We start from the raw sequence: 144,179 nt of genomic DNA on the forward strand, positions 1-144,179 counted from the left end.
AGCTGAAACAATAATGCATTTTAGGATAATTGATTTAAGTGCTTTTATAAAATTATAAGCTTCACACGTATAAAAGGGAGTCAGCATAATTATTTTTTTTGTTAATCAACACACCTATGATGTTGATTGAGCTAAACTTGTATTGAACTCTGAATATTCATTTTAAATACTCAGACGTATGTGTCCCATTTTCCCAGTTGACCCACTTTGTAATGCTATAAATTTAACTCTCATCCCTTCATCTTTCATCTCTCATTGTTACTGCTTAATATTTAGACCGTGTGAATGTGAGGCTGGTTGGTGGTCACAGTCGCTGTGCTGGTAGAGTGGAGGTTCTTCATAGAGGTCAGTGGGGAACAGTGTGTGATGATTTCTGGGATATGTCTGATGCTGCAGTTGTGTGTAGAGAGCTGGACTGTGGAGAACCTGTAGATGCTCTTGGTGATGCTCATTTTGGACCAGGATCAGGACCAATCTGGATGAGTTATGTCTCGTGTACTGGATCAGAGTCTACACTGAAGAACTGTGGGTCATTAGGATGGGGTAAACATAACTGTGATCATAGAAGAGATGCTGGAGTCATCTGCTTAGGTAAAGTATTTTACATATTAAAATTAATATCTTTGTAAGATTTTTTGCATTTCCAGATTGGCTTCTGTCACATGCCTGTCCTGTCTTGTGCTGCACATGGGTGTTTTGTTATTTTGGGCCATGTGCTCGGGTCATTGTCGGATCCCTCCCCCTTGTTATCTGATTATTGTTTGAGTTCATCCACCTGTTCCCTAGCCTGGCAAGCCAGACTACATCAAGATGTTTAGTCTGGCAACTCACCATAGACACGCTCACTCCGAGGGGCGGGATAAACGGCTGTCTTTCAAATTCCCTCTGCACGCAATAGGACAGCGCTTCAACCAACCAGAGCGTTTTCCCAACAGCGGAGCTAGTTGATAGATTCATTCAACTTTTGCCATATCTGGCCGGCAAAACGACGAACACATCTTCCTTTTTTAAAGAATGTTCTTTGCTCTTTTCTTAAAGAAAAACTTAACTCCAAGTCCTCCAGAGTCGCGGACAAAGCCGATTCAAAAGACTGTTCTCCAGCAGCCGTCATTCTTTGTTTTCAAGTCGCAGGCAGGTAACCGTCGCAACTCTGTCGTCATATGTTAAGCCCGCCCCGCCTACTCTATAAGCGACATGATTGGCCTGACCCAATTTAGGTTTTTGCAGCTAGAAGGTCTATTGAGAGTTGCTAGACCCACCTGGATGCAAAATACATTTTGCTGCCGCTAGGGTGCGTCTAGATTTCTAGGCTACCTGTTCCCTTCTGATTAGTTCCCTTTATAAGTCCCCTCTTGTTTGCAGTCTGTGTCGGTACGTTGTCTAATGTTCTCAGTACGTTCATGTTCTGTTTTTGTTTTGTATTTATTAGTTATGTTTTCCCCCTCGTGGGTTTTGTTTTTGTTTTCTTTTATAATAAACATCATTCTCCAGCACTTGAGTCCTCACACCTTTTTGCATTGCACCAGCCGTGACATAACGTACCGACCACATGAGGACTCAGCGGAGAGGAGCATTCGATTGGGTCAGTTTTGGGGCGATGGTGGAGGGTCTCATTCGCCATCGGGAGAGAATTGCCAGGGAGGTGGTCCCGAGTCCGGTGGTCCCAGTTCCGGTGGTCCCGAAACGGAGGAGGAGAAGGAAGACTCCCTCCGTGACTGTTCCGGTGGTCCCTGTTCCGGTGGTTCCACTTCCAGTGGTCCCAGTTCCGGTGGTCCCAGCTCCGGTGGTCCCGAGTCCGGTGGTCTCGAGTCCGGTGGTCCGGAGACGGAGGAGGAAGAGAAACCCCTCCTTAACGACTTGTCCGGTGGCTCCTAACCCAGAGACCATCCCGGAGGTGACTGCCATCCCTGACGCGCCGCTCAGGCGCCCCGCTCTGCTGCCCCCGCCCGAGCTGCTCACCCTGCCGGCCCCGCCCAAGCTGCTCGCCCTGCCGGCGCCAGCCCAGCGTCCTGGCACGTCTGCCGATCCAGAGTCGTCACATCACTGTTCACGTCACATCTGCCGATCCAGTGTCTCTGGACAAGATGGCATCCGCCGAGCCTGTGTCTCCGGACAAGATGGTCGCCGCCGAGCCTGTGTCTCCGGACAAGATGGCCACCGAGCCTGTGTCTCCGGACAAGATGGCCGCCGCCGAGCTGGTGTCTCCGGACAAGATGGCCGCCCCCCGAGCCGGTGTCTGTTCCTGAGCCGGTTCCTGTTCCTGAACCGGTGTCTGTTCCTGAGCCGGTGTCTGTTCCTGAGCCGGTGCCTGTTCCCGTTCCTGTTCCTGAGCCGGTGCCTGTTCCCGTTCCTGAGCCGGTGCCTGTTCCTGAGCTGGTGCCTGTTCCTGTTCCTGAGACAGTGCTTGTTCCTGTGCCGGTGTCCGTTCCTGTCCCTGTTTCTGTGCCATGGTCGCCTGAAGGGTCGTCTCCTCCCTGGCCTTCTGAAGTGTTGTCTCCGTCCTGGCCTCCCGAGGGGAGGTCTCCGCCCTGGCCGCCCGAGGGAAAGTCTCCGCCCTGGCCGCCAGATGGACTGACATTTCCGCCCTGGCCGTCTGCACAGCCTGCTCCACCCTGGCCTCCCAAACTCTATGGTCCGCCCTGGCCTCCCGAACTCTGCGGGCCGCCCTGGTCTCCCGAACCCTGTGGGCCGCTCTGGCGTCCCAAGTGTTTTGTTTCCCCTGTCCCGCCCTGGTCTGTCCCTCCCGTCCCGCCCTGGTCTTATGGAGCGTCTGGTAGCCGCTCCGTAGGGAGGGGGTAATGTCACATGCCTGTCCTGTCTTGTGCTGCACATGGATGTTTTGTTATTTTGGGCCATGTGCTCGGGTCATTGTCGGATCCCTCCCCCTTGTTATCTGATTATTGTTTGAGTTCATCCACCTGTTCCCTTCTGATTAGTTCCCTTTATAAGTCCCCTCTTGTTTGCAGTCTGTGTCCGTACGTTGTCTAATGTTTCCCATTCGCCGTGATTCTCAGTACGTTCATGTTCTGTTTTTGTTTTGTATTTATTAGTTATGTTTTCCCCCTCTTGCTTTTTGTTTTGTGTTTGTTTTCTTTTATAATAAACATCATTCTCCAGCACTTGAGTCCTCACACCTTTTTGCATTGCACCAGCTGTGACTGCTTCTAATTTCTAAAGAAGTTTTAAAATAATAATAAATACATTTTATTTTTATATTTTTTGTGGTTTTCTTTTGTGTTTTTACATTATTTATTCATTATAAGACTAAAAATAGAATGGCTTTTATGTATCATTATCTTGAAGCCCCATAAATAAGCCATGCTTTTGTTGATCTGTGTTGTTCTTTCAGAAGTCCGGCTGGTTGGAGGTTCTCCCTGCTCTGGGAGGTTAGAGATACTTGATGATCAGTCGTGGGTTTCAGTGTGTGACGCTGCCTTTGACCAACAGGATGCAGAGGTTGTGTGTAGAGAGCTGGACTGTGGGGCTCCTGTACAGGTGCTGGGAGAAGATGCTTTTGGCAAAGGAGACGCTCAGATGTGGACACAAGAGATTCAGTGCAGAGGAAATGAGTCTCAGATTCACCTCTGTCCAACATCATCATCACATGAAAACAACTGTTCACATGAGCACAACATTGGTTTGCTGTGTACTGGTAACAGTTCAAAGTACAACAAAGCACATTTCATTTCATTTTATTATAACAATTTAAATTTACAATAGCCTTTTCTCTTACATTCATAGATATAAGAAATGTGAGACTGGTTAATGGTAGCAGTCGGTGTGCTGGTAGAGTGGAGGTTCTTCATAGAGGTCGGTGGGGAACAGTGTGTGGTGCCGGCTGGGATTTGGCTGATGCTGCAGTGGTGTGTAGAGAGCTGGACTGTGGAGAACCTGTAGATGCTCTGTATGATGTTCATTTTGGTCTGGGATCAAAACCATTTTGGATGAAAAATGCAATGTGTACTGGATCAGAGTCTACACTTAAGAAATGTGGATTCATACAACCAACTGATCTTGATGTGTGTCTTGATAAGAGCGCTCAAGTCATTTGTTCAGGTAAGCTAAAGCTAAAAATTCTGTCTTGGATTTTTGTACCAAATGCAGTCAATTGCACCAAAAGCAGTTATAATTTCATTTCCAGCTTCTTTTAGACAGCACAAACTGTTAAGGTCAGACTGTAATAATCAGAGACCTTGTTAAAAATTAATTTAGAAGCTTGTTTCTAACTCTACATTCTAGTGTAATTCCCTGATAGGGTTCATTCATAGACATTGTTGACATGAAAATGTTGAAATGTGGGCAGTCATGTAATGCATTTAGATTTTTACAGTAACAATAACTATACACTGTTTTGTATATGAGCTGTTTTTGTAGGTTACTTTCAAGTCCTTTTGGACTGGGAAAAAGTTTTGCTGACATGTATAATATATTTTCATAATTAATATATTTCTTTATAGAATATAAAGGAAATTATGATTTCTTGTTATATGATTGATATATTGGTTATTTGGTTATATGACTGACTCATTATTGAAGTTCTTTAACTTTAATTTTGTTTTTTCCTGTGTTGTTCTTTCAGGAGTCCGGCTGGTTGGAGGTTCTCGCTGCTCTGGGAGGTTAGAGATACTTGATGATCAGTCGTGGGTTTCAGTGTGTGACGCTGCCTTTGACCAGCAGGATGCAGAGGTTGTGTGTAGAGAGCTGGACTGTGGGGCTCCTGTACAGGTGCTGGGAGAAGATGCTTTTGACAAAGGAGACGCTCAGATGTGGACACAAGAGATTCAGTGCAGAGGAAATGAGTCTCAGATTCACTTCTGTCCAACATCACCATCACATGAAAACAACTGTTCATATGAAAATGATGTTGGACTGGTGTGTGCAGGTTTGAGGCTTTTTTAAATAAACTAAAATCAAATGTAATGTTCCCAAAATCTAAATATTAGACTACACTAAATATTAGTAAATTTTATCATAGTTTTTTCTCTTAGTGTGATGCTTTTTTCCTCATTCTTTTCCTTTGTCCATATGTCTTTACTCCCTTTTTATTTATTTTACAGACAATTTGAGAGTGAGGCTGGTTGGTGGTCAAAGTCACTGTGCTGGTCGAGTGGAGGTTCTTCATAGAGGTCAGTGGGGAACAGTGTGTGATGATTTCTGGGATATGACTGAAGCTGCAGTGGTGTGTAGAGAGCTGGACTGTGGAGAACCTGTAGATGCTCTTGGTGATGCTCATTTTGGACCAGGATCAGGACAAATCTGGACAAATCGCAAGTTATGTTCGGGATCAGAATCTACACTGAAGAACTGTGGAACAATAAATTGGGGTTTTTATGAATGTGATCATACAAAAGATGCAGGAGTAATCTGCTCAGGTAAACTGCTCCAAACCCTGCACTGTTTTTACATCACTGATAATTCAACTGCCTTAAAGGGAAAGTTCAACCAAAAATGAAAAATCAGTCATCATTTACTTTGTGTCTTTTCAAACCTCTATGACTTTGTTCTGTAGAGCACACAATGTTTTTTTCTTTCTTATTTTACTCTCATTATATTGAAAAGAGTACCAGGGTATTCTGTAAAAAAAAGAAAGTCAGATGATATGGATTGACATGAGAGATTGAGTAATTTGACTATTTTACTCCTTTCACATTAATAAGTGGTGCTTTATGGTAGAACAATAATGACAAGAATTACACACCTTTAGATAAACAAAATTGAAACATTTCTTATCTCTTGCTACTTCAGGTGTCAGGCTTATTGGAAACTCGAGTTGCTCTGGGAGGTTAGAGATACTTGATGATCAGTCGTGGGTTTCAGTGTGTGACGCTGCCTTTGACCAGCAGGATGCAGAGGTTGTGTGTAGAGAGCTGGACTGTGGGGCTCCTGTACAGGTGCTGGGAGAAGATGCTTTTGGCAAAGGAGACGCTCAGATGTGGACACAAGAGATTCAGTGCAGAGGAAATGAGTCTCAGATTCACCTCTGTCCAACATCCTTACACAAAAACAGCTGTTCACATGATCATTACCAGGGGCTGATCTGTGCTGGTGAGTTAAAAGAATATAGTAATATCATACCTTTTACTAATAGGGTGCATCTCAGTCAGCTTCATATTTCACAGTCTGAACACTGACCAAGGAGCCAGCCATTTTAAGATCTGTCTCAATCACAAAATCCTTCAAGTTCACTGGAATGTTCGCTCCCTAAAAATCCTACAATGCACTCCAAAAACTAGATGCTCACTACGTTCCCTTTAATGGAAATTCTGTTAAGTGCAAAACAAATCGCACAAACCAACACAATATCATCATGACATGGGATGGAAGATTTGAAAAGACAAATCATTATTTAATAATATGTCAGTATAAACATCAGTAGATAGGTAGTGAACAGTGTAGTACATATTTATAATTTGGCTAAAATGGTAATATTTGGCTGTGCTGCATAACTGGGGATTCCCTCAATATGTCACTTTCCAGGATTCCCCTGCGGTCTCAGGACACTCAAAGTAACACAATGGACAAAATACAGTGATATAAAAGACCAAACTCCCACCTTATTGGGGATGTAGGCTATATTAATAGGCTACAGGCAAGCAGATGGACCAGAATATGAACGTAACGCGCAAAGTTTCACGCTAAGCGTTTCCCAGTGATATACTGGCATAAGTTCGCCTGACACTGGATATTCGCACATTTAGGGACCGTCTCTAAAGTTACATACAATATTGGTACACACCCAATTGGTACACACACATCAGGTTTCTAACTTCAATAGCATTTGAAGACAATGACTTACAGTCATAAAACCAACTGTAATGGTTGTTTTTATGATTTTCACCTCACTCTGACCACACCATATCAATTTCGTAATTGCGCCACCTATTGGTCGAAAGTGATAAACCATTAAATCATAGTATTAGTGACTGTATGTATGATATTCAGACATTTTGCCTAAAATCCTCTTAAAATGTCTTTAATTGCTCCTTGCATCAGTTGGTCTGACACTCCCAGCCATGTTGGCATGTCTTATTTTCTTCTTTGCACTTGGCCCCGATAATTGCTGCTTGCAGCAATATTTATAATTAAAATTTGTCTAAAATGTTGCAGATATATATAACAACAATCAAAGTATATTTCATAACATAATTTAAACAGCATAAAAAATGTCAGAAAGATGTTATGTGTGTTCTTGATAAATACCAGTGGTGACGTTTTATGACACAAGCACCTAGTCATATCACCGGGAATTGAAAAATCAGTGTCCAAATGTGTAGTAAGCCAGTGTGCTTTACCAGTGCCGAATGTGTGTACACAAAATACTGATGTGCGAACTAGTGTGCTTATGGAGAAGCACCCACAGTCTCTATCTGTATTTTTCTGTCACTTAGATAAAAAGAATGTGAGGTTGGTTGGTGGCAACAGTCGCTGTGCTGGTAGAGTGGAGGTTCTTCATAGAGGTCAGTGGGGAACAGTGTGTGGTGATGGCTGGGATATGACTGGTGTTGGAGTGGTGTGTAGAGAGCTGGACTGTGGAGAACCTGTAGATGCTCTGCGTGATGCTCATTTTGGACAAGGATCAGGACCAATCTGGATGAATCTTGTGTTTTGCACTGGATCAGAGTCTACACTGAAGAACTGTGGGTCAGCAGGATGGAGCATACATGCCTGTACTCACAGTCATGATGCCGGTGTCATCTGTTCGGGTGAATAATTAAACATTGCCCATTAATTTGTTGCGACATAAAGAATATTTTGTTTTAAAAAACTGTTTGTATGTTTGTTGTATTTAACTATCAAGTACTTGTTTTTGTCTGCTGCTCATTCCTGTAATATTAACAACAGGTCATCAAGCTTCCAGACTCGTTAATGGATCTCACCTGTGCTCTGGGAGGTTAGAGATACTTGATGATCAGTCGTGGGTTTCAGTGTGTGACGCTGCCTTTGACCAGCAGGATGCAGAGGTTGTTTGTAGAGAGCTGGACTGTGGGGCTCCTGTACAGGTGCTGGGAGAAGATGCTTTTGGCAAAGGAGACGCTCAGATGTGGACACAAGAGATTCACTGCAGAGGAAATGAGTCTCAGATTTCATTTTGCTCAATTTCATTATCACACAAACAAAGCTGTACCAGTGACAATGATGTTGGTCTGATCTGTTCTGGTAAATTATAAATATTCAGTGTCTTTTTGTTTGTATTTGAAACAGTATATGTTCTCTGTCAGCTGCATTATACTTTATTTTAACCTCTATGCTATTTATTCAGGTTACACAGAGGCCAAACTGATGAACGGTTCAGACTCTTGTTCTGGAAGAGTGGAGCGTCAGTACTTCAGTAAATGGGGCACAGTGTGTGATGCATGCTGGGATATGAGAGCTGCCAGTGTTCTCTGTAGACAGCTGAATTGTGGGATTGCTGTGTCTGTTGTGGGATCAGACTGGTTTGGAGAAGGAGGTGGTGAAATCTGGGCTGATGTGTTTGATTGTGACGGGAATGAAACAAAACTCTCAGAATGTTTCGTCTCTTCATGGAGTCGAGCTGAATGTTCTCATAGACGAGATGTTGGAGTGATTTGCTCTGGTAAACTTATTTGACACTGAGAGCATTATACTCTTTTTCACAATGTTTTAACCCAATTCTTATTTTAGTAAAACATGAGATCTTCTCTTCAGATTCCTCTCTGGCTGTACATGACGGTCTGGTGCGGTTGTCTGGAGAGAGACAGTGTGAGGGGGAGCTGGAAGTTTCCATCCATCAGGTCTGGAGGAGAGTTCTGCTGGACTCCTGGAGTCTCACTGAATCCTCTGTGGTCTGCAGACAGCTGGGCTGTGGCTCTGTGCTGAACTTCTCTGGCTCCTCTTCATCCAGTCTTGAACACAGTCATGAGTGTGTGACGGGCTTCCAGTGCTCTGGGAGTGAAGCTCATCTGGGGAACTGCAGCTCTCCACAAACTCTCAACTGCAGCTCCACACAACAGCTGTCAATCACCTGCCTTGGTGAGAACAACAACATCTGGGCAGATTCTTCAGTTGTTAGTGATCAATAATGTGTTTTCCTCTCTCTGAATATCAGGTCGCGGGTCCATCAGGCTGGTGGGTTCTGGGGGAGACTGTGCAGGGAGGCTGGAGGTTTTTCACAGCGGCTCATGGGGGACAGTGTGTGATGACTCCTGGGATATTAAAGATGCCCATGTGGTGTGCAGACAGCTGCAGTGTGGAGTGGCCCTCAGTAACCAGCAGGTACCAGCCTGGTTTGGTCCTGGTTCTGGACCCATATGGCTGGATGAGGTGGAGTGTGAGGGGAATGAGACGTCCCTGTGGAACTGCTCTTCTCCAGGCTGGGGGAAACATGACTGTCAACACAAGGAGGATGTAGGAGTCGTGTGCTCAGGTAAACATTTCAGTGTTGTGAACTTGTGAAAAATTGTTATTCAGTTATTCATTTAAATCTAAAATATCTTTTGGGAATATCTAACATTTTTCAGTTACACATACAGTACAGGGGTTCTACAGTGGAACTGAAACACCTGGTTTGAGACCACAATAATTTATTAGTATGGTGTTAGGGACTCCTTTTGCAGCATCAATTCATCTTGGGAATGACAGATAGAAGTCCTTCATAGTGGCCAGAGGGATTTTGAGCCATTCCTCACTATGTCACCAGTCACTATGTGATGCTGGTGGAGGAAAACGTTTTCTGACTTGCTCCTCCAAAATGCCCCAAAGTGGCTCAAAAATATTTAGATCTGGTGGCTGTTCAGGCTGTCTTCAACTTCACTTTCATGTTCATCAATTTATTCTGTCACAAGTCTTTCTGTGTGTAGCGTTATTATGCTAAAACACGGCACAATGTGCTTCAGGGTACAATGCTTGAAACATTAGGTGCACATGGTCCTCCAGAATGGTTCCGTTGTCTTTGGCAGTGACGTGCCCATCAAGCACAGTAGGGAATGTCCACAGGACATTGTCCTCAGGAAAACTGTTCCTGATGAACAGTTTTGGTGGAAACAGTAGAGTTGAGGTGCACATTTAATTCTGCAGTGAGTTGGGCAGCTGTGGTTCTATGTTTTAAAGGGATACTTCAGCATTTAGCATTAAGCTTTGTATCAGTAGAAAACCTGTAGTATTTTCGAATTACCGTGCTTCCCTCCCTCATATCCCCCTGAGACGAGAGATTTATGTATTTTTTGTCTGGAAAAAATCCTTTGACTCAAAAATCGTCATTTTGCGTCATCGGAGGAGTTTTTGGCCAGAGGCTAGAAACCACAGCCAGTAGTAGGAGCTAGTTCCGCATGTTTTCAACCCGCCCATAGGGGGTGGGATCTCACTCTCAGAATGTACAAATAATGTCAGCCATCTTTTTTTGGAAGCTAAGCTAACAGGCTCTTGCTCTGTAGAGAAAGCTGAGTAGTAGGGGTTACCATCCTCTTTTTCCCGGACATGTCTGACCGTCAAGGTCGTCCAAATTGTTTACATGCACACCTTTTGTTTCAATCTAACTGAATTCATTCCCATTGGTGAATCTGAATGTAGTGTTTACATGCACGTTAAACAAGTGTATAGCCTACAGAGATAGCCTACAGGACCGGTGCGTCTCACAGGTGTTGCTCATCAGTAATCACGCCACCGGCTCTCACGCCCTCAGCCTCGTCCTGCTCGCCATAGTAAATATAATGAATGACGACTGTAGAACGCAAAAGCCAAATCCCTGACATTTTGGGCGATCTCGAAATCATATATCAGATATCGTCACGGAGACTCACGATAAAATGGCGTCTTTTAAGTTTCGAGTTAACTAGTAGCCTAGCCTAGTTGTTTAACTGCGCTCTCTTACCATTAGGCGTGGCTTGGGAGTGGCCTCGTAGGTCAGTGAAGCAAGTGCATTCTGGGAGTTGATGTCTTTCATCCACGTGAGCCAAAAATACATTTTCTGGCTTTTCTCAGTCTAGAAGGCTCCAAATTCAAAAATAATTTCACATTTCTACTACATAAATGACCCATTTTAAATACACATTCATCTTTCCAGAGGTGAAGTATCCCTTTAAGGTTGTATGTCTCTGCTAATTCAACCTTCTCACATTCTGCTCTTACTGATGGAATGTAAAATCAGTGAAGATTGGCCATCATATATATACAAGCCATTCCTCTTATCATATATATATACTGTATATATATATATATATAGTATATGTTATGTTATGTTAAGTGTTTGTGGTTGAAATGAATGGGGTTGGATAAAATCTGAGGTTGTGTTCATGTTTCTATCAAGAGTTTAAAGAGATCAGGTTAACTGAGGGCTGTGAAGGGAATGTTGAGGTTTTCTACAATGGATCCTGGGGTAATGTGTGCTGGAACAAGATGGACAGAGACACAGCGAGTCTGATCTGTCAAGAGCTGAACTGTGGAAGATCTGGTGCTTTGTCTGATTCTACACCAAGGCTTAAATCAGCTCGTAACTGGCTGGATGAAGTGAAATGTCGACCACATGATTCAAATCTGTGGCAGTGTCCATCTTCACCCTGGGGACAGAACTACTGTAATAATGATGAAGTGGCCAAAATCTCCTGCTCAGGTAAGACTGATGCAATTTCCATCTCTAAAAATACAGTAATCAGTTGACATTATTTTGTATATAAACAAAATGTGTATATATAATATTGAATCAACTTGTGATTACAGAACAGGAGAGTCATGAGTCCCCTAGAAGCTATTTGTCATGCTCCACATTTCCACATCAGAGACAGTGTTCAGGTAAGTTAATTTGATTTAGAAGAACATAAAAATCATAACAACCATATGTGATATATGTATGTGATTTAGTTCTGGGGAACCAAGAGGATTTAATATCACTCCACAGACATGCCCCACTGTAGGTGTTTCAGTTCTGACAGAACTCTGTTGGCCAATAATGTATCCACTTGGCTGTGATTTAGATCATGTTCCTCTCAGACTGAGTGGAGGTTTGGGCCAGTGCTCTGGGAGGCTGGAGGTGTATCATAACGCTGTGTGGGGTTCAGTCTGTGCTGATCTGTGGGACATCAGCGATGCTCAGGTGGTCTGCAGGCAGCTGGGTTGTGGAGCAGCACTGAGGGCTGATGGGAATTCAGTCTTTGGTGCTGGTGAAGGTGTTGTGTGGCTGAACAGAGTCGAGTGCAGAGGGAATGAGATTCACCTGTGGGACTGTCCTCTCTCCCTGAAGAACCACACTGACTGCTCCCACAAAGAGCACGCTGGACTCACCTGTGCAGGTCACAGCAAAACACTGAGCAATATTAGTCATTTTTACATAATTTTATTGCTAGTAATATTTGTGTATTTGCTTTTTCCAATGTGTTTGTGTCTGTTTTGCCAGATTTGTCAGTGTCCACTTCTCCTGCCACAACAACATCAGCTTCTCCTCCAGTTTCTCAGACAGTGCGCTCAACATCAGTCACTCCTCCACAAACTCCTCCAGTGTCTCTCTCTGTGCTTGTGGTTGTACTGGGAGTTTTGCTCTTACTGCTCTTAGTGCCACTGCTTATACTGATTCAGCAGAACAGAGTGATGAGGAGAGGTAGGAGAGATCCAGAGACTGTCATATTGTGTCTTATTCAGTGTGTGATCAGTCATGTGTTGTGAACTGACAGCAGGTTTGTCTGTCTACACTCACAGCTCTCTCTACGAGGAGACACAAGACGACGACTGAGGCCGTTTATGAGGAGATTCATCACAGACCCACTAATAGACAGAGTTTCTTCACTCAGAGGGGTGAGTAAATGTCATAGAGTCTGATTTGAGGAGATCATAATCACTTTATTCATAGCGGAGAGTAGAATAAATCACATATATCCATTTGTGGGACTTTTGTGTGTTATCTGAAAAATACACAGTGTTGTGATTCAAAGGAAGTGGGGATTTTGGCTGATTTACGATTGGCTGATCCATCAGACACACACGTTCACAATCGTAAATCAGCCAAAATTCAGCCAAAATCAACCAAAATTATGGAAATTACTTCTCCATAATAGGAAGTGTCCTTTCTGAAGAACAGCATTCTGGGTATGAAGATGCTGATGAGCTTCTTTCAGGTTAGAGGACTCAAGTATAAATCAATATAACTCAAATCTAATCTTCTACATACAGAAATGAATGGATGTTAAATTAATTAAAAACATTCACTCAGCAGGTTACAGAGTTTAAATTATATAAACTATTCAGCACATAATAATTCAGATAAGGATTTTGTGAATTTTTTTTCTTTCATCTACTCTTTTTAAAGCAAATTTTGCAGGTGGAGCCGCACCTGACTACTATAATGACATCACCACCACTGAAGGGTCAAATAAAGGTCAGTGACTTGAACTCATTTCACTAAATTAAATTAACTATTGGACCTCTGAATAGTAAAAGCAGTTTTTGTTTATTTCCTCTTTGCTGTTAACTCATTTAGAAGAGCAGCAAATCACACCTGAGAATTATGATGATATAATCACTGTTGGACTGAGATCTCGTGATACAGGTTTATTTCTTATTATCATTTCTACAGATTTTATTTAATTATATTTTATTTAATAAGGGTTTAGTTAATTATACATAGGCACTGTTTCAAAATCCCAAATTTTGCACATTTAATGGATGCATTTAATTTTTCATTATTTTGTCTATTTTACTATATTGACTTGCCAGAAAACTATGATGATGTCATCATTATACGACAATTCTCCAATGATAAAGCAGGTGTGGGATTCAAATTGCTCCCTTAAATTTCATGTTTTTTTGTTTGTTTGTCTTCAAATTATAGTTGCGTTTAAACTTATGTAATTAATAATGGACACATTTATATCAGAGGGTGTTCAGGAGGAGTATGATGATGTGAAGAATATCAGGGAATATATGAGTGACATGTTTGGTACGTTACTGACACCTTTTTACCTTACACTGAATTTGTTTAATTTTTATAATCGCTTTATAATATCAATTTCTGTGATTATGATAGCTCATTTAACTTGATTGTCAATATTGATGTGTTGCATATATTGATACATTAATTTGCTCTTGTTTTCTAATAACAGACTATGATGATGTGGAAGAGGAGCCAGGAAAACAGGGAGGGACTTTATAAATGAAACCACAATCACTGCATCAAATCTTTTCAAAGCTTTTAAGTTTTCTGCAGTTTAAGTGTCTTAGATACTAAATACGTTTGAACTGCTATCCACCATATGTAACCACATGTAATATTTTGCATTGAAATCTACTTAATCAATTACATTTAATCAGTGTTTAACAGGAAAAAATGCTTAGTTTAAACTTCTCTTTCCAGAAGTTTTTTACAAAACACATTTTTGTGATCTCATTGCACTGAAACATGATGTAGACATGGCAATTTGAGAGAACAAAAAAAAAAAAAGAACAAAAAATTCCCAACATTCAATCCGTTTGTATATAATTGGTATGATTTCAGATGCTTCACCATTTAACTTCCACTGCTCCAGTCTTTAATATTTCACAGCAACTTATAAAAATATCATATTCCTATTGAATGTAGACCCACTGATGGTGAACATATACAGCATATATTTTGCTAAAAAAATGTTGGAATATACTTTAGGAAATAAGTTTACAAACAGCAGCTGTGATCAAGGATCTTACCCTCAAAAGAATGTAATGACTCTTTGAACTGAGCAGAAGAGCATGTTGTTCACTTTATGTCCTGCAGAGGGTTTTTTGACAATCAGTCATACCCAGCATGCATACATTTGCTGTATATTTCTGTCCAATTTTATTGTTTTTAATTTATTTTTATGTTTAGCAATTAAAATCAGGCGGACTATGTGCATGGATATTATGCCATTATTAGGGGTTCAAGCACAAAGTCCTGAAACCCTATTGTAATTATTATTGTTATTATGAAATTGGGGAATGTTGTAACACATTTTATTTCAATGTTTTTTACACACAAAATGCAAAAGTTCAATAAAATTAAACGAAATATTGTATACTGTTATTCTGGAATAGTGCTTTGATACTGTATGTCTCTGTCTTCTCAGTGTTTGTGGTCAGCAGTTAGTTATCAGTGCTTGTATCTCTTCTCTGCAGGTGTCAGACTCTGGTGCTGTATGTACACTGAAGTGTTTCCCACATTCACTCTCATGACAGCTGGGTGACTTGGTCAGCACTTTATCATCATGTGTGGGTCTCCTCAGTGTCTGTAAGGTGGAGGAGGAGTCCCGTTCATCAACAGTGGCTTTCTCTTGATATATATGAAGATATATTGGCTGATTTGTCGTTGTCTCTGTTCTCTTGAAGTTTAACTCTGAGTGTGATTGGTGGTCGTCAGAAGCCCCTCCCCTCTCTCTACCTTTATCTTTCTCACCAGAGCAGACAAGAGTCTCTTTTTCTTCAGAATTGCTAAGAGAGCAAATGAAAAGTTAGTCCTGAAGAGCAGAGCAGAGGAAGATGAAGAGCTGTCTGACAATCTTTCTGATGTCCACAGTCGTCACACTCACCAGTGCAGGTATTTTACCTTGAATTAAAGGGCCAAACAGTTCCTTTCAACATATTAAATGAAAGTAGTTTTATATTTAAAACAAAGATCTTCCTGTGTCCTATCAATAAGTTTTGTAATGTTTAATTTCTCTTAGTTTCATTTATATAGATTATTGTTTATATTCGCTTACTGGTATTGATTTATTTTATTTTAAAGAATTTGCTCATGGAAGCAATTAGATTTTCACTGTTTTTTTTTTTTAATTTTATATATATATATATAATTAAGAAAATATACATATACAAGGTTTTTTTTAGTGTGATGGCATCTGATTCATGTTAAATTTGTAGAAGACACACCTGGGAGCTATGATGATGTCATCACCAGTGAACATAACTCTGGTATTGTAGAAGGTGAAGGTATTCATTGTATTATGTGTACGTATATAATAACACAGTCCCTTTAAATTGATGCTCAGTACCGATAAAATGCAACATTTGATCTGTCTATGTTTCTCTCTCTCTGTGTGTGTGTGTGTGTGTGTGTGTGTGTGTGTGTAGTGGACACGCCAGAAAATTATGATGATGTCATCATTAATGGACAGGACTCTCAAGGTGTAACGGGTGAGTTACAGAACAATATATTGAACATGCGTTTATAGTTTACCATTAATTAATCATCATGACTTTATCAGGAGTAAATCTAATAATCTCACACAGTAATGAGGGAAAGAGATCAATGACATCATCAGTGACACAAGCTGTATTACAAATTACAATGTGAGGTTTTATTTCATATGTGAATCAGAGGGAGATCAAGAGGAGTATGATGATGTGAAGAACAGCAATGAAGAAGAGAGGAACCTGTTGGGTAAGTGTTTGTCTCTTTTTTTAATCTTTGACTAATCATTTGCTAATTTTAATAGGCTCAGTTTTAGATGTTAAATACAACATTAAACATGATATATTTGCTTTTGTCTTTAATAACAGACTATGATGATGTGGGGGAGTTGTCAAAAAATGACGGCATGACTGTATGACTCAATGGCCACACACACTGCCTCGGTTCATGACATTTTACAGCTTCTAGAGTTGGGTTGAATCGCTACTTTAGGTTTTAAATGAGTTTGTATTGATGAGCTTGCATTTTGTAAAAAGGATTGCTTTGAAATTTAGGAGGTATAACATTGATTTCCTTTTTGCTTTTCTTTAACAAACACATTTTAACAATCTTAAAAACAAACATGATAAATGCGTAAAATCATGCTAATGTCATTTTTTTCTCTGAACATTGTTAATTTTGTGCCTTATTCCTTACTTGAAGTTGGAGCCATTTCCCTGTTCTGTTTTACAGTGTTTTTTTTACTCAAAAGTTTACATACCCCTTGCAGAATCTGTGAAAATGTTAATATGTTTAACAAAACATGGATCATAAAAACATATTGTTGTTTTTATGTAGTACTGTCCTAAATAAGCTATTTCACATAACAGATGTTTACATATAGACCTTATGTGCCAGAGAAACAAGCACCCAGCCATCACAATATTGAACTTTTCTGGTGAAGTGGATTTTCTTTTTGTAGAGTTAACGAAAGTTATCACGGACATTATAATGTTTGAAGCGGGTGTCATAACAAATGTCAATAGAACCAGAAGATTTTAAAATGAGCGGCTCATTCATAAATCCGTAAAATCTTACCTTCATGCTGTGGAAATACAAACTGGAAGACAGAAAACAATGAGCACAGCGTTAAAAAGGGCGGGCAACCTAAGGTACAACATAAGAGAGAGAACAACTGAGGGACTCATACAAAGGTGAAAACATTCACTGATGTTTAAGAACGCAACATGATGCATTAACAGCTGGGGTGTAAACTTTCTGAATTTCATGATCAGGGTAAGTTGTATTTTTGTCTTCTGGGAAACATGTAAGTATCTCTTGTGCATAGCTTCTGGAGGCGTGCAGTACTAAATGAAATATTACATTTAAATAAAAAAACTTACACATAATCACCCTGTTCAAAAGTTAGAACTTAATGCATTGTTTTCTTCTGGAGCATCAGTGAATGTTTGCAGCGTTAGTAATAGTTGTGAATTGTCCTCAGTGTGAAAAGATGGATCTCAAAATCATACAGCCACAGTTGGAAAGGGTTCAAATATGCAGAAGATGCTGGAAAAGTAAATAATGTGCAGGACCTGAAGGATTTTTCTGAAGAGCAGTGGGCAGTTTAATTGTTCAATTGACATGCAAGGGAATGATGAAAAAAACACTCAGGTGAACACTGGTTCACTCAGGTAACAACAGCTAGTATTAAGATTCATGGGTATGTAAAGTTTTGAACGGGGACATTTTAATAGATTCTGCTATTAAACATCTGTTATGTGAAATAGCTTAATCAGGACAGCAAGTTTTATAATACTTTATAATACTCTTATTTTGTTAAAATTATTAACATTTTTGCAGATTCTGCAAGGGGTATGTACACTTTTGAGCACAACTGTATCTAATTAAAACAAATAAAGAAATACAATGGTCTTTTTTAATGCTCATTTGATGTTTTTTTTTCCCAAGCCTTAATCTTTTGGCTATTTAAGAATCAAAACATTGTATCCAACCCGAAACAGGATGCTTAAGCAAATATTGATGCTATTAAAAAATTAATATGGACACAATTGCATTACATGTTCGGTAGAATAGAAATATTGCATGTCTTACCCAAAAGATATGAGTCACAGTACAACCCCATATTTACATTTCAGCACTTTTAGTTGTGTGATTTCAGGACACACCAGAGGATTATGATGATGTCATCATTAATGGACAGTGCTCTCAATGTGTAATGGGTGAGTCACACAACTTAATTTTTAATCTACATTAATCTACAAGATATAGTGGACATGCGTTTTTTTTTTTTTTTTTTTTTTTCTATGTGTAAAGAGGGAGATCAGGATGAGTATGATGATGTGTGGAGTATCACTGAAGATTTGAGAAACTTGTTAGGTAAGCTTTATGTCTTATGATTCCTACACTTATTAAATAGGCTATATTGGAATATCTTTCACGTTAAAGATTTACATTTTACAAATTCACCACTTCATCAGTTTAAAACTGAATTTTACATCTTATTACACACACACACACACACACGTACACACACACACACACACACACACACACACACACACACACACACACACACACACACGTGTGTGGATTGCAGGCGGACACCACGTGTTTCATCATCTAAGATGAAACAAGGGAATATTTTGCAATAATGACTAGCTGACTTTACATTATTCTGCTTATTCCAAAGCTGCTTGCCAGATAAATACATGGACATATTGATTTTACTTACAGCTTAGCTAATTAATTGTTCTAACTTGTGTTATTGTGAGAAGAGGCAGCAGAGTAGTATTAGAGAAATTAAAGTCGTACTATGTAGAAAGCTATTTGCCTGGGCCTACACTCTTTTCGCCGTAATATTGAGTGACGAACCTCGTCACTCTCGTCCCCCTCTGTCGCCTGACCCCTGCCAGAGCACGCCCCCGTGGAACGCTGGTCCTTCCCTGGCCTCCTCTGGTAGGACGCGGCTAATGACCGTGCCCCCACACCGGGACGCTATGCCTCTCCTGTCCGGGCCGGTCATTCCACCTCGCTGCACCACCGAGGGTACGTCTGTGGTTTGCATGACCCCGCTGGCACAGTTCTTGGGAGCCTGGCTAGAACTTCCCAACTTGTCCTGCTGGGTCGCCCGAACCATCAGGCTCGGCTATGCGATTCAGTTCGCACGGTCTCCCCCCCGCTTCAGGGGAGTTCGCTTCACTATGGTCGGTGGCAATGCCCCTGTCATGAGAGTGGAGGTCGCCACCCTCCTGGCGAAGGGTGCGATCGAGACTGTCCCTCCAGCCGAAATGAGGTCCGGGTTCTACAGCCCCTACTTCATTGTGCCCAAGAAAACCGGTGAATTACGACCAATCCTGGACCTGCACATCTTGAACAGGTCCCTTCACAGGCTCCTGTTCAAGATGCTCACGCCTACTTTCATGTCTCCATTCTTCCTCGACACAGACCGTTCCTACGGTTTGCTTTCGAGAGGCGGGCATACCAGTACGCGGTCCTCACATTCGGGCTTGCCCTGTCTCCTCGCATCTTCAAGAAAGTCGTCGAGGCAGCCCTTGTTCCCCTACGGTGTTTCAGGACCTCAGACCAGCTCTTTGTCTGTTATGGTGGGAAGCTGAAGGGAAAGGCTTTCTCCAAGCAAAGCTTGTCCACTGGATAGTGGACGCCATTGCTTTGGCATACCAGCAGCAAGGTCAAGGTCATATGTGTATTCTGTAAGTCTCCCCCCCCACACTAATTACATATTTCCACTGAGATATGCTTCCCAGTGTACCTTGGTATTCCTGTGTTAAGTAGGAGTCCTTTGTCCGTGCTAGTCTCACGACAGGGATCTCAGACTTACGCAGGGCACTGGAAGACAGCCGAGGTGGCGTGATTAGATTGGGAACCCCATTCGTCGTCACAACGTAACTCATAGTGACCATGAAAGGGAACGTCTCGGTTACATATGTAACCCTCGTTCCCTGGAACAGAGACGTTACATCTCCCTGCCACTTCCGCTGTATCACTGAAACGCCTGAGTTCAGTCTCGGCTCCTCAGCAAAGAAACATATCTGCATGTTGCCAGTGTACTTCCTTATATACCCACGAGGTGGGGCAGAGTTACGCTATGCAAATTCTGCAGACCCTTGCCATTGGCTCGTTTTATTTCTCGAAGATGAGAGGCTTTCTAAGTGAAACCCCATTCGTCATCACAACGTAACGTCTCCGTTCCCTACTCAGGGAACGAGCGTTACATTATGTAACCGAGACGTTTTGTCTGATGTTAAAGATATTTTTGTTCGTGGTAACCTTGCACAATTATTGAATCTTCAATATGCATTAATTACAAACTTCAAATTTTCTGAAGTCTTCCTTTATATTTGTTGCATTTGCTCTTTTAGAATGTTCAGTTTATTTTCTTACCTAATTCTAGAACCACATTCTATAATCCATCCATGATTCTCTCTTTTTGCGCCTGTGTTACGTCCAGAGCCGTAAGGTTCTGTTTGTGTGTGTTCAGCTGTGCTGCTTTCTCTTTTTCTCTATCCCTGTCTCTCTTCATAGGAGAAATGGTTCCACCTGGTACAGATAATCAATGGCCTGCTGTGATTGGATGCTGGGAGTATTTAAACTGCAAACACCATCAGAGCTGTGTTGGTGGTGGCTTGACTGTGTGCAGCAGCAATGAGGTCCCATCTTCAACCCCAGACCTGAGACTTTGTTGAAGCCAGTAGTGAACAGTGTATCTCTACCTCATATTGTGTGTCATAATGATCCTGAAAATTCAGCTTTGCATCACAGAAATAAATGATAATTTAATTTAATTGTAATAATATATCACAATATTACATTTTTTTTCTGTATTTTTGATCAAATAAATGCAGGCTTGATGAACAGAAGAAACTTCTTTCAAAAACATTAAAAATAGTAATGTTTCCAAACTTTTGACCTGTACTGTAGGTTAATCTTCAGGAACAGGATTGGACTCCCCTGACTTACATCTGCCTGTATTTAGAATAACAAGTGTTTTTCTGCCATCTTGTGGTTGAGTAACGCTTTGCCACAATCAATGCACATGCCTGTTGCCCGAAGGCTGCTAAATTCTCTGTAGTTTCTAAAGTCAATGAAACCTTTTTATTTACAACTGATTTCTGGGTTTTTGAACATTAAATGAACATTAATGAACAATGAACATTAAAACTGATAAAACTAAATAATAATAACCCTGTTAGAATGGGTAACAGGGTTGCAAATTTAGCTTTAATTAATGACATATGTTGTTTTGTTGTTATTAATATATAATTTATATCCTGTCAATTTAAAATATACATTTATAAAATATGTTCAATATAAATATATTTTTTTGCATATTATGATGTTTGAATTGAGCAGTTATCAGTGTCTGAATCAGCAGGTGTTTGGTTCTGATGCTGTATATAACATGGGGTGCTTCCTCTCTCTGAAATCTTCAAAGTCTCCCAAATGATGTGTTACTATTTTTTGCCTCTGGCAGGTGTGTGTGTGTGTGTGTGCATCCTCACTGAAGTGTCTCGATATGGAGGAGGAGTTCTTTTCAGCGCTGACGAGCTTTTGATGTATATGGTGTAAATCAGAAATGCCTACTCTGATTTGTCACTGAAGTTGTTTGATGATTTCCTATGTTCTGTCTAATAAGGTAATGATGAACCTGATTGGAAAGTTTTAGGGCTCTCCTCTTTAGGGGGCTGACAGTACCAAGTTTCTTCAGTGTGTTTGAGGAACAGAAAAGAAACTTGTGCTGCGTTCTCTGAGCTGATGAAATGGTGTGCGTCCAGCAGAAGATGATGATAAGGAGTCTGATGTTTCTAATCAAACTCATCACCGCTAGTAGGTTTATACTTTCAGTTGAGGATGAAATGATCTTAATACAAACATCTATATGCAATACGATACTGCATCTGACTTGCTGTCTAACTGGCACAAATTATGTATATTTTGTGCGTTGTTGTTAATTTCTTCTTTTTTCCTTCTTTCTCTCTCCCAGTCTGTCATTTTTCTGTTGCACAAAAGAAAAGTGTGAATGTGCGGTTGGTTGGTGGTCACAGTCGCTGTGCTGGTAGAGTGGAGGTTCTTCATAGAGGTCAGTGGGGAACAGTTTGTGGAGATGACTGGGATTTGGCTGATGCTGCAGTGGTGTGTAGAGAGCTGGACTGTGGAGAACCTGTAGATGCTCTGAGTGATGCTCATTTTGGACCAGGATCAGGACCAATCTGGATGAATCTTGTCATGTGTACTGTATCAGAGTCTACACTGAAGAACTGTGGGTCAGCAGGATGGGGTAAAAGCAGCTGTGATCATACTAATGATGCTGGAGTCATCTGTTCAGGTAAACTGCTCCATTCTGCACCATAATATTACATCACTAAAAATAGTCCTGCTTTTTTATACACCGCATTCAAAAGTTTTTTTTTTTTTTAAAGAAGCTGCTTATGCCCAGCAAAAACTGTACATTTTTTTTTGTTTACAGTTTAAAATAACTTTTCTATTTTAACATATTTTTTAATGTAATTTTTAGCAGACATTACCTCTGTCTTCAGTGTCACATGATCCTCCTGAAATCTTAGATTTGGTGCTACAGTTGAAAATGGTTGTGCTGCTTAATGAATTGTGGATGTGTTTTTTGAAGGAGTTTAAAGCATTTTATTTGTAACAGAAATATTTTGTAACATTCTAAATTAATGCATCTTGCTCAAAAAAATTCTTGTTTTAAACTAAATCTTACTGACCTCAAATCACAACTGTTTAAACACTCATTATGTTGTTTCTCTGTATCTTACTTATGTATGCTAATAAATAAATATAAATCACTTTTTAAAATTTTAGATTTTAGTTGTTTTTTTTTTCATATACAACATGTGGTGTTTCTCTTACATAAAATATGATAAAGGAATCTATAAAATATTTTTATGCAAGTGTACAGCAGGGTTTTTTTTTTTCTTCCCAAAAAATAATTTAAATGATCTGGATTCCTTCAGAAGTCCGGCTGGTTGGAGGTTCTCGTTGCTCTGGGAGGTTAGAGATACTTGATGATCAGTCGTGGGTTTCAGTGTGTGACGCTGCCTTTGACCAGCAGGATGCAGAGGTTGTGTGTAGAGAGCTGGACTGTGGGGCTCCTGTACAGGTGCTGGGAGAAGATGCTTTTGGCAAAGGAGACGCTCAGATGTGGACACAAGAGATTCAGTGCAGAGGAAATGAGTCTTATATATCTTTCTGTCCAACATCATTTTCTCTCAAACACAACTGTACTCATGAGAATGATATTGGACTGTTATGTTCTGGTAATGGAACTGTAGTTTTCAACTTATTGAGATAATCATAAACAATTTTTAAAAACATTTCTATTTCATGTTTCATACTGTTTAAGTAAACTCTGTACTTTAAACAGGTTACACTGACCTCAGACTGGTCAATGGTCCTGACATCTGTTCTGGTCGAGTTGAGCGTCAGTACTTCAGTAAATGGGGCACAGTGTGTGATGCAGGCTGGGATATGAGAGCTGCCAGTGTCCTCTGTAGACAGCTGAATTGTGGGATTGCTGTGTCTATTGTGGGATCAGACTGGTTTGGAGAGGGAAGTGGTGAAATCTGGGCTGATGTGTTTGATTGTGATGGGAATGAAACAAAACTCTCAGAATGTTCCGTCTCTTCATGGAGTCGAGCTGAATGTTCTCATGGACGAGATGTTGGAGTCATCTGCTCTGGTGAGGGGGTTTTATTGAAAAAATAAGTTTTAAATTACCTACAGTTGAAAATTGTACAAATACAGCAGCCGCACACTCAAAAACTGTGCAAGATCAATTTATTAGCAAGCTTTCGGTCTTTCGACCTTCTTCAGGCATGAAGGAGGTCGCAAGACCGAAAGCTTGCTAATAAATTGATCTTGCACAGTTTTTGAGTGTGCGGCTGCTGTATTTGTACAATTTTCAATGATTTAGTTTAGCAGCACCTCACTACAAGACTTCATTGACGGATGAGCGGTGGCTTTTTCTATAAATTACCTACAGTTGCAATTGAAATTATTGCAAATCAGATTTATTGGCAAAATTTACAGACTTTCAGCTGTTTGCAATGAACAAAAGTAATTGAAATAGCTCAACACAACAAATGTTTCAAGTAGTTTCCAAATTTAACTGAAAATGCAACTTTTAATGACTTCTGCAGTTTCAAAATTATTCAACCCCTTCAAGGGGTTCAACCCCTTTTCTATGGAACCTTATGCTGTTATCACCTGCTGCAAACGAGATGTAGAACCAGACACCAGCTTCTGGCAGCGTTTCTGAGGAATCTGAGCTCGTTCCTCATGAGCAATGGACTCCATTTCAGCAATATTCTTGGATTTTTGTGCTGCTACTGCCTTCTTCAAATCCCACCAGAGATTTACTATGGGGGTCAGGTGACTGTGATGCCCTGTAGAATCTTCCAGGACTTATTTTGCAGCCAAGCCTTGATGGAATTTGAGGTATACTTGTGATCATTGTCCTGTTGGTTGTTGGTTGTCATTGTCAGGGTCCGATGGCTCCCAAGCTTCAGCTTCCTCACTTGACGGCATGATGTTTTCTCCTAGGATTTCCTGGCACCTCAATGAATCCATCTTGCGTTCCCAGTAGCACCTCATTGCAGTACACGAGATCCAGGGGGCGGAGTTGGATCCAGATCTAAGGGGTGGAGATTGGTAGGTTTAGGGGTCGGTTTAAGGATCAGGGGGTGGAGATGGGTTGGTTTAGGGGTGGGTTTAGGGGTGGGTTTAGGGATCGGGGGTGGAGATGTGTAGGTTTAGGTCAGGGGTGTCCAAACTCAGTCCTGGAGGGCCACTGTCCTGCAGAGTTTAGCTCCAACCCCAATTAAACACACCTGAACCAGATAATCAGACCTTGATTATCTGGTTCAGGTGTGTTTAATTGGGGTTGGAGCTAAACTCTGCAGGACAGTGGCCCTCCAGGACTGAGTTTGGACACCCCTGGTTTAGGTATATGTAAGGTGGGAGGAGTTGGATCTGGATCCAACTCCTCCCCCTGGATTTCGTGTTCTGCAGTGAGGACCATCTCTGCATTCCACACACTGCAGGTTTCCAGTGCCAGAGGATGTAAATCAGCCGCAGAGCATCACTGAACCTCCACCATGCTTAACTGTAGACAGAGTTTTCTTTTCAGTATATGCTTCATTCTTCTTCCTCCAGACATCCCACTGATCCATAGGGCCGAAAAGTTCCAGTTTTGTTTCATCGCTCCTCAGAACATAATCCCCAAACTTCTGTGCCTTATTTATATGATTTTGAGCAAACTGTAGCCGACTTTTCTTGTGCTTTTGGGTCGGTTAGGGTTAGGGTATGGTGTACGTCTTGAAATTCTGGGATGCATTTAGCACACGTCTTACTGTGCAAGCTGAAACCTCAGTGCCTTTTGCCACCAAGTCTTGCTGTAGGTCTTTTGCAGTCACTCAAGGGTTTTTCTGAACCTTCCTTCTCAGAAACCTGGTTCTGTTCCTTGTTTGTGAAGGGTGATTATACTCTTAACTTTTTGGATCATTCTTTTGACTTAGCCATATTTCTAACTTGGGAGTCAATCGTGAAACTCAACAACCTTAGCCAGTTCAGATATTTTGTGTGTTCTAGCTCAAGCAAACCTGGTGCAACTAATGAAGCCCTTGATTAGTTGTATCAGGTGTGCTTGAGACAACACCTTTTTTGCAGATTTGTGCTGTTGTGAGGGATTCTCTTCAGGGGGTTGAATAATTTTGAAACTGCAGAAGTCATTAAAAGTTGAATTTTCAGTTAAATTTGGGAAACCACTTGGAAAATCTGTTGTGTTGAGCTATTTCAATTACTTTTGTTGTATTTGTTCATTGCAAACAGCTGAATATAATAGCTGTATATAAATCTTGCAGTATCTTGATAAAATGCCACATCTTTCACTCAGATTCTTCTCTGGCTGTTCATGACGGTCTGGTGCGGTTGTCTGGAGAGAGACAGTGTGAGGGGGAGCTGGAAGTTTCCATCCATCAGGTCTGGAGGAGAGTTCTGCTGGACTCCTGGAGTCTCACTGAATCCTCTGTGGTCTGCAGACAGCTGGGCTGTGGCTCTGTGCTGAACTTCTCCGGCTCCTCTTCATCCAGTCCTGAACACAGTCATGAGTGTGTGACGGGCTTCCAGTGCTCTGGGAGTGAAGCTCATCTGGGGAACTGCAGCTCTCCACAAACTCTCAACTGCAGCTCCACACAACAGCTGTCAATCACCTGCCTTGGTGAGAACAACAACATCTGGGCAGATTCTTCAGTTGTTAGTGATCAATAATGTGTGTTTCTCTCTTTGAATATCAGGTCTTGGGTCCATCAGGCTGGTGGGTTCTGGGGGAGACTGTGCAGGGAGGCTGGAGGTTTTTCACAGCGGCTCATGTGTGATGACTCCTGGGATATTAAAGATGCCCATGTGGTGTGCAGACAGCTGCAGTGTGGAGTGGCCCTCAGTAACCAGCAGGTACCAGCCTGGTTTGGTCCTGGTTCTGGACCCATATGGCTGGATGAGGTGGAGTGTGAGGGGAATGAGACATCCCTGTGGAACTGCTCTTCTCCAGGCTGGGGGAAACATGACTGTCAACACAAGGAGGATGTAGGAGTCGTGTGCTCAGGTACACTAGTGGAAATGTTTGACATACATGCATACATGCATACAAGGCCAATAATATAATATAATATATATATTTATATATATATATATATATATATATATATATATATATATATAATATATATATATATATATAATATATAGAGCATTTTATATATGTGCCTTTTGCCTCAATAGACGTTATTAGTGCCTGCAGCATTGGCCTTGTATTAACCAGTTATTTTGGTGAAATTTTAGATTTAGTACAACCAGAATTACTTTTGTCTTTTTCCATCTAGAGTTTAAAGAGATCAAATTAACTGAGGGCTGTGAAGGGAATGTGGAGGTTTTCTACAATGGATCCTGGGGTAATGTGTGCTGGAACCAGATGGACAGAGACACAGCGAGTCTGATCTGTCAAGAGCTGAACTGTGGAAGATCTGGTGCTTTTTTCAATTCTATACCAAGACTGGAATCAGCTCGTAACTGGCTGGATGAAGTCAAATGTCGACCACATGATTCAAATCTGTGGCAGTGTCCATCTTCACCCTGGGGACAGAACTACTGTAATAATGATGAAGTGGCCAAAGTCACCTGCTCAGGTAAGACTGTTGCAAGCATCTTTAAAAATACAAGACACAATTGAGTGTATGAACAAAATGTATTTATTAACCTGTGAATTAACTTGTGATTACAGAACAGGAGAGTCATGAGTCCCCTAGAAGCTATTTGTCATGCTCCACATCTCCTCATCAGAGACAGTGTTCAGGTAAGTTAATTTGATGTAGAAGAACATAAAAATCAGCCATATGTTATGTATGTATGTATGTATGTTATTTTGTGCTTGGGACACCAAGTTGATTTAATCTCACACCACAGACATGCCTTGCTGTAGATGTTGCTGTTCTGACAGTACTGTACTTTGATGGTATACAATAATGTGTCTTTGTCTTTGCTGTGTATGTTTTAGATCATGTTCCTCTCAGACTGAGTGGAGGTTTGGGCCGGTGCTCTGGGAGGCTGGAGGTGTATCATAACGCTGTGTGGGGTTCAGTCTGTGCTGATCTGTGGGACATCAGCGATGCTCAGGTGGTCTGCAGGCAGCTGGGTTGTGGAGCAGCACTGAGGGCTGATGGGAATTCAGTCTTTGGTGCTGGTGAAGGTGTTGTGTGGCTGAACAGAGTTGAGTGCAGAGGGAATGAGATTCACCTGTGGGACTGTCCTCTCTCCCTGAAGAACCACACTGACTGCTCCTACAAAGAGCACGCTGGACTCACCTGTGCAAGTCAGAGCAAAACACTGACCAATATTAGTCATTTTCACATCATTTTAGAGTGAATAATATCTGTGTATTTGCATGAAATCAAACGTGTTTGTGTCTGTTTTGCCAGATTTGTCAGTGTCCACTACTCCTGCCACAACAACATCAGCTTCTCCTCCAGTTTCTCAGACAGTGCGCTCAACATCAGTCACTCCTCCACAAACTCCTCCAGTGTCTCTCTCTGTGCTTGTGGTTGTACTGGGAGTTTTGCTCTTACTGCTCTTAGTGCCACTGCTTATACTGATTCAGCAGAACAGAGTGATGAGGAGAGGTAGGAGAGATCCAGAGACTGTCATATTGTGTCTTATTCAGTGTGTGATCAGTCATGTGTTGTGAACTGACTGCAGGTTTGTCTGTCTACACTCACAGCTCTCTCTGACTGGTACACAGGACTACACAGGGCTCCAAGTGAGGTAGTTTATGAGGAAATTTATCACAGACACAATCAATTAACTCATACAGGTGAGGCATCATCAGAGATTGTTCAAAACTTTAACTGCTGCATTCTGATCAAAGGGTCCCAAAGTGTTCACTTCTCCTCTTGCATTGTAACTGTTGCCTCTTGTGCACATTGCACCCATGAACAGACCTGGGTCTAATTAAATGTATTAATTACTTCAAGTACTGTGGTGATGCACAATGACAGGTGGGTAAATTCCCCTCTCCACTTCCTGTGAAGTGAAGTTGATGAACCCTTATTCCCTATAGTATTTGCAGTGCCATTCAAACTGAACATATATGCTCCATTTGAAAGGGAATCTCACTTCATAATACCCCATGAAGTCCACTTCGCAGGGCATATTCGATTAAATGGAATGCAACTAATTTCAGTGATACAGATCTGATCCACTGTAGAATTAAATATTTTTCTCTCATTCACATCTAACTAATTAGTTTTATTATGTATCAATCCACAAAAAACAACAGAACTGCAGGCGTATGTTAAAATAAATAAGATGATAAAAGATAAAATAAGATACCCCCCCCCCCCACAGAGCTTTATGACTCAAAGGATTTGAGGATTCAGTCTGTTCTGTTCTGCTCTCCTTTAACAGGAGGGAGTCTCATCTCTGAAGAACTGAATTCTGGGTATGAAGATGTTGATTCACTTCTCTCAGGTTAGAGGTGATTTACAAACTGTAAAAAAAAAAAGAAAAAAATGTAAAGACCTTTCTGCCTGCATTTTATTTCTGTGAATATCTTTATTTTTCTATATTCATATTTTGTTCTGATGTTGAAGAGAGGGGGAATGCAAACACATCCGGATACTATGAGGAAATCATCGTTCATATACCAAAACCAGATCGTGAGACAGGTGCTGGTTCACTTCTGTACTGTAGTTGTAGTTCTCTCTGTTATTCTACAGTCTACATATTAATATATACAGTCAAGTTTGCTAAATAGCATGCTTAATGCTTAATGGCATTGATTTCATGTTAAATTTATAGATGACACACCAGAGGGCTATGATGATGTCATTACCAGTGGACAGACCTATGGTCCTGGAAAAGGTGTTTTTCCCTAATACCTAAACTTAACAACTACCTTACTAACTATTAATAAGGAGTATATACTGTAAATATATAAAGCAATATATATATATATATATATATATATATATATATATATATATATATATATATATATATATATAATTTTTAAAAAAATCCACCCATATTATGTTATATTTAAGTGTGTGTGTGTGTGTGTGTGTATGTGTGTGTGTGTGGTGGACACACCAGAGGATTATGATGATGTCATCATTAATGGACAGTGCTCTCAATGTGTAATGGGTGAGTCACACAACTTAATTTTTAATCTACATTAATCTACAAGATATAGTGAACATGCAGGTTTTTTTGTTTTGTTTTTTTTCTGTGTAAAGAGGGAGATCAGGATGAGTATGATGATGTGTGGAGTATCACTGAAGATTTGAGAAACTTGTTAGGTAAGCTTTGTCTTATGATTCCTACACTTATTAAATATATTGGAATATCTTTCATGTTAAAGATTCACAATTTACGAATTTACCACTTCATCAGTTTAAAACTGATTTGAAACTGAATTTTACATCTTATTACACACACACACACACACACACTGTATATATATACTGTATATATACTGTCAAAAGTTTGAACACACCTCATTATTTAATACATATTTTAGAATAAATTAAAGACACAATTATAAAATAATTTGAATAGTCATTTGCTAATTTAAATGAACTCATTTTGAAAAACTGATGCAATCACAAAATTGAACTTTGTTGCTCTTTCTTTAATGCAGACTATGATGATGTGGGGGAGGAGTCAAACGATGACAGAGATGCTGTTTGACTCGATGGCCACTGCCACTGTTCATTACAGCTTCTGGAATTTAATTATTTTTTTTAATTTAACAAAATACCTGAAATATTTGCCAACATTTTGAAATGATAACTTCAAAATGATAAAATGATACTTTTAGTTTGACCTTTGATCATTTCTAGTAAGCATTGTTTATTGTCATGATTGCCACAGTTCAGGGTTATGAATCAGAGTCAGGGTTAAATCTTTTGACATTTAAACATTTATTTCCTCTTCCAGTGAAAAAACACGATAGTTACAATACAAAAATAGGTTTTCTGAACATTTTTGAATATATGTTAGAAAACATTCATAAATAACCTGAAATATGATGTTTGCATAAATTATAGTCAGTGTCTGTGTTGTTGTTGTGAAGTTGTACATTTACTCCAATAGAAAACAACGGTCCTAATAAGAACTTAATTGCATTACATTGTAGGATGAAATAAGTACATATCTCACTCAGAAATGATGACTAAATATTACAAATTGTGTGTATTGAATATTTAAGCTAACAGCATTTTTGAAGAGAGAAATATCTTTCTCATTATTTGAGAGATCATATGCTCTTCTACTCCCGTTTTCTGAATTGTTCTGAATATATAAACAATGTTAATTAAAGACTCTTTTAAGAATATCTGATTCATTATCTTGATTATTCTGTTGTTTGTCTTTGTTGTGATTTTTTTTTTTATATGGTTGACTTAATTTAATCTCTATTGTGATTTTCTTATGTTATCAAAACTGTTTTCTGTTAACTCAAAAAAAAAAAACCCTTCAAAATGTATGTAGTCTAAACTATTACACTGACAAAATATAACTTGAAACAATTCATGCTGGTTTGTATTTAAACATGTCGGAGACTTTGAGGTTATGCTTTGATTTATATAGACAGATAAAATGACCTTGGTAGCCCCTAATGACAGTTCAAACTGTTGCGAATTATGTGCCATAATTAAACAAACAAATCCAGCATTTTGCAAACAAACTCAATCTACTTCGCAAAGGAAAACTTTAGGTTACTTACCCCGGTTCTCTGATAACATGAGTGAGGTATCTCACTATGGGAAACGCCTCTGGGCGTGACAGACCTGGAAGCACCAATCACACCACGTCTGTCAGTTGACAGACCAATCACGATAGTGATGTGGGAGTCCGGCCTCCCTTATATATACCACTGCCGATAGTCCCTACTCCATTCTCTGCATATCTCTTCCCCGTGCACTGCAAGGAGGGAAGTGTGGTGAGATGTTATCAGAGAACCGGGGTTACGTAAGGGATATAGGATATGGGATATATGGGACAACTCCCGTATTGCAGATATGCTGTCTGAAGCAGGCCTGTCAACCAACTCAGTGATGTATGTAACATAAACACACCATAACGAGTGTAGAGGTGGCATTAAGGTGTTTTTTTTTTTTTTTTTTTTTTTTTTTTTTTACACACTTAGGACGGAATGAGCCAGTGATGGCTCAGTGACATCAAGTCTATAAAATTGGACAAATGTGTGAGGCGAAGCCCAACTTGCTGCAGCACATATGTCCTGAACTGAAACGCCCTTAAATAGTGCCCATGAGGTAGCCAAACCTCTGGTAGAATGAGCCCTCAGCCCTTCCGGAGGACAGAGATCCATGCCATTATAACTTAATATAATAGCTTCCACAACCCAGTGGGACAGGCGCTGACGCGAAATAGGTTTCCCTTTATGAGAATTAGCCCATGAAACAAATAACTGATTACTCTTCCTTAGTGTTTTCGTTCTGTCCACATAGTGACGTAACACACGGACAGGGCACAAGCAATGAAGCCGCGCATCCTCTGACGAGGAAAAAGGCTGCGGATGGAAAGCTAGTAAATCCACCTGTTTACAGGCGAGAGCAGACTCACTAACTTTAGACACAAACGCTGGATTCGTTTTGAGAGTTACTCTCGAGTGATCCATAGCGAACTGCATACAGGAGTTATGAACCGACAACGCGTGAAGTTCACTAACCCGCTTTGCGGTCGAAAGAGACAATAATAAAGCAGCCTTTAGCAAAAGGAGCTTTAATTCAACACTCTCTATAGGCTCAAAAGGGGGCTGAGATAGTGCATTAAGGACCACAGACAGATCCCACGGCGGAGTCAATGGCTTTGAAACCCTGTTCAAACGTTGTGCACCTCTCATAAACCTGCATACAAGCGGGTGTTGACCTATAGTGTTTCTGTCAATCCCCACATGACACGCAGAAATTGCGGCAAGATAAACCTCAACAGTTGAAAAGGCTCTGCCCTTATCCAAAAGTTCCTGCAGAAAACATAACGCATCCGCAACAGAACAGAGAAAAGGGACGATGTGTCTGTGTGCGCACCATCGCTCAAACACACTCCATTTCCGATCATATGTTGAAGCTGCTTGTGCGTTCTGAGTTGTTTCAATCACCCTCGGAGGCAAACCCTCCACACTCAAGTTTAACCTCTCACGGGCCAGGCCCAAAGAGCCACTTTGTCTGGGGCTGGGTGAAAAATCTCCCCGCACACTTGTGAGAGGTCTCTGCACAACGGGAGAGGCCATGGCTGGTCGTAAAGGAGTTGAATTATCTCCGTCAACCACAACTTCCCTGGCCAGTTCGGGGCAATCATTATTACTGAGTGACCGTACTCCCTTACCCTTCTTAAAGTTGGAACGATCAGACTCAGTGGAGGAAACGCGTACAGTAGTGCGTTTGGCCACAGGTGCGCCAGAGCATCCACAACCATAGGTGCACCGTCTCTCGCCAGAGAAAAGAATAGAGGGCACTGAGTGTTTTCGTGCGAGGCGAAGAGATCTACGGCAGCTCGGCCCAACCTCTCCCACAACTGGCTTAATACCTGAGGGTGGAGAGTCCATTCTCCATACAGAGGATTTCCTCTGGACAGCAGATCCGCCCCCACATTCATTATTCCCGGGACATGGGTTGCCCGTAGTGAATGAAAATGCTTCACGCCCCACACGATTAGTTTCCGTGCCAGACTGTGAAGCAGATGGGAACGTGTACCTCCCTGGCGATTTATTAATGCCACTGCCGTTGTGTTGTCTGATCTGATCAAAATGTGGTGGTTCCTTAGAAACCGCACAAAATGTTTCAGTGCCAGAAACACCGTTAACAGTTCCAGGAAGTTTATGTGTGCTTTTTGTAGTGAGACGGGCCATTTCCCCTTCGCTATCCTGCCCTCGCACACTGCACCCCAACCTGTGAGCGACGCATCCGTTGTCACCACCTTTCTCAGAGAAACTGCTCCCAGCGGAGTCCCTGACTCGAGAAAAGAGCGATCTCTCCACTGACGAAGAGCGCGCATGCAGTGTGACGTCACTATCACTTTGCAGTTGAGGTGGCATTTTGGACACAAACCCTGCGCCGCCGTCCAGTTCTGAAACTCCCTCATTCGCAACAGACCCAGTGGAATGACAGAAACTGTCAAAGCCATCAGCCCCAGAAGACGTAAACACAGTCTGAATGAAACTCTGTTTCCTTTCTGAAAAAGGGATAGACAGCCGCGAACTGACCCGATGCGCACATCGGACAGAAACGCTTGATATAGGTCCGAGTTCAGTCTGAGACCCAGGTAAATTATCTCTTGCGTGGGCACCAAGCAGCTTTTTGTCTCGTTTATCTTGAAGCCTAAGCTCTCCAAATGAGACACAAACATTTTTGTCTCTCTCTCTGCCTGTTGCCATGTCGGCGCGCACAGCAGCAGATCGTCCAAATATGCTGATACTCTTAGGCCCCGTCCACACTAATGCGTTTTCATTTAAAAACGGAGACCTTTTGCTACGTTTGCACCTCCCGTCCACACTAAAACGGCAAAAACGGAGACCCAAAACGGAGAAGTTTAGAAACGCTGCCGACCCGTTTTTCGTTTTGAATCTCCGGAGGGCGTTTTAGTCTGGACGGGTCAAAACGGAGGACTTTAGAAACGATGACGTAGTAGAGGCTCACGCTCGGCTCTATGATTGGGTGTCATCAGTCATGGCGTATATCTTTGCTAGCAGCTGTTGTGCAAGTAAATTCTGCATTTTACAATGCTATAACCGCTACATGCGCCGGAGACAAGCTATTATTTGAGCGATCTGTGACAATTCCCGTGTGCAGCGGCGGTATCGACCGTACATGGAGCGTCGGTTTTGGGTTAACCCGGGAAGAACCAGCGCATGGTGGGATAATTTTATCAATGAAGTTGTGTTTACACCGGCACGTGCATGCCCAGTGTTAGTGAATGGTCACGTGATCCGCGTTTTCAGTCGTTTTTATGTGGACGGAGATCAATTCTAATACGCAGCTAAAACGCTCGTGTGGACGGAGATCGTATTCGTTTTAATTCTCCGTTTCTAAACTAAAACGCAGTAGTGTGGACGGGGCCTTAGACCCATTAGTCTCAGCAGTGTGAGCGCTGCTTCCACACATTTGCTGAAAACCCTTGGAGCTAAAGACAAGCCGAACGGAACTGTCAAAAAACTCGTAGGCTGTGTCCCGATAGGCAAACCTGAGGAATTTTCTGTGTGCCGGTTAGATGCTTATGTGAAAATATGCATCCTTCAGATCGACTGACGTAAGCCAGTCCATGGGACGAATAATTTGAGATAATGTCTTTAAGGTCAACATTTTGAACTTGTATTTTCTGAGGTGTTTGTTGAGGTTCCGTAAATCCAGAATGGGATGGCGGCACAACTCAAATTGCTCCTTTACTCAGTAAAGAGGTTATTTCTTCCTCTACAACCTGAGCTGACTCCCCTTCTGCCGCTGACATTAACACATTGTGGATAAAACCCAGGGGTGTACTGTGCATGCGCGCCAGCTCTCTGTATGAGCAGCGAGCGGACCGCAGCAGCTCTCGTCCACTAGTGATGCGGCGGCGCCATCTAGCGGTAGAGCTGGGGACTGCAGCTCTGATCTGGACAATTTTGTTTTTGTGTGTGTTTTTCTTTTCAAACATTGCTGTGCCCTCGGCCCACTGCCTGGATGCACAGGAAACGTGTTTATTATTTTCACAGCACACATGTCTTTTTGAAAACAGCCCTCTGCCCTCTGTTGTAACCCCGTGGGTGGAGGGAGGGAAACTTCTCTGTGAGGCACTGGGGGAACTGGTGCAAACTTCACAATTGAACAGGTCATTGGATAAGTTTTTCCTGTGAACAATTCCCGTGTCCAATGCCTTCTCTTGGCGGGAGGGGGAGAAAATGACTGCTCTTTTTGAGGGAGGATAACAACAGATACTCCGTGAGTGCTGTTGTTCATCCCTTTGTCCTGAACATAATGAAACATTAGGTTGCTCGCCGTTTCTTCCCTCCCTGAGGGTTTGCTGGTCGGTGTCTGGCTGCAGTCGCTGCGAAGGAAGGTTTTCCCCTCGGCTGAGCTGGCTTAGACTGTGGCTCAGTCTGCTGAGGCTGAGAAGGCCTAGGGCCTCTGAAATCTGACCGACCACTCCTCTGGGGGGCTTCAAACCTGGACTGTGGTGGTTGAGGAACCTTAGCAGCGGATCTGCGAGGGAGGCAAGTTTGGAAAGCTTCTCCCTCTTGCTTTTTCAGATCACACCGTTGATGCATAGCAATGACAGATGCCCCGAAAAGGGCTTTGGGCTCAACCGGAGCATCCAAGAATTCCACTTTTTCTCTGTCTAACAACCCTGACAGTCCCAGCCAGAGAGATCACTCGCCGACCACTGCCAGGCCCATGCTACGGCCGCAGCTCTGGACTGCACCTCTGGAAGTTCTCAGGTTGAGATCTGCAATGACACAAATCTCTTCCCAGAGGGCTGGGTTTGGTGTCCCAGCATCCATTTGCCTCCCTATCTGTAGCTGTCGCAGATATTTTTTCACCATTGAAAGGTTTTTGGTTGGTTTGTTTGTTTTGTTTTATAAATTTTGTGGTAATACTTGTGTGAAAATTGTATTGATCTACATGATAGTTTGGTAATAGTGACACCTACTGGGAAAAGGAGTAATATAAGACGTATTGGTCATGTGATTTTATATTTTGTGTGCTCACCGGAAAAGGAAAAAAAAGAAAAAAGATAAGAGAGAAACACGAGGTGTCGCACACAAATCGAAAGAGGTAAAATAGAAAGAGTGTTCGAGCAAAAAATTGTTTACTAATGTCTCCTGAGTCCCGATTGGAAAGCACACGGTATGTTTGTATGTATTTTGGTTATTGTTTATTTATAATTTGAGGTACTGTGTACATTGATTTCAGTTTTTAGTTTCTAGTGATGTCATGGTAGAATCACTTCAACAAATTTGATTGTAATTTTGGTTTATTTTTCAGTTTTTTTCACGGTGTTCATTCAATTTTTGTGATATTGAATATCCTGATTCCTGAAAAGAAGACATTAAAAGATTGAAGGCATCAGTTGAAGCGTGATTTTTCTGGTCTGGAAAAACATTCAGGAGCCGTTATAGTGAAAAAACGTCTGTTTACATTCCCCTGGAAGAGTGCAAGAGTTCATAGTGGAAAAGGAAAGATCGCCAGACCTCAATGTGAAGAGCATAGTCCAGTCGACCTCGGTGGAAAACTGCAGCTGTTGGGTAAAGTGAGGACGCCGCCATTCTACGCGATTTCGTCGCATTGAAACTATTGCGTTTCGTGTGACTGCATTCCTCGCCGTGCGGAAGGGTAACGCAAGACAATAGTGCTGCAGTGACGAATGACAGCCATAAGGCGGCAACGTTGCGATGTTTTTGGACAATTCAGCTTTCAATAAGAGTTGCTACCTTTGGATTTGCAGGTCAGACTGTATCTTTTCAGCTTGAATTTTCATTTCTTGGTTGAATAACATTTATTCAAGTTAAAATAGTTAGCAAATGATTTTAACAAATGTTTGCTTTTGATACCTTTCAAGTTAAATTGATAGTGTGTAACTTGTTTAATAATTGACATTGTGCAATTTCCTCATGGTATTACAGCTTGTTATCAGGGTAAAGCTGAATAATAGTGTAGTTTAAAGCAAGTTACCAACATGGATCAAGATAGATCAGAGAGCTGTGTCTTAGACCAAGTGATTCAAGCTCTTGAAGAAGAAAAGGCACAATTAGAGGGGAAATTAGAAACTGAGATTGATGCCATTGACAGAGAAAAATATGAAGAACGCTTAGCTGAAATTAATGCAGATCTGGAAGTTAATAAGACAAGATTCCAGGAATCATCATCACGAGTTGAGCAGGCAGTTAGACGATCAGAAAGAGAAAGGCGTCCAACAGAAAAAATGCTTGAGTTGAGACATGACGAATTAGCAAGAAGAGAACGGAAGTTTATGTTCACGTACTTAAACTTCAAAGCTGAAGCTCAGTTTATCAGATCCAAGCTGAAAGAAGAGTGCTCTAAAACCGAGTTAGATGATATGATGGTGACATCAGAGAAACGTGAAGCAGAGTTAAAACAAATATATGAGAGTATTCGTGCACTGAACGTCCCATCTCAAGATATAAGGAGGAGAATGGATAGCTGCACTTCAGTTACTAGTGAAATAACTGCACTACTGAAAGGACCTTGCGCAGAAGTTGGCATAAAGGAGTTTGATGCTGAAGCTGTAAAAGAAACACTCACTCAGTTACTGCAAAGAGATGACGGCAGGTCAATTTATGGTTCAACTGTGTCGAGAGCTGAAAGAGATAGTCAACATGGAAGTAATATGTCAATAAAAAGAGCAGAAGCAGCGGCACGCTTAGCTGCAAAACGTGCTGAACTAAAGAGAGAACAAGAAATCTCAGCTCAAAGAAAAGAGGTACTAGCCCAAAAAGAGAAGTTAAAAATGTTGGAAGAGCAAAGAGATCTTGAAGTAATGGAAGCTGAATATATTGTGTATGCAGAAGAGGAATCAAGATTGAATGCTGAAATAGAAGATGCTAAAGAAAAAAGCACTATGCCTTCAAGTCAGCTGCCACTGCACCACAATAACCCTTCTTGCATCAAGAAAGAAACTTTAGCTCAACCTTGCTCTGAAAATGAGCTAGAGACCAAAGTAGATGAGGTCTTGTTAGTGAAAGCACTAAAAGAATCCTTGGCAATGACTAAACTTCCAGCTCCAGAGCCATTCACGTTTACGGGTGACCCACTCAAGTTCACAGAATGGCGCACCTGCTTTAAAGCTTTGATTGAAACAAACTGTACAAGCCCAGCACATCGGTTGTTCTATCTGAAAAGGTATATAAGTGGAGATGCGCTTAGTGTACTAGAGGGAACATTTTATAGGAGTGATAAGGATGCATACACACAAGCTTGGGATGCCCTGAACAAATGTTATGGACACCCCTTTGTAGTTCAAAGAGCGTTCAGAGCAAAGCTTAATAACTGGCCAAAACTTGAACCCAAAGAATCACTGAAACTAAGGGAGTTTAGTGATTTCCTCATCTCTTGCAAAAATGCAATGCCTCATGTACATGGTTTGAGGGTTTTGGACGATTGCGAAGAAAACCATAAATTGCTTCAGAAACTTCCTGACTGGATAACAACTCGCTGGAATAGGTATGTCACTAAAGCACTAGATGAAGAGAAGCCATACCCAAGCTTCACTGAGTTTTCAGACTTTGTGGCAGAGGAGGCACGCATTGCATGTAATCCTGTTTCCTCTCTACTTGCTTTAAAACATGCAGATGAAAGGCCTGGAAAGGAGCAGAAACGTCTCAAGGCCAGTGCTCTGGCGCAAAATGTTAAACCCATTGCAAAGAGTGCATTGGAAAGAGAGAAAGGCACTAAACTAAACCCTTCTGTCACTCAGGATAAGAGACAAATAGAATGTGTCTGTTGTCAGCAAAATCATTTTATATACAAATGTGAAAGGTTTGCGGCAATGCCTCTTGAGGAGAAGAAAAGGTTTGTTATCAACAACAAGATGTGCTTTGGTTGTCTCAGAGTTGGCCATGTCTCCAAAAACTGTAGAAAGCGAGCTACTTGCAACATCTGCAAGCAGAGTCACCCCTCTCCACTTCATGAAGAACGCTCTCAAGGAGGAAAGCCAGAAGTTTTACCTGATGAAAGGGTTTTCACTAGCTTATGCAGTGTGGAGATGGATAAAGGTAATCACACTTCGATGATAGTTCCAGTTTGGCTCTCTTGTGCAACTAAGGACAGCACAGAAATTCTAGCTTATGTATTACTGGACACACAGAGCAGTAATACATTTATCAGTCAGGACATCTGTGACAAACTGCAAGCAAACACAGAACCTGTGAAATTAAAGCTGTCCACAATGACTGATAGAGCTTCAATAGAGAATTGTCAGAGAGCAGTTAGACTAAGAGTGAGAGGTTATAGTCTGCAAGAGTACATCGAGTTGCCACCCGTATACACTCGAGAATACATTCCCTTGGAACGAGATAGCATTCCTACCTGCAAGAAGGCTCAGAGATGGATTCACTTGCTCAGTGTTGCAGATAAGATGCCAGAGTTGTTGAATTGTCCTGTAGGGCTTCTCATTGGCTTTGATTGTCCAAGAGCTTTAAAGCCAACCCAAGTGATATCAGGGAAGGATCACGAACCATATGCAGTCAAGACGGACTTAGGCTGGAGTGTAGTGGGATCCATAACACCCCATGTTTGCTCTAGAAATGTAGCGGGGTTCTGTCATCGCATTTCTGTGAAGGAACTCCCAGAAATCACACCTGCTTCGGTAATCAGGACGTTAGAAGCAGATTTTCGAGATACAGACTCAAGAGAAAAAACAATATCTCAGGAGGACATTCAATTTCTTCAACAGTTGGATGAAACGACTCAACACAACAAAGAAGGACATGTGGAAATGCCCTTGCCATTCAGAGAACGTCCTCAATTACCGAACAATAAGCAACTGGCTACGGTTCGTTTGAAGCATTTGAAAAGAAAATTGGAGAGAAATCCCAAATACAGAGAAGACTATGTGAGATTTATGGATGGTGTCTTTAGAGATGGTGATGCCGAAGAAGCAGATTCCACACCGAAAGAAGGCAACGCCTGGTACATTCTGCACCATGGGGTGTATCATCCCAGGAAGCCAGAAAAAATAAGAGTGGTATTTGACTGCTCAGCCAAATTTGAAGGTACATCTCTAAATGACCACTTACTCACAGGCCCAGACTTAACAAATGCTCTTACTGGAGTGTTGTGCAGATTTCGTGAGCATCAGATTGCAATTGTTTGTGATGTGGAAAAGATGTTCCACCGCTTTCATGTCAGTCCAGACGATCGTGATTTCCTGAGATTCCTATGGTGGGAAGAAGGGAACACCGAAAGGGAACCCAAGGAATACCGCATGCGAGTACATATTTTTGGAGCTGCATCCTCTCCAGGTTGTGCGAACTACGGCATGAAATATCTTGCCAGCAAATATGAGAGGGACTACCCACTAGCAGCGAGCTTCATTCGCAAAAATTTCTATGTGGATGATGGACTTGTAAGCGTTGATTCCATCGAGAAAGCCAACAAGTTGGTTAGTGAAGCGCAGGAAGTTTTGGCTAAGGGAAACTTGCGTTTACACAAGTTTGTGTCCAATAGCAGAGAAGTCTTGAGCGCAATTCCAGAGAGCGAACGTGCCAGTGTTGTGAAGGATGTAGATCTGAACTACAATGAACTTCCAATGCAGAGTGTACTGGGAGTAAAGTGGAACATAGAGACGGATACATTCTCATTCAAAGTTGACCTTAATGAAAAGGCTGCCACTCGGCGAGGAATTCTATCAGTAGTTGCAAGTGTGTACGACCCATTAGGTTTTCACGCTCCCTATGTTTTGACTGGGAAGAAAGTGCTCCAGGAGATGTGCAAACGAGGGGTAGGATGGGATGAACCTCTTCCTTCTGATCTCAAGCCAAAGTGGGATACATGGATCTATGACTTGGAGAACCTCCAAAAGATCAAAATACCAAGATGCTTCATTCCTGAAAATATGGGCAGAATCCAGAAAATAGAGCTGCATCATTTTTCAAATGCCAGCAGTGAGGGTTATGGGCAGTGTTCATACATCAGTATTGTTGCTGATGAACAAGTACATTGTGCACTGGTCATGGGTAAGGCCAGAGTAGCCCCTACGAAGGTTTTCAGCATACCACGCCTTGAGCTGACCGCAGCCACAGTTTCTGCAGCAGTAAGTCATGTTCTTAAGGAAAAGCTTGATCTGAAGGTAAATGAGGAGTTTTTCTGGACAGATTCCCAGGTAGTGCTAGGGTATATCAAGAACGAAGCCCGGCGCTTTCATGTTTTTGTGGCTAATCGTGTGCAGAAGATAAGAGACTCTACAGATCCAAGACAATGGTTCTATGTGGAAACAAGTCAGAATCCTGCAGACTGTGCGTCTAGGGGTCTCAAGGTGGCAGACCTGATAGACTCAAGTTGGTTGATGGGTCCAAAGTTCTTATGGGAACGAGAGATTAGCACTCATGAAAAATCCCCAGTGCTTCTTGTAGGTGACCCTGAGGTAAAGGTCCTGAGAACAGATGCCTGTGTAAGAGGTAGCTTCCTTGAAAGACTCTCAAGATTCTCAGATTGGAATATAGCCCTCAATGCTATTGCTAGGATCAAAAGACTGGTGAACAAAGATAAGTCAGGGTTCATTAGTGTAGAAGAGAAAGAGAAAGCAGCTATTGTGCTCATCAAGGCAGCACAAAAGGAAGCCTTTGAAGAAGAACTGAAATTGCTCAGTCAAAACCCTGCTAAGCTGCCAAAGAACAAGAAGTTATACCAACTTGATCCCATCCTCGAGAATGAACTGCTCAGGGTTGGAGGACGATTAAGAAAGTCTAACGCAACGTTTGAGTTGAAACATCCAGTAATTCTTCCTAAGGAAGGCATTGTCACACAACTAATACTTGACCATTGCCACAAGAAAACTCAACATCAAGGACGTGGTCAAACCTTGAATGAGCTCAGAGCCAGTGGATATTGGGTATTAGGTGCAAGCAATGTAGTGGCCAAGAACATCAAAAATTGTGTTACTTGCAGAAAGCTGCGTAGATCAGTCGAAGAACAACGTTTGGCTGACCTTCCAGCTGACCGAGTGGAACCCTCACCTCCATTCTCGTATTCTGGTATTGACTGTTTTGGCCCCTTCTACACAAAACAAGGTCGGAAGGAATTCAAGAGGTATGGACTGTTGTTTACGTGCTTGAGCTCCAGGGCTGTACATTTAGAGATGCTAGAAGATCTTTCCACCGATGCATTTCTAAATGCCTTAAGATGTTTCATAGCAATCAGAGGAGCCGTGCGACAGATCAGATCCGACCAAGGCACGAATTTCGTGGGGGCTAAGAATGAGCTGGAGAAAGGTTTGAAAGATCTGGACCAAGAGAGGATCTCTACATATCTTGCAAGCAAACAATGTGACTTCCTTATGAATGTTCCTGAAGCAAGCCACATGGGAGGTGTGTGGGAACGCCAGATAAGGACTGTTAGGAGTGTGATGAATGCTGTTCTGGCACAAGCTAAAGGAAGACTGGATGACACTTCATTAAGGACATTTTTGTATGAGGCAATGTCGATTGTAAATAGTCGTCCACTTACCACTAACACAATAAATGACCCAAAGAGTGTTGAGCCTTTGACGCCTAATCATCTGCTCACGATGAAGACCTCAGTGCCTCTTCCTCCTCCTGGCAAATTTGTCCGTGAAGATTTGTACGCTAGGAAAAGATGGAGGAGAGTGCAGTACTTGTCAGAACAGTTTTGGAGCAGATGGCGCAAAGAATACCTGGCCAACATAAGCCTCAGACAACAGTGGCATACGCCTAGAAGAAATGTTCACGTTGGAGATGTAGTAATTCTCAAAGAGGACAATGTTCCCAGAAATGAATGGAGGCTAGCTAGAGTCGTTGAGGAAAATTCAGAAGATGATGGGTTAGTGCGAAAGGTTAAACTGCAAATGGGACAAAGTAAGTTAGGAAAAAAGGGTGAGCGATTGACAAACATTTTGGAGCGTCCAATCCAAAAAATTGTAGTAATAGTTGAAAACAGCTCTTAAACTATGAGTGAAACCACAAGGATTAGGCTAATTAGTTTTGACATCTAAAATAGTAAAATTCAAATGAAGGCAAAATAATACTGTTTATGAAAGTGTAGAAAGATGAATGAAAGTTAAGTAACAGCTTATAGGAAAATTGCAGGATTTATTTTATTTGTATAAAATATTACTGACATAAATCCTTGTAATTTTGGTGGCAGTGTAGCTGTCGCAGATATTTTTTCACCATTGAAAGGTTTTTGGTTGGTTTGTTTGTTTTGTTTTATAAATTTTATGGTAATACTTGTGTGAAAATTGTATTGATCTACATGATAGTTTGGTAATAGTGACACCTACTGGGAAAAGGAGTAATATAAGACGTATTGGTCATGTGATTTTATATTTTGCGTGCTCACCGGAAAAGGAAAAAAAAGAAAAAAGATAAGAGAGAAACACGAGGTGTCGCACACAAATCGAAAGAGGTAAAATAGAAAGAGTGTTCGAGCAAAAAATTGTCTACTAATGTCTCCTGAGTCCCGATTGGAAAGCACACGGTATGTTTGTATGTATTTTGGTTATTGTTTATTTATAATTTGAGGTACTGTGTACATTGATTTCAGTTTTTAGTTTCTAGTGATGTCATGGTAGAATCACTTCAACAAATTTGATTGTAATTTTGGTTTATTTTTAATTTTTTTCACGGTGTCCATTAAATTTTTGTGATATTGAATATCCTGATTCCTGAAAGGAAGTCATTAAAAGATTGAAGGCATCAGTTGAAGCGTGATTTTTCTGGTCTGGAAAAACATTCAGGAGCCGTTATACCATCTCTTCCATAAGCTCTGCCTGATAAGCAGTGAGGAGAGAGGTGGCATTAAGAGCTCTCACTGCCAGTGCAGAAGAGCGATAAATCTTCTGAAAAACTGAGGCTGCTAGGCGCTCAGTGCGTCCTGGCAGTGAAGCTGAAGCTGAGGAAAAGGCTGCCCTGTGGTTAGGGTGGAGATGATGTGCCACTGACAGCTCAACAGGAGGGGAATTTGACATCCCTAACTCCTCCATGTTATCCACATCCAGCCTAGAAAATCCTTTTACAGGAACCCTGTGTGAAAAAGGCTTATCCCAGAAACGTTTAATCTCTGAAACGCACGCGGGGACCGCTGGGATGAGCTGTTTCACTGGTGGGGGACGTGACGGCAGTCTCTTGCCGTCACAGAGATCTCTCTCTGCCCCCTGGCCCGTCTGCTGCGACTGCCAGTCTATGGAGAGTTTAGCCGCCGCCCTCCGGCACATTTCCAGTAGGTCGAGCTCCGCCTGATGAAGCTCCGCTGTCTGGCCGGGAGGGATTCGGCGGGAGGATTGCGTCGTCGTCATCCTCCTCACCATCGTCCTCGAACAGACGAGCGATGGCCTCGTCGTCATCATCGTCCTCCTCTCTTACCTCCGTAAAGGATCCAAAGAGGGGAGGAAGTTGGGGGGAGACTTCGTCCATAAACTCGCCCCAGCTGCATGACGCAGGGGGCTGTTTAGTCTCCTCCGCGGGCGGCGGAGAAAAGCAGGGATCTCCCTTGTTTGTGGCCGCAACTCACACTCTTCTCTCTAGCACCCTTGACGGGAAGAGAGAACAGTGAGGACAGCCCTCGGGGTTCGCGAGGGCTGCCTGAGCGTGTCTCACCCCCAGGCATGTGATGCACAAAGGATGATTATCCTTGCCTGATATCATTGAACCGCACGCACACGGACGTGAAGTTTCTGCTTTCGGTCCGCCGCTTGCAGAACTAGTAGTTGCCATAGCAAAAATAGTAGGCTATCCAAGCTCACCACAACGTGCAACTCAGAAAAGGAATATCTAAGAGAATTTGCGGTAACGCGTTAATTTTCTTAGTAGACCAGAATCAAATCAAATCACTGTTACAGTGAAAAAGACCCGCTAACAAAAACTGCTGCGTTCGGTGACGTACCTTGACGGCTCGTCTCAGAACAGTTAAATTACTCTTTTGAAAAACAGGTCCTGCTGAAAATAGCTTCCAATTTGATCTTCACGGGGAAGAGAACGAGAATGGAGTAGGGACTATCGGCAGTGGTATATATAAGGGAGGCCGCACTGTCGTGATTGGTCTGTCAACTGACAGACGTGGTGTGATTGGTGCTTCCAGGTCTGTCACGCCCAGAGGCGTTTCCCATAGTGAGATACCATACGAATGTTTGAAAGAGAACTGGACTCGCAAACAAACAGAAAGCAATGTGCAAGTACAAAGGTCAGTTTGAGTGAAAATGCAGTGGAGTAACAAATATGTATTGTGTTTTACAAACCATCCTACAAATTGCATGTAACCTTTGAACAAATACCAAATCTAGTGCATATGCATATCTGTCTGTTATGATTGTGTGACACTTGGCTTTTTATGAGATCTCTCGGCTCGCTTTTCTCACAAATGTGTCCAGGCCATAGACTGTAAAAAAATACACACAGAAACACACCCGTTCACCGGTCATTTTCCTCAGCTATAGGCAAAGGCAAGTTTCAAAACAGTGCTTTTCCCGGGAGACTAGCGCTAAATTAATCCTCTAGTTTAGCGCCATCTACTGTTTTAGAAGAGGAAGTTGCTCAACTGCATTTGTGAGAAAATCTGCCTGGACACATTTGAGAGAAAATCTGCCTGGACACATTTGTGAGAAAATGGAGCCTCTCATAAAAAGCCAAATATCTCACAACAGACAGATATGCATTTGTATGCACTATTTGGTATTTGTTCAAATGTTACATGCAATTTGTAGGACGGTTTGTATTTATTTGTGAAGTATTATCTTGGCTCATTTATTTATATTTGTAAAACACAATACAATATAATATCATAGTCCCCCCCCCCCCCCTTCCATGATATGAGGGGGGTCTAATATCATAGTCCTACTATGCTATTAGACTACATAGCCTATAATAAAAGATAATGAATTTCAAACCTGAACCAAATATATTTTTATTCAAAGATCAACAGTCTGTCATTAGTCTTTAGTCTGCCACAAAAAAACAACATTAAAATCATGAACTCAAATGTCATTGTGAAATAAAAAAAATAAAAAAGACTGTTGTAACAGTGCGTAAATCAGACATTTCAGGCTATAGCCTAATGCTAATAAGCCTTATGCCAAAATAATTATTACGACTAAATTGTCGGTCATTAAATAAGAAAACTAAATAATTGTGTAGATAATTTGCTATGTAACCCGACATCAGACATTAGGCCGAAGTATTTTTTTTGCACACAGTGCTGCGACCAATCAATCACTCCTTTATGACTAGCTGCCTGCACATTCACTCGCGGCTGGCAACTTGCGCTCATAGCTTGCGCTCGCTTATCAATGCAAAAATTCGAGCCTACGGTATCTTTGTAGAACTTCAAAAAAAAAGAAAAAAAGATGCTGCAGCCAATGAGCAGCCGGCGGAGGCTGGCTGCAGGACGACTCAACCTCCACGGACAGTTTTTAATGTTTTATCAGACAATAACTACTCACGAATTTGCTTTAGTAATTTTCGGGACAATTAGGACCGGATTCGGGATTCGGGACAACAGCTTAGATTTCGGGACGTCTGGTCACCCTAGTGTGTGTGTGTGTGTGTGTGTGTGTGTGTGAGTGTGTGTAAATGAGATGTACTCGAACTTCAAGCAGGGTAAATAATATCCTGATGATCAATGCACAGGTTGATTTGTGGTGCAGTCTGGAATTATAATTAGCCTACACCATGTTCGTTCTTCCCCCGACTGAGCCTGCATGGTTTCTCCCAATACTTTTTTTTTCTCCATTTCTGTCACCAGTGTAGTTTGGGTTCCTTGACACTGTCACCTTTTGGCTTGCTAGTTGGAGACACTTAATATTCAACAATATTATTGATCTGACTGCACTGACAATATCGGTCTGAACTGAGCTGGATGATGACATCAGAACTGAACTCATTCCATAATTGATGAACTTTACACAATTATTGAACCGAACTAAATCAACATTGAACTGTTGTCGTTTAGAGCTGCTTTACTGCATCACTGAATCATCATTTCCTGTTTATCGCGGTAATTCTGTGAAACAACCAGATGATTTATTGGCTTTACCTGTGGTTAATCTTAAATGTCCTGGCTCGCATGTTAGGCTACTTTCAAAACTTTTTATGGGAATTGATATCATTTGTTGTGAGCTAAAAGTGTCGTCTTCAGAATCAGAAATCCTGTCAAGAGTCTTTCTGAGCTCAAACTGCTCCAGTCTGTTTGCTGCTGCTCTTTCACGGCTGCAATACTAATGGTCAATTTACAAAAAAAAAAAAAAACCATCATAGGTTTCACTTAAATTGTGGTTGTTGATAGTATTGCAAATGTGAAAGACAAAATTCCTCCCCCATCGTCCACTCTCACTCTCTTTGGGCCAACACTCATTATGCAGCGATATTAGAACATAATTAATGCCATGATTAACCAATCTTAATCAAGCATGACAGAAAGGCTGAAAGTAATCAAACAGTCAAATTAATGTTTTTATTTATTTAAATTCATGGGCCCATTATCATCACATACTTGTTGTTGTTAATGTATTTATGTATGCATAATATGTATAATTATTTAATTATAGGAGTCAAATTAATGTTTTAATCATGAACACCAAAGAATTGATAATGTTGTGTTGCTAGTTGCATTGTTATTTTAATTATTATTATTATTATTATTATTATTATTATCATTATCATGTATTTGCATAATCGTTTTCATAATAACTTACAGGTTCTAGTAAATGTGTGTGTTTGTCCACAGACAGGATGAGGCAGCTGAAAGGTATTATGGGAAGGCAGCTGATTTAAGACCTGGGGCCGGTTGCATAAAAGGTAGTCATCTCATTATTTTCTTCAAGACTGGACTTTTTATTTATTTATTTTTTATCAGTTACATAAAAAAGGTTATTTGGTCGAACTTGAATCCGAAAAGTAAGACTGATTAGCAGTAATTAATTGCTTTTGGTCAGACTAGTTCTTAAGACACAGTCTTAACTTAGCAGCTCCTGATGTAAGTACCTTCTAAGGCCATAATCTTTTTCATATATAAATTGCAAAGTTCAGATTTTCCAAAGCACTGTTTTTTATCATATTTATTCCCTCTGTTATTTTAGAATGTCAAATGTCATTCTTAGAAAAACGCCACAACAGAGTTTTCACAACTTTCAAAAAGAGTAAAAAAATAAAGAGAGATTGATAATTGCAGTCAGAAGAGAGAAAGATGTCAACTTTACTGTCACAGCCGCTGTATTAGAAACCCCCAGAGCAGCGGTAAGTAGTTTTTTTTGTAATATAATACAAATTAAGTGCTAAATGTACATGCATTTAAAAAAGATAAGAATTATCTTGAGAAAGTGATGAGATGTTTCACAAAAATACATTTTAAGGAGAATGTCTTTTCTGCCTCTTTTTTTTATTTAAAAAATTGCTTTTAAATTGTTGAGTTTATTACATGTTAATATCATGCTAACATATGTATACACTAATATCACAGTTATCAGTGCTTTTATCTCTTCTCTGCAGGTGTTGGGCTTTGATGCTGTAAATAAACTGGAGAGTTTCCTGTCTCCTGTAAGCCGTGTGTGTGTGTGTGTGTGTGTGTGTGTGTGTGTGTGTGTGTGTGTGTGTGTGTGTTTCTGCATCCCCTCAGTCTTGATGGGTGGGGAGGAGGAGTTCATTCACAGTTATATATATATATATGGAGAAGATCATTAAAGCCTTGTCTGATTTGTCACTGAAGTTGTTTGATGATTTCCTCTGTTCTGTCTAATAAGGTAACAGCGAGTGTGATTGGAGGGTTTTGAACCTCTTTCTCTCTCATTAAGGGGGCTGAGAGAGGACGCCTGTACTTCTGTATCATCAGTGTGGAGAAGCTTGTACTGGATGTTGAAATAATCAAGCAGAGAGAGATGGAGAGATGCCTGACACTCATTTTACTGTCTTCAGTTATAATACTCATCACAGCTGGTAAGTACACATGAAATTAAAGAGGTTTTTTTTATTTATTTATTTATTTCTTTCTTTTAAATGAAGAGCTATGTTATTTAAGATCTTAAAATTAAACTATACTGTAATGTGTTTTTTTAGATGCCCGTGTAATCACATTGTCACATTATATTGAATGTGCTCCTGTGTTTAACAGGCAGTTTTTCTCTTTCTCTTTCTCTCTCTGTACTTCCAATTTATTAATAGCTAAAAATAAGTTTTACATGAGTGTCTTCTTTTTATTAATTATAAAATATCGTTATCAAAATAATATTAATATTTATTTATTGAAACCCTAAGAGGCCATTATTGTAGTTTTTTTGTCTTGTCTTGTGATCGCAATTTAGTTTTTCATTAATATCAACATTGTAAATGTTGTCTCAATCTTCTGTTATCTAAAAAAAAGAAAACATTGATCACCTTTTCTCTGGTTGAAAACGATTAAATCACCATGTGTCAAACATTATTCTATAACCATGCAGGCATCTCTGTCCCTCGAGTTGGGTGGCCGTAAAATTGATCACACATTTCTGATTTCAGTTCTGATTTGTTAAACATTGATTTGGAAATATTAGTGACAGACATGTTAGCTTGAGTAAGTCCCATGAACATGTTTATAAAAAAAGAAAAATAATCACTCATTCATGACCCAGCAGGATAAATGCTGTATTATGTTTGGTCAAGAAGCTGTGATCATGACAAACAAGACGAAAAAACCTAAATACCTTTTATAGGGTTACAATGTTAGTCTCTTAAACAATGCCAAGACCTCAGCTACAGAAGAACTATATAGAGGAAAATATATATATTAAAAGAATACACCAGGTTTAATATAGTTTAAGCTCAATCAACATAATTTGTGGCATCATTTTTTACCTAAATAATACATTTCTACTTGTCCCCCCTTTAAAAAAAGAGGTTTTCGGTAAACTTTAAAATACTCACTGTCTCAATAATATAGAAACAAGATGTAAACAAATTATTATAGTGTGGAAAAAAATTGCTTACTAACCTTTTCTGTGCAATTATTTCTTATTTCCAGTTTTAAACTTTGTTTCCATGACAACATAATGGTATAAACCCAGTAATTGTTTTTAACTATTTACAGCTGAAACAATAATGCATTTTAGGATAATTGAAACCCTACATTTTTTTTAATAAAAGGAGGGAGTCAGCATAATTATTTTTTTGTTAATCAACATACCTATGATGTTGATTGAGCTAAACTTATATTGAACTCTGAATATTCATTTTAAATATTGAGACGTAAGTGTCCCATTTCCCAGTTGACCCATTTTGTAATGCTGTAAATTGAACTCTCATCCCTTCATCTTTCATCTCTCATTGTTACTGCTTAATATTTAGACCGTATGAATGTGAGGCTGGTTGGTGGTCACAGTCGCTGTGCTGGTAGAGTGGAGGTTCTTCATAGAGGTCAGTGGGGAACAGTGTGTGATGTTTGCTGGGATATGGCTGATGCTGCAGTGGTGTGTAGAGAGCTGGACTGTGGAGAACCTGTAGATGCTCTGAGTGATGCTCATTTTGGACCAGGATCAGGACCAATCTGGATGAGTAGAGTCTTGTGTACTGGATCAGAGACAACACTGAAGAACTGTGGGTCATTCGGATGGGGTAAACATAGATGTGACCATAGTAGAGATGCTGGAGTCATCTGTTCAGGTAAAGTATTACATATTGAAATTCATATGCGCTTCCAGATTGGATTCTAATTTTTTAAAGAAGTTTTAAAATGTTGACCTTAATAATAAATACATTTTATATTTAGATTTATTTGTTGTGGTTTTCTTTTGTGTTTTTACTTTATTCTTTATAAGACTAAAAATAAAATGGCTTTGATGTACAAATCATAATCTTGAAGCCCCATAAATAAGCCATGCTTTTGTTGATCTGTGTTGTTCTTTCAGAAGTCCGGGTGGTTGGAGGTTCTCGCTGCTCTGGGAGGTTAGAGATACTTGATGATCAGTCGTGGGTTTCAGTGTGTGACACTGCCTTTGACCAGCAGGATGCAGAGGTTGTGTGTAGAGAGCTGGACTGTGGGGCTCCTGTACAGGTGCTGGGAGAAGATGCTTTTGGCAAAGGAGACGCTCAGATGTGGACACAAGAGATTCAGTGCAGAGGAAATGAGTCTCAGATTCACTTCTGTCCAACATCACCATTAGATGAAAACAACTGTTCACATGAGCACAACATTGGTTTGCTGTGTACTGGTAACAGTTCAAAGTACAACAAAGCATATTTCATTTTATTATAACAATTTAAATGTACAATAGCTTTTTCTCTTACATTCATAGACATAAGAAATGTGAGACTGGTAAATGGCAGCAGTCGCTGTGCTGGTAGAGTGGAGGTTCTTCATAGAGGTCAGTGGGGAACAGTGTGTGGTGATGGTTGGGATTTGGCTGATGCTGCAGTGGTGTGTAGAGAGCTGGACTGTGGAGAACCTGTAGATGCTCTGGGTGATGCTCATTTTGGACTGGGATCAAAACCGTTTTGGATGAAAAATGCAATGTGTACTGGATCAGAGTCTACACTTAAGAAATGTGGATTCATACAACCAACTGATCTTGATGTGTGTCTTGATAAGAGCGCTCAAGTCATTTGTTCAGGTAAGCTAAAGCTAAAAATCCTGTCTTAATGTAACAAACAATCGCACCAAAAGCAGTCACAATTTAATTTTTTGTGACCATTTTCCAGCTTCTTTTTGACAGCACAAACTGTTAAGGTCAGACTGTAATAATCAGAGACCTTGTTAAAAATAAAATTTAGAAGCTTGTTTCTTAAGGCCTATTTATACTTCTGTGTCGAACTCACGCCGTAGCTACGTCGTAGGCTGTGTGTAGCGCGCGTACCCTTCGGCGTAGGTCGATCATTCTGGTCGTTAAGATCATTCTGGTCGTGTTAAGGCGTCAGTTATGGTCACGTTACTTTAGTACGTGTAAAGACGCACAGTTTTACCATGTTAAGACGACCAATTTGAACGTGTTTCTCAACGCGCACATTATAGCCATGTTGGAAGTTGTAATATGTTTTTAAAGCAGACTTACTTTTAGATTTACCCACATTTTAATCATTTAAGTTTATTGTGGCCTTTTTTTGACTGATATATCTTAACTGCTAGAGTAAACTCATTCATGTTAATGAATTAAAGAGAGAGAGAGAGAGAGAGAGAGAGAGAGAGAGAGAGAGAGAGAGAGAGAGAGAGAACTTTATTCACTTTAACATAATAATGTTTTTGTAATTTGGTGTTCAACCCAAAACCTTTTATTATCAAATTTTTTTCAGAGGTGTTGTGTAAACAAATAAAAATAAAAATCAAATAAGACAGCAGGTTAAACTGTCCTCAGAACAAGAGTAGCCTAAAGTGTCTGTTTTATCGGTAAAAGCCAATAACCAACTGGATAGAAACAAACTTCTTAAAATTAATTTTCACTTTGTGAATCACAAGTGGTGATAAATGTTTTTAAAGTCTATAAACTGTAACTGTTTTAAACACAAATTGAGACAGGGGCGGTGCCAGAGAATTTTTAATGCATGTACTGAGATCATTGACAGGGGGAGCTGCGCAATATATATATATATATATATATATATATATATATATAGCCTACTATTAATAAATGAGAAACTTGGCCACTAAATATTTAATATTCAATTATTTTAATGATAACAATTAATGTTTTAATTTTATATGCCATATATGGTGAACGCGCCTATAGAGAAAAGCAGAAAATGGATTACATAATCAGACAGTTGCCTTTTTCTGTTCGTTTTGAATTATTTAGTTTAAAGACATTTCAAGCTTTGTGTATTTGATGTATTTCTCATGTCTGTGTGAGGCATACACTGAGTTTCGTTAAGTTAGGATGAGATGCGTTCCAGTTAACGTGCAATGCAAGTGACCGCGGGGGCGCCTCCATGATTATATTGTCTGTATTGGCTTCCTATTTATTAAATCCAGGCAATTGGTTGATGAAAAATTGATTAAAATTAAGATACAATTTATACAAAACGAAATTCACTTTAAAGAAAGATTTTCTACAAAACAAAACTTAATGAAGTGGTCAAAATCATGTCTCAATCAACCTTTCCATGTCTCTTGATATATTGCGCCTCCTATCTTACTCATACTGTTCACTTTTTATAAATCAACATAAAAGGAAACAAAATATGAATGGAGAAATGTTCTGCTATGACTATGAGTTTGTTTGTTTGTTTGTGCTGTTCTGTCTCTGTGTGTTGTACAGTAAACATTGTCTTGGATGCTGCAGGCTGATGAGTGCTATAATGAAATTAGTACATTATATTTAAAATATGTAATGTGTAAAATATGCTCGACATTTACGCGTGTCCGGGCCAAGTGGATTTTTGAAGGGGCAAGTGAAAGAGAATTTTACTTGCCCGACCGGACAAATAGCCTGATTAAAACGTCACTAACAAAAAATTACTATTCTGCATTCATTTAGTGTAAGTGGCGACTGATAATGAATACAATAGCCTAATATAATATATAGGCTTCTGACTATAACAAGTTTCTGCGAGCCTAATTTGGAAACAAATGAAACATTCAAAATGTGTTTTTATATTTATAACATATGATACAGTTACAGTTCAATAAACAAGTAATTAATATTAAGTCAGTTGAATGTTAGACAAAATATATGTTCTATTTCAGCAGCGAAAATAGTTCCACATCATATCTCAAAAGAAAACTCAACTGTGTTTCATTACCGAATGATTCAGTGTTTTGAATGAATCAGTTGAGTCAAAGATTCAATGAATTCCTATTCATTTACAACTGCCTCATCCTTGAATGAATCAGCCGTTTGAATGAATCGTTTGAATAAATGACTTACTCATTAAGTCGGTCGCCTGCCGCCTCCTACTGGCGGTTTATAATATTATTTCTATGTACAAATAATATTTCTTATTTGTATATTCAAAAAATATTTTAAATAATCTCATTACATTATTTAATGCAATTTGATTTGATTGGTACAGCCCTTTAGCATCTTATTATTCTAATGAAAGATGAAGCATAGGCCTATGTTGTGGCAAAAATATTCATTAAACAATCAATCACTGCGTAAGAGACACTCTGAAATTCAAATGATCATTAAAAAGTAGTTTATTCTTGCAAGAAGGCCCAGTTGCCACACAGAAGTCACCAGTACAGTCTGTGAAACAAGTGCGACGACGAGAGGGAGGGCAGAGGAGCCTTTATACTGCTTTCAAGGTCTCTTGTTTACAGGCCCTTATCTAAACAAGGGAAGGTTTCTCTGCTAGTCATCTAATCCTGCTGAGTTTATTCTTACAAACTCACAAGTTCTAAATTGGGCGGCCTCTGACCCTAGGGGTCAGAGGCCCCTTTTCAATCTGCCTCCTCCTGACGTCTCACCTGTTTCCCAGTGTTTAAAACACACACACACATTAGTCATATGTTGGCAGACCACGTACAGTCCAGCAATGATCATTTCAATGTCTTACTGCAAATGGAGATTCATACTGCAATCAATGAAAATCAAAAATTCCCATTACAGCCTATATTTAAAACGATTAGGGAAAATGCCCTTTATAAAGATTAAAATATCAAAAATATGCCGATTTATATATGTTAAAGCTGACTGAACAGTGATGAGAATACTGATTCGTACATAATTATATTTACAACAAGTGAATGACCGACCGAAGGACAAATGAAAAGGCTTAAATGTTGAGCCCTGGTATATATTTTATTATTATTATTCATTTATTTACCCATAAACATGTCTTTAGGAAGCCATAAGTTACAGTGGCAAAAATAACTTTGTGAAACCTTTGGGGGTGGTGGACAGGGTTTAAATTAAGACAGGGGTATGCCTTAATCTAGTTAAACGTGCATTTCTTTTCTTTAATTCCACAGCTGATGTGTGCAGTTTTTTATTGCTTAGATTAAAATAATTTTCTCTTGTTTTGTTTTTTTAATTGCAGTCTTTTTCTTCTGCCATTCATGCTTATCAGCGCTGTGCAATCTTAAGCTTTTCTTAGTTCAGCTGCACACAGTCTGAAAAGTTTTTTTGGCAGTTTTCTAAAATAAAAGAGCATTTCTAAGAGCAATCGTTTAAGCTGTTGACTTTTCTACCCTGAGAAAGAACGTTAAACGAACAACTTGAAAGGGCATGACAAATCATGACATAAGGCTGACATCACTCACAACGTACTAATGCATTATCCCTCATGAATAAATAGAACGTCTGATGTTTGCATACGTGCATACCAGTATACCATTACGACATCCTTCATGAATAAACATGAGGTCTGATGTTTGTATACGTAGCCTATATACCAACGTACCATCGCGTCACATATGCAAATATAGTCTCAAATACAGCAATTTCATTGGCTGCTTTGCGTGTTGTCGCGTTAACGCGGACAAACGGTGCGTGTTGACGCGGCCGAAAATCACGCGTTTCGTTTAAAGACTTTTGTCACCGTTCGCCTTCCATAGTTTATCCACGCGTATTATCCACACGTTTATCCACACGCAAAGTAAAAAAAATCCTTACACAGCTACGTCGCCGCCACGTCACCGCGTACTTTGAGCGCAGCTCCAACACGTGGCCGTGACGTCTAAAGCCTGTTTTATACTTCTGCGTCGAACTTCCGCCGTAGCTACGTCGTAGGCTGTGTGTAGCGCGTGTACCCTACGGCGTACCCTGACGTGCACCTCTCCAAAAATGTAACAACGCGTCAATTCTACGCGGACGCAAGCGCTGTGATTGGTCTGCCAGAACCCCTCCCTCGGGGTTTCACATGCTCCCTAGGTGCGCGTCAACGCGGACAACGACGCAGAAGTAAAAATGAAAACCAACACGTTGCCTACGGCGTAGAGGCTTCGGCGTAGGTCCGACGCATTAGTATAAAACAGGCTTAACGTCTCATATCTTACGTCTGACGCCTGATTACTATGGGATTTTGGCCAGACGACTGGCGAGCGTATACACGTTAGTTCACCTCTCAGTTTGCTTCGCGATCGCCAAAAAGTGCACAAATCACACCTCATATAAATGCACAAATCACACCTCATACTCGACGCGTCCGCACGAGCGCGAAGGTGCGCGTGGCAAAAATGACGTCATTGCGGTGTGGGCGGTCGTGCGCGTTGGGTTCGCAAGACCTAATTTCGCCTGGCGCGGTGTGCGCGACATTTTTTGTAACAACGCGCGTGGCGCCGCATCCGAAGATGAACGACTTTGAGCCGAATCTGGCCGAGTTCGAACTTCTCATCACACCGGCACCCAGTTTGCACGACTAAATGAGTTGCTTACATTTAAAAAATGAGCATACAATAGCATAAGAAGTATTTTTAATGAACATAAAGGTCCATGTTTAATAAAAATGTTCACGAAACTTAATGAAATATTTAGAGAAATTAGAAAATATGTAAGAGATCGTTAATTTAGTTATGTTGTATACATTCTCATATCCATATTTGTTTTATTGTCACGAGTAATAATCTCAGGGTTTACTGGGTTTTACATGATTCTTTTTGTAGTGTGGTATTGGTGGTGGTGTACTAAAATAAACATTGTCACGTGTGTATAGCTTTCTTCTTCTCATCGCTGATTCCTGATGGTTTAGAGGACAATTACTCGAGTCGCCCCCTGTCGTTTCAAAGAATAGTACAACGGCAAGCGCGTCAAGTATAAACGCCTCGTCCGTTTGCGGAGGTGCGCGCGCAGTCTGCGGAGACTCGTGCTGCGGAGCCAGGCGAAAGTAACCAAGGCTCAAATGAAAACCAACGAACCTACAGCGTAGAGGCGTAGGTCCGACGCAGAAGTATAATGCGGCCTTAACTCTACATTCTAATGTAATTCCCTGATAGGATTAATTCATAGACAATGTTGACATGAAAATGTTGAAATGTGGGCAGTCATGTAATGCATTTTTACAGTAACAATAACAATTAAACAATAAAAATCTTGAATTGATGCACTGTTTTGTATATGAGCTGTTTTTGTAGGTTACTTTCAAGTCCCTTTGGATTGGGAAAAAGTTTTGCTGATATGTATAATATGTTTTCATAATAAATATCTTTTATTTCAGAAGATATGATTTCTCATTGATTTGATCTATTAATTATATGACTGACTCATTATTGAAGTTCTCTAACTTTAAATTTAGTTTTTTCCTGTGTTGTTCTTTCAGGAGTCCGGCTGGTTGGAGGTTCTCGCTGCTCTGGGAGGTTAGAGATACTTGATGATCAGTCGTGGGTTTCAGTGTGTGACGCTGCCTTTGACCAGCAGGATGCAGAGGTTGTGTGTAGAGAGCTGGACTGTGGGGCTCCTGTACAGGTGCTGGGAGAAGATGCTTTTGGCAAAGGAGACGCTCAGATGTGGACACAAGAGATTCACTGCAGAGGAAATGAGTCTCAGATTCACCTCTGTCCAACATCACCATCACATGAAAACAACTGTTCACATGAAAATGATGTTGGACTGGTGTGTTCAGGTTTGAGCCTTTTTAAAATAAACTGAAATCAAATTTAATGTTCCCAAAATCTACAAATATTAGTAAATTTTATCATAGTTTTTTCTCTTATTGTGATACTTTTTTCCTCATTCTTTCCTTTTGTCCATATGTCTTTACTCCCTCTTTATTTATTTTATAGACAATTTTAGAGTAAGGTTGGTTGATGGTCCCAGTCGCTGTGCTGGTAGAGTGGAGGTTCTTCATAGAGGTCAGTGGGGAACAGTGTGTGGTTCTTGTTGGGATATGGCTGATGCTGCAGTGGTGTGTAGAGAGCTGGACTGTGGAGAACCTGTAGATGCTCTTGGTGATGCTCATTTTGGACCAGGATCAGGACCAATCTGGACAAATCGCACTTTATGTTCAGGATCAGAATCTACTCTGAAGAACTGTGGAACAATAAATTGGTTTTTTTATAACTGTGATCATACTAAAGATGCAGGAGTAATCTGCTCAGGTAAACTGCTCCAAAACCTGCACAGTTTTTACATCACTGATAATTCAACTGCCTTAAAGGGAAAGTTCAACCAAAAATGAAAAATCAGTCATCATTTACTTTGTGTCTTTTTAAACCTCTATGACTTTGTTCTGTAGAGCACAAAATGTTTTTTTTGTTGTTGTTTTTTTTGTTTTTTTAATTATTTTACTTTCATTATATTGAAAAGACTACCAGGATATTCTGTAAAATTCCCCTTTTATGTTCCATAAAAAAGAAAGTTAGATGATACGGATTGACATGAGAGATTGAGTAATTTGACTATTTTACTCCTTTCACATTAATAAGTGGTGCTTTATGGTAGAACAATAATGACAAGAATTACACACCTTTAGATAAACAAAAGTTAAACGTTTCTTATCTCTTGCTACTTCAGGTGTCAGGCTTATTGGAAACTCAAGTTGCTCTGGGAGGTTAGAGATACTTGATGATCAGTCGTGGGTTTCAGTGTGTGACGCTGCTTTTGACCAGCGGGATGCAGAGGTTGTGTGTAGAGAGCTGGACTGTGGGGCTCCTGTACAGGTGCTGGGAGAAGATGCTTTTGGCAAAGGAGATGCTCAGATATGGACACAAGAGATTCAATGCAGAGGAAATGAGTCTCAGATTCACCTCTGTCCAACATCCTTACACAAAAACAGCTGTTCACATGATAATTACCAGGGGCTGATCTGTGCTGGTGAGTTAAAAGAATATAGTAATATCATACCTTTTACTACTAGGGACGGTGCATCTCAGTCAGCTTCATATTTCACAGTCTGAACAATGACCAAGGCCATTTTAAGGTCTGTCTCAATCTCGAAATACTTCAAGTTCACTGGAATGTTCACTCCCTAAAAATCCCACAATGCACTCCAAAAACTAGATGGAATAAAACTAGCTCACTTAATGGAAATTCTGTTAGGTGCAAAATTTACACAAACCAACACAATATTAACACAATATCATCATGACATGGGATGGAAGAATTCAAAAGACAAATCGTTATTTAATTATAATTAATCAGTATAAATATCAGTAGATAGGTAGTGAACAGTGTAGTAAATATTTCTAATTAAAATTTGGCTAAAATTTTTCAGATATATATATAACAATCAAAGTATATTTCATAAACAGCATAAAAAATGTCAGAAAGATGTTATGTTTGTTGTTAATAAATACCCAGTGTTGACGTTTTATGACGCAAGCACCAAGTCTTATCACCGGGAATTGAAAAATCAGTGTCCAAATGTGTAGTGAGCCAGAGTGCTTTACCAGTGCCGAATTTGTGTACACAATATACTGATATGTGAACTAGTGTGCTTACGGAGATGCAATCACAGTCTCTATCTGTATTTTTCTGTCACTTAGATAAAAGGAATGTGAGGCTGGTTGGTGGCAGCAGTCGCTGTGCTGGTAGAGTGGAGGTTCTTCATAGAGGTCAGTGGGGAACAGTGTGTGGTTTTGGCTGGGATATGGCTGATGCTGCAGTGGTGTGTAGAGAGCTGGACTGTGGAGAACCTGTAGATGCTCTTGGTGATGCTCATTTTGGACCAGGATCAGGACCAATCTGGATGGGTGCTGTACTTTGTGCTGGATCAGAGTCAACACTGAAGAACTGTGGGTCAACAGGATGGAGCGTACATGCCTGTACTCACAATTTAGATGCCGGTGTCATCTGTTCAGGTGAATAATTGAACTGATTGCCCATTAATTTGTTGTGACATAAATAATATTTTGTTTGGAAAACTGTTTGTATGTTTATTGTATTTACTATTGTATTCTACTGTGCACTGTCATTCCTGTAATATTAACAGGTCATCAAGCTTCCAGACTCGTTAATGGATCTCACCTGTGCTCTGGGAGGTTAGAGATACTTGATGGTCAGTCGTGGGTTTCAGTGTGTGACGCTGCCTTTGACCAGCAGGATGCAGAGGTTGTGTGTAGAGAGCTGGACTGTGGGGCTCCTGTACAGGTGCTGGGAGAAGATGCTTTTGGCAAAGGAGACGCTCAGATGTGGACACAAGAGATTCAGTGCAGAGGAAATGAGTCTCAGATTTCATTTTGCTCAATTTCATTATCACACAAACAAAGCTGTACCAGTGACTATAATGTGGGCCTGACCTGTTCTGGTAAATTATCTATATTCTGTCTATCTTCATTCTCCTCTGTCAGCTGCATTATACTTTATTTTAACCTCTATGTTCTTTATTCAGGTTACACAGATGCTAAACTCATGAACGGTTCAGACTCCTGTTCTGGTCGAGTGGAGCGTCAATACTTCAGTAAATGGGGCTCAGTGTGTGATGCATGCTGGGATATGAGAGCTGCCAGTGTCCTCTGTAGACAGCTGAATTGTGGGATTGCTGTGTCTGTTGTGGGATCAGACTGGTTTGGAGAGGGAAGTGGTGAAATTTGGGCTGATGTGTTTGATTGTGACGGGAATGAAACAAAACTCTCAGAATGTTCCATCTCTTCATGGAGTCGAGCTGAATGTTCTCATAAACGAGATGTTGGAGTAATTTGCTCTGGTAAACTTATTTGACACTGAGAGCATTATGCTCTTTTTCACCATGTTATGACACAATTCTTATTTTAGTAAAACATGAGATCTTCTCCTCAGATTCCTCTCTGGCTGTTCATGACGGTCTGGTGCGGTTGTCTGGAGAGAGACAGTGTGATGGGGAGCTGGAAGTTTCCATCCATCAGGTCTGGAGGAGAGTTCTGCTGGACTCCTGGAGTCTCACTGAATCCTCTGTGGTCTGCAGACAGCTGGGCTGTGGCTCTGTGCTGAACTTCTCTGGCTCCTCTTCATCCAGTCCTGAACACAGTCATGAGTGTGTGACAGGCTTCCAGTGCTCTGGGAGTGAAGCTCATCTGGGGAACTGCAGCTCTCCACAAACTCTCAACTGCAGCTCCACACAACAGCTGTCAATCACCTGCCTTGGTGAGAACAACAACATCTGGGCAGATTCTTCAGTTGTTAGTGATCAATAATGTGTTTTTCTCTCTCTGAATATCAGGTCGCGGGTCCATCAGGCTGGTGGGTTCTGGGGGAGACTGTGCAGGGAGGCTGGAGGTTTTTCACAGCGGCTCATGGGGGACAGTGTGTGATGACTCCTGGGATATTAAAGATGCCCATGTGGTGTGCAGACAGCTGCAGTGTGGAGTGGCCCTCAGTAACCAGCAGGTACCAGCCTGGTTTGGTCCTGGTTCTGGACCCATATGGCTGGATGAGGTGGAGTGTGACGGGAATGAGACGTCCCTGTGGAACTGCTCTTCTCCAGGCTGGGGGAAACATGACTGTCAACACAAGGAGGATGTAGGAGTCGTGTGCTCAGGTACACTAGTCAAGTCAAGTCAAGTCATCCTCATTTATATAGCGCTTTTAACAATGTAGATTGTTTCAAAGCAGCTTTACAGAGATAAACGTATAATTTAAGGTAACAGATTGTTTTGGCTTTATAGCGGTTCTTTAATAAAGTTATTTTCCAGCTAAAGTTAGTTTTGATTGATTCGCTTCCGTCGCAACGAACATTTGTTATTAAATTAGGGCCGCTAAGACGACACCATTCTCTTTACATAGACTTTAAATGCGAACCTGTGATAAACGCTCATTGCGCTCACATGAGCATTAAGTATTGGTTCTATAGTTATGTTCGTTTGAATATATGTGTGCAGGTTTGGAATTCCCTACAAACCAAGCTTAAACAAAGTACTGGTCTTTCCTTATAAATTTTGATACAGAATTTTAGTTTATTTTGTCACTTCGGGGTAGGTACGCGAAACGAATTTTCCCAACAACGCTTTATCTGTAGACTGGTAAAGGGATCCTCCATAGAGTCAGCACTGCGTTGACATCGGGTCCAGGCGAAGGTCCTTCGTCAGATCTGGATACGGCCTGGATCCGGGAGGCTGTGGGAAAACCTCGGGATAAACAAAGACACTAAAATTAGCGTAGATGCCATTCTTATGATGTAACGAGTACATCAGAATTTATGGGAAGTGCTCCCGGTTCCAGCTGACCTAATCTATGCAGCCTAACATTGAATTATAGAAGTCTATAATGTATTATGTGAATGGTAGGTCAAAGAGATGTGTCTTTAATCTAGCTTTGAACTGACAGAGTGTGTCTGCTTCCCTGACAATGTTAGGAAGACTGTTAGGAAAAGGATCTACCACCAGCAGTCGATTTTGATATTCTAGGTATTATTAACTGGCCGAAATTTTGAGATCGCAATAGATGTGAAGGACTATAATGCGTTAAGAGCTCGTTCAAGTACAGCCAGTGCAGTGTTGACAGAACTGGGCTAATATGGTCATACTTCCTGGTTCTGGTAAGAACTTGAGCTGCTGCGTTTTGGACCAGCTATAGTTTGTTTATTAAGCGTGCAGGGCAACCACCCAGTAGAGCATTACAATAATCTAGCCTTGAGGTCATGAACGCATGAACTAATTGTTCCGCATTTGTCATTGAGAGCATATGACATAATTTAGATATATTTTTTAGATGGAAAAATGCGGTTTTACAGATACTAGACACGTGACTTTCAAATGAAAGATTGGTATCAAAGAGCACACCCAGGTACCTAACCGACGACGAAGACTTAACAGAGCAGCCATCAAGTGTTAGACAGTATTCTAGGTTATTACGTGAGGAAGTTTTTTTCATTCACTAGTGGAAATGTTTGGCATATAATATATTATAGATCAGCCTGTGATGAGGGCGTGCAGGTGCTCCTCGTCTATTTCCAGGGCGATGCTGATGAGTCCTTGTGGCGCTCGGAGTACCGGGTTCCGAGGTGAGGGCTGTCTTAACATTTCGGAGTCATGTCCCTTCCTAGTCAGGTCTGTCAGAGGGGCGGCTAAGGAGGAGAAGTTAGGGATGAAGCAGCGATAATATCCCGCCAACCCTAAAAATGCTTGTACCTGGGTCTTGGTTTCGGGCCTCGGGGCTGAGCGGATTGCCTCAACCTTTTTGTCTTGTGGTCAGATGAGACCCCTACCAACCTGGAAACCGAGGTATTTTGTCTCGAGCGCGAGGTGACATTTTCGTTGGTCAGCGGCAAGCCCAGCCCTCCGGAGCTCCGACAGCACCCTCCGCAGACGGTCCAGGTGGTCCTCCCATGCCTCGGAGTGGATCACGACATCATCGAGGTAGGCGGCGGCGTAGGCTTGGTGGGGCCGTAGTAAGATGTCCATCATTCTTTGGAATGTGGCCGGTGCCCCGTGAAGGCCAAAGGGAAGGGTCCGGTACTGCCAGTGGCCACTAGGGGTGGAAAAAGCAGTTTTAGGCCTTGCATTTTCAGAGAGTGGTACCTGCCAGTAGCCCTTGGTGAGATCTAGTGTTGAGATGTACCGGGCCCTTCCCAACCGCTCCAGTAGCTCATCGACCCTAGGCATGGGGTATCCATCGAATTCAGAAACCTCATTGAGGCAACGGAAGTCATTGCAGAAGCGGAGGGTGCCGTCAGGCTTTGGGACCATCACGACCGGGCTGGACCACGGGCTGCGTGAAGGTTCTATCACCCCTAACTTCAGCATCTGTTGTACTTCCTCCTCAATAGCCTGCCGACGAGCCTCAGGGACCCGGTAGGGCCTCTGCCTGATGACGACTCCTGGAGGCGTGCGGATGTCATGCTGCAGGACTGTGGTCTGCCCGGGAAGAGAAGAGAACACATCAGAGAACTGACCTATCAGGTGCTGTAGCTCCGCCTTCTGGGCAGCCGAAAGATGGGGGTTGATGTCTACCACCATGGTATCGGAGGTGGCGAGGGCGGAGAGTTGGTCTCTAGTCCCGACCCATTTCTTAAGGAGGTTTATGTGGTACAGCTGCTCGGCTCTCCTTCTTCCCGGCTGTCGCACATGATAAGTAACCGGTCCAATTCTCTCCAGAACCGTATAGCCATGTGGCCAGGAATTTACAGGCAGCGTTGGGGACCAGGACCATTACTCGGTCTCCGGGCTGGAACTCCCGTGGTTGGGCGGCTCGGTTGTAGTGGTGCTGTTGGGCCTGTTGCGCTTTCACCATATGCTCCCGTACCACTGGCATGACTCGGTCGATCTTCTCTCTCATCTGTTTCACATGGTCCACCACGGATCGATGGGCTGCAGGCTGTTGCTCCCAGGCTTCCTTCGCCACATCCAGGAGGCCGCGGGGTTGCCGGCCGAAGAGGAGCTCAAATGGGGTGAAACCTGTTGAGGCCTGGGGAACTTTGCGGATCCCGAAGAGGACGTAGGGTATCATGAGGTCCCAGTCGCGCTTGTCCTCCGCAACCACACGTCTCAGCATCTGCTTTAGGATCTGGTTAAACCGTTCCACCAAGCCGTCGGTCTGGGGATGGTAGACAGTCGTCCTCAACTGTTTCACCCGCAGTAGCCTGCAAAGGTCAGCCATGAGCCGAGACATAAAAGGGGTACCCTGATCGGTCAGGATCTCTGTTGGGATGCCGACTCGGCTGGAGAGCAGGAAGAGCTCCTGGGCGATGGCTTTGGCGGTGGCCTTTCGGAGTGGGACGGCTTCTGGATACCAGGAGGCATAGTCGACAATCACCAGGATGTGTTCATGTCCCCGGGCAGTCTTAGGCAGTGGTCCCACGAGGTCCATCCCGATGCGCTCGAAGGGCACCTCAATTATGGGCAGTGGGATCAGCGGACTGGGGGGAGGCGTCCTGGGTGACATCAGCTGACAGGTCGGGCAGGCTTGGCAGAACCGCTTTACTTCGGCCTTCAGGCCCGGCCAGTGGAAGCGGTCGCGGATCCGCTGAATGGTGTTAGTGGCCCCCAGATGTCCTGCCATGGGGTGTGAATGAGCGAGTTCAAGTACGGTTTCCGTCCTTGTGCGCGGCACGACTAATACCGATTTCTCCTCCCCTCTTCGTTGAGCGACACAATAGAGTAGGCCATTCTGGACAATGAAATGTGGGAGAGGATGGGGGCCAGGCTGAACTTCCTTGTCCTCGATGACACGGACCTGGGTCCAGCAGTGCTTCAGCCTGTCGTCTCCTCATTGTTCCTTAGCAAATGAGCCCCCCCCCGTCACCTGTTGGAACACATCATAAAAAGGATTAGGATTTTGGGAGGGGGACTCACCATCTCTCCCGCTGTCCGAGGCCAGAAGGACGGGGCGCTGGCGAGGTACCCGAGTCAGCCTCTGTCTTTGGCAGCTCCCCCTATGGCTGGCAGGCAGCGTCGTCTGGAGCTCCAACTGGTAGATTGCTGTGAACAATGCAGCCAGCCAGCCAGGTTCGTGCAGGAGGTGCAGGGGGCTCCGTTGGCATGGGCTCGTCTCCCGGTGAGGGGGCCACTGACCTGTCTATTTGTCGCTGAGCACCCTTTGGCATGCGTTGCTCCAGGACCACCCTCCAAGGAAATGGTGGCGCTCGCTCCCCTGCCTCCCTCTGTAGGGCAGCATCTGCCAACTCAATAGCCTCAACGAGCTCTAGGGTGGTCCTTGGGTTCCTCATCCCGACAGCCTGTCGGTGTGAACGAGGAAGAGCATGAAGCAGACGGTCGATGACAACGCGTTCCGCCACCTGACTGGCCGTTGGATCCCCCTCCAGCAGCCAGAGCTGCGCGAATCGTGTGAGTTCAGCGGCCTGGGCACGGGCTGGCCGACGATATTCCCAATCGAAGAAGTACTGAGCAGCGCATATCGGAGACAAACCCAGATGGGCCAAAATTTCCCGCTTCACGTCATCGTAGTGCATGGCGGTGGCAGCGGGGAGATGCGCCTCACCGGTCAGGAGAGGGGCCAAAAGCTGTGCCCAGTCATCGTGCTGCCAACCTTCATTGGTGGCCGTGGCTTCAAACATCTGTAGGTACGCCTCTACGTCATCGTGTGGGGTCATTTTCGGTAACAACTTGGCAGCTTGTGCTCGGGGGTCCGGCAGCGGAACATGTTGAGCGGCACGCAGTGCTGCGAGCTCCTGCTCACTCTCACCCTGGCGGGTGGCGAGGTGCTCAACTATTTGTTGCTGGCGGATGCTAACCTCGGTGAGCCGTTTGAGAATTTCTTCCATGTTGGGGGAGGAGCGCTCACCTATGGCAGAACCAGAGATAGAAGAGAAGAAAAAGAGAGAGAAAAAAAATAAATTAAAAAAATTAAATAACAATGAGAGGTGAAAGAGCTCGTTTGTCGGTGATTCTTCACTCTTTTGCCTGCATTCTCCACCAGTGTCACGGGGGTGAAGAATCACACGACAAGGATAGCTCAAACAAAGTGACCGGAGGGTGGATTTATTTACAAAGTGACAAAACCAGTGAAGGATTTAGGTGGGTGCTCCGGTGAAGTGCGTGTGGTCTTCCTTGTGGTACAGCGAGTCTGGGCTGTGTTCCTGCAAGGCTGATCGGTCACCCACTGCTTTCTAGAGAAAGACAGAGAACAGGCATTAGAGTTCTGTCTCATGGAGAGGTATCTCACCCTCTGGCAAATCCCATGCGGCTTATGTGGCTGTTGCTTGATGGACCACAGCTGGGGCCGATCAGCCTGTGACGAGGGCGTGCAGGTGCTTCTCGTCTATTTCCAGGGCGACGCTGATGAGTCCTTGTGGTGCTCGTCACAATACATACACACAAGGCCAATGCATGCTGCATGCACTAATAACGTCTAAATATTACATAAGCCTAATAATATTTTTTTACATATATATATATATATTATATAATATATAGAGCATTATATATATATATGCCTTTTGCCTCAATAGACATTATTAGTGCCTGCAGCATGCATTGGCCTTGTATTAACCAGTTATTTTGGTAAAATTTTAGATTTAGATTTCAGAATTGCTCTTGTCTTTTTCCATCTAGAGTTTAAAGAGATCAGGTTAACTGAGGGCTGTGAAGGGATTGTGGAGGTTTTCTACAATGGATCCTGGGGTAATGTGTGCTGGAACCAGATGGACAGGAACACAGCGAGTCTGATCTGTCAAGAGCTGAACTGTGGAAGATCTGGTGCTTTTTTCAATTCTATCCCAAGACTGGAATCAGCTCGTAACTGGTTGGATGAAGTCAAATGTCGACCACATGATTCAAATCTGTGGCAGTGTCCATCTTCACCCTGGGGACAGAACTACTGTAATAATGAAGAAGTGGCCAAAGTCACCTGCTCAGGTAAGACTGTTGCAAGCATCTCTAAAAATACAAGACACAACTAAGTGTATGAACAAAATGTATTTATTAACTTGTGAATTAATTTGTGATTACAGAACAGGAGAGTCATGACTCCCCTAGAAGCTATTTGTCATGCTCCACATCTCCACATCAGAGACAGTGTTCAGGTAAGTTAATTTGATGTAGAAAAACATAAAAATCATAACAGCCTTATGTTATGCATGCATGCATGTATGTTATTTTGTGCTTGGGACACCAAGATGATTTAATCTCACACCACAGACATGCCTCGCTGTAGATTTGTTGCTGTTCTGACAGTACTGTACTTTGCTGGTATACAATAATGTGTCTGTGTCTTTGCTGTGTATGTTTTAGATCATGTTCCTCTCAGACTGAGTGGAGGTTTGGGCCGGTGCTCTGGGAGGCTGGAGGTGTATCATAACGCTGTGTGGGGTTCAGTCTGTGCTGATCTTTGGGACATCAGCGATGCTCAGGTGGTCTGCAGGCAGCTGGGTTGTGGAGCAGCACTGAGGGCTGATGGGAATTCAGTCTTTGGTGCTGGTGAAGGTATTGTGTGGCTGAACAGAGTCGAGTGCAGAGGGAATGAGATTCACCTGTGGGACTGTCCTCTCTCCCTGAAGAACCACACTGACTGCTCCCACAAAGAGCACGCTGGACTCACCTGTGCAAGTCAGAGCAAAACACTGACCAATATTAGTGATTTTCACATCATTTTAATGCTACTAACTGTGTATTTGCATGATTTTTAATCTGTCTGTGTCTGTTTTGACAGATTTGACAGATTTGTCAGTGTCCACTACTCCTGCCACAACAACATCAGCTTCTCCTCCAGTTTCTCAGACAGTGCGCTCAACATCAGTCACTCCTCCACAAACTCCTCCAGTGTCTCTCTCTGTGCTTGTGGTTGTACTGGGAGTTTTGCTCTTACTGCTCTTAGTGCCACTGCTTATACTGATTCAGCAGAACAGAGTGATGAGGAGAGGTAGGAGAGATCCAGAGACTGTCATATTGTGTCTTATTCAGTGTGTTATCGGTCATGTGTTGTGAACTGACAGCAGGTTTGTCTGTCTACACTCACAGCTCTCTCTGACTGGTACACAGGACTACACAGGGCTCCAACTGAGGTAGTTTATGAGGAAATTTATCACAGACACAATCAATTAACTCATACAGGTGAGGCATCATCAGAGATTGTTCAAAACTTTAACTGCTGCATTCTGATCAAAGGGTCCCAAAGTGTTCACTTCTCCTCTTGCATTGCAACTGTTGCCTCTTGTGCACATTTCACTCATGAACAGACCAGGGTCTAATTAAATAATTAAACTTCAAGTACTGTGGTGATGCACAATGACAGGTGGGTAAATTTCCCTTCCCACTTCCTGTGAAGTGAAGTTGATGAACCCTTATTCCCTATAGTATTTGCAGTATCATTGAAACTGAACATATATGCTTCATTTGAAAGGGAATCTCACTTCAGATAGAGTAATACCCCATGAAGTCCACTTCGCAGGGCATATTCGATTAATTGGAATGCAACTAATTTATGTGTTTAGATCATTGTGAAAACCTTGCTGAGAAAAGAAATGCCATCAAACAAAAACCTCAGTCATCTAAGTTCTGTTAGTAATGTGAGCTACTTCCTTCAGTCTTAATTATGTATCTTCATCATTAATTAGCAAGAGACATCAGTGATACAGATCTGATCCACTATAGAATTAAATATTTTTCTATCATTCACATCTAACTAATTAGTTTTAATTATGTATCAATCCACAAAAAACAACAGAACTGCAGGTGTATGTTAAAATAAATAAGATGATAAAAGGTAAAAAAGATGCCCCCACCCCCCAACCCCCAACCCCCAACCCCCCACCCCCCAAAGACAAGAAAGTATTTTCTTGCTCTCACTATCACAGAGCTTTATGACCAAAAGGATTTGAGGATTCAGTCTGTTCTGTTCTGTTCTGCTCTCCTTTAACAGGAGGGAGTTTCATCTCTGAAGAACTGAATTCTGGGTATAAAGATGTTGATTCTCTTCTCTCAGGTTAGAGGTGATTTACAAACTGTAAAAAAAAAAAAAAAAAAAAATGTATAGTGAAATTCACAAATTTCATTACCAGATGATTAAAATCATAAAGACCTCTCTGTCTGCTTTTTATTTCTGCTGATATCTTTATTTTTCTATATTCATATTTTGTTCTGTTGTTGAAGAGAGGGGGAATGCAAACACATCCGGATACTATGAGGAAATCATCATTCATGTACCAAAACCAGATCGTGAGACAGGTGCTGGTTCACTTCAGTACTGTAGTTGTAGTTCTCTCTGTTATTCTACAGTCTACATATTAATATATACATTCAAGTTTGTTTTGAGCATGATGGCATTGATTTCATGTTAAATTTATAGATGACACACCAGAGGGCTATGATGATGTCATTACCAGTGGACAGACCTATGGTCCTGGAAAAGGTGTTTTTCCCTAATACCTAAACTTAACAACTACCTTACTAACTATTAATAAGCAGTAATTAGGAGTTTGAGGCAAAAGTCATAGTTATTAGTGAGAATTTTACTCCTTATAGCCTAAATAAAATTAATTCTCACTATATCTATCTATCTATCTATCTATCTATCTATCTATCTATCTATATATAGTAGTTAATAGTAAGAATTTTTTTTATAATTGTACACATTTTTCCATCCATGTCATGTTATATTTAAGACCTTGTGTGTGTGTGTTTGTGTTTGTGTGTTTGTGTGTAGTGGACACACCAGAGGATTATGATGATGTCATCATTGATGGACAGTGCTCTCAATGTGTAATGGGTAAATCACACAATTTAATTTTTAATCTACATTAATCTACAAGATATAGTGAACATGCGTTTTTTTTTTTTTTTTTTTTTTCTGTGTAAAGAGGGAGATCAGGATGAGTATGATGATGTGTGGACTATCACTGAAGATTTGAGAAACTTGTTAGGTAAGCTTTATGTCTTATGATTCCTACGCTTATTGAATAGGCCTATATTGGAATATCTTTCATGTTTAAGATTCACAATTTACGAATTGACCACTTCATCAGTTTACAACTGAATTTTACATCTGATTACACACACACACACACACACACACACACACACACACACACACACACATATTATATACTGTATATATACTGTCAAAAGATTGAACAAACCTCATTATTTAATACATATTTTAGAATAAATTAAAGACACAATTATAAAATAATTTGAATAGTCATTTGCTAATTTAAATGAACTCAGTTTGAAAAACTGATGCAATCACAAAATTGAACTGTTGCTCTTTCTTTAATGCAGACTATGATGATGTGGGGGAGGAGTCAAACGATGACAGAGAAGCTGTTTGACTCGATGGCCACACCCACTGCCACTGTTCATATCAGCTTCTGGAATTAATTTTTATTTTTTTATTTAACAAAATACCTGAAATATTTGGCAACATTTTGAAACGATACTTTTAGAGTTGCCTTTGATAATTTCTAGTAAGCATTGTTTATTGCCATGATTGCCAGAGTTCAGGGTTATGAATCAGGGTTAGGGTTAAATAATTTGATATTTAAACATGTATTTCCTCTTCCAGTGAAAAGAACATGATAGTTACAATACAAAAATAAGTTTTCTGAACATTTTTGAATATATGTTAGAAAACATTCATAAATAACATGAAATATGATGTTGGCATAAATGATATTCAGTGTCTGTGTTGTTGTTGTGAAGTTGTACATTTACTTCAATAGAAAACAACTGTCCTAATAAGAACTCAATTGCATTACATTGTAGGATGCAATAAGTACATATCTCACTCAGAAAAGATGACTAAATATTACAAATTGTGTGTATTGAATATTTAAGCTAACAGCATTTTTGAAGAGAGAAAAATCGTTCTCATTATTTGAGAGATCATAATGCTCTTCTACTCCCGATTCCTGAATATATAAAGAATGTTTATAAAGCCAAGAATGAACAGACTCTTTTAAGAATATCTGATTCATTATCTTGATTATTCTGTTGTTTGTCTTTGTTGTGATTTTTTTTTAAATATATGGCTGACTTAATTTCATCTCTATTGTGATTTTCTTATGTTATCAAAACTGTTTTCTGTTAACTCAAAAAAACAAAAACAAAAAACTTCAAAACGTATGCAGTCTAAAGTATTACACTGACAAAATATAACTTGAAACAATTCATGCTGGTTTGTATTTAAACATGTTGGAGACTTTGAGATTATGCTTTGATTTATATAGACAGATAAAATGACCTCGGTAGCCCCTAATGACAGTTCAAATAGATCCAGCACATTTCATTTGAATTTTACAGTCTATTACTGCCATCTTGTGTAGTAGTGGGAAGTTCGGATCATTTTACTGACTTGGATCTTTGAATCTCGTTCATCAAAATGAACGAATGTTTTTTCGAGTCATTTGGTTTATTTCAGCAGAATGTATTTAAAATGTTACACGTTAGCCAAATTCCCCAAAAACATCAAATGTTGATCGCATTTAGAATAAGAAAAAAATTGCAATGCAAGGAAAGGAAAAGGCCAAATTATGAGAAACAGAAACGATTCGTTAATTTATCTTGGTCTTCAGACTATGTGTTAGTTTACTCACCTCCCGATCTGAGTCGTTCGTTCATCCCCTGACATCCTCATAAACTGTCTGTAGTACCGGTTACAGAATTGATTAGTTCGTTTCGAGTCTATGGACTTCTTGTTTGAGTCATTGGTTCATCACGTGACATCCTCATAAACTGAGCCAGAGAAGGGCTGCGTTCCAAACAGCATACTTCCCTACTATTTAGTATGGGGAAAAGAGTAGGCGAGCGAAAAAGTATGTATGAATCCAAAAGAGTAGGCGAGAATTACCTGGGTGACGTACTAATTATCGCGAGATTCGGACTTAAGTGCGTCCGAATATGCCTACTTTCCTACTATATAGTAGGCGAAAACAGTACGTGAAGGAAGCAGTACGTTCCAAACATCAGTATTCATAAAAGAGTAGGCGAGAAGTTCCCGGATGGCTTACTGCTTCAGGCCAGATTTTTGAGTGCTCAACCGATCAAGGGTGCAGGGATTTGTATTATTTTGAAGTACCCCCGGACGCCGCCATTGGCTAACGGGACCCCACCTGCAGTTAGCATCCCATTGACTCCCATTCATTTTGGCGTCACTTTGACAGCGAATAACTTCACATCTGAGGCGTTTAAAGACTCCATTTGTCCATTATTTATTTCTAAAGAAACACGAAAATGTATAAAAGGCTCCATTACCTTGTAGCTTACGTTATGGCCCTGTAGAAGCAGTTTTTGTAAAAGTAGGCTAACGATTGCGTCACAGCCACGCGACTCTCTGTCGCACAGTAGGAAATTACCGTATGGACAGGAGGAGAAGCTCGCGGGCAATCGGGAGGACGTAGAGGCAAAATGACAAAGTAATTAATCAGAACACCTACAAAAAGTTTCTCCTGCTCCAAGATCATGGACAGCTCCTACTCACGCTCTCCGTCTCTGCGAGTTTCGGAAGGTAATGATTCAGATTTCTCTCGGCACAGCTACTAGAAGACTACATCTACGTCGTCGAGCTCAGTTTGAGTCTGCGCAGTACGCTGGACCCCCAGGAAGTAAAAGTTTCTAATTGGCTTCACTTTGTCTCCGTTGAATCCAATGGGGTCGCTGTGTCCATTTCTTTTACTAGGCTTGTTCGACTTCATGCAGCTCTGCGCAGACCGATCGGCGGCTGACTTGAAGCAGTGCATGCCGGTTAGAAATTTTGTCCGACTTGATCCAGCGCCGACGCCACGTGACTGTGACGTATGCCATCAAAGTACCGCGAGAGCAATTCGAGAGTAGCCGGAGAACTCAGCCAGCGCAGCTTCTCGAGAGCGGCTGCACTGGACTGCAGGAGGGCTGATGACGACACAGCTGTTCCACGATTGGCCGGATTCACCGCATGACAACGATCACGTGTGTTTTGTGTTTATTCGAACACCTTTAGTTCCTCTAAAGCTCTCAAATCAGTTTATTATAACAGTGAAAACTCTTTTCGTGTCGTTGTCATGTTATATTGTGTCATGTTTATCAAATTAAAACTGCTTAAAAAACGTAGACTCCACTTCATTGATAGTAGCTTATGTTGAACTTTATTCTTGTTCAAACAGACGCTGTGTGAAGCAGTACATAAAAGTATTGAATGAAAATGTCTCTGAAACATCTGTGTATTATTTGGCAAATATTGCATTTATTTCACTGCAGTAAAGTATGCAAAGTATGGTAAAGTATGCAAACACCACGTGAGCGGTCACTACGGGAACCAGAAAGTGTCCGACTTCACGTCTCCGTTTGCAGCTCCTCCCCGCCTGCACGCGGCTACTCTCGCCGATCGGTTGCATCCAGCCACAGCCGATGTCGAACACACCTACTGTCTATGCAACCGATGGATACTCTTCTATCCCAGGAGGCCACGCGAGAGGATACGTCATAAAAAAGAAGAAGAAGGATAGGTCATACTCGAACGTGACGGAAAGGATGACGGACGAGACTCAAATGTGAGTATTACAAATCAAATGATCGCATGTGTTGAACTACTGTACAGTAAACTGTTGAATTGTTGAAGATGTAAAGACGCTATATATTTGTGATTTTGCTGTAAATCACATTTTATTATGTAGCTAACAGAGGAGCTCCAGTAAGGACACATACGTCTCCAAAGTGGATTTGCATACATTTTAAACCGTATACATCTTAAATACAATTACTAAATGTCTATTTAATATCTGGCAAGAAAATCTTCTATAAGAATTGCAGATTACTACATCTAATAGATATGAAATAGGCATCTGAGTGATGAATGTGTGCTATTATGTAGAACAAATCTATAAAGTAACTAAACATAAGTTATCTATTTTATTTGTCCATTACTGTTGATAAATTGAGGAACATTTATGTTGGATAAAAAGTTAAAACAATCTTAACATGTAAATGTAGTGTTGAGTTCATAAATGACAGAGGTTATGTGAATCTTGTCTGGATGTTACAGGGTCAGATGAACAGATGTGTGTTTATCCGGTGGAGAGTGGCTCATGAAGCTGAATGCTGCCATCAAAGGCTTTGTGACATTACAGAAATGAATAAATATTTAAATCTTAAGTAGTAGTTTATTTTAATTATTGTAATTTCAAACAGAGCTATTACAGCACTTTTCTGATTCTTGATTTCTGTGCATTTGCTGCAGATCTTTTGTGGTGGAGCAGGACCTGCAAGGAAAGATGATGGCGGCATTTGTGGAAAAAAAGCGTTTTTGTCTTCTAAATAATACTGAAATCAAATGACATTGTGCGGTTAAAATTACTGCTTTTGTGTTGATTGTGCATTTTTGTAGGATCTGAAATGTCAGCAGGCTGGTGTGAGCACTGAGGATGAAGAGCCCAGAGATGAATCCTGGAGATAGTGCCATGGACGAGTCCCTCCATCACCCCACCTGCCCTTACGAGTCCCTCCATCACCCCACCTGCCCTTACGAGACCCTCCATCACTCCACCTGCCCTCATGAGACCCTCCATCACTCCACCTGCCCTTACGAGACCCTGCATCACTCCACCTGCCCTCATGAGACCCTCCATCACTCCACCTGCCCTCATGAGACCCTCCATCACTCCACCTGCCCTTATGAGACCCTCCATCACTCCACCTGCCCTCATGAGACCCTCCATCACTCCACCTGCCCTCATGAGACCCTCCATCACTCCACCTGCCCTTATGAGACCCTCCATCACTCCACCTGCCCTCATGAGACCCTCCATCACTCCACCTGCCCTCATGAGACCCTCCATCACTCCACCTGCCCTCATGAGACCCTCCATCACTCCACCTGCCCTTATGAGACCCTCCATCACTCCACCAGCCCTTACGAGACCCTCCATCACTCCACCTGCCCTCATGAGACCCTCCATCACTCCACCTGCCCTTACGAGACCCTTCATCACTCCACCTGCCCTTACGAGACCCTCCATCACTCCACCTGCCCTTATGAGACCCTCCATCACTCCACCTGCCCTTATGAGACCCTCCATCACTCCACCTGCCCTCATGAGACCCTCCATCACTCCACCTGCCCTCACGAGACCCTTCATCACTCCACCTGCCCTTACGAGACCCTCCATCACTCCACCTGCCCTTATGAGACCCTCCATCACTCCACCTGCCCTTATGAGACCCTCCATCACTCCACCAGCCCTTATGAGACCCTCCATCACTCCACCTGCCCTTATGAGACCCTCCATCACTCCACCTGCCCTTATTGCCTCAGATTGTGAAGCACAACACATCACGCTACAACCTCCGGCACGAAGGCACGGCTCACCTCTGGCGGTCAGCTGATTCATCAGAATAAAGCTGAAGAATGGGAACCGCTGTGTTGAGATGGCAGAAGGATGTGGGTTTCAGCGAAACTAGTCTACATACATGACTGTAGTTTGAATAAAGCTTTGTTTCATGTGTTGACTTGTATATGCATTTGTTTATTGTGTGATGGTGACTTTGATTCATTCTTTGACTAATTTATTACGGTAATATTTCTCATTGTTGTCAGTAAATAAAATACAATTATTTAATTAATGCTTTATTTATTGTTTGAATGAAAATGTAGATATGTTCACATACACATCTAGAGTGTATTCATACATAGCTATTTCAAATGACATACATTACATTTTGTTTGTTTTATTGAATTATATCATTTAAAGTAATATAATTAATTGGTCAGCACAAGTTGTTATTATTGTATGTTTTGGGGTGGGATAGCAATGCAATTCATTCTGGGGTAAAATTTATTTTTAATAATGATACTTAAATTTTTCGAGTATAAAATCAACAGTTTTCTCCAAAGGCGAATCTTCACACAGCTGCCCAACGTCTCCTTTGTGCAGACATTACAAACGCTGAGGAAAACCGTTCTAGGTAGGGCTGTCCAGTTACTGATGTTATGAGGTATATATATATATATGCATGTATATATATATATGTGTATGTATATATATATATATATATATATATATATATATATATATATATATATATATATATATATATATATAATGGGTTTGCAAACATAATATGAGATTTTATACACAAGAAAAAAGAACCTTTAAGGTTGAATATCAATATATATTTTCTTAATTAATGATATAATACATTTAAAAAATGCATTTTTGTTATTTATAAGCCTGAGGGATGAAACGAGAGTTAAATTTAACAAGAAAAAGAGGAAAACAAAGCAGTAAGCCACTTTTGCTTATGGATGAAAATGTTTGGATATAAAATAAAGAAATCAACAACATATTCAAGAGATGACAATTTTGGGATTTCGTTATAAAAATAAATATCGTTAAGGATAAAACGGTGGGTCACATTAGTAGGGTAAATATAAGAACTTAAATCAACCCTAAATGTATTCACAAAATAAATGGGCAGCAGTTTCTTCAAAAAGAACACAAAATGAGCAAGTTTAATCAATATCAAGATATTTACAGATAGATGAATTAAACGTGTCGTTCAAATCTTTTAAGTTGTTGCGCTTGTGATAACGCGTCGTAGGTCACATGATAACGTCAACATGGCAGATGTCCGGTTCACATTCATACTCAACGAGATCTGGCTATAAAGTACCTACTCTTTTAGCACTCGTTAAGTAAGTACTTATTGAAATTGAGTACCTACTCATTGAGTATGCGGTTTGGAACGCAGCAATAGTCTAATATGGCGAGAAGTTTCACTCTCAGTACACTTCCGGTGTGATGAACAATCGGGTCCGGTGTGGTGAATAATCGGGTCCGGCTGAAGAAATGGGTCCGGGCTGAGGACCCAAGCAATCCGATTGGCTCAAAGCCCGTTTTATGGGTAATCGCTTTAGTGCCTGGTTACAAATCATACAAAATCACTTTATTATAGAAGACGTTTGTACTACGTTATAACGAATCATTAATGTATTTAATGTATTCTAAAGTATACGTTTCATATACTAGTATTTAACCGAAGCTATAGATTGTGAAATTAAACATTTCTCGTTGGTATTGTTTTTTAGTTAGCTTAGATAATAGCATAGCATACAGCTAACGTTATCCGATGATCGTGATTCGTGCTATGAGCTTTTCCTGAGCTTATACTGCACTGATACTGCCTTACCATATTCACAGCCATTCGTAATGCAATTATAATTATGTAATTATTTTGTACACTTTTATTTATTAAAATATTCTTAAAATAATGCTTATTTGTGTATATTACTATTTTTCGTATTACCAGTTTAGACCAAGCGTGCCGCACAAGCCCTGAAAAGTGAAGCCAAAACGTCTCGATCGCCCCCCGGTGACTGGTCCTAGTATAGGTCATAAGCCCCGCCTCCCCGTGTTATTCAACGGGACGTGAGACCAACTAAACAATTAAATTACACTTCAAATATCTTTTTTCCAAAGGTGGTTTCTTTAATTTGCTGTCATTTTTATCACGCTGATGTAAGTTCAAGTGTCTGTTTCAAAAATAAGTTGGTTTTTAGTTAGTTACGTGATGCGGTGGTGTAACGTCATGATTGACAGCTGTGATTGACAGGTTCTCGAGCGAAGTAGTCACTGAAGCACCAACGGACATTTTTTTCGGGATCTTCGGAGAACTGAGGAGATTGTATTTACTTTATTTTAACAAGCCTCTTGTCGTACTGCAATCAATTTTTTAAAAAGTGTGCAGAATCCACTCTCCCTGAGTGCGTTCTGCGAGAGTGAGGGCGGAGCGTTGATTTCGCGGCTTTACTTCCTGCTCACTACTGCGCATGTCTGGTCCCGAGATCGCTACTGCGCAGACTCAAGAACCAATATGTCAGCGCCATATCGGGACTCTGGCGGCTTCAGTTCTCATCAATGGAAGAGAGCGAAGGGGCGTCGTCCATCTTTTTTTACAGTCTATGGTTTAGACATTTAAATAAATTACAGAATGCTAGCTATGTTTTGTGGGTATAAATATTAAATCTAGCCTTGACTAAAGAACAGTATAATAAAATTATGGAATCACAATTTTTAATGTAATTAATCAAACCCCTTAATTCATATAATAATCTTTTATTTGAAAGAAATAACATTTTTAAAGTATGTTTTGTGACAAAGTTATTTGTTATTAAGCAATGGGGCATAAAATGCTTTTTTATTACAAGCATGTCATTTGTGTACTAATGCATATGATTTATGTCAGAATTAATTCTTAATACAGAACATCATACAACACAATAACATTTAATGTAATAAAATGAGAGAACCAAAACTTATATAAAAATTTAATTAAATTACACAATACAATACATAATGAATTCAACTGAATTATGAGATGTAATATATTACATTTTTATTAACACAAAACTACAAGCAAAATGCACATCGTTTTAGGACATTTATAGAGCTTTTTAAAATACACAACAATACAAAGCAGCTTTAAACAAACATACTCTAGTATGTATTTACTTTCCTAAACACTTTTGTGATAGTCCTCTGGCTATACATTGTGGAGATTTAAAAACAATTAATGTTGAGTTAGCTGTGTTAAAATATTTAATGAACTGTAAGGTTAAAGTTTTTTGAGAGCTAATGAGACACAAATAGATGCAGTGTCTTTTGCTGTATGAAAAGTCAGATCTTTAGTTTGAAGTAAATTCATGTTGTATGTGCAGTCAATTCTTTGTGGAACCATCCTAAGGCCTAGATGATGCAGTCAGTCAGTTTCCCCTTTAGATGGTGCGGTCGTGACCTGGTAGGTGAGGAGGCTGGACTAGGTGTCATGGACTGACTTGAGGAACTCTGTAAAAACACACAAACAACATGTCACATGCAACTGTACACTTGCAGTCCTTAGTGCTATGGAACATCACTCACTGTTTTTGCTTTGATATGCAAGCCCAAAGGTGCAACGCAGCAGAACGTAGTTAGCTCGTTGAACCTAGGGGTGTCATGGATGGACTGGCTTAAAAGGCTATTTTAATGACACACTCCACAAGATAAGATATATCAGCCCAAAAGTGACTGAAACCTTCCGTTCGTCTCAGTATTGTAAGGCTGATCTGTACAACAAAAGATAAAAAAAAGTAATTACTTAATGAGTTAGTTTAATGAGTTAGTTCACAAAAACATATAAAAATCAGCCATCAGTTTCTTCCAACATATTATCAAATGATACCAGGGTGAGAAAATGATGTGTTTTTTTGGTGATATAAAAAATTCGAGTACTTATTTGTACCAACACAATCCCATAAAATGCTTACCTCAGGAATCAATTCACACATTACAAGATCGATATGTTCAAGCTTTTTGTCCTTCTTCTGCTCAAACACAATGTTGTCGATGTGTCCTAAAAGTTCCTCAACATGTGCTGACAAGGCTGGATGAAAGCTCTTAGGTTTTGCCATTTTCCCAGTCTTCATTTGCCACCATTTGTTCCACGTGGGTTTCACCAAGCCTTTCACAATTCCTTGAAACAACTCCTGAAAAAAATATTTAGTATAGCAAACAATATCTAGCCATTTTAAATTTTGTAAGGTCTTATATGTACCTGAATTTCAGCATCACTGACAAGAGAACAAATTCCTTTTTTTTCCACCTCCTCGACTGTCCTAAATTTAAAAAATCAACGATCTACTTGATTTATTAAACTTTTAAGTTGATTTATATAATTTTCTGAAAGACATTTCTTTATACGTCATATGCTGAACAGCATATGCTGCCATTGATGATGCGTGATATCTTCTCAGATGCCACAGATCTTCTCCCTGTATCACCTCGTTTTTCATAGAGGTCCATCTGTCCCTCACCTCCATTTCTGCCATCTAATGCAATAAACACAGTTGTTAAAGTAATGTAGATAAAAATAAAATAAAATAAATAAATAAAAGCATTTTTTTTAACTTACTGTACAAACCAAAACCCCACAGTTGTTAGAGTCAGCCAGCCTCCACTGTTCTGGGTACTCAACAGTCCATTTTCCCAAGTCCCAAGTATTTCGGAAGGCATTGCTTTTGTACAAAAGAAAAAAGAAATTAATACATGTACATTAGTAAATAAAGATCACAATTTTAACATTTACAAAGCACATAATACCATAGTATAGCCAGGTCCATCGCAGAAATTGACTTGTAGTTGCCAGTGGGGTCGTAAACTCGAATACGATTCAGCAAACCATCCAAGACCTTTACAACATAAACAGAAACCGCTTTAACCAGAGTAACAACTGTTGAGCAAAAATGTATTTTTTTATCCATACATACCCACAAAATGAAGTGGTTTCCCTTTTCGGGGCTCTGTCCACCAACAATTCTTGGAATAAGGACTGTGTCATTCTCATCAAGGTCCTTTAAAATATTTTTAAGTAAATAAGTAAGTAAATGTGTCCCCTGCCACTGAAATTTAATTAATAGATTTTCATTTACCTTCAGACAAGAAATGTGACTGTCATCCACATGGTTCTTGATAGTGAAGGATAGCCACCAGAGAACGAACGTGTGCACCTGTAAAGCAGTTCCACCATGTGCTTTACAGAGCTGTGCAATCCTTGTGTCAAGAATCTAAAAGAAATAGTAGATTTCAATAAAATGTTGTTGAATAATATAAGAAGTACATATAGGAGGTTCGTGTACAAATGACCATACAAATAAGCTGCCATTGGACGCATATGGAGGGCTCGCTTGAGTCCCAAAATTTCTCCAATCATGCATTCATGTCTATGTCTCAGCACCCTCTAACAGAATCCACAGTTTCAAGAATATCCGAGAAACTTTATTTTTCGACCCAAAAGATAGAAATAAGATAGAATACCTTATAGATATTTTGGGTCGCAAAATAAAGTTTATCTGATCTTCTTGAAACTGTGGATTCTGTTAGAGGGTGCTGAGACATAGACATGAATGCATGATTGGAGGCTCTAGAGCCTTCCAGAGCTGAGATATGGAGATCCCACAAAGCATTTTAAGTTTTTAAGCTCAGCTTTCGAAATATTTTGATGAAACCTGTTTATCAGCACTCAGCGGGCTCCCCTGAATCCGTAGCACCAAGTGTCATCCCAAAATTCCACTGTCCGTGAAACCACTATTTTGCACAGTGTAACAAATGCTACCTGGGATCTCCATATCTCAGCTCTGGAAGGCTCTAGAGCCTCCAATCTTGCACTCCTGTCTGCGCATCAGCACCCTCTATCCGAATCCAAGGTTGCAAGAAGATCCAAGAAACTTTATTTTTCGACCCAAAAAAAACGACAGGGCGTAGGCCTTATAGTTTTTTTGGGTCGAAAAATAAAGTTTCTCGGATCTTCTTGAAACCTTGGATTCTGATAGAGGGCGATGAGGCGTAGAGATGAGTGCAAGTCCTGGCTCTCTACACCTCTCCTGAGCTGAGATATGGAGATCCCTTTTTAAATATGTACAAATAACTTTTTAACGTATGCTTTTCTGGTAACAGGGCTGACACAATGAGCGTGTCCCTGTCTTTCAGATATTACATGAACTCAAAGAAAAGAAGAGAACACTTGTCTTCTACCATCAACTTCATGAAAGGCAGATGATGCCAGGAGAAGTAGAAAAATCATACTGAGGGACATGCCATTTTCAACATTTCTGCAAGATGCTGTGCACAAAAATGTGATTAAAATCCTTTAAAAACAAAAGAAACAGAAATTAATTTATTCTTATATTATTAGACATATTATGGAAACTAAATTATAAAATATTTTATTTGTTTTATGGTTTATTAAGATTTACAGAGCTTTTTTTTCTAAGGGACACAAAATGGCACGTTTACGTATAATGACCCAACTTTGATAGGACTCATTAGATATTGCTTGATGCTGCAATATTTTTTTTTACCTACAAGAGTCTCCTAGGATAGAAGGAATGGGTGGATATTCCGGAGCAACTTGGCATTTCTGACTGACCATTTGCCATCTTGGTTTGGAGGGGGAAAAAAATCGAAGCACAACGGCTTGCCACTTGGTTTAAATATATAGGATGATGCACCAGGGTGGGTCCACTGAAGAGGATGATGTGCAACTATGCCATCAAAACCCGTGCAAATTTAAGAATTTTTTATTTTTATAGCTGTCCACTGTAGTGACCACTATGCATGAAAGGGTTAATCCATATAAAACAGCGATTAATCTTGCAAAGTACGTTTTGGTGTTACTGCTATCATTACGTTAGTAATTCATTAAGTTAACTAAAAAGTGTCGCTATGTTGTGAGAAGGTATTCCTTTGCAGAGATCCCAACCGTAACTAAGCATTTAACAAACAGAAAAAAGTGACATCTCATTACCAGATGTTCTCCAGTCCTAAAAGTAAAACAAAAACACAAACAATCTGTATTTAAAAGATCTTTTAGAAAGTCATGGACTCTTTTGAGCCTTTGTCAGTGATACTCTGAAATACTTCCCATCCCATACATGAAAAAAATACATGCCATGTTGGTGATATCATATATATATATATATATATATATATATATATATATATATATATATTAAAATATTCTTACATAGGCTATATAAAATAAAATGACACAACCCTGTCTCTTTTTGTTAAATTTCAGTTTTATTGATCAATAATAGCAATTATGAAAGTATAAGTAGCCATACAAGTCAAGAAATAAAGTAATTAAACGATTCAGTCAAACATAAGTCAGCAGGCTACAACGTTAAAGATAAAAAGCCTAAATAATTTAACGTTATATAAAGTTATGAAACTAAAACTTTGCCCTCAGCCAAAACGATTTGCCAGGGAACAAAATATAGATTAATGATTTCAAAGATCGTCCCACAAGACGAATTATATCTCATGTTTAACCACTCCACTAGACTAGAGAGCAGCAGCAGCTCTAGCCGAGGTAAGGCTGTTCCAAGCGGGATACATGAGCGCTGAGCAACCGGTGATCCCTTGGATCTCACATCTCCGAAAACGTCAGATCAAATTTTTAAATAGGCGCTATCTGTATAAACAAACAACATATTTGAGCTTTAAACAACTACATTATCGACTGAAAAACTCTTAAAACTACATTTCGTGACACAATAACAGTAGTATTTTTAAATTTCGCGGTCTTTCTCCTGCTATTGACGCAACTTGAGATTTTAAATATTAGCTATAGAATATACACGATTTACATATACAATATAAAATTTAATTCAATCTTACCTTGCATATAGCAGCGGGATTTAGCATTCTACATAAAGCTACCACATAATAACACTAAAACAGCTCACGTTAGCTACAAGTTATCGCGAGAACAGATTTAGATCAGGCATACTACTGGCATACTAATGGGGTCCTCAGCCCGGACCCATTTCTTCAGCCGGACTCGATTGTTCATTGTTCATCACACCGGCTGAAGAAATGGGTCCGGGCTGAGGACCCCATTAGTATGCCAGTAGTATGCCTGATCTAAATCTGTTCTCGCGATAACTTGTAGCTAACGTGAGCTGTTTTAGTGTTATTATGTGGTAGCTTTATGTAGAATGCTAAATCCCGCTACTATATGCAAGGTAAGATTGAATTAAATTTTATATTGTATATGTAAATCGTGTATATTCTATAGCTAATATTTAAAATCTCAAGTTGCGTCAATAGCAGGAGAAAGACCGCGAAATTTAAAAATACTACTGTTATTGTGTCACGAAATGTAGTTTTAAGAGTTTTTCAGTCGATAATGTAGTTGTTTAAAGCTCAAATATGTTGTTTGTTTATACAGATAGCGCCTATTTAAAAATTTGATCTGACGTTTTCGGAGATGTGAGATCCAAGGGATCACCGGTTGCTCAGCGCTCATGTATCCCGCTTGGAACAGCCTTACCTCGGCTAGAGCTGCTGCTGCTCTCTAGTCTAGTGGAGTGGTTAAACATGAGATATAATTCGTCTTGTGGGGACGATCTTTGAAATCATTAGGGCTGTAGTACTCGAGTCCGGTCTTGGACTCGAGACCGTTTTTCTATGGTCTCGGACTTGTCTCGGACTCGCTGGTATTCGGACTCGGACTTGACTCGGTCTCGGCCACTGGTCTTGCCAAATATGGCTTTTGGTCTCGACCGAGTCCAGGTTTCTTTATTATGTTCCCAGTAATCACACATACGTCGCCGCGATATTAAAACAATATATTATTGGAGGGAAAGTGAAACACTGGCCACCTAATAACTATGGGCATTTCGGCTCTTTTTCGTGAGCCGGCTCGTTTCACTCAGCTCACTGAAAGAGCCGGCTCTTTTGACTCACAAACGGCTCTTTAAAAAATAAATGTTTAAATAAACTCGCTGAAAGTCCACCGCTAGTGCAACGTGAATATTCACATTTTTAATTGTCCATAACACCCCGAAAACTAGCTTGCTTGCCTTGCACATCTAATTAATGGGCAAAGTTTTCCGACTTTTTTCCTTACCTTTCTTTCTTTGCCTATTCCACGAGTGGTAGGCGCAATGACTGGCTGTTTTAAAATGTAGCTAATATCGAAACAAAATAACCCAGCTCATAACCTGCAGGTTTGCTTAGTGGCTAACTTTTTTCATTTGATTGCTTCAGCCGCCACCCGCCCGAATTTAATTAAAATATTATTTTTCGTCACGTCATCCGCCCAATCCGCGGTTTATCCGCATCTCTTGTGTGTGTGTGTGTGTGTGTCTGTGAGTTGTCTCGGTCTTCCCTCATGCAGTTTAATTGGTTGACATCGCGTGTATGATTGACAGGAACAGAATGTAAGGCTGATCAGACAGTCGAAATGAATGTGTTAGACCTAGGCTATATAATTATTATTTTTTTGTTGTTCTTTGAATTAGTCAATTATTTTAAATAAAATTAAAATTATTCATTATTTCATTATTACATAATGATTTAATTTCTATAGGCTAGCCTATATTTTTTAGCAGACTTTTTTTTTCCTGTCCTGGACTCGGTCTTGACTCGGACTCGAACCTTTTTGGACTCGGTCTTGACTCGGACTCGAACCTCTTTGGACTCGGTCTTGACTTGGACTCGACTAGTCCTGGTCTTGGACTTGTCTTGGACTCGACAAAGGTGGTCTTGACTACAGCCCTAGAAATCATTAATCTATATTTTGTTCCCTGGCAAATCGTTTTGGCTGAGGGCAAAGTTTTAGTTTCATAACTTTATATAACGTTAAATTATTTAGGCTTTTTATCTTTAACGTTGTAGCCTGCTGACTTATGTTTGACTGAATCGTTTAATTACTTTATTTCTTGACTTGTATGGCTACTTATACTTTCATAATTGCTATTATTGATCAATAAAACTGAAATTTAACAAAAAGAGACAGGGTTGTGTCATTTTATTTTATATAGCCTATGTAAGAATATTTTTTATATATATAGTCGGTACCGGTGTGGTGAATAATCGGGTCCGGCTGAAGAAATGGGTCCGGGCTGAGGACCCAAGCAATCCGATTGGCTCAAAGCCCGTTTTATGGGTAATCGCTTTAGTGCCTGGTTACAAATCATACAAAATCACTTTATTATATTCATCTTTTGAGTCTTCGGGTTCGAATCGTTCGTTCATCACGTGACAAAAGAACGAAAGACTCAGAAGAATCAGACCCGAAGACTCGAGAGATGAACCAGAGAATGTCTAATATGGCGAGAAGTTTCACTCTCACTACACTTCCGGCTTCTGAACTGGTTGCAGTTCCACTCTGATTCCATATGAGGGCGCTCACAGGACGAGTGCAGAATGAATGGAGGTCTATGGCGAAAAACCCTCAAAATCCACTTTTCTCAGGATATAATTTTTTGTCTAGTAATTTGAATGTTGTATTCGAAAGGAGATGCAAAGAAATTACACATTGCTGGGTGTTAGATTTTTTAGAGTCACTTATTTGCTTTAAAAAGTCTTTTAAAATGTAAATGACGTCAGAATGCTGACGTCATTAGCAGAATGCTAGCGTGTTATGGGCAACAACAACTCAACCTGTAAGAAATCAAAACGACATAAGTACTCGTTCATTCAACTTGCGACCTAAAACCCATGTTGAACTTGCAAAATCTACAATCAGATCTGAGATTTCTCAACGGCAATCGGGTGAAAGAGACAAATTTAGCCGTCTAGCCCCATTGACTCCCATTCATTCTGCACTCATGGCGATCGCCCCCAGTGGAACTCTGGTGGAACTACAACCAAAATTCGGTACAATAGGGCTTAATAGGGAGTGGGCAGGCTCTCCGTAGACGGGCTCTGGATGAACTAATCATTTCTCTTTCCGGTACCGACAGCATAGCCTCTATGGGACTGACGGGAAGAACGAAAGACTCAGACCCGAACCCGAAGACTAGAGAGATGAACTAATCATGTCTGTATCCAGTACAGAACCCATAGGATGTTGTCAACACAAAATGAACGAATCACTCTCTGAGACAACTCAGTAGTCCCGAGTCATATTAAAGATTCGTTCAAAATGAATGAATCACTCTCTGAGAAAACTCAGTAGTCGCGAGTCATATTAAAGATTCGTTCAAAATGAGCGAATCGTTCATGACCGACCCATCATTAATCTTGTGGATACAGATGAGTTTCAGTAATATAATTTCAGTAATTGAAGTTTCAGTATTATGAATCATAATAGCATTTTTGTGTGTGTGTGAAAATATAAAATGCTGAATGTTTTTTGTAAGGGTTAGGGGATAGAATGTAAAGTTTGTTCAATATAAAAGTCGTTGTCCATGGAGGAGAGTCCTCAAACACAAAGTGTGTGTGAGTGAGATGTACTTGAACGTCAAACAGAAGGAACTGTAAGCTATGAAATATTGTGAATGATCAATGCACAGGGTTTATTTGTGGTGCAGTCTGGAATCACAACTACGCCATGTTCGTTCTTCCCCCGCGTCACGCCCGTTTCACACATACTCCGTTTGCAGTGCCAGTGCGTATGCGGTGCGTATTTTTTTCCGCACCCATGTTAACGCCGCCTTCACACTGGCAGTTGAAATCAGCTCTGTAATACGCAATACGCCCCCAGCTGACGTCTGTCCGGTCGTTTCGAAGCCGCATCGCAGCTGATTTCAACTGCCAGTGTGAAGGCGGCGTAACAGGTCTATCACACTATAGCGGATGCGGTCCGGCGATCCGTTCCAGGAGCGGTGCGTATACAGCAGTGCAGCGACCGTTTGAACACCGAGCCTATTTTTGCTGTGCTGCACGCGCTGAATTAAAATGACAGCGCATGGTTTGTGGTCAAACACAGATTGACCTGAAAATATAATAATCTCACCATAACACACGCGTCCCGGGGTTTTCTCCATGAAATGTTCCCCGCTCAAGGCAACCGGGACGTTACATGTAAACTGGCCAGCTGCCGCTTTTCACACGGACCAAGACGAAAGTGAATCTAGAAGTAGCACACCTGCTTCGTGCAGAAATAAGAAAGCTGTTATGCAAGGGGGCCATAGAACCAGTACCGCCTTCCCAGAGCGAGTCAGGCTTTTACAGCCGTTATTTCCTCGTTCCAAAGAAGGATGGGGATCTCAGACCGATCCTGCTCATGACCAGGTAAATCCTCGCGCAAATTCGCCCGAGGGACTGGTTTATCTCTCTCGATCTGAAAGACGGTTACTTTATTGACGGCTCGCCTGTCAACGCAGCGTGCGCGACTGCGTTCGACTCTTGGCCGCTTCATTCCGGACAGGCAGCCTCGTTCCCCTGAAAACTTTTCAGAGAATGCTAGGCTGCATGGCATCAGCCGCAGCAGTGCTTCAGCTGGGTCTGCTACATATGCGCCCGCTACAGCGCTGGTTGAACGCACGAGTACCACACCAAGCTTGGGCTCTTGGTGGTCTGCGCATCAGAGTGACTCAGAGCTGCGTCTCAGCTCTGGAGCCCTGGACAGCGGCCGAGTGGTACCAATCGGGGGTGACGATGGGAGCTATCTCAGGCCGAAAAGTTATCTTGACAGACGCTTCCAACCTGGGTTGGGGCACACTTTTCGAGGGCTGACCGGTCTTTGGCCAGTGGTCAGACTGGGAAAAGCACCTTCACATAAACTGTCTAGAGATGATGGCGGTCGAGAATGCGCTGAGGCACTTCCTCCCACACCTACGAGGCCACCATGTGCTGGTCCGCACGGACAACGTATCAGTGGTAGCCTATGTGAACCACTAGGGTGGTATCAGATCCAGGGATCTCAGTGCTCTGGCGGAATGCCTCCTATGTTGGGCTCAGCACTCCCTGCTCTCGCTGAGAGCCATGCATGTGCCAGGACGCCTAAACGATGGTCCAGACAGGCTGTCCAGGGACAATGTTCCCCCGGGGGAATGGTCCCTGCATCCTCAGACAGTCCAGCTGCTGTGGCACCGTTTCGGCAAAGCGAAAGTCGACCTGTTTGTGTCGAAAGACAACGCTCACTGCCCACGGTTCTTTTCAAAGAACGAGGACGCGCTGGCCCAAGCGTGGCCCAGATGCCCGCTGTACGCTTTCCCCCGATCTCGCTATTACCACAGGTAATCAGGAGAATCAGGGAGGCAGGCCATTCAGTGCTCCTTGTGGCCCCACGAAGGGAGAATCAAGTCTGGTTCCCAGAGCTGATGCAGCTGACGGATCTAGTTCCGTGGCCGATTCCTGTGAGAAGAGATCTCCTCTCTCAAGCCGGCGGCTCGATTTGGCATCCTCATCCAAAGCGCTGGTCTCTGCATGCATGGATAATCAACGGATACCCGTTGGCCTGCCAGAAGGGGTGGTGAACACGATCACGCAGTCTAGAGCTCCTTTCACGAGAAGGCTCTACGCGTCGAAATGGTCGGTGTTCGCGAGCTGGTGCACGGCAAAAGGCTCTGATCCACAAACCTGTGGAGTCGCTGAGGTACTTGTTTTCCTTCAAGAGCTGCTGGATAAGGGCAGGTCCCCTTCCAAGCTCAAAGTTTATGTTGCGGCTATTGCGGTGTTCGTGGAGTCGACGCGCGGCCAGGCAATAGGAAGGAATAAACTAGTCATCCGCTTCCTTAGAGGAGCCAGGAGGATGAATCCCCCGCGACCCCCGTCTGTCCCTATATGGGATCTTTCTGTGCTCCTGGAGGCCATGAAAGCACATCCCTTTGAACAATTGCAGACCGTGGATCTGAAATACCTTTCACTCAAGACCGCTATTCTGATAGCCCTGTCATCAGTTAAGCGCGTAGGTGACCTACACGCATTATCTGTTAACGCTGCGTGTCTCGAGTTTGGGCCTAATTGTAACAAGTTGTGTCACACTCAGGATGAGGTATGCTGGACCAGTATCTAGGTTCAGAGGATCAGTAAATAAACTCACACAGACCACTAAATGTGTTTGAACTGCCGGCTTATATTGACAAAAAGTGAGCACTCGTAAAACCTCACTTTACACACAATACAAAGAAAATAAATAAATTACCATCCACAATATAAAAGGAAAAAAACAAAATAAAAATAAAGCAATATATCAAATGAATGTTTACCCTTTTTTCCCTATAGGTTTCCTTCTATTTGCGCTAATTTAACTAGTTTTGTTCACCTAGTTGTTTTATCCTATTTAGTTCAGATCTAATAAAGTTTTTATGTTCGCTTTTAGGCCTAATCAATTTAAGTTCGGTTCTTTCTTCTTTATTCAGTGGTTTCTGCTATGCAGTATTACTTAAGACTGCTTCAAAGTAACCTTTTTCTTTGTTTTAACACAAATGAATAGATAACCAAACTCAACATTCAAGAAGGAAAAAAATAAATAAGAAAATGCACAAAAGTTGCAAAAATTCTCAAAGTTGGTTTCACAATTCTGTACACACAATTCTGGTTATAGTCAGTCAGTCAGTCAGTCCAACTGCTGTCTGCAGGAAGGAAAATATAGCAGTCTTTACAGTCCTACCAGGATGGAGAATACCCAGGTGAATTTGCTTTCCTTTGCAGGTGGCTGATATATAGCAACAGTCTCTGTTCTCCTCAGTGGTTTGTTGGGTGGCTCGCCATCTCGTTGAAATCAAATTTCAGATGTCTCAAAGGAAAAAGACCTGTCCTGTTTTATAAACAGTACCATACACACACAAACAGAACAAAACACTATTAACAATACAACACAATTTACAAAGATTAAATATTTGCTTGAAACGATAAATCTTCCCAGTCTCAAACAACCATGAGATGTTCTCAAAATGGTGGCTGCACATTTGTAACGCAGCACGTGTGGATATACATTTCCATATAATCCACATCTCATTCCCACATAAATTAACCAAAACATTTACTTCTCATTAATAGCAGTTACAAATAAAAATACATTTTTGGAACCATACATATTTTAAACAATTTAAAGAACTCACCAAATCCGTTTTGTCTCAAATTCACAAACGCAAATATACTCCAAGTCAATCCCAGAGATGTAAATGGAAAAGATTTCACCAATGTAGCACCTCAGAACAAATTACATTTACTTTTACAATCATAAAGTCAAAGTTATATTTCTTTACTCAACCGATCACTCTCAGCATCACCTCTCGTCTCTTCATCTCAGTTAGCACGTTCTCTCTCCCCCAATCAGCACATGCGTTATTCATCTTAGTATTTTGAGCTAAAACTTCACATACACACTCTAGGGACATCAGAGACTTATTTTACATCTTGTGAAAATGGGCATAATAGGTCCCCTTTAAAGGGGCCATGTTCTTTTTTGCCCTCCTCACATTAAACAGTGTTTTAAACATTTAAATTGGTTAGTTTAAGATTTTCTCTTTTTTCTTTTGAGGTTGTGTATTTATATTTCTAACCTGGGTTACATAATGACTCTAAAGTCATCCTCAAACCGAGGCATGGTTATGTCCCCAAAGTGCTTGGCACTCCTTTCATAGCGCAGGTTATTACGCTTTCAGCCCTGCCGGGCTCCAGTAGCGAAGCTGATGCTGACCTCCTCTGCCCTGTTAGAGCGCTGAGGTTTTACGTCACGCGCTCTGCCGCCTTCAGGTGCTCGGAGCAGCTCTTCATTTCGTTCGGTGGATGCACTAAAGGCCTCGCCACCTCGAAACAGAGTCTGTCCAGGTGGATTGTTGATGCTATCGCTGCTGCATATGCGTATAAAGACCTGCAGTGCCCTTTGGGCGTGAGGGCTCATTCCACTAGAGGCATGGCCTCTTCATGGGCCTGGTCCAGTGGGATTTCTATCTATGACATATGTACAGCGGCAGGCTGGGCCTCCCCCTCTACATTTATTAGGTTCTACAAGAGGTTCCCGCTCTGCAGGCCAGACTTCTGTCAGTCTAGTAGTAGAGTATGTTCTGCTCAGAACCGTTCATGCGCAGGCTACTCTCACTCTATCTCAGTTCCCCTGGCTGAACTACACTGTGATATAGTTATCCAAGTGTGAGTATTAGGGCTGTCACTTTTGTGAAAAAATCCTGTTTGATTTTTGAGACATAAGTGTTCATTGAATCGATTGTAAAATCGATTTTCCATGTCTAAAGACGTTTTCATTTTAAACGCAAAATATGGGCAAATCCACGGACAACGAACAGGCATTAGGACGAACATAAAGAGGGCGCTTGAGACAGAATTCACAGTTTTGTATTTTTTGTATTTTTTTTTTTCACAATTTGCTGTTATGTGTGTTTGTCAGAGCCTGCAGTTGCTGTATGACGCGCGTTCGCTGCGGGCGTATCGTGACGAGCTGGACGCGATCCGAGAAAAGACTGTTAAAATCGATTCCCTATTTTCGTTTTCGAAACTTGCGTTGGTTGGTCCAATCGATTGTGCAATCGATTTTCGAACGTAAAGTGACAGCCCTAGTCAGTATGATATAGTTATCCAAGTGTCAGTATGATATAGTTATCCAAGTGTCAGTACGGACCGGCGGTGCCGCTCTGTGTGTTGACCACAGGATACTGTGTGCTTATGTACATGAACTGGCCCCCTCAGGTTGGCCGTCTTATTCCTACCGATCTATGTTCCTGTTGACAAGTGGTTCCCGTAGCGTAAGCAACTTACGCAATACGAGAGAACCTCTCGTAAGAGAACGTAATTGGTTACTAACGTAACCTCGGTTCTCTCTAGAGAGGGAATGAGTATTGCGTAACCGGCTGTGCCCACTTCGAGCTGATATCGCTTCAGTCAATGAAAACCAGGTAAGCAGCCTCCGAGCAGTCCTTATATACGTTAAGCCACACCCATTCTGGCGGGCAATGCCGCGTGAGGGCGCGACGTCATGCGGGGCTCGATGGTAGGCTGCTGCAGTTGCCGTAGAGCAGCCAGTGAGCTCGCTAGTAAGCCCTCTCTAGGTCTGCCAGCTGCTGCAATGCGTTGACAATATACACAAAATTAAGGATAATTTTTGGCTTCAGTATCTCTGTGATGGCCCCGATGCAGCCACACATCAGTGAGCAGTAATGTTGCGCACGCACACGCATACAAACACTTATTCATATGTTCTTGTAACTTATTCTGCACATTCTTTAGTATTTCGTTTCATTTTCTTAATAGTTTTGTTTGTTTATTTGGCAATAAGACTCAAACACGGTTTATTTCTCATTAAGATATTTATTTTGCGTTGTAGTACATCACTGACTGATTGAAGTGCACACAATTTAGTTGGTGTTGTGAAGTACACGCATCCATTAATATTACTTTCTTTGAGTTTAAGTTACCGTTGTGTTGCTGAGGAGTGGATGACTGGAGCTTCGGATGGTTCGGCTAGTTCCGGTTGTGGTCCGCGTGAATTAAGGGCTGGCATGCCGCCTCGACCGCAATTTTTGTTCCGCTTGCCGCTACCAACCAGCAGATTTACTGTGGGGGGGGGTTCACGAATGTTTGTGTTTGTATTTTCTTTCCTAATTGCTTGTTCTTTCCTTAGATTTATTATTTGTGTTAAAATTATGCTCTTAATTATAGTGTAATTATTTAATTAACCTTGGTATTGATTTTGTTGTTGTATTAGTGAAGTTGTTGTTTTTGTCTTCCCTTATGTGTTAATGTGGACTAGTCCATTTGTATAAATGTGTCCCTGATTGTTTAACTGGTAGATCAGTTCAGTTTGTCTTTACACACACTCAGTTGTTTGAGTTTAGTTTGTTCTGTTGATCTCTTTTATAGGCCTAAATATTTGTTTTGATGATTTGGACTTTGTTTCCTTTTTCGAAACCTTTGTATATGATTTTTTTTTAATTCAGTAAAATATATTTTTTGGAACAGATTTCTATGATCCTCTTTCCTTGGCTGCTAGGTCCCTCACAAGTGGTGGCAGCGGTGGGATCAGCCAGTAGGGGTCATAGTTTTCCAAAAATATATTTAATTTTTTTTTTCTTCTCTCCCCTCTTGTCCCTGAGATGGAGATACTTTGTATGTCATGAGCCGGGGAGGAAGGAAGACAGCCTCAAAGCCTGCTCTAGCAGAGCGAAGTGAAGTATTCCAGGAGCTGGTGGAGGATGGAGTGATGCAGGAAGTAAGAGAGGTGGAGGATATGGAGCCTGGAAGCAGAGAGCCCACACTGGCAGACTTGACAAACCTGTTCCGAGCACACATGGCAAAGATGGATGCTCAAGAAACCCACAGGAACCAAGAATATGTCCAGCAGGAGCGACGTTTTAAAGGTCTTCAACACCAGTTTAGTCTGTTGCAGCTGGAGGTGCAGGCTCGCACAACTCCAACACCAAATCCCCTGCTGACTGGTGTGGACCCCTTGGAAGTTCCAGATGACGAGGAAGCTGTCTCGGGCCGTCCATTGTCACCGTCTGTTACTGGTCGAAGATATCTCTCAGAAACCCAGGGGGCAGGTCAGTTTAAAGAGCCAAGACTTGAAAAGTTATCTGAATCTGATGACATTGAACACTTCTTAATTACTTTTGAGAGAATTGCAGCTGTTTGCCGGTGGCCGAAGGAGGATTGGGCCTTTCATTTAATTCCCCTTTTGACGGGTAAGGCCAGAGCTGCTTACGTACACATGGATGTTGACGATTCTCTTGAGTATGAGGAGGTTAAATCGGCCATTTTAAAGAAATATGACATCAATCAAGAAACGTACAGACAACAGTTTCGTTCTCTGGATGTTGAACCCAATGAGAGCCCTAAAGAATTATATGTGCGGTTAAGGGAACTTTATGGGAAGTGGATTCAGCCGAAATGTAGATCAGTGGAGGAAGTTGGTGAAATCTTGATTCTTGAACAATATTTGAGGATGCTTTCTCCTGAGCTTCAGGTTTGGATCCGGGAGCATGATGCTAAGACCGCTGCACAGGCAGCAACACTGGCCGATGTCTTCGTGGCTGCACGGAAGAGGAATCAGTGGGCCTGGAAAGCCAGTAGGGATGATCGCCGACTAAATCTTCCCCAGCAAAGCCCGAAAAATTTCCCCCGTGCTGGTCAGTCTTTTGGAGGTCCTGCTTTTGCGACTCCTCTAAAGAATCCTAAGAAGGTGCCAATCTGTTATCTATGCGGTCAGGAGGGCCACACAAAACCGATGTGCCCTAAAAACACAGCCAAGACTACTCACTTATGTTATGTGCCCAGGGGTCATCTGAGTTCACAAGTAAAATCTGAGTGGGCCCCACAGATGGTAACAGTGGAGGTGAATGGAAGGGAATTGCAGGCCCTGGTGGACACTGGGAGTGATCAGACACTGGTACATCACAGGTATGTCCCACCTGCCCTACTGAACTTCAGTGAAAAGAAAGCCATTCGCTGTGTTCACGGTGATGAAAAACTGCTTCCTACCTCCAATGTATACATCAAAGTGAGAGGACAAACTTACCTTCTGGATGTGGGCGTAGCAGACAGCTTACCATTTCCGGTGGTTTTGGGCCATGACCTGCCAGTGCTCTGGGACTTGTTGCAGCCAGTACCCTCATGTAATATTGTTGTCACCCGGGCTAAAGCGAGAAAAAGGGAAGAGGAACAGTTGCTTAGGGCCCTCCCTTTCTTTGACCATGCGGTAGACACTGTTGACTCTGCAAAGCCTAGGAAATCTCGTCGACAAAGACGGTTGGAAAAAGTTCAATATAATGCCTCTAGGATGCCAGTTGACTCTCTTTCTGATTTTTCCCCAGACTTTAAATTACCGACTAACATTGCTCAGTTACAACGGGAGGATGCCAGTCTTGTTCCTTACCTGGTGCGGGCAGAGCAAGAGGATGCAGAGAATATTGAAGGTAACCTCACAAAGGAAAGCTATTGTCTTCAACAGGGGATACTCTATCGTCGGCTTGGTGTGACGACACAGCTGGTGGTGCCACAGAGTGTCCGTGAAGTTATTCTGGTCCTGGGCCATTCGATTCCCTGGGCTGGCCACCTGGGGAACGGTAAGACTCTTGCTCGGATTAGAAGACACTTTTACTGGCCTGGCCTGAAAACTGAGGTAGCCCAATATTGTAGAAGTTGCCCCGAATGTCAAAAGGTCTCAGCACGTGGCCCATGTCGGGTTCCTCTTCAACCGCTACCCATCATAGGCACTCCATTTGAAAGACTGGGAATGGATGTGGTCGGACCTGTTGAAAGAAGTCGCTCAGGTAACCGGTTTATGCTCGTTGTAACTGACTACGCTACCCGATATCCAGAAGTGTTCCCCTTGAGGTCCATTAAAGCAAAGTATGTGGCAACCTGTCTTGTGCAATTGTTCTCGAGAGTTGGGTTTCCTTGTGAGATCTTGACTGATCAAGGGACTAACTTTATGTCTACCCTTTTGAAGCAGGTATACAAACTACTGGGCATCAAGAGTCTAAGAACAACCCCGTACCATCCTCAGACAGATGGGCTAACAGAAAGATTCAACCAGACCCTTAAACAGATGCTTCGTAAGTTTGTCTCTGAGTCGGGTAAAGATTGGGACCAATGGCTCCCCTACCTTCTGTTTGCTTATAGAGAGGTACCACAATCGTCTACTGGCTTTGCCCCATTTGAACTCTTATATGGGCATGAGGTGAGAGGTCCTCTTGCTCTGCTTCGAGAAATATGGGAGGGAGACCAGAGAAGGGATGAGCCAATGAACATTGTGTCCTATGTGGTGCAGATGCGAGAGCGCTTGGCGAAGATGACCGAGTTGGCCCAATCTCACCTGGCAGAGGCGCAAACACGCCAGAAAACCTGGTATGATAAGTCGGCACGGGAGCGAAATTTTGACCCGGGTCAGAAGGTACTGGTTATGCTGCCCAGTACTGAGAGTAAACTGTTGGCGAGATGGCAAGGCCCTTTTGAAGTCAGAAGGAAACTTGGGCCGACTACCTATGAAGTTGCCAAGTCAGGCAAAGACGGTCCGGGAAGAATTCTGCACATTAACCTCCTTAAACAATGGGTTCCTCGTCCTGATCAGACTGTGCAGAGCCTGATGATTAGGCAGGTGGAGGAAGAAGAGAAACTGGACGACCAATACTTACCCCAGCCAGCTCTAGAAGATGTTAGTTTGAATCACTTGTCACCCCAACGGCAACTTGAGGTGAGGGCCCTTTGTTTACCCGAGGTTTTCTCAGAATATCCTGGGTTCACAACTGTGATTGAACATGACATCGAGTTGAAACCTGATGCTGTTGTGAGGAGAATGAGCTATAGGGTCCCAGAGCGTCTCCAAGAATCACTGAAGAAGGAAGTGGATTTGATGCTGAGGCTGGGGATTATAGAGCCATCCAAGAGTGAGTGGTGCCATCCTGTGGTCCTTGTTCCAAAAAAGGATGGCACAATAAGATTCTGTATTGATTTTCGTTACCTCAATTCCGTGACAAAATTTGATGCCTATCCCACTCCACGTATAGGTGACCTTACAGATCGCCTGGGTAACTCCAAGTTTCTGACGACCATCGACCTTTCAAAGGGTTACTGGCAGATTCCGTTGACTCGCCGTTCCCGAGAGCTCACAGCGTTCAAGTCCCCATTGGGGTTATTCCATTTTAAGGTCTTACCTTTTGGATTGCACGGGGCACCTGCCAGTTTCCAAAGACTCATGGACCAGGTATTACGGGGGTTAACCTTTACAGCTGCTTATCTGGACGATATTGTGATTTACAGCGACACATGGGAGCAACATCTGCAACACATCCAGGAGGTTATGCAGCGCCTTCAGAGAGCTGGGTTGACAGTAAATCCACACAAATGTGCGGTTGCGAAGACCGAGACTGAATACCTGGGATTTGTCATTGGTGGTGGGGTGATCAGGCCTCAGGTGGAAAAGGTCCGGGCCATTGAAATGTGCCCTCAGCCACAGACTCGCAAGGAGTTGCGATCGTTCCTGGGCATGGCTGGATTTTACAACAAATTTATCACCAATTTCTCAAGCAGGGCTGCAGCTTTGACTGATATGGTTGGTTCAAAAAGTCCAAATCAGATCAGATGGACGAAAGAAGCGGAGGCAGCATTTGCAGACATCCGAACCGCCTTAAGCAAGAGTTCTTCCTTGTATAATCCTGACTTTAACCAACCTTTCATTCTCCAGACGGACGCCTCGGATAGAGGACTGGGGGCGGTCTTATTGCAGGGGGCTCCTGATGCTCGGCGGCCCATTGCGTTCCTCAGTCGCAAACTCTTCCCCAGGGAAGTCCGTTATTCCATCGTGGAGAAGGAATGTTTGGCTGTAAAATGGGCTCTGGACTCCCTGAAATATTACCTTTTGGGAAGGGAATTTGTTCTGGAGACGGACCACAAGGCTTTGCAATGGCTTCAGCAAATGAAAGACACCAACAGCCGAATAACCCGTTGGTACCTGGCCATGCAGCCCTTCCGCTTCTCTATTCATCATGTCCCTGGCAAGGAGAACTTGACGGCGGACTATCTTTCCCGCAGTGCCAGTGACATCTGTGAAGGGGAGGAGTATGTGATGGCCCCGATGCAGCCACACATCAGTGAGCAGTAATGTTGCGCACGCACACGCATACAAACACTTATTCATATGTTCTTGTAACTTATTCTGCACATTCTTTAGTATTTCGTTTCATTTTCTTAATAGTTTTGTTTGTTTATTTGGCAATAAGACTCAAACACGGTTTATTTCTCATTAAGATATTTATTTTGCGTTGTAGTACATCACTGACTGATTGAAGTGCACACAATTTAGTTGGTGTTGTGAAGTACACGCATCCATTAATATTACTTTCTTTGAGTTTAAGTTACCGTTGTGTTGCTGAGGAGTGGATGACTGGAGCTTCGGATGGTTCGGCTAGTTCCGGTTGTGGTCCGCGTGAATTAAGGGCCGGCATGCCGCCTCGACCGCAATTTTTGTTCCGCTTGCCGCTACCAACCAGCAGATTTACTGTGGGGGGGGGTTCACGAATGTTTGTGTTTGTATTTTCTTTCCTAATTGCTTGTTCTTTCCTTAGATTTATTATTTGTGTTAAAATTATGCTCTTAATTATAGTGTAATTATTGAATTAACCTTGGTATTGATTTTGTTGTTGTATTAGTGAAGTTGTTGTTTTTGTCTTCCCTTATGTGTTAATGTGGACTAGTCCATTTGTATAAATGTGTCCCTGATTGTTTAACTGGTAGATCAGTTCAGTTTGTCTTTACACACACTCAGTTGTTTGAGTTTAGTTTGTTCTGTTGATCTCTTTTATAGGCCTAAATATTTGTTTTGATGATTTGGACTTTGTTTCCTTTTTCGAAACCTTTGTATATGATTTTTTTTGAATTCAGTAAAATATATTTTTTGGAACAGATTTCTATGATCCTCTTTCCTTGGCTGCTAGGTCCCTCACAATCTCGAGAAAAGATGACTTTACCCGTAGCGTAAGCAACTTACGCAATACTCGTTCCCTCTCTAGAGAGAACCGAGGTTACGTTAGTAACCGATTAGGTTCTTTGTGACAAGATTTGTTGTATTAAAATTTAAATGCAAAAGAAAAGGCATGAGAGTCTTTCAGTTTTTGTAAATTTTAAGTTTTAATTTAATTTTTCCCCCGATTTTATTAGAAGTAGGCTATGGTTAAATATTTTACCACTTGCTTGAGCAACCTAATATATAAATCTATATAGAAGTAGCATTGAATAATACGTTGTTAAATTGTGTTTAAACGTCTATTAAATAGTGTATATGTGTACAAAGAGAATCGCAATGCTGATAAAACTTTTTTAAAATAAAAGTTACTGATAACTTCTGGATTTTAAATAAAAATAGTATGTGTTTGTGGTACAGCCGCATAGCATACGCACACGGAGTATGTGTGAAATGGGCGTGTTCTCCTGGAATTTTTTTTTTTCTTTTTTCTGTCACTGTGTAGTTTGGGTTCCTTAACTGTCACCTTTTGGCTTGCTTAGTTGGAGACACTTAATATTCAACAATATTATTGATCTGACTGCACTGACAATATCGGTCTGAACTGAGCTGGATGATGACATCAGAACTGAACTCATTCCATAACTGATGAACTTTACACAATTATTGAACCGAACTAAATCAACATTGAACTTAGTTTTAGAGCTGCTTTACTGCATCATTGAATCATCATTTCCTGTTTATCACGGTAATTCTGTGAAACAACCTGTATAAAGACTTGACTTTACCTGTGGTTAATCTTAAATGTCATGGCTCGCATGTTACTTTCAAAACTTTTTATGGAAATTTAAATCATTTGTTGTGAGCTGAAAGTGTCTCTTCAGAAATCCTGTCAAGAGTCTTTCTGTGCTCAAACTGCTCCAGTCTGTTTGCTGCTGCTGTAGGTCTCTTTCACGGCTGCAATATGGTCAATTTCCAAAAAAAATATCATAGGTTTCACTTAATTGTGGTTGTTGATAGTATTGCAAATGTGAAAGACAAATTTTTACCTCATGTCCTCCGACTCCTCCCCCATCGTCCACTCTCACTCTCTTTGGGCCAACACTCATTACACAGCAATATTAGTACATAATTAATGCCATGATTAACCAATCTTAATCAAGCATGACAGAAAGGCTAAAAGTAATCTATATCAAACAGTCAAATTAATGTTTTCAGTTATCATCACATACTTGTTGTTGTTAATAATTAATTTATGTCGGCTATGCATAATATGTATAATTATTTAATTATAGGAGTCAAATTAATGTTTTAATCATGAACACCAAAAATTTGATAATGTTGCGTTGCTGTTGTTATTGTCAAATACTTATTTTAAGTATTTTAAATTTATTTTTAAGTATTTCAAATACTTATAGTTGCATTGTTATTTTAATAATTATTATTATTATCATGTATTTATGCATAATCATTTTCATAACAACTTACAGGTTCTAGTAAATGTGTGTGTTTGTCCACAGACAGGATGAGGCAGCTGAAAGGTATTATGGCAAGGCAGCTGATTTAAGACCTGGGGCCGGTTGCATAAACTTATTAGACTTACAAGGTAGTCACCTCATTATTTTCTTCAAGACTGGACTTTTTATTTATTTATTTTTTATCAGTTACATAAAAAAGGTTATTTGGTCGAACTTGAATCCGAAAAGTAAGACTGATTAGCAGTAATTAATTGCTTTTGGTCAGACTAGTTCTTAAAACACAGTCTTAACTTAACAGCTCCTGATGTAAGTACCTTCTTACATAAGGCCTTAATCTTTTTTACATAAATGGCAAAGTTCAGATTTTCCGAAGCACTATCTTTTATCATATTTATTCCCTCTGTTATTTTAGAATGTCAAATGTCATTCTTAATTATTATTTTAAAAAAAATCTTTAAAAAAAAAAATAAAAAAAAATTCTATAACAGTTTAAACATTAAGGAAATTAGCTGTGGCTCACATCCCTAGTTGTTAGCAGAGATGGGCAGTATTTTAATTACACGTATTTGAAATATGTATTTAATTACTTTTAAATATTTAGTAATTTGAATTTTCCTCAACAAAAAAACATGAAATGTAATTTGTAATTAAATACTTTGAGGGACTGTAATTTGTATTTAAAATACTTAAAAAACTTATTTAAATATATAATTTTATTTAGCATATTAACTTTCATCACCAGGCTTAATAGAACCATAGACATATAAAATACTACTAAATTGCCTGTAACAGTCTCAGAAGTGAAAGGCATGTAAACTTCTATAGCAGTGCATGAGAGACTACATTAAATATATATTTTTTGTGTTTCCATTTGCTCAAATAGCAAAAGAAAAACGCCACAACAGAGTTTTCACAACTTTCAAAAAGAGTAAAAAAATAAAGAGAGATTGATAATTGCAGTCAGAAGAGAGAAAGATGTCAACTTTACTGTCACAGCCGCTGTATTAGAAACACCCCCAGAGCAGCGGTAAGTAGTTTTTTTTTGTAATATAACACAAATTAAGTGTTAAATGTACATGCATTTAAAAAAGATGAGAATTATCTTGAGAAAGTGATGAGATGTTTCACAAAAATACATTTTAAGGAGAATGTCTTTTCTGCCTCTTTTTTTTTTTTTTTTTAAATGCTATTTGACAATAATATTTAATTTAAATAGTTGAGTTTATTACATGTTAATATCATGCTAACATATGCATACACTAATATCACAGTTATCAGTGCTTTTATCTCTTCTCTGCAGGTGTTGGGCTTTGATGCTGTAAATAAACTGGAGAGTTTCCTGTCTCCTGTAAGTCAAGTGTGTGTGTGTGTGTGTGTGTGTGTGTGTGTGTGTGTGTGTGTGTGTGTGTGTGTGTGTGTTTCTGCATCCCCTCTTGATGGGTGGGGAGGAGGAGCTCATCAGCACTGACTGTTAGATATATATGGAGAAAGTCATTAAAGCCTCGTCTGATTTGTCACCGAAGTTGTTTGATGATTTCCTCTGTTCTGTCTAATAAGGTAACAGCGAGTGTGATTGGAGGGTTTTGAACCTCTTTCTCTCTCATTAAGGGGGCTGAGAGAGGACGCCTGTACTTCTGTATCATCAGTGCGGAGAAGCTTGTACTGGATGTTGAATTAATCAAGCAGAGAGAGATGGAGAGATGCCTGACACTCATTTTACTGTCTTCACTTATAATACTCATCACAGCTGGTAAGTACACATGAAATTAAAGAGATTTTTTTTGTTGTTGTTGTTGTTTTTTTTTTTTAATGAAGGGTTAAATGCTATGTTATTTAAGATCTTAAAATTAAACTATACTGGAATGTGTTTATTAGATGGCCGTAATCGCATTGTCACAGTATTTTGAAATACACATACATTGTCTCTCCAATTTATAAAGAGCTACAAATAGTGTGTCTTCTTTTTATTCATTATAATATATCGTTATCAAAATAATATTAATATTTATTTATTGAAACCCTAATTTATTGAGACCATTATTGTAGTTTTGTTGTCTTGTGATCGCAATTTAATTTACATTGTAAATGTTGTCAATAATATAGAAACAAGACGTAAACAAATGATTATAGTGTGGAAAAAATTGCTTACTAACCTTTTCTGTGCAAAGTTATTTCCAGTTTTAAACTTTGTTTCCATGTCAAAATGGTATAAACCCAGTAATTGTTTTTAACTATTTACAGCTGAAACAATAATGCATTTTAGGATAATTAAAACCCTACATTTTTTTAATAAAAGGAGGGAGTCAGCATAATAATTTTTTTGTTAATCAACATACCTATGATGTTGATTGAGCTAAACTTGTATTGAACTCTGAATATTCATTTTAAATATTGAGACGTAAGTGTCCCATTTCCCAGTTGACCCACTTTGTAATGCTGTAAATTGAACTCTCATCCCTTCATCGTTCATCTCTCATTATTACTGCTTAATATTTAGACTGTGTGAATGTGAGTCTGGTTGGTGGTCACAGTCGCTGTGCTGGTAGAGTGGAGGTTCTTCATAGAGGTCAGTGGGGAACAGTGTGTGATGATCACTGGGATTTGGCTGATGCTGCAGTGGTGTGTAGAGAGCTGGACTGTGGAGAACCTGTAGATGCTCTGGGTGATGCTCATTTTGGACCAGGATCAGGACCAATCTGGATGAGTTTTGTCAAGTGTACTGGATCAGAGTCTACACTGAAGAGCTGTGGATCATTAGGATGGGGTAAAAGCAATTGTGAGCATAGTAGAGATGCTGGAGTCATGTGTTCAGGTAAAGTATTTTACATATTAAAATCTATATCTTTGCAAGATTTTTTGCACTTCCAGATTGGCTTTTAATTTTTAAAGAAGTTTTAAAATGTTGACTTCAATAGTAAATACATTTTATATTTATATTTGTTATGGTTTTCTTTTGTGTTTTTACTTAATTCATTATAAGACTAAAAATAAAATGGCTTTGATGTACAAATAATTATATTGAAGCCCTATAAATAAGCCATGCTTTTGTTGATCTGTGTTGTCTTATTCAGAAGTCCGGCTGGTTGGAGGTTCTCGCTGCTCTGGGAGGTTAGAGATACTTGATGATCAGTCGTGGGTTTCAGTGTGTGACGCTGCCTTTGACCAGCAGGATGCAGAGGTTGTGTGTAGAGAGCTGGACTGTGGGGCTCCTGTACAGGTGCTGGGAGAAGATGCTTTTGGCAAAGGAGACGGTCAGATGTGGACACAAGAGATTCAGTGCAGAGGAAATGAGTCTCAGATTCACCTCTGTCCAACATTACCGTTAGATGACAACAACTGTTCACATGAGCACAACATTGGTTTGCTGTGTACTGGTAACAGTTCAAAGTACTACAAAGCACATTTCATTTAATTTTATTATAACAATTTAAATTTACAATAGCCTTTTCTCTTACATTCATAGGCATAAGAAATGTGAGACTGGTTAATGGCAGCAGTCGCTGTGCTGGTAGAGTGGAGGTTCTTCATAGAGGTCAGTGGGGAACAGTGTGTGGAGCTGGTTGGGATTTGGCTGATGCTGCAGTGGTGTGTAGAGAGCTGGACTGTGGAGAACCTGTAGATGCTCTGTATGATGTTCATTTTGGACTGGGATCAAAACCGTTTTGGATGAAAAATGCAATGTGTACTGGATCAGAGTCTACACTTAAGAAATGTGGATTCTTACAACCAACTGATCTTGATGTGTGTCTTGATAAGAGCGCTCAAGTCATTTGTTCAGGTAAACTAAAGCTAAAAATCCTGTCTTAATGTACAAAACAATTGCACCAAAGCAGTCATAATTTCATTTTTTTGTGACCATTTTCCAGCTTCTTTTAGACAGCACAAACTGTTAAGGTCAGACTGTAATAATCAGAGACCTTGTTAAAAATAAAAATTAGAAGCTTGTTTCTAACTCTACATTCTAATGTAATTCCCTGATAGGATTCATTCATAGACATTGTTGACATGAAAATGTTGAAATGTGGGCGGTCATGTAATGCATTTAGATTTTTACAGTAACGATAGCTATGCACTGTTTTGTTTATGAGCTGTTTTTGTAGGTTACTTTCAAGTCCTTTTGGACTGGGAAAAAGTTTTGCTGACATGTATAATATGTTTTCATAATAAATATCTTTTATTTCAGAAGATAAAGGAAAATATGATTTCTCATTGATTGATATATTAATTATATGACTGACTCATTATTGAAGTTCTTTAACTTTAAATTTAGTTTTTTCCTGTGTTGTTCTTTCAGAAGTCCGGCTGGTTGGAGGTTCTCGCTGCTCTGGGAGGTTAGAGATACTTGATGATCAGTCGTGGGTTTCAGTGTGTGACGCTGCCTTTGACCAGCAGGATGCAGAGGTTGTGTGTAGAGAGCTGGACTGTGGGGCTCCTGTACAGGTGCTGGGAGAAGATGCTTTTGGCAAAGGAGACGCTCAGATGTGGACACAAGAGATTCAGTGCAGAGGAAATGAGTCTCAGATTCACCTCTGTCCAACATCACCATCACATGAAAACAACTGTTCATATGAAAATGATGTTGGACTGGTGTGTGCAGGTTTGAGCCTTTTTTAAATAAACTGGAATCAAATTTAATGTCCCCAAAATCTACAAATATTAGTCAGTTTTATCATAGTTTTTTCTCTTATTGTGATATTTTTTCGCATTCTTTCCTTTTGTCCATATGTCTTTACTCCATCTTTATTTATTTTATAGACAATTTGAGAGTAAGGCTGGTTGGTGGTCACAGTCGCTGTGCTGGTAGAGTGGAGGTTCTTCATAGAGGTCAGTGGGGAACAGTGTGTGGTGCTGGTTGGGATATGGCTGATGCTGCAGTGGTGTGTAGAGAGCTGGACTGTGGAGAACCTGTAGATGCTCTTGGTGATGCTCATTTTGGACCAGGATCAGGACCAATCTGGACAAATCGCAAGTCTTGCTCGGGATCAGAATCTACACTGAAGAACTGTGGAACAGTAAATTGGGGTTTATATGACTGTGATCATACTAAAGATGCTGGAGTAATCTGCTCAGGTAAACTGCTCCAAACCCTGCCCTGTTTTTAGGGATGCACCGCGGTCTGATACTCAGTATCGGTATCGGCTCCGATAGTGCCATTTTTGCCGGATCGGGTATCGGTCAGACGAGGCCGATCCAAATCCGATATTGTGCGTAACTGTTATACCATTCAGTGTTATTGTTAAGCCCCACAAAAGGCACACAAACATTATAAAGCACCATAAGTTTTCGTGCACAATATTATAAGTGTTCTGAAGCCATTATAGTATAATGTGAGATAGAAATTAATATTTCTGTCCTTAAATTCAAGCTCACGTAAACGTTTCCCTCAGCTGCGGCTGTCAATCATTCTTCATTCAGCATTCAAACAGCGCGTCGCGTTCGGTTACGACAGTTAACACGATGAAACTCTCTCCAAGATGATTCAATGTTATTATACTTGATCTGTAGATAAAGGTCTATGGTTTCGCATAAAACAACTTTATCTTGCTGGACTTTATTGCTGTATCTTAATCATGTTACTTTCTGGGTGTCTGTTGGGTCACAACACTGGAGTAAAGTCAGCACTATTTGTTCTTCACGCGCACAGTAACTGAAATTTAAAACTGTTAAAAGAAAATGCTGAACAAACTATTGCATAGATAGATACTGTATAATACACTATGCATCAATATGTATTTTCTTTGTGCTTTAATCCTCTGGGCTTCTTCGTAAATGGGTCACACTTAGCTTCCTCCCGGTCAAAAACGGACGAAGCCTTAAAATTTAACTTTATTTTTTCCCAGGATAACCAATCAAATATATTTTTGTTCTATTATATTTTCTGATTATTATTTAGAATTTTTAGAGTTTTTTATGATACTTTGCATTAATTATATAATTTGTATGAGCTATTTTTTTCCATTAGAATTAATATATATATTTTTATTTTTTTTCAATAAATGCAACATTTCACACAAAAATAGAGTGCAGGCCTAAAAAAAATCAAGTGAGAAGAGCGCCATCTAGTGGCTTCAAAATATATAAATGTGTGTCATGTCCTATAACCGCCTATAGACCCCTTTTGCGCCGACGTCACAGTTACGTCACGGCGCTAGCTGAACCAGCACAGATTCGGCTACATAATAAGGAGCTTAAATTATTATTTTTATTATTAAATGTCATCTTGTTGTGTTGTTGGGTGCAAGAATCGATGAAAAATGAGTATGCTGCATCTGGAATTTTTATTTCTAGAAAATATTCATATCATTAAAATTGCACCGTAGTGTCACTCTTTAACTTACATTGTCGTCTTCTTGGCGCTGGCTAGGCAGAACTGCGGATCGTACACACAAGTCTTTACATGACCATTCAGCACATTGTTATAGGCATCTAAAGATTTATATGTCCTCAGTTTCTCTTTACCCTCGGTTTCTCTATCGGGTAGGTGTAGAAGTCAGGCCACTCAACCGGAGGTAACAGTTAGCGTTAACGTTAATCCTGTCCAGTGGCGGAGCTAGACTTTTAAAACAGGGGTGGCAAAGGGGTGGCAAGGTATTATTTTGGGGGGTCAATACACAAGGAAAATTGCTTAAAGACGTCTAGACATGTTATATTAAGTGCTAATAAATTGTATGTCTACACAAACTTACTTCAGTAACGTTACATCTCTACAGTCACATCTACTATCAGGGATGCAAACATGTATGGTCAAAAAAGAGAGAGGTTATCGAAGCCCTCGCCCCACGGCAAATATCCAGATACTTACATAATTGTGATGAATTTAATCCTTTGTAAGTTATCATTTTGCAGTGTAAGATTACAGTTAACACCTTTAAATATTACATAAATGTATTATGTATTTTTATTAAACTTAGTGAGTATATAAATCAGCAGCAAAAAGTAATTCTTGAAAAAATCTGCACAGTAACTTTATAAAATCTAAACATGTTAATAAAAACAAATTACTATTAGTAAAATTCAATCAGGCAATCATACATTTCACAATTTTATATTTATATATGAATGTCAAGAATTCAGAAGTGTAGGATATATTTATATAGCCTACACTACACATAAATAATATGCAATTAAATTATGCTTATTTTAAATGTATTGTGTAGGCTAGGTATAAAAAAATATAGGCTTTTAATAATATTTCAGTGCGCAAAATCATGATAATATGAAACGCTTCAAAACAGAGCGCACAAAGCGCGAATGCGCATCGCGGGTGCAGAATGATGTGCTCAAAGCAACATGGAGTCACAGTGTGCAGCGCTGCACAAGTGCGCATTTAGAAGTTCACGGCACAAAGCGAAGAAATGTCGAGCGCACAAATCCTAGTGTATATCTGTCCAACAGTTTATTGATCATTTCATTGATCAAAGTTGATGTCATTTGAAAGCTTAGAGTCTGAACTTTACAGTGAATGTATCCACTTTGAAAAACTCTTAAGTATTGCTGAGTTATTTGCTGATAAATAGAATTTCTTTTCTTTTTTCATAATCTATAAAATAATGTACTGCAATGTGTCAAAAATATCATACAGCTCATGAAACATTCACAGATCATTGAAAATGGCACTTCATTTTTTACAGCATATTATTACAATTAAAATGAGCCCAAAATTAACATAATCTATTGCTTTTATGACAAGATATTCTTCATGGAGAAAAAATTGCCCATGAGGGGGTGTCAAAGACTGTACAAAAAGGCTATCTCTTATCTCTTGATTCCTTTATCCAAATTTTTTTTTTTTTATCCAGATGCAGCTAACATGTAGGGGGACTTCACTAAAAAATAATTTTCCTCCTACCTTATTTCCTTCCTGAGTTTTTCCATGACAAATAAGAAAGATATGCAAAATCATAATAAAAATGATATATATTTTGTCTTTTATCCGCCGTTTCTCGGCAGGACAATGTCCAAATGTAATGTAATTTATATTTTCAAAAAATTTAAAAAGAGTTCTTTCAGACGATACCTACCTTTTGACTCTCCTTGCTATAGTTTTGGAGTTATGATGATTATATAATTTTTATATAGTTTGGAGCAAAATTTGCTGTTTCAGTCTTACCAGTTCATTTTTCTGTGTGTGTGTGTGTGTGTGTGTTTGTGTGTGTGTGTGTGTGGGGGAGGGTGTCTTATTTGCACTCTTGATGTTTTAGAGTGTCACCCCTTCATTGCTGTACACTTTTTTTCAGCACAGTGGCTGATCTGTAGCTTGTACCACCAAAAGTTTATCTGAGTTTTCCTATTTTTTCGTATTTCCCATTCATTTCCTATGTCGCCCGTTTTTGACCGGGAGGAAGCTAAGTGTGACTATTTTTTTTTACGACCCTTTAACATATCAGAATCATCTCCTTGATTTTTTTGTGTGTTCATATAGGTAATACAACAAAAGTCACCAAGTTTCACCCCCATCCGATGAAGCAAAAAAATTAAACATTTCGAAACGTTCAAGTTTTTGATCGTTTTCGGACGAAGAAGCCCAGAGGGGTAAACTTTTCAATGCGGACTCGACGGCGCGCTGCGCGTTGTGACTCATGTTGCTTCAAGCGCATTGTTCTGCGCTCGGGATGCGCATAAGCGCTTTGTGCCGCACTGTATTGGAGCCTTTCATATAACAATACAGTGGCGCAATGAAAGATTATTAATAGCTGTTCTTGTTCTGTCCTATCTGTTGCTACCTCATTAAACAGCTGTGCTATACATTTAAAAAAATGTCTAAATTTTATAGTAGGCTATTGTAAGGCCCGTAAAATTGGCCCAATATGCCGGTCCGCCAATACACAGGGAAGGTTATCACGTGTTCTGTCCTTACTCGTGCAAAGTATTGGTTGGTTAAATTTACAATACATTTAGTTATGTGTTATCTCGTTAATTCATCTGACTCCATAAATGAAAGGTTTTAATAATATCTGTGCCTCACTAAAAGTGAGTGAACGTTCGACTATTCCTTTTAACCATTAAAGGAACAATGTCAAGATCAGGTAGAATAATCAAATGTAACATTTTAATGTTTCAGATATCAGAGATTAATTCCACAATCAATTCAAATATCTAGAACATGGTTATACATTGGTTACACCAAATAATCTTACCCAGCTTGTACCTGATAGAGAGAGAGAAAGGGAAAGAGGGAGAGAAAGAGAGAGAGAAAGAGAGAGAGAGAGAGAGAGAGAAAGAGAGAGAAAGAGACCACCTATTCCAATTCGTGTCCAGCCAAGAAGAAGAGACCCGAGAGCCAGAGCACACCTTCCTTTATCCCCTTGACCAGGTGACATGGGGATGGGGGAGGCCACCCTCAAAATGGCTTCTTATTCAACAAAAGGGGGGTGACATTATCTGGACCAGTTTTCTCTAAACTTCTATAAACCTTATTACCTTTTATTTTATCTATCTGGATATGAGATATCTGTACCACTCACTTTGAGACATTTCAAATGACACCAAAAACATAACAGTCAATGATAAACATTCACATTAAACCATATTCTTGTGTGAGTTCTTAGTAGTTTGCGGAAGTGAGGTCGTATGGGGGAGGTCAAATGGTAATTAGCCCTTTGTCTCAGACCAGGGCCTCAACCAGTATTTTCAGTCTTACACTATATATAAAATAATTGATATTTTAGATTTTTGTTATCTTGTTTTTCATTAATGTACTTTACAACAATACAAAGAGCAATGTGTAAAGTTTTAACCAGATTTAGTGTTACACTTATTGTCTCTAATTTGTTCCCCACTAAACTTTTTTTTCTTTCACAAAATGTTCAGATTTTATACAATTATTGTGCACTCATGATTTTTCTAGACTAAATTTTACTGCTGAATTATCCACTAATCTAGTTTATAATAGCATTTATGTCAGATTATGATCATATATTTTTTGTTGTTTTTTTCTTTATAATGAAGTTGTAACGAATCTAGGTATTAGCTCAATTGATAGGGAATTTTAATAACCAATCAGGAATATGATTAATATATATCGCATATTACAGTTACATTAAATTATCGAAGCTGAAAATAGATCGATTGTATATATGAATGATTACCACAACGGGTTATGGTTCGTCATTAATATATCAAGTCTTTTTACAGATCGATTGTATGAGATAACCTTTAATGAAATTAATTTAGTTATCGAACAATCTGTTTGTCCAGCAAACGGCCATAAGATTAACTTATCAACTTCTCAATAAAGTTATCACTTCTTATAATTTCAAGAAAAATAGTTTCTGGCCATGGAAACTATTCTCCTGTCCTTATAAAATTTAGGTTACTGAAATAGTAACAAATTGTAAAGCTTTGTAGCTTGGATAAAACATGTCATTGACTTCGTAATGTGAGCATTTAGACAGAGGCAATCAAGGATATAATGGATTTTAATACATGCAAAACTAAGGAATACATACTACGATTCACACAGAATATATGTATATACACCCGAAACAAACGAAACGAAAAACATTACGAGAACGAACACGAACACGAATTAACAGAGGATGAGAGAATTACAGAGATCAGAAGATGAGAGAGGTGAGAGAGAATGGGAGAGAGGATGAGCGAGAGAAAGTGAAAGCAAAAATGTCAGGATGACAATTTTCACAGTCAACTCGTGAGAGACACCAAGCAATCAAATCACCTTAAGCAGGGGCAGACAACCTTAAACGCATTAAAAGCTCGATTAAGCTTATACTTGCATATAGTCTGTTGTGGCGCGTGTATGTGTCCTTTTGGAGCTGGGCGTCCCTCTTGGGCTTCCGGAGTAAGCGGAGTTCGCGGGAAGTTTAAGTCTACTCAAGGTTAAAGTTGCCGGCTGTTCACTTCACTGAACGTAGAAAAAGTCCGAAGACGAAAATAAAGACAAAGAAAGAAAAGAAAAGAAAAACGGAGAAGAGCTCCCTAAGGAGCCATGGAACCAGAAACCTCTCACAGAAAAAGTGCTCTGCTGGAACTTTCTTTGTCAGTCTCTTATGGAGGGGCTTAGGTTACGCCTACTTCGCGTACGTGGACCAATCACCTACAGAGATTTCAGAGCGGGAAAAGTTCCTTTGTCCTGTCTTCTGCATAGTTTATGATGGTGTTTAGAATTCGTAATTTCTAACCAGACAGATGGTACACATAGAATAATACATTTTACTGTAATCTCCTGTATATGGTTGGTTCAGTCAGAGCGAGACGGTTAAACAGATACCAAGAATGAAATATAAAACAGTTAAGGATACAAAGTTACAATCAAATGCACGATTATAGGCATTTAAAGTTCGATTCACACACGATAAAACTGTAGAATACTCCAATATGACATGTGAAGACATCTAAGCACAAAAGGAATACATTTAAAGGTACTTTTCTCTGAAAAGGTCCATGGATGGTGTTTGTGTGTGTGTGTGTGTGTGTGTGTGTGTGTGTGTGTGTGTGAGGTGACTTCTCAGTCTCCCGTTGTAAAGTGTTATCCTATAGCAGGGGGGTCGGGTTACAAGACCATGATTCTATTTGAGAACATTAATTAGGAGAAACACTTCCAAGTTACAAATCAGAAAATCATAACTATCGCATAAAAGGGCTAACCAAACATGCAGGCCTTAATACATCATCTTCCGATTCTGAATCACTTGTATTCTGAATTAAATGCAAGGTAAGTTTTTGTGTGTGTTTGGAATGTCTGTAGAAAATCCATTATCTCTCTGGCTGAGAGAGAGAGCAGGGGGGGTTTGCGTTGCAAACTTGTTTGAAGCTTGCGAAGCTAGGGGAAAGTCCTGCATCGTGTTTGTCTGTTAACACTCTGAGGTGCCAAGTGTCAGAAAGCAATCTAAACCCAGACCTGGTGGCTCCATGCCAGTAATTTAGATGCTCGAGAGTCAGGAGGTTAAAAGCTTTAGTAAGCTTAGCAAAGAATGTGTTTAGAAGAAATGTGCTTAGAAAACACAGAGAGTCCGAATTTGTTAATTCAGACCAAACGAACGAATGATTCAATAGCCCAGTCGTTACAAAGTTGTCTGTATTAAGTAGATTGTGTTTAACACACAAAATAGTGATTATCAGTTCAACACAGAGTTATAGAAATTCTACTTGATTAAAAAAAACTACGCTGGTATCGGTATCGGATCGGTATCGGTTGATAGTTGATACTCAGAATTGTTGGTATCGGATCGGATCGATTCTGAAAAAATGGTATTGGTGCATCCCTAGTTTTTACATCACTGATAATTCAACTGCCTTAAAGTGAAAGTTCAACCAAAAATGAAAAAATCAGTCATCATTTACTTTGTGTCTTTTCAAACCTCTATGACTGATTTCCTTTGTAGACCACAAAATGTTTTTCTTTTCTTATTTTACTTTGATTATATTGAAAAGACTACCAGGATATTCTGTAAAATTCCCCTTTTATGTTCCATAAAAAATAAAGTCAGATGATATGGATTGACATGAGAGATTGAGTAATTTGACTATTTTACTCCTTTCACATTAATAAGTGGTGCTCTATGGTAGAAAAATAATGACAAGAATTAAATCAAATCAAGTATATTTGTATAGCGCTTTTCACAATACAGATTGTATCAAAGCAGCTTCACAGTATTAAATTAAAATAAAATAATACAACAAAGTTTGTTTCTAGTGGAATTTATTGATTGATAGAATAAAATTAAATATCCCCAAAATATCCCCAACTGAGCAAGCCAAAGGCAACAGTGGCAAGGAACCGAAAAAACTCCATCAAGTGACCTAATGGTGTCCTAAAACTCCATCAGGTGACCTAATGGAGAAAAAAAAAAACCTTGGGAGAACCCAGGCTCAGTCAGGGGCCAGTTACACAATTACACACCTTTAGATAAACAAAATTGAAACGTTTCTTATCTCTTGCTACTTCAGGTGTCAGGCTTATTGGAAACTCGAGTTGCTCTGGGAGGTTGGAGATACTTGATGATCAGTCGTGGGTTTCAGTGTGTGACGCTGCTTTTGACCAGCAGGATGCAGAGGTTGTGTGTAGAGAGCTGGACTGTGGGGCTCCTGTACAGGTGCTGGGAGAAGATGCTTTTGGAAAAGGAGACGCTCAGATGTGGACACAAGAGATTCAGTGCAGAGGAAACGAGTCTCAGATTCACCTCTGTCCAACATCCTTACACAAAAACAGCTGTTCACATTATAATTACCAGGGGCTGATCTGTGCTGGTGAGTTAAAAGAATATAATAATATCATACCTTTTACTAATAGGGCGCATCTCAGTCAGCTTCATATTTCACAGTCTGAACACTGACCAAGGAGCAAGGGCGTAGATTTGGTTTTAACATTGGGGGGGTTGAAGTTTGGGTCTGCATATTTTTCATGTGATCATGGTATAAGTATTGGGGGGGTTGTAATGCATAGATTTAAATATTGGGGGGGTTATCTCCCCCCCAACCCCCCCACAAATTACGCCCCTGCCAAGGAGCCAGCCATTTTAAGGTCTGTCTCAATCAAAAAATCCTTCAAGTTCACTGGAATGTTCGCTCCCTAAAAATCCCACAATGCACTCCAAAAACTAGATGCTCACTACGTTCCCCTTAATGGAAATTCTGTTAAGTGCAAAACAAATCTCACAAACCAACACAATATCAACACAATATCATCATGACATGCGATAGAAGATTTGAAAAGACAAATCGTTATTTAATTATATGTCAGTATAAACATCAGTAGATAGGTAGTGAACAGTGTAGTAAATATTTATAATTAAAATTTGGCTAAAATGTTTCAGATATATATAACAACAATCAAAGTATATTTCATAACATACTTTAAACAGCATAAAAATGTCAGAAAGATATTATGTGTGTTGTTAATAAATACCAGTGGTGATGTTTTATGACACAAGTACCTAGTCATATCACCGGGAATTTAAAAAATCAGTGTCCAAATGTGTAGTGAGCCAGTGTGCTTTACCAGTGCCGAATTTGTGTACACAATATACTGATACGCGAACTAGTGTGCTTACGGATATGCAATCACAGTCTCTATCTGTATTTTTCTGTCACTTAGATAAAAAGAATGTGAGGCTGGTTGGTGGCAACAGTCGCTGTGCTGGTAGAGTGGAGATTCATCATAGAGGTCAGTGGGGAACAGTGTGTGTTTTTTTCTGGGATATGGCTGATGCTGCCGTGGTGTGTAGAGAACTGGACTGTGGAGAACCTGTAGATGCTCTGGGTGATGCTCATTTTGGACCAGGATCAGGACCAATGTGGTTGAGTAGTGTCATGTGTACTGGATCAGAGTCAACACTGAAGAACTGTGGGTCAGGAGGATGGAATGTACATGGCTGTACTCACGATTTTGATGCCGGTGTCATCTGTTCGGGTGAATAATTTAACTGATTGCCCATTAATTTGTTGTGACATAAAAAATAGTTTGTTTGAAAAACTGTTTGTATGTTTATTGTATTTAACTATCAAGTATTTGTTTTTGTCTACTGTGCACTGTCATTCCTGTAATATTAACAGGTCATCAAGCTTCCAGACTCGTTAATGGCTCTCACCTGTGCTCTGGGAGGTTAGAGATACTTGATGATCAGTCGTGGGTTTCAGTGTGTGACGCTGCCTTTGACCAGCAGGATGCAGAGGTTGTGTGTAGAGAGCTGGACTGTGGGGCTCCTGTACAGGTGCTGGGAGAAGATGCTTTTGGCAAAGGAGACGCTCAGATGTGGACACAAGAGATTCACTGCAGAGGAAATGAGTCTCAGATTCACCTCTGTCCAACATCACCATCACACCAACACAACTGCACCAGTGACAATAATGTTGGCCTGATCTGTTCTGGTAAATTATAAATATTCAGTGTCTCTTTGTTTGTATTTAAAACAGTATATGTTCTCTGTCAGCTGCATTATGCTTTATTTTAACCTCTATGTTCTTTATTCAGGTTACACAGATGCTAAACTGATGAACGGTTCAGACTTCTGTTCTGGAAGAGTAGGGCTTTGGTTCCATAATGAGTGGGGAACAGTGTGTGATGCATGCTGGGATATGAGAGCTGCCAGTGTCCTCTGTAGACAGCTGAATTGTGGGATTATTGTGTCTGTTGTGGGATCAGACTGGTTTGGAGAGGGAAGTGGTGAAATCTGGGCTGATGTGTTTGATTGTGACGGGAATGAAACAAAACTCTCAGAATGTTTTGTCGCTTCATGGAGTCGAGCTGAATGTTCTCATGGACGAGATGTTGGAGTCATTTGCTCTGGTAAACTTATTTGACACGGAGATCATTATGCTCTTTTTCACCATGTTATAATACAATTCTTATTTTAGTAAAACACAAGATCTTCTCCTCAGATTCCTCTCTGGCTGTTCATGACGGTCTGGTGCGGTTGTCTGGAGAGAGACAGTGTGAGGGGGAGCTGGAAGTTTCCATCCATCAGGTCTGGAGGAGAGTTCTGCTGGACTCCTGGAGTCTCACTGAATCCTCTGTGGTCTGCAGACAGCTGGGCTGTGGCTCTGTGCTGAACTTCTCCGGCTCCTCTTCATCCAGTCCTGAACACAGTCATGAGTGTGTGACGGGCTTCCAGTGCTCTGGGAGTGAAGCTCATCTGAGGAACTGCAGCTCTCCACAAACTCTCAACTGCAGCTCCACACAACAGCTGTCAATCACCTGCCTTGGTGAGAACAACAACATCTGGGCAGATTCTTCAGTTGTTAGTGATCAATAATGTGTTTTTCTCTCTCTGAATATCAGGTCGCGGGTCCATCAGGCTGGTGGGTTCTGGGGGAGACTGTGCAGGGAGGCTGGAGGTTTTTCACAGCGGCTCATGGGGGACAGTGTGTGATGACTCCTGGGATATTAAAGATGCCCATGTGGTGTGCAGACAGCTGCAGTGTGGAGTGGCCCTCAGTAACCAGCAGGTACCAGCCTGGTTTGGTCCTGGTTCTGGACCCATATGGCTGGATGAGGTGGAGTGTGAGGGGAATGAGACGTCCCTGTGGAACTGCTCTTCTCCAGGCTGGGGGAAACATGACTGTCAACACAAGGAGGATGTAGGAGTCGTGTGCTCAGGTAAACATTTCAGTGTTGTGAAAAATTTTTATTCAGTAATATTTAAAATAATATATCTTCTGGAAACTTTTCAATTTTACATACAGGGGTTCTACAGTGAAACTGAAACTGTGGTTTGAGACCACAATCATTTATTAGTGTAGTGTAGGAAATATAAGCTGACTACGCCACCTCCTTATTTAAGGCAGGAGGAGCCCTCTAGGGGTCACAAAATACAGATTATGGACAACAAATGTTGTTTGTAAAAAGGTAACAATTTTATTGTTCCAATAGAACCATCAAATGTTAAAAACTGTTGATAACATTCACAGAAGTTGGAATTAGCTCTCCTCAAGACTGCAAGAGGGTCGGACCTGCTCTTGTGGACCTCCTACCACCTGTAAGAGACAGAAGACAGAAGAAACCCCACAGCATACACCGCAAATAAGTAGTAACCTTTAAGTCACTATCTCAGTGCCAACCTCCAGTACACACCACACAGCAGTGTCACACCACCCAAATCACCTACACTGAAGGAGGTTTAGTGTAGATGCAGGCCCGGCCCTGTACAAAGTCTCTGACCACTGGAACACACAAAAGAGGAGAGCAGTACCAAAGAAAACAAAGCAAATGACAAATAACATTTAAGATCAAAATCAATATCAAATAACAATAACAAACCACAATATAAATCTAAAATATACAAGAAACAGTGGCTGGTCTGCCCCTTTAACAATAAAGAAACATGCGTGTTAATACACATCAATGCAGCCCACAATTTAAAACAACAAAACAAAACATAACCTACTTTAGCGAAAGTACAACTGCAACACAGTTACCCAATCTCAGCTCTCAATCCCCAAACATGATTGATAAAAGGTACGTTATTCAGCATTCCAACACGGCCATCAGCCCATTGAAGGTACCGCAGCAATAAATGTTTGTCTGCCTCATTTCCCAGACAGAGAATAAAACCTCTTAAATAATCAGCCTAAAAGAAGAAAATAACAAAGATGGAATTGCACCATCAAGGAGCAGTTGGAAACTTCACGCAAACAACCCAAACAACTAAAAACATACCTATGAAAGGGTACAGAGGCTGCACGTTGAGCACAACAAACACACGCCAGAACTGCAGAAAAACCACCACCTGTTGCTGTAAGAACCCTTTATGCGATCTTAATGATAGAACTAACCACCTACACCTGAAACTGATTGCTGGCCAGTCTCCTCCCACATTAGTATGGTGTAGGGACTCCTTTTGCAGCATCAATTCGTCTTGGGAATGACAGATATAAGTCCTTCATAGTGGCCAGAGGGATTTTGAGCCATTCCACTTCCAGAACAGTGGCCAGGTCACTATGTGATGCTGGTGGAGGAAAAGGTTTTTTGAAACTCCTCCAAAATGTGGCTCAAAAATATTTAGATCTGGTGACTGTTCAGCCCATTTTCAACTTCACTTTCATGTTCATCAATTCATTCTGTCACAAGTCTTGCTGTGTGTAGCATTATTATGCTGATACATGGCACAATGTGCTTCAGGGTACAATGCTTGAACCATTAGGTGCACATGGTCCTCCAGAATGGTTCGGTAGTCTTTGGCAGTGACGTGCCCATCAAGCACAGTAGGGAATGCCATGTTATTGCAGCCCAAACCATCACTCATCTACCCCTTTTCTATAAGCCCCGTTCACACTACAAGCGACTTTATCGCTGCATGTCGCCAGTGGCTGGCGGTGAGGTCGTTAGTGGGCGTTCTCACTACTGGTTGCCTAGTAATGTTTGTGAGTGACATTCACGGATGTTACTCCGTGTTGTAGACAACAAATCTGTTTTCTTGAGGCTACAAGCTAACATTTTAGAAGGAAAAGTCTAAATATAAATGTAATCAGTACATAAAATGCATAATATTAAAGATGAATGAGAAACAGCGAGTGCCCTGTGCTATCGCGGCTATTTAACTGCAGAAAATGGGCAAATACTGGTCTTTCTGAGTTCACGAAACCATTCGGGCTCGGAGTCAGCACGGCGAGTACCACTGTATGTACACGGAGACATATCATACATTATTGGACAGTTTCTGACTGCTAAAATAAACTTCTCATTCATCTTGCCTCGGTCAGACGCTGCACTGAAGAGTGACGGATTACGTGTGCTCCACTGACTTCACTCCTATTGGTTGTCGCTCGCGAAAGTCGCTCTTCATTTGCATAAAGTTAAACATTTCTCAACTTTGTCGCGTCGCCAGACACGCCCAATCCAGTCGCCAACGGTTGCGACCGCGCGTGTCGCTGGAACTCGCCCGCTCCCCATTGAAAATGAATGGTATCACGAGTGACCAAAGGTTTGGCTATAGCAGCCCGACCATGTGTTCTATGTGGAGCTCCCGACGAACAGTTTTGGTGGAAACAGGAGAGTTGAGGTGCGGATTTAATTCTGCAGTGAGTTGGGCAGCTGTGGTTTTATGTTTTTTAGTTACAATCCAGGTTAGTACCTGGATATCCTCATAGTAGCTTCCTCATGTGTCGACAGTTAATCCTGTGGATCGTTCTACATGGTGGTATGCTGACATTACCCTGGATACCATAGCTCTCAATATACCACAAAGACTTGTTTTTCTAATCACAGATGAGCCAGTGAGATGTGCACCAACAATTTGTCCTCTTTTGAACTCTGATATGTCTCCCATTATGTTGTGTGGATTGCAATATTTTATGTACAGCTGTGTAATGGCTTCCTTTCCTTCTTAAGCCACTTCCGTGAGGGAAAGTATGTGTAACGCTACACCTGGTTTAAAGAGACTTGAAATTTATTGTAACAAAAAGGTGAAAACTTGAAAACAAAACTCTTGATTCCAAAACAAGCAGTGTGGTATAATGTAGGTAAAAAAAACTGTCTCCCTTGCCATATCACTTCCTGATTAAGATGGCTACCTTCAGGAAGTCCCCAAAAAGGGTGCAATTCTTTCCCTTTACCACAGGGGGAAGTACAGACCATAGTTACATACAGCCATGGCATTAAGTAACATTATTAATAGCCTTATGGCTCCTACAAGCTGTGCTGTTGCTCTGCTAATTCAACCTTCTCACATTCTCCTCTTGCTGATGGAATGTAAAATCAGTGAAGATTGGCCACCAGATATATAAACATATAGGCATATATAGGCATTAAACCTCCAACACTTTATTGGCCAGTGTTTCAGTTTCATTGTCCAACCTCTGTAATGTTACCTGAATGTGTTTGTGGTTGAAATGAATGGGGTTGGATGAAATCAGAGGTTGTGTTCATGTTGCCATCTAGAGTTTAAAGAGATCAGGTTAACTGAGGGCTGTGAAGGGAATGTGGAGGTTTTCTACAATGGATCCTGGGGTAATGTGTGCTGGAACCAGATGGACAGAGACACAGCGAGTCTGATCTGTCAAGAGCTGAACTGTGGAAGATCTGGTGCTTTTTCCGATTCTATCCCAAGACTGGAATCAGCTCGTAACTGGCTGGATGAAGTGAAATGTCGACCACATGATTCCAATTTGTGGCAGTGTCCATCTTCACCCTGGGGACAAAATGACTGTGGTGAAGATGAAGTGGCCCAAATCACCTGCTCAGGTAAGACTGATTTCCATTGTAGTTTCCATCAACAATAATCAGTTAACATTATTGAGTATATAAACAAAATGTCTCTATATAATATTGAATTTACTTGTGATTACAGAACGGGAGAGTCATGAGTCCCCTAGAAGCTATTTGTCATGCTCCACATCTCCACATCAGAGACACTGTTCAGGTAAGTTAATTTGATTTAGAAGAACATAAAAATCATAACAGCCATATGTGTTGTATGTACTGTATGTGATTTAGTTCTGGGGAACCAAGATAATTTAATATCACTCCACAGACATACCTGTAGGTGTTTCTGTCTTGACAGAACTATGTTGGCCAATAATGTATCCACTTGTCTGTGATTTTAGATCATGTTCCTCTCAGACTGAGTGGAGGTTTGGGCCGGTGCTCTGGGAGGCTGGAGGTGTATCATAACGCTGTGTGGGGTTCAGTCTGTGCTGATCTGTGGGACATCAGCGATGCTCGGGTGGTCTGCAGGCAGCTGGGTTGTGGAGCAGCACTGAGGGCTGATGGGAATTCAGTCTTTGGTGCTGGTGAAGGTGTTGTGTGGCTGAACAGAGTCAAGTGCAGAGGGAATGAGATTCACCTGTGGGACTGTCCTCTCTCCCTGAAGAACCACACTGACTGCTCCCACAAAGAGCACGCTGGACTCACCTGTGCAGGTACCTGTGCAATACACTGACCGATATTATTCATTTTTAAATTGTTTAAGTGGTAATGATATTTGTGTATTGGCTTTTTCCAATGTGTTTGTGTCTGTTTTGCCAGATTTGTCAGTGTCCACTACTCCTGCCACAACAACATCAGCTTCTCCTCCAGTTTCTCAGACAGTGCGCTCAACATCAGTCACTCCTCCACAAACTCCTCCAGTGTCTCTCTCTGTGCTTGTGGTTGTACTGGGAGTTTTGCTCTTACTGCTCTTAGTGCCACTGCTTATACTGATTCAGCAGAACAGAGTGATGAGGAGAGGTAGGACAGATCCAGAGACTGTCATATTGTGTCTTATTCAGTGTGTGATCAGTCATGTGTTGTGAACTGACAGCAGGTTTGTCTGTCTACACTCACAGCTCTCTCTAAGAGGAGACACAAGACGACGACTGAGGCAGTTTATGAGGAGATTCATCACAGACCCAGTTATAGACACAGTGTTTTCACTCAGAGGGGTGAGTAAATGTCATAGTGCTTGATTTGTCGTGATCATCAGACTCATCACTGAATTCAGAGGGGTAAGAGGAGTAAATCACAGCTTCATCTCTGTGACCTTGTTTGTGTGATGATTAAGGGTTAGTGTCATGATCCTGCCATCTAGTCATTGATGTTCTTTAAGTCTTGAGGCAGGATCATGACAGACCCATGTTTTATGTGCACACACATGGCCTTTTGCTGGGCCATGTGCTTGTGTTGTCTTGTCATCTAGCCCCGCCCTCCTTGTTATCCTTGTTTAGTCATTATTGTTTCCCCATTATCACCTGTCGCCCTCATTATTTGTTCCCTATTTAATCCCCTCATGTCTGCTGTCTTGTGTCGGTTCATTGCCAATCTTTATGTCGATCTACTCCATACTTTGTGTGATCGCTTTGTGAGTATTCCTGTCCAGTGAAGTTCTGATCCTGTATTTGCTGTTTATCTGTAGTCTAGTTACGTCAAGTCTAAGTCATAGTCTAGTTAGTATTCATTGTCCTGTCTTGTTTTGCCCCCTCGTGGGCTTTGTTTTCCCTGTTATTTGTACAATAAACTGTGTTGCTGTGACCACTGTCTGCAATTGGGTTCATCCCTACACATCCCATAACAGAATGAACCGACCAAAAGGGAACCCAGTAGACAGTATGTCCTCCCTGCTCCAACGACAATCAGCGATCCGTGAACAATGCTGGTTGTTGACTCCCACCGACAGAGAGAGGGTCAACCTTCCAGTCTCGTCCCAGGGTGAGTGGATCCTGAAGAATTATGCCCAACTCTGGGATCTTTTCTCCCGGGAGGAGCCGCAGGCTTCTTCCTCGAGGTCTCAACCATCTGCCGTGCTTCCAGTGATCCCGGAGGGTCGTGTCCTGGCAGTGGTTACCCAGGGGAATCAGGCTGGCTCCACTTCCACCCCTGAGGCTTCAGTCGTCCCTGAAAGTCTCCATGGTAAACGAGGGAGACGGGTTTCTTGGGATTCTCCGTCTGAGTCTTCCTCGACCGAGTCAGCGCTGCCTGAGACTGCCCTTCCTACTCAAGTCACAGAGCCCGCTGATCTTCTCCAACCAGTCGCTAGTCCGGCTATGACTTCCACACCCCGACCCAGGAGAAAGAAGAGGAGAAAGGGAGCCTCTCGTCCTTCATCTCAGCCTGGTCCAGAGCCCGCTACTGCAAGCGCTGTTCCAGAGCCCGCTACTGCAAGCGCTGTCCCTAGCGCTGTCCCAGAGCCCGCGGCTGCAAGCGCTGTCCCAGAGCCCGCTGCTGCAAGCGCTGTCCCAGAGCCCGCTGCTGCAAGCGCTGTCCCAGAGCCCGCTACTTCAAGCGCTGTCCCAAGCGCTGTTCCAGAGCCCGCTGCGAGAGTTGTGGCTGATCTAGCCGCTAAGGAGGTTCTGCAAGCAGTTTCTGCCCGAAAGGAGATGCCTGTCATTGTTGCTGCCAAAACTTTGTCTGACTATCTGTCTAGTCCTGTCAAAATTCTTGAAATTCCTGCCAGACCTGTCATGTCCTCAGGTCCTGTGCCCACAGCTGAGGAGAGCGCTGTTTCCAAGGCAGCCGCTGAGAGCACTATACCCAAGTCTACGGCTGAGAGCTTTGTTTCTGAGTCGGCGATGGAGGGTGCTGGGTCCGAGTCTGCTTCAGAGAGCAAGGGTTCCGAGTCTGTGTCTGAGAATGGGGATTCTGTCCCAGCTAATGTGTCCAGCCCTGTCCCAGCTAATGTGTCCAGCCCTGTCCCAGCTTCACTGTCAGCATCTTTCTCCGCTCCCTTACCACCTGCCACACCCACTGTCTTCGCTCCGCTGCCGGCTGCAGCGGTCCCTACTGTCACCCGACCTCTGTATGTTTCACCGGACACCCCAGTCACCACTTCACCCCGGACTGTTTCCCCCAAGTCATCCCCTCATGTGTCTTCAGCCAAGTTCCCCCGGATTCCCCGTCCTCAGTCCTCATCACGGAGACCCAAGTCCACCAGTCCTCCCATTCACCCTGGACTATCCCCCGTGAACTCTGTGTTGTCTCCACCTCCTCTGCCTTGTTTGTTGTTTTTGATTTTTCACCCCAACCCTGTTATTGTTTATTCATGTTTGCCATTGTTGTTTTTTGTCATGTTTTGTTGGTTTGTGTCTATGTCACAGTCTGTCATGTCCCGTGTTTGATGTTCCCTTGGGGAGCGTCTGGAAGCCGCTCCTTAAGGGAGGGGTTCTGTCATGATCCTGCCATCTAGTCATTGATGTTCTTTAAAGGGTTACTTCAGGATTTAGCATTAAGCTTTGTATTAGTAGAAAACCTGTAGTATTTTCGAATTACCATGCTTTCCCCCCTCATATCCCCCTGAGAGGAGAGATTTATGTATTTTTTGTCTGGAAAAAATCCTCCGATGACGCAAAAATCGTCATTTTGCGTCATCGGAGGATTTTCTGGCCAGAGGCTAAAGACTACAGCCAGTAGAAGGCGTTGTTCCGCATGTTTTCAGCCCGCCCATAGAGGGTGGGATCTCACTCACAGAATGTACACAGTGTCAGCCGTCTTTCTTTGGAAGCTAAGCTAGCAAGCTCTTGTTCTGTGGAGAAAGCTGAATAGTAGGAGAAAGCTGAGTAAGTAGGGGTTACATCCTCCTTTTCCCGGACTTGTCCGGCGGGCGAGATCGTTCAAAATGTCCGGGATTCAGCTTTTGCTTTCTGCAGTCGCCATTCATTGTTTACATGCACCCCTTTTGTTTCAATCTAACTGAATTCATTCCGATCGGTGAATCTGAATGTAGTGTTTACATGAACGCTAAACAAGTGATCGGTTGATGTGCGTTTTACCCTTGCTAAGAAAATTCCCGCTCCTCCGTGAGGGATGCGAGACCCGGCGCGTCTCAGTAATGACGCCACCGGCCTCGCGCCGTTCTCCCGCGGCCGTCAGCCTCGTCCTGCTCGCCACAGTAAACATAATGAATGGCGACTGTAGAACGCAAAAGCCGAATCCCGGACATTTTGGGCGATCTCTAGAGATCCCTGGCAAACTCATCACGTAGGCTAAGTAAGCCTTGTTGTTTTCAACTGCGCACTCTTACCGGTAGGCGTGGCCTCCTAAGGCAGCGAAGCAAGTGCATTCTGGGAGTTGTTGTCTTTCATCCACATAAGCCAAAAATACATTTTCTGGCTTTTCTCAGTCTAGAAAGCTCCAAATTCAAAAATTTCTTCACATTTCTTCTACTTAAATGACCTATTGTAAATACACATTCATCTTCCCAGAGGTGAAGTATCCCTTTAAGTCTTGAGGCAGGATCATGACAGACCCATGTTTTATGTGCACACACATGGCCTTTTGCTGGGCCATGTGCTTGTGTTGTCTTGTCATCTAGCCCCGCCCTCCTTGTTATCCTTGTTTAGTCATTATTGTTTCCCCATTATCACCTGTCGCCCTCATTATTTGTTCCCTATTTAATCCCCTCATGTCTTCTGTCTTGTGTCGGTTCATTGCCAATCTTTATGTCGATCTACTCCATACTTTGTGTGATCGCTTTGTGAGTATTCCAGTCCAGTGAAGTTCTGATCCTTTATTTGCTGTTTATCTGTAGTCTAGTTACGTCAAGTCTAAGTCATAGTCTAGTTAGTATTCATTGTCCTGTCTTGTTTTGCCCCCTCGTGGGCTTTGTTTTCCCTGTTATTTGTACAATAAACTGTGTTGCTGTGACCACTGTCTGCAATTGGGTTCATCCCTACACATCCCATAACAGGTTAGTGTTATATTTAGGTGTGAGTCAATGTTAGAGTCAAGAAGGAATGGATTTCCTTAAATTAGTATGAGCTGAACTTGAAGATGGCGCCACAGATGGCTGCCTTGTTTTGGAGCTCCTCAGTGTTTGTTTTTATTGATTGTTTGTCATTTATTGTTTGTTTGTCCTGTCTTCAGTCAACTTTTACCTATAACTTTTATGAGAGACAAACAGCTGGACATTAGACAATGCACACCCCCCAATAACTCGGCTCTCTGTGCCGACCTCCATCTGTCAGTGGATCACCAACTTCCTGACAGACAGGCAGCAGCTGGTGAGGCTGGGAAAATTCACATCCAACACTTGCACAATCAGCACACTGGCACTCCCCAAGTATGTGTGTTCTCACTTCTCTTCTCCCTCTACACAAATGACTTCAGCTCCACTGATCCCTCTGTTAAGCTCCTGAAGTTTGCAGACGGCACCACAGTCATCAGCCTCATCCAGGATGGTGATGAATCTGCATACAGAAGAGATGTTCTGGTAAGTCACAACAACCTTGACCTGAACATGCTCAAAACAGTGGAGATAATATTGGACTTCATTAGGAACATCCCAGCACTCCCCTCCCTTACCATCATGAACAGCACTGTGGCCTTGTGGTTCCTGGGCTCTACCATCTCTTCAGGACCTGAAGTGGGAGTTCCAGATAGACTCCATTGAGAAAAATGCTTCGCCAGCTGAGGAAGTTTATCTTTCCACAGGAGCTGTTTAGCCAGTTTTATTCAGCCGTCTGTTCTATGCACTTCAGTAGTTGTCTGGTTTAGTTCAGCTACCAAATCAGAAGCCATCAGAAGATTACAATGGACAGTCCAGACTGCTGAAATGATTATCTCCCACCCTCCAAGACCTGTACTCTTCCAGAGTGAGGAAGAGGGCAGATAAAATCATCACAGACTCCACTCACGCTGGCCATAACCTCTTTGCACTGTTGCCGTCCGGCTGGCGATTCAGAACGATCTAGGCACTAGAAAAACTAGGCTTAGGAACAGCTTCTTCCCACAGGCCATCTCCCTCCTGAACAGTTAAATGCCTCATAAGGCCTCTCTTAGTGCAAAACTCCCACTGTTTAGTGAAATATTTATTTATTAACCATAATACTGTTAACTGTAAATATGTTAATATCTGTAAAAATGCCTAATCTGTGTCTTATACCTTTCTTATACCTTATATCTTATTTTTATAATTATGTGTCTTGTTGTATTTATATGTGTGCACTGGAAGCTTCATTTACAAGAAAAATTCCTTGTGTGTGTGTGTGTGCAATAATAATATGCAATAATATGTATGTACTGTATAGTAACAATAGTATGTACTGTATGTATGTTGGTATTTATGTATGTTTATTTTATTTTTCACATCAAAATCTGCAGTAGGAGTCACAGCTGACTACTATAATGACGTCAGCACCACTGAAGGCCCAACAGGTCAGTGACTGATCACAGAAATTCACTTCATTTAATTATCTATTTGGCCTGTGAATTAGTTTCTGTTTATTCTCTCTTTTCTATTAAATTATTTAGAAAAGCAACAAATCACATCAGAGAATTATGATGATGTAATCAATGCTGAACGGAGACATCATGATACAGGTTTATTTCTTTTAATTATTTTTTTAGGTCTTAACACAATACATATATATAATTTTTCATTATTTTGTTTAGCAGAAAACTATGATGATGTCGTCATCATACGACAGTTCTTCAATGATAAAGCAGGTGTGGGTTTCAAATTATACACTTATTAGAACAGGGTTTTTTTCTTATTTTTTTGTCAAATTATAGTAACATGTAAAGTATGAATTACTTTTTGCATGTAATTAATAATAGACACATTTATATTAGAGGGTGTTCAGGAGGAGTATGATGATGTGAAGAATGTCGGGGAATATATGAGTGACATATCTGGTATGTTATTGACACTTTGAATAATTTTGGTGTAGTCCTTATAATACTTTTAAAATCATGTTGATACATGAATTTGCTCTTGTTTTTTTAATAACAGACTATGATGATGTGGGGGAGGAGCCAGGAAAACAGGGAGGGACTTAATAACTCAAACCACACCCACTGTAGCAAATCAGTTTTCAGTTTTTAAGTGGTCTGCAGAGTTTAGGTGTTTAATATCCTATATACTGTATGTTTTAGCTGTATGTTTTATGTTGCACTTTGTATTCAAATCTTCTAATTCAGCTATAATTTCTGAGAAAAAAAAAACAATGCATTGCTTTCAAAATATTCAATTTTTTTTAGTTTTTGCAGACCATGATTTTTTCTTTTTCTTTACTGCTATTTCTTTGAATTGATACATTTCTATCATGTAGCCTTAGAAATTTGAGGAAGAAAAACTAAATTTTTCTTGACCTTTAAGCCTCCACCACAACAGTTTTTAACATTTCACAGCACCTTCAACTTATAAAAATAAAACTCCTCTTAAATGCAGACCCACTGCTGGCGGACTTTTATATTTTGCTAAAAGTTGTTGGAATTTACTTTGGGAAATATGTTAACAAACAGCAGCTGTGAGCAATTATCAGAAAAGTCCTGTAGGAATTATCATGTCCTGTAGGAGTTTCTGACAGTCAGAAAGTAACACATGGCATGAACTCTGAGCTTAAATCTTCAGTGTTTATAACAGAGCTTTTTAATATACTGTATAGAGACTCTGTGTGTTTCATGTATTTGTTTTAGATTTGCTTAATTGTTGTTTTGAATTGATGTCTATATTTTCTATTAAAGGATTAAATCAGACTGACTATGTGCATGGACATTTTATGGGGGGGATTGGGAAGGCTGATAATATTTATTTCAACACATTGTGTTTTTTGTCCAGAAAAATAAAAAAATCAATACATTTCTGTGATATATTTCTGTTTTTTTATTCACAAATTGTTGTTTGCTGTATAAATACTTTCCTAGTCTATTACTAACACCCAGTGCTCCTCAAGCCAGGGTAGTTGTCAGTGTTTGTCATCTCTTCTCTGCGGTTGTCAGACTTTGTGTTTCCCACATTGACTCTTATGACAGCTGGACTTTGTCAGCACTTTATCATGTGTGTGTCTCCTCAGTAAAGTGTCTCTGTAAGGTAGAGGAGGATTCCCGTTCAGTTAAAGGGCCAAACCGTTTCTGTCAAAATATCACGCTGTACTCACCTGTGCAAGTCAGAGCAACACACTGAGAATTATTTAGTTTTATTTTTTTGACATTTAGAGCTAATAATATTTTTATTTAAAATATAATTTGCATTATTTTTAATGTTTGTGTCTGTCTGTTTTTACAAGGACAGATTTAACTGTGTCCACTACCACATCAACATCAGTCACTCCTCCACAAACTCCTCCAGTGTCTCTCTCTGTGCTTGTGGTTGTACTGGGAGTTTTGCTCTTACTGCTCTTAGTGCCACTGCTTATACTGATTCAATGGAAAAGAGTGATGAGGAGAGGTAGGAGAGATCCAGAGACTGTCATATTGTGTCTTATTCAGTGTGTGATCAGTCATGTGTTGTGAACTGACGGCAGGTTTGTCTGTCTACACTCACAGCTCTCTCTGGCTGGTACACAGGACTTAACAGGACTCCGACTGAGGCCGTTTATCAAGAGATTCATCACAGACAATATCACTTCACTCAGAAGGGTGAGTCATCATGGGAAAATGTTAAAAGCTTTAATTATGTTACAATTTATGTTTAGAGATCCCCTGTAGCCTCCCCTCGGACAGAATGACAAATACACTTTACTCTATCTGATTATATGTAAGTGTGAACTGGTGAATATCACTTTATCCTGAAATAAGGGGAGACATCAGTGATCCAGATCTGATCCACTCTAGAACTAAAGCTTTTTCTTTCATTCACATTTGCCTTATCAATTTTAATCATATGAAAAGTTTTCTATATTCATGAAAGTCTCTCCACTGAGAATGTCAGATCGGTGTGACTATTTTTGTTTCTGGGTTTTTGATGCGTAATCAGATTAATCTGTAGATAAGACTTTACCAGCCACCAAACCTCAAAGCTGCATGTTTATGTCTGTGTGTCAGTGAAGATCTTGTGTGAATTTTTAGAGAGTGTTAAGCACTAAGCAGGGGTTTATATTTGGTGCATTTGTAGAGTTGGAAGAGTTAAAGAGCTTACTTAGCTTCCCAAAATATGATATGATTGATCACATCAGCTCTTTGAATAAATGATAGTTTATTGAAACAGAAATAGTTTAGTTAAAACATTTGGCTACTAATGTCTGAGGAGTGTGGTATGATTTCTCAAAAAAACTGTGATCTGATGATTGTCTCATGCATCTGTCACTGCGGTGTGAATTAGCCCTGAAAATGCTGTGAGCAACAGTGCCGTTCACACAGAACTGAGTTGTGCTTTAAAAAGAAAACAAGTTGCAGAGCAGTAAAAAACAAAAAAACAAACAAAAAAAAAACATGGTCTCGAGATGTTTTTACAGTGTTGTAAAAAAAAAAAAAAAAGCCCATGCACCGAGATCAAAGATTTCTATTCTGATTCTAGTCATTGATTTCTAAGAAATCTGCCTGGATCTCACTGCATCATAATCTAATAGCCTGTCATGAATCTGAGTGATCTATGGTATTAAAAGTGTATTACAAGTTATAATGTGGTTTTATTTTACATGTGTATCAGAGGGAGATCAGGAGGAGGATGATGATGTGAAGAACAGCAATGAAGATGTGAAAAAAGGTGCGATACTATCACCTGTTTACATAACCAGATACATTTCATTTTTATGTTGCTCAACTAAACTAAGCCTAAATGCAATTAAAACAACAGAGAATGAAAATTTGCTTTTGTTTTTAATAACAGGCTATGATGATGATGTGGGGGGAGGAGTCAAATAAAGAGGGTGGGGCCATATGACTCACTGACCACACCCACTTCATCTTTTCATGAAATCATGCTGAAGTTGTAGTTCTCTGTTATTCTACAGTCTACATATTAATACACAAACACACACACACAGATATATATATATATATATATATATATATATATATATATATATATATATATATATATATATATAAATAATTTTAATTGCTGATTTTAAAAATAAACTAATTTTGAAAAACTGATGCAATCACAAAATTGATCTTTGTTGCAGTGGCCACACCCACTGCCACTGTTCATATCAGCTTCTGGAATTTTTATTTTATTTTTTTATTTAACAAAATACCTGAAATATTTGGCAAAATTTTTGAAACGATACTTTTAGAGTTCCCTTTGATCATTTCTAGTATTGTGTATTGCCATGATTGCCACAGTTCAGGGTTATGAATCAGAGTCAGGGTTAAATCTTTTGACATTTAAACATTTCCTCTTCCAGTGAAAAAACATGATAGTTACAATACAAAAATAGTTTTTCTGAATATCTTTGAATATATGTTAGAAAACATTCATAAATAACCTGAAATATGATGTTTGCATAAATTATATTCAGTGTCTGTGTTGTTATTGTGAAGTTGTACATTTACTCAAATAGAAAACAACGGTCCTAATAAGAACTCAATTGCATTACATTGTAGGATGCAATAAGTACATATCTCACCCAGAAAAGTCTGCAATCTGGAATCATAACTACACCATGTTCGTTCTTTCCCCAAGTCTTAGAAAGACTTTTTTTTCTCCATTTCTGTCACCAGTGTAGTTTGGGTTCCTTGACACTGTCACCTTTTGGCTTGCTTAGTTGGGGACACTTAATATTAAACAATATTATTGATCTGACTTTACTGACAATATCGGTCTGAACTGAGCTGGATGATGACATCAGAACTGAACTCATTCCATAATTTATGAACTTTACACAATTATTGAACCGAACTAAATAAACATTGAACTGTTGTCTTTTAGAGCTGCTTTACTGCATCATTGAATCATCATTTCCTGTTTATCACGATAATTCTGTGAAACAACCTGTATAAAGACTTGACTTTACCTGTGGTTAATCTGTAATATCATGGCCCGCATGTTACTTTCAAAACTTTTAATGGAAAATAATCATTTGTTGTGAGCTAAAAGTGTCGTCTTCAGAAATCCTGTCAAGAGTCTTTCTGAGCTCAAACTGCTCCAGTCTGTTTGCTGCTGCTGTAGGTCTCTTTCACAGCTGTAATACTAATGGTCAATTCACAAAAAAACATCATAGGTTTCACTTCAATTGTGGTTGATAGAATTGCAAATGTGAAAGCACCTATTATAAAAGTTTGCCTCATGTCCACCGACTCCCCCATCGTCCACTCTCACTCTCTTTGGGCCAACACTCATTACACAGCAATATTAGAAAAGAATGAATGCCATGATTAACCAATCTTAATCAAGCATGACAGAAAGGCTAAAAGTAATCTATATCAAACAGTCAAATTAATGTTTTTATTTATTTAAATCATGGGCCAGTTATTATCACACACTTGTTGTTGTAAATAATGTATTTATTTATGCATAATATGTATAATTATTTAATTATAGGAGTCAAATTAATGATTTAATCATGAACACCAAAATTTGATAATGTTGCTGTTGTTATTGTCAAATACTTATTTTAAGTATTTTATACTTATTTTTAAGTAGGCTATTTCAAATACTTATAGTTGCGTTGTTATTTTAATAATAATTATTATTATTTTTATCATGTATTCATGCATAATCATTTTCATAACAACTTACAGGTTCTAGTAATGTGTGTAAGGGTGGAATTCCTGCAGTGGTTCAAGTTGCAAGAACTGCCGAATGACTAAAGAAACTTTATTAGCAAGATGGTAGAAAACTGCACATTTCTTGTCTATACCACCCACTGCCACTTATACCAACGACGGAAATAAGTGCAGTTACAATGGCTTAATATTTGTGGAGAGCGTTGCTATAGATAGTGACAATATTGTATTGCAATATGTAGCACTTCAAAGTCAATACCAAATCAAAACTAGTTAGTACATTAGTCATAATTGAAAAGATTTAATGACAAAATATGGTTATGGTTACACTTAAAATAGTTACAAAATAGATGTATGAAATGATGATAACTTATATTATTAATTGTACCCAGCATATATGAAAAATGTTACCAGAGAGAGAGAGAGAGAGAGAGAGAGGAGAGAGAGAGAGGAGAGAGAGAGAGAGAGAGAGAGAGAGAGAGAGAGAGAGAGAGAGAGAGAGAGAGAGAGAGAGAGAGAGAGAGAGAGAGAGAGAGAGAGAGAGAGAGAGAGAGAGAGAGAGAGAGAGAGAGAGAGAGAGAGAGAGAGAGAGAGAGAGAGAGAGAGAGAGAGAGAGAGAGAGAGAGAGAGAGAGAGAGAGAGAGAGAGAGAGAGAGGACCCAGAGAAGAAGAGAGCCAGAGCATCAAAGGGACAGAGCACAGAGAACAGTTACAATCTTCTTTTATCCTTTCCTTGACCATGTGACTAAAACCCAACTGTGAGACATTCAAACTGACCAATCAGATAATTACACTTCCACCACTGTACTAAAGGTGTGACAATTCATGACCCCCCAAAGTACAAACATTTGGCCTGCAGGTCTAGATCACTATCAGCCCCTCTGTGCCTTAGGAACTCCAAATGGTCATTGTGGTAGAAAGAGGGGGTAGAAAAACAGTCAAGCAAATATCTTTGTTCATTTAAAATATCTTGGATTATTTTCAATTCTATATGTGTGTGTTTGTCCACAGACATAAGCTGAAGATTTTATTTTTCTTTAATTACTTAAAATCTAATGTCATTATGCAGATATTTAAAAATGCCTTCTCTTGGTTTATTATTAATAAATCAGTGGTTTGTCACTTTCTGTATTATGGCAATTAACAGAACTTAAATTCTCAATCTCTCCATCACTAAGCCCTGAATCTATAAAGCACCAGTATATTAATGACTGTCATATGATTTAAATTATTTAATTATGGCTTTTTACTCAAACATTTCTACCAGAAAAAAAAGTCTCTTCGGCCAGAATGAGTCATTCATGATTTTTATTATGAGACAGAGCCGAACAATTTCTGTTCCATTAAGCGTTCAACATGATCTCGACTGTCGTAAAACATCAATAGTATCTCTCGTTTTTGGAATAAGTGTTTTACTGCCATCTATTGGAAGACTAACGCACTGCAGTGAAAGTGGGCCTTGTCCGCCTGTCTTTAGAATAAGAAGTGTTTTGCTGCCATCTTGTGGTGTCAGTAACGCATTGCCCCCTTTAACTCAGATACCCATTGCTGCTAATTTGCTGTATAGGCCTACTTGCTAGTGATTATGTCTATCATGCGATAGTGAATATTTTTTAAAGGGATACTCCACTTTAAAATGAAAATTCTGTCATCATATACTCACCCTCATGTTGTTTCAAACCTGTATGAAATTCTTTCTTCTGCTGAACAGAAAGGAAGATATTTAGAAGAACGTCAGTAACCAGACAGTTTTAGATACCATTGACTTCCATAGTAGGAAAAAATATATACTATGGAAGTCAATGAGACCAGAAACTGTCTGGTTACTGACATTCTTCTAAATATCTTCCTTTCTGTTCAGCAGAAGAAAGAATTTCATAAAGGATTGAAACAACATGAGGGTGAGGATATGATGACAGAATTTTCATTTTTAAGTGGAGTATCCCTTTAAACCAGTGATTTCAAACTCAATTCCTGGAGGGCCACAGCTCTGCACAGTTTTGTTCCAACCCTAATCAAACACACCTGATCCAGCTAATCAAGGTCTTCAGGATTACTAGAAACTTCCTTGCAGTTGTGAGTTGGAGCTGGTTGGAGCTAAGAGTTGTGGCCCTCCAGGAATTGAGCTTGAGATCACTTAAACAGTTTAAACTTGTGATTTTGATTTTTTCTAACAATAAAGATTATTATTGAATGCAGAATTTATAAACTTTGTGTATATATATACACTTTTAAGCAGTTATCAGTATCTGTATCAGCAGGTGTTTGGATCTGATGCTGTAAATATCCTGGGCTGCTTCCTCTCTGAACTCTTTAATGTCTCCTGTATGATGTGACTATTTTTTGCCTCTGGCAGGTGTGTGTGTGTGTGTGTGTGTGTGTGTGTGTGTCTGTGTGTGTGTGTGCATCCTCACTGAAGTGTCTCGATATGGAGGAGGAGTTCTTTTCTCTGCTGACACGCTTTAGATATATATGGTGTAAATCAGAAATGCCTCCTCTGATTTGTCACTGAAGTTGTTTGATGATTTCCTCTGTTGTGTCTAATAAGGTAATGATGAACCTGATTGGAAAGTTTTGCAGCTCGCTCTCTCTCTTTAGGGGACTGACAGTTCCCAGTTTCTTCAGTGTGTTTGAGGGAGCAGAGGAGAAACTTGTGCTGCGTTCTCTGAGCTGATGAAATAGAGCTGAAGGAGATGATGGGGGGATATCTGATGCTGATATTTCTGCTAAAACTCATCACCGCTGGTAGGTTTATATAGATGTTTTTTTTTGGCTAACTGCCACATATTACCTATATTTTGTGCATTTATTAATTTTTTTTTCTAATAGCTCTTTCCCTTTTGGGTCATTCCGTGTCAAATCAAACTAATTTCTGTAACATCCATGATGAAATGTTTGAACTTCTGAACGAAGACATACTTAAATGGTGATGAAAGTCAAAATATAAAATTCCATGGATGAATATTTACTGAGTAATCCACTATTTTGTACCAATCTCTGTGTAAATAAAAAATCTTAACGGTGCCATCTTTCTATTGTCATCCCTCTTATTTTGACCCGCCTGTACAAAATAGTGGATTACTCAGTAAATATGTCAATATTGAAATATTTTTTTTAGCTGTGGACCTCTGGTTGAGTCTCTCTGAGGCTCTCTCTTGTTTGTCATTCACCTGTTGCAAAAAGTGTCAATTATTTAATCACTCTCTTTCTTTCTCTGTTTTTCCCTATGTTTCTTCATGTCTTGTTTCTCTCTGTTCTATGTACTGTACAGACAGTGCAAATGTGAGGCTGGTTGGTGGTCACAATCGATGTGCTGGTAGAGTGGAGGTTCTTCATAGAGGTCAGTGGGGAACAGTGTGTGATGATTTCTGGGATTTGGCTGATGCTGCAGTGGTGTGTAGAGAGCTGGACTGTGGAGAACCTGTAGATGCTCTGAGTGATGCTCATTTTGGACCAGGATCAGGACCAATGTGGTTGAGTAGTGTCATGTGTCCTGGATCAGAGAAAACACTGAAGAACTGTGGATTATTAAGTCATCCATGTGATCATAGTAATGATGCTGGAGTCATCTGCTCAGGTCAGTGAGATTGATCTTCAAAACACTTACAGTAAACAGTTCCCTAAACAGTTGCAGCACATTTGCGTGTGCTATCAGTGCAAAAAGCTGCGTCTTACTTTCTAACCATCCACAAACTAATTAAACGGTTACATTCATTGCCAAAATGGCACTATGTTTTTACTTGTTTAAAAGAGTCGTTGTTCTTTTCCATGCAAACATGCCTCCTTTCTGTCTAAATAAGGCTCATTACTGATGGCTTTTCACAAAACATTTGTACTTTTTGCCCGGTGCAGATTAAATCACACTATAATCTTTGAAAGACGTCAGTAAATTAATCTTTATTTAAAAGAGATATTTGTGTTAAAGGGGTTATGAACTGCATTCTTTTTAAACATTTATAATGTTCTCTGAGGTCCACTTATAATGTTATCAAGATTTTTACATCAAAAAACATTCAGATTTAGAAGTAATAAGCTATTTTCTATCCTGTTTTTGACCCTCTCTTTCAAACACTTCATTTTGATAGGTATGCCACATTCAAGACTTGGAAGTAAATGTTTTTATGTGTATTCTCTTCTTTCAGGAGTCCGGCTGGTTGGAGGTTCTCGCTGCTCTGGGAGGTTAGAGATACTTGATGATCAGTCGTGGGTTTCAGTGTGTGACGCTGCCTTTGACCAGCAGGATGCAGAGGTTGTGTGTAGAGAGCTGGACTGTGGGGCTCCTGTACAGGTGCTGGGAGAAGATGCTTTTGGCAAAGGAGACGCTCAGATGTGGACACAAGAGATTCAGTGCAGAGGAAACGAATCACACTTTGCGTTCTGTCCTACATCCAACTCTTCAAATACACTGTTCCCATGACAATGCTGTAGGAGTAATATGCTCTGGTTAAGTCATATTTGACCTCTCTTTACATGTATTGCAGACAAAAAAAGATTAAATCTATTTTCTAAAGAGCAGTAAGTGTTCTTAAACTTTTGTTTTGTTTCAATACATTTTGTGCAGGTTACACTGATCTCAGACTCTTGTTCTGGTCGAGTTGAGCGTCAGTACTTCAGTAAATGGGGCACAGTGTGTGATGCATGCTGGGATATGCCAGAGCTGCCAGTGTCCTCTGTAGACAGCTGAATTGTGGGATTGCTGTGTCTGTTGTGGGATCAGACTGGTTTGGAGAGGGAAGTGGTGAATGGCACTGCAAATACTATAGGGAATAAGGGTTCATCAACTTTACCCACCAGTCATTGTGCATCACCACAGTACTTGAAGTAATTAGTGGACAGACCTATGGTCCTGGAAAAGGTGTTTTTTCCCTAATACCTAAACTTAACAACTACCTTACTAACTATTAATAAGGAGTATATAAATATATAAATTTACAAATTTTTCCACCCATATTATGTTGTATTTAAGAGTGTGTGTAGTGGACACACCAGAGGATTATGATGATGTCATCATTAATGGACAGTGCTCTCAGTGTGTAATGGGTGAGTCACACAACTTCATTTTTAATCTACATTAATCTACAAGATATAGTGAACATGCATTTTTTTTGTGTGTGTAAAGAGGGAGATCAGGATGAGTATGATGATGTGTGGAGTATCACTGAAGATTTGAGAAACTTGTTAGGTAAGCTTTATGTCTTATGATTCCTACACTTATTAAATATATTGGAATATCTTTCATGTTAAAGATTCACAATTTACGAATTGATCACTTAGGGTTAGGCCTAACCCATCAGTTTAAAACTGAATTGAAACTGAATTTTACATCTTATCACACACACACACACACACACACACACACACACACTGTATATATATACTATATACTGTCAAAAGTTTGAACACCTCATTATTTAATACATATTTTAGAATCAATTAAAGACACAATTATACAATTATTTGAATAGTAATTTGCTGATTTTAAAAATAAACTCATTTAGAAAAACTGATGCAATCACAAAATTGAACTTTGTTGCTCTTTCTTTAATGCAGACTATGATGATGTGGGGGAGGAGTCAAACGATGACAGAGAAGCTGTTTGACTCGATGGCCACACCCACTGCCACTGCTCATTACAGCTTCTGGATTTTTTTTTTTTTTTTAATTTAAAGGGACAATGTGTAGGAATTTCTCCCATCTAGTGGTGAAATTGTATTTTGCATTCAAACGAATTGTGCTCTACAGCGCCTCACGTTTTCAAATGCGTGTTGCATCTACGGTAGCATTTATGTACCAAAAAGCTATGACAGGTTGTCTTCTACTTAATCGAGTTTTCCTTTGGGTGAACAGGTTTGTTATTTAAAACAAACTGCAACTTGACACAACGAAAAAAAGAATGTTACAGTATGAATTACTGACTGTGAAAAACATGAACTATGGTAATTAGTAGTAATGCCTTCTTTATTCGTTATATTTTTTGAAGTACGTGCATTGTTAGATATCATCATCATCATCATCATCAGCGCCTTCTCTACTTTACTCAATAGCTGCTATTCATCAAAGAGCCTGTTTAACTTAACTATAAATGTTCTACTGTCTATATAATAAAGTACACAACCAAGCAATGAAAAAAAAGCTTGTAATTAAGACCGTAACATTGACTTACCTGTCGAGAAGAAAGCAGGCAACTTTAGCGTCTCTTTTGAAAGCTTTCTCCTGCATTAGCTATCCCGACATTAACCCTTGTTTTGTAATCTCCGGTCACGTTTCCTTTTACGGTCTATTTTGGACTTTTTCAACGTCGAGGACTCCTTATCCTGTGACTCAGCATATATGGTCCTCCATTATAAATAACCGTGCAGTGCAGCCGTTTAAACTTGCCGGGGCAGTGACAAGCGCCTCTCACTGCTCTGCTCCTCCGCTTCTGCTGGCTTCAGTCACGTGACGCTGGTTCTGAACCAGACTGTAAAAAAAGATCTTCTGAACGAAAACGCGTTGTGGAAACGCGTTGGCCTAGTACTTTTTGTCCCTCTCTGCTATTATAGTTTTTCAAGATGGCGGAACTACATGGAAGCCTCCGTGGACCTACCCGTCCCATGTATATAAAGATAATAAATTCTTTGTTTACGAGGATTAGTCTGATCATTGGCAGAGGTATTTGTGCACCATTGAGGACATATTTATGAATAAAAATATTGATTTTAGATAATAAAATACCTAAAAAGCTACACATTGTCCCTTTAACAAAATACCTGAAATATTTGGCAAAATTTTTAAACGATACTTTTAGAGTTCCCTTTGATCATTTCTAGTAAGCATTGTTTATTGCCATGATTGCCACAGTTCAGGGTTATGAATCAGAGTCAGGGTTAAATCTTTTGACATTTAAACATTTATTTCCTCTTCCAGTGAAAAAACATGATAGTTACAATACAAAAATTGTTTTTCTGAACATTTTTGAATATATGTTAGAAAACATTAAATAACCTGAAATATGATGTTTGCATAAATGTTATTCAGTGTCTGTGTTGTTATTGTGAAGTTGTATATTTACTCCAATAGAAAACAACTGTCCTAATAAGAATGCAATAAGTACATATCTCACCCAAAAAGATGACTAAATATTACAAATTGTGTGTATTGAATATTTAAGCAAACAGCATTTTTGAAGAGAAAAAAATCTTTCTCATTATTTGAGAGATCATAATGCTCTTCTATGTTCTGAATATATAAATAATGTTAATTAAAGCCAAGAATAAACAGACTCTTTTAAGAATATCTGATTCATTATCATGATTATTCTGTTGTTTGTCTTTGTTGTGATTTTTTTATATATATATGGTTGACTTAATTTAATCTCTATTGTGATTTTCTTATGTTATCAAAACATGTTAACAAAAAAAAAAAAAAAAACAACTTCAAAATGTATGCAGTCTAAAGTATTACACTGACAAAATATAACTTGAAACAATTCATGCTGGTTTGTATTTAAACATGTTGGAGATTTTGAGAGCTTTGATTTATACCTTGGTAGCCCCTAATGACAGTTCAAACAGATCCAGCACATTTCATTCTTTTACTGCCATCTTGTGGATACAGATGTGTTTCAGTAATATAATTTCAGTCATTGAAGTTTCAGTATTATAAATCATAATAGCAATTTTTTTGTGTGTGAAAATATAAAATGCTGAATGTTTTTTGTAAGGGTTAGGGGATAGAATGTAAAGTACAATATAAAAATCGTTGTCCATGGAGATCTCAAACACAAAGTGTGTGTGAGTGAGATGTACTCGAACGTCAAACAGTAAGCTATGAAATGTTGTGAATGATCAATCCACAGGTTGATTTTTTGTGCAGTCTGGAATCATAACTACGCCATGTTCGTTCTTCCCCCCCCGTCACGCCCGTTTCACAAATATTCCGTTTGCAGTGCCAGTGCGTATGCGGTGCGGAAAAAAATACGCACCGCATACGTTAACAGGTTAACCATGTTAACAGGTTAGAGCTTTCACACTGCACGCGGTGCGGATGCGGTCCGGCGATCCGTTCCAGGTGCGGTGCGTATACAGCAGTGCAGAGATAGTTTGAACACAGAGCCTATTTTTGCTGTGCTGCACGCACGCGCTGAATTAAAATGACAGCGCATGGTTCGTGGTCAAACACAGATTGACCTGAAAATATAATAATCTCACCATAAATGCATTTAATTAAATAAAATGTAGTATTCTCACCATAAATGTATTTAATTTAATACTACTATTTTTCAGTCATCTTTTTTACTTTAAAACCGGGGTAAAGCAAGGAAAACTACAATTTACCTCAACAAGGCGACATAATGAACAACACTCGTCTCATTCATGGAGGTGGAAAAACAAGTTCTTTGTGACATGCAAGATTTGTTGTATTAAAATTTAAATGCAAAAGAAAAGGCATGAGAGTCGGCAGTTTTTGTCAATTTTAAGTTTTAATTTATTTTTTTCCCGATTTTATTATAAGTAGGCTATATGGTTAAATAGTTTACCACTTGCTTGAGCAACTTAATAGCCTATATAAATCTATATAGAAGTAGCAATGAATAATACGTTGTTAAATTGTGTTTAAACGTCTATTAACCCATTTGTGCCCAAATTTTTCTGAATGGTTTCATGCATATAATCCTGTTAATAGTGTCCTATGTGAACATGTTCTGCATTTATTTTCCCCAGGTTTTTTTTTTCTTTCTTGAAAATCATATTTGAATGTGCGGCAACTATAGTTGCCGGTGGGCAAATATGTTGTATGCACCCCTTCAATGTAAAATATGAATAGGAGGAGAACATTTGGCATTTATCTCAAAATAACTGCTTTCAACAGATCAATCTTTATTCATAAACAAATTTATTATGTATAAAAGTCGAAGAACATTTGATGCAGACCCAAAAAAACTGCATCTAGCTTATAATCTCTTGAATATGAAAACACAACAAACAACAAATCCATTTGCCTTAACCATTGTGTGCTGTTCAGGGTCTTTTTCACCCACATTTCTAACTTTCATTCTTGGGGATAACATGGATAATTTGACATGGTTTAGTGTAAGATTTTTGCCCATCTTTTGGAAAATGCTGTTTTAAAAGTAACAAATTATCACTTTAACCAGTAGATGGCTGCAGAGCACCACTATTTGCTATTTGCTTTTTGACTAACTGAAAGACATCTTTTCACAAGTTTTTCCAGTTGTACTCATATCTACATATAATGAAATCACAATTATAATAATAAAAGTTTATTTTTGTCAAAGTTTAGGCACTTTTTGTACTGAAAAAAAAATCTGTTTTTCAGTAATGTTATATTATGATTAGAATCAAATGAATTTGATCAATGGACAAAATTCATCCTCAAAATCAGAAACAACAAGAACACACATAGACAGAAATGAAGTGGCACACTTTAAATTTGTAGAATTATATGAAAAACAGATGTTTGAAATAAATGATAAACTCTAAATCTCCAACTTTTCTCTTTGTAACATCCTGATCAGGTTTGATTCTAATCATAATGTAACATTTTTTTTTTCAGTACAAAAACTGCCAAACTTTGACAAAAAGTAACTTTTATTGTTATAATTGTGATTTCATTATATGTAGATATGAATCTAACTGGAAAACTTGTGAAAAGAAGTCTTTTAGTTTGAAACTTTTAGTAGCTACTTTTAGAGCTCTGCAGCCATCTACTGGTTAAAGTGTTTTTTTTTTTTTTTTTTTTTTTTACTTTTAAAACTGCATTTTCCAAGATTTGGCCAATAATCTTACACTAAACCATGTCAAATTATCCATGTTATCCCCATGAATGAAAGTTATAAAGTTGTGGAACATAGTGCAGAACAAAGTGCAGCCATAACAGGGCATTGTGTATCAAAAAGTTAAATGAAAATAAATAAATACAAATAAATAGAATGAAGAAAAAAATATATCTATATAGAGATGTCATTTAAAGGGTTAAGTTATGTTTATGCACTAAACAAGACCAATAAACTTGATTTATTAACCTATTAACACAGTATACCCCATTTTCCCATGATATATGTACTTACAAGGCATTTGCCCACCGGCAACTATAGTTGCCGCTTGGACTTTTGACTAAGTATACAAAAAACTATAGATCTCTTGTAATATTTGTTTTGTTTGGATGATTCTAGAGACCTTCATGATTATGTATATATATATATGTCAACAAAAAATACATATTAGTAACACTAAAATGACCTTTCTTTCGGAGGGTTTGCCTTCGCAATGCTTCCTGGAAGTAGGGGTAGGAAGTTGACAGCCTCATGTGACAGGGAGGAAGTGAATACTTTTTTTTTTTCTTGAAATCCTTTATTTGGTTGTTTGCTTGCATGTCATTGAGAAATAAAACATGGACAACATCTAGAAAAATATTTACAAAAGGAAAATGACAACTATGCACTGCGGCAACTATAGTTGCCGGTGGGCTTAAATGGGTTAAATAGTGTATATGTGTACAAAGAGAATCGGAATGCTGACAAAACTTTTTTGAAATAAAAGTTACTGATAACTTCTGGATTTGAAATAAAAACAGTAGGCCTATGTGTTTGTGGTAGGCTACAGCCGCGGGTCAGTTGCGCACTGCAAACGCAGCATGTGTGAAAGCACTATAGCGCATGCTGCACCGCATACATTGCACACGGAGTATGTGTGAAACGGGCGTGTTCTCCTGGATTTTTTTTTTCCTTTCATTTCTGTCACCGTGTAGTTTGGGTTCCTTAACTGTCAGCTTTTGGCTTGCTTAGTTGGAGACACTTAATATTCAACAATATTATTGATCTGACTGCACTGACAATATCGGTCTGAACTGAGCTGGATGATGACATCAGAACTGAACTCATTCTTGATGAACTTTACACAATTATTGAACCGAACTAAATCAACATTGAACTGTTGTCTTTTAGAGCTGCTTTACTGCATCATTGAATCATCATTTCCTGTTTATCACGGTAATTCTGTGAAACAACCTGTATAAAGACTTGACTTTACCTGTGGTTAATCTGTAATATCATGGCCCGCATGTTACTTTCAAAACTTTTTACAGATATTGATATCATTTGTTGTAAGCTAAAAGTGTCTTCTTCAGAAATCCTGTCAAGAGTCTTTCTGAGCTCAAACTGCTCCAGTCTGTTTACTGCTGCTGTAGGTCTCTTTCACAGCTGTAATACTAATGGTCAATTCACACACACACAAAAAAAAAAATAATAATCATAGGTTTCACTTAATTGTGGTTGTTGATAGTATTGCAAATGTGAAAGACTAATTTTTGCCTCATGTCCTCCGACTCCTCCCCCATCGTCCACTCTCAATCTCTTTGGGCCAACACTCATTACACAGCAATATTAGAACAGAATTAATGCCATGATTAACCAATCTTAATCAAGCATGACAGAAAGGCTAAAAGTAATCTATATCAAACAGTCAAATTAATGTTTTTATTTATTTAAATTCATGGGCCGTTATCATCACATAGCCTACTTGTTGTTGTTAATAATGTATTTATGTATGCATAATATGTATAATTATTTAATTATAGGAGTCAAATTAATGTTTTAATCATGAACACCAAATATTTGATAATGTTGCATTGCTGTTGTTATTGTCAAATACTTTTAAGTATTTTATAATTATTTTTAAGTATGTCAAATGCTTATAGTTGCATTGTTATTTTAATAATAATAATTATTATTATTATTATCATGTATTTATGCATAATCATTTTCATAATAACTTACAGGTTCTAGTAAATGTGTGTGTTTGTCCACAGACAGGATGAGGCAGCTGAAAGGTATTATGGGAAGGCAGCTGATTTAAGACCTGGGGCCGGTTGCATAAACTTCTTAGACTTACAAGGTAGTCATCTCATTATTTTCTTCAAGACTGGACTTTTTATTTATTTATTTTTTATCAGTTACATAAAAAAGGTTATTTGGTCGAACTTGAATCTGAAAAGTAAGACTGATTAGCAGTAATTAATTGCTTTTGGTCAGACTAGTTCTTAAGACACAGTCTTAACTTAGCAGCTCCTGATGTAAGTACCTTCTTACCTAAGGCCTTAATCTTTTTCATACATAAATTGCAAAGTTCAGATTTTCCGAAGCACTGTCTTTTATCATATATAATATATGTGTGTGTGTGTGTGTGTGTGTGTGTGTGTGTGTGTGTGTGTGTGTGTGTGTGTGTGTGTAATAAGATGTAAAATTCAATGTCAAATGTCATTCTTAATTATTATTAAAAAAAATTCTTAAAAAT

General features: G+C 40.3%; 6 protein-coding genes across 7 annotated transcripts in view; 5 read left to right on the forward strand and 1 right to left on the reverse strand.

Annotated features, from left to right (window-relative positions):
- Positions 1 to 380: 380 nt before the first annotated feature.
- LOC311082218 (antigen WC1.1-like) lies at positions 381 to 31,003 on the forward strand (the record flags this gene model as incomplete). Its single annotated transcript, XM_084112952.1, is given in 41 exon segments — positions 381 to 591; positions 1,881 to 2,016; positions 3,350 to 3,386; positions 4,580 to 4,616; positions 5,058 to 5,372; positions 7,389 to 7,703; positions 7,852 to 8,157; positions 8,261 to 8,575; positions 8,668 to 9,030; positions 9,068 to 9,385; positions 11,264 to 11,566; positions 11,674 to 11,745; positions 11,928 to 12,242; positions 12,347 to 12,547; positions 12,646 to 12,741; positions 13,002 to 13,061; positions 13,253 to 13,321; positions 13,424 to 13,492; positions 13,820 to 13,882; positions 15,814 to 15,882; positions 16,271 to 16,333; positions 16,453 to 16,496; positions 18,246 to 18,306; positions 18,401 to 18,463; positions 22,089 to 22,430; positions 23,080 to 23,382; positions 23,490 to 23,804; positions 26,019 to 26,381; positions 26,419 to 26,490; positions 26,493 to 26,726; positions 27,004 to 27,306; positions 27,402 to 27,473; positions 27,675 to 27,989; positions 28,096 to 28,296; positions 28,395 to 28,487; positions 29,081 to 29,143; positions 29,266 to 29,340; positions 29,474 to 29,536; positions 29,768 to 29,818; positions 29,911 to 29,973; positions 30,315 to 31,003. Coding segments are annotated over 41 exon segments (6,879 nt in total). The 3' UTR covers positions 30,365 to 31,003.
- A 19,770-nt stretch (positions 31,004 to 50,773) lies between these two features.
- On the forward strand, positions 50,774 to 70,826 carry LOC311082219 (scavenger receptor cysteine-rich type 1 protein M130-like; the record flags this gene model as incomplete). The annotated part of the gene is made up of 17 exons (XM_084112953.1): positions 50,774 to 50,984; positions 57,510 to 57,806; positions 59,674 to 59,952; positions 60,120 to 60,434; positions 60,519 to 60,833; positions 60,926 to 61,288; positions 61,326 to 61,643; positions 67,114 to 67,416; positions 67,512 to 67,583; positions 67,792 to 68,106; positions 68,210 to 68,419; positions 68,518 to 68,610; positions 69,419 to 69,481; positions 69,649 to 69,723; positions 70,202 to 70,264; positions 70,356 to 70,418; positions 70,777 to 70,826. The coding sequence occupies 17 exons, from the start codon at positions 50,774 to 50,776 to the stop codon at positions 70,824 to 70,826; spliced, it is 3,405 nt and encodes a 1,134-aa protein (XP_083969079.1).
- Positions 70,827 to 78,781: 7,955 nt separating this feature from the next.
- On the reverse strand, positions 78,782 to 83,818 carry LOC311080718 (uncharacterized protein). Of its 2 annotated transcripts, XR_014605696.1 has the most exons (10): positions 83,682 to 83,818; positions 80,933 to 81,067; positions 80,771 to 80,854; positions 80,604 to 80,692; positions 80,416 to 80,518; positions 80,205 to 80,332; positions 80,059 to 80,119; positions 79,772 to 79,990; positions 79,386 to 79,570; positions 78,782 to 79,310 (listed from the first exon to the last, which is right to left on the reverse strand). XR_014605696.1 is itself a non-coding variant. In XM_084110830.1 (9 exons), the coding sequence occupies exons 1-9, from the start codon at positions 83,706 to 83,708 to the stop codon at positions 79,475 to 79,477; spliced, it is 942 nt and encodes a 313-aa protein (XP_083966956.1). In that variant the 5' UTR covers positions 83,709 to 83,818; the 3' UTR covers positions 78,782 to 79,474. The 2 variants fall into 2 exon arrangements, 1 of the variants encoding a protein (XP_083966956.1); XM_084110830.1 differs by having other exon boundaries at positions 78,782 to 79,570.
- Positions 83,819 to 105,490: 21,672 nt separating this feature from the next.
- On the forward strand, positions 105,491 to 125,887 carry LOC311082221 (scavenger receptor cysteine-rich type 1 protein M130-like; the record flags this gene model as incomplete). Its single annotated transcript, XM_084112955.1, has 14 exons — positions 105,491 to 105,701; positions 114,688 to 115,002; positions 115,146 to 115,460; positions 115,564 to 115,878; positions 115,971 to 116,294; positions 116,371 to 116,688; positions 119,968 to 120,270; positions 120,377 to 120,448; positions 120,633 to 120,947; positions 121,054 to 121,254; positions 121,353 to 121,448; positions 122,140 to 122,616; positions 122,809 to 123,495; positions 125,463 to 125,887. 14 exons carry the CDS (start codon positions 105,491 to 105,493, stop codon positions 125,885 to 125,887), a joined length of 4,374 nt encoding a protein of 1,457 aa, XP_083969081.1.
- Positions 125,888 to 134,530: 8,643 nt separating this feature from the next.
- On the forward strand, positions 134,531 to 137,486 carry LOC311082222 (antigen WC1.1-like; the record flags this gene model as incomplete). The annotated part of the gene is made up of 6 exons (XM_084112956.1): positions 134,531 to 134,631; positions 135,158 to 135,463; positions 136,029 to 136,233; positions 136,853 to 136,926; positions 137,006 to 137,068; positions 137,437 to 137,486. Exons 1-6 carry the CDS (start codon positions 134,580 to 134,582, stop codon positions 137,484 to 137,486), a joined length of 750 nt encoding a protein of 249 aa, XP_083969082.1. The 5' UTR covers positions 134,531 to 134,579.
- A 2,425-nt stretch (positions 137,487 to 139,911) lies between these two features.
- The window catches only part of LOC311082223 (scavenger receptor cysteine-rich type 1 protein M130-like), a gene marked incomplete at both ends in the record, with an annotated part of 13,845 nt that continues 9,577 nt past the window's right edge, over positions 139,912 to 144,179 (forward strand). The window contains one exon of the mRNA XM_084112957.1: positions 139,912 to 139,935. Coding sequence (XP_083969083.1) covers positions 139,912 to 139,935 — 24 coding nt within the window. The remainder of the gene's footprint in view (positions 139,936 to 144,179) is intronic.

The sequence above is a fragment of the Abramis brama genome, assembly GCF_963993115.1.
Source record: "Abramis brama genome assembly, chromosome: 4".
NCBI lineage: Eukaryota > Metazoa > Chordata > Actinopteri > Cypriniformes > Leuciscidae > Abramis > Abramis brama.

Bases quoted from the DNA above. Each gene is read 5' to 3' on its own strand.
- LOC311080718 (XM_084110830.1), bottom strand. From the start codon at position 83,708: ATGCTAAATCCCGCTGCTATATGCAAG. The intron at 81,068-83,681 runs GTAAGATTGAAT...TATTTCTTTTAG, and splicing joins ATCCCGCTGCTATATGCAAG to ATTCTTGACACAAGGATTGC. The intron at 80,855-80,932 runs GTAAATGAAAAT...AATATTTTAAAG, and splicing joins GTCACATTTCTTGTCTGAAG to GACCTTGATGAGAATGACAC.